This window comes from Natator depressus, chromosome 2 (assembly GCF_965152275.1).
Source record: "Natator depressus isolate rNatDep1 chromosome 2, rNatDep2.hap1, whole genome shotgun sequence".
Lineage (NCBI taxonomy): Eukaryota > Metazoa > Chordata > Testudines > Cheloniidae > Natator > Natator depressus.
In genome coordinates, this window is record NC_134235.1 from 211,388,386 (window position 1) to 211,521,811 (window position 133,426).

Here is a 133,426-nt window from a genome sequence, read left to right on the forward strand (position 1 = left end):
TGAGCCTAAAGGTGGAACATTGCAACATAGGATACCTGCCCAGAATGCTGTGTGATTACTTTGAAAAAGCACAATGGATGCAATGACTCAGAAGAGAAGCAGCTTAAGCCAGTTTAAACAAAGTGATGTGAATGCACTGTTTCTTTATAATTATAAATTGGTATAATCATAGTGGAAAAATGTATATTGGAAAAACTTTCATGTCTACAAGCCCTTAGATTTTTCTGTGCCCTTCCAGCTGAGGGAGACCGGTAAGTTATTTGCATGCATATAGCATCTTTCATTCTGTGAGGATTTGTGCACTGTCCCTTTAAAGGCAACTTTTTCCAAGGCCCCAAAAGAAGTTTGGCACCAAGTTTCAGTCTTTCACAGTATTGCCAACCTCAAACATTCAAAAATTATGAGTCAGCCCCTCCCCCCTCAAAATCATGAGATCTTTAAAATAATGAGTTTGGGGCTCTTTATTTGCCTTCTGGTTTGAGCCTTTTAGAATGCACTGTGGTCACATTGTCACACTTTTTAGCTTTTCTCTGCAGCCATGAGAACTAGAATCTTTCTTTAAAAAAAAAAAAAGCTGAAATTCATGTGTATTCACGTGACTCTGGGAGCTGGAGATAAAATGAAAACAGATGGCAACAATGCTTTCAGTGAGAGTTAGGCACCTAACTGCCTTTTGTCCCTTTGAAAAACTCATCCTAAATCTGTAGCAGAAAGGGATGCAGCAGTGGGGCTGGGGAAGATTCTCAGCAGAAGCTCTACAATGAAGCAGAGAGATAGAGTGCTAGTCTCCACCACAAAGGCTTTGCAGATAAAGCTAGATGGGTATAGCTACACCAGCAAAGCCCCCTAGTGCAAACAGCAGATACCAGCAAAAGGAGTTCTTTTGCTGGTATAAGCTGCATCTACATGGGGCATTTTGCTGGCATAGCTATGTTGGTCAGGGTTGTGCCTTTTTCACACCCCTAACAGACATAGCTATGCCAGAAAAACTGTGTAATGTACTCCTGACCAGAATCAGAGTAGCTATAATGATCATCCCTTTTTATTTACTTTAATTAAGTTCCTTTTTCTGTCTTATGCCTTGCCTACACTGGAGGTTTTGTTGGCACACCTATGTCACCAAAAATCACCCCCCCAACTGACATAGCTATGTATGCAAAACTTTTCAGTATAGAGTAGGTGTTAGAAGAAAGCGACTTTTGTGGGTTCTTCATCATCACTTGACTCACCCATGGTTCTCAAATCATTTCACAAACAAGAACACTTCCCTATGAAAGAACTTCTTAAACCTGATTGAGACGCTTAGGGCTTGGCTACCCTTGCAAGTTAGAGCGCATTAAAGCAGCCCCAGACGCCCTAACTCATGACCCGTCCACACTGGCAAGGCACTTAGGGCTTGTCTACACTTACATTTTATAGCGTTCTAACTTGCTGGCTCAGGGGGGTGAAAAAATCACCCCCCTGAGTACAGCAAGTCTGAGCGCTTTAAAGCGCTAGCGTAGATGGGCTCCAAGCGCTGGGAGCCGGGCTCCCAGTGCTCGGAGCTAATCCCCTCGTGGAGGTGGACTACCAGGAGCGCGACCACACTCGAACTTCAAAGCGCTGTGGCGGGAGTACTCCCATGGCAGCGCTTTGAAGTTTCTAGTGTAGCCATGCCCTTAGAGCGCCTGGACTCTGCAGCTGGAGCACTCCTTGTAGTCCACCTCCACGAGAAGCATAACGCTTGCTGCGCCTTGGTTGAAACGCCACAGTGTCAGTATGAACAAGGTGTTGTATTATTGCGCTGCGATTGGCCTCTGGAAACATCCCATAATCCCCTTAAGTCAAGTGGCCACTCTTGTAATTGTTTTGAACTCAGCTGTAGGAATGCGGATATGCCATTTCAAAGCTCCATTTCTGACATCCGGCTGCTTATCTGCTCCAGGACAAAGGAACCATTAGTATGGAATGTTGCTGCTGTGAGTGTGTGAGAGAGAGAGAAGCAGAGGGGAAGGGGGTCTGCTGCTGTCTGAACTTACAAGACAGCATGCTGACATGCGCTCAGCCCCCCAAAAACCCACTCCCCCTCCCCCCACATACACACAACACATTCCCTGTCACACTCCCCCCTTCCCCCCCATTTGAAAAGCACATTACAGCCACTTGCATGCTGGGATAGCTACCACAATGCACTGCTCTCTGTGGCATTGCAAGAGCTGCTAATGTGGCCACGCCAATGGGCTTGAATCTGACAGCGTGGACACACTGCAACGCTTTCCCTACTGCGCTCTCCGAGGGCTGGTTTAACTCACAGCGCTCTACATCTGCAAGTGTAGCCATACCCTAAGAAGAAAGGATTGTATAAATGCAAAGCATTATGAATGACTATAGTACAGGTGATTAAACTGAGGTGTAATGTCTTGTCCATGGTCACACGATGGATCAACAGCTGAAGCTGGACTAGAAAGTAAGGGTCCTGATCCCAGTTTCTAAACTCTACATGGTACTCCCTAAATAAATTCCTTGTGTATCTGGGATGACAGATTAGCAGCGAGGGCATGATTACAGTATGTCTCCTACTATTCTGTCTGTTCTACCTATTATACCCAAAATTGCTCAGTTTAACATTTTCAAAAAAACACATAAAACCTAAATTCAAAATAGGGGCACAAAGAGAATCTGTAGATTCCAAATACTTTCTAATAAAGTGGAGACTACCTTAAACTTTGAGAAAAGCAACACCAAGAATTTGATATTTGAAGAGATAGGCAGCCCTTTATTTTCATGTTTGATACAATCATTGTACTATTTAATAACAACCTTTCCTATTCCCACAGTTTTAATAATGATGTCACATCTATTATTTCAGCACTGAATTTGGTCTCTTGAAACATCATAGTGTTTCTAATAATGCATGTAAAAGTAAAGAAGATTTATATTCGGCCACAGAAATGTTATGCCTACAGGATGTTTATCACCAGATTAGCAAAGAGTGGTACAAATGCATTTTCCCTAGAGTGATGGAGACTTAACAGAACACACACACACAATTATATCCACCAGAGCTACATTTTAATAAGGAACTGATGTTGGCAATTCTTAGTCTTCAGCTGTTTTTGACGTCAGTATCTGTGAAACCAGAGCACAATGTAAATTGCTTACTGGGGGAAAAAAAATAGAAATGCCTTTGATTTGCCTCTTTACTGATTGCATTATACAAGGAAATTGCTAATCAGTCCTTTCATTCTTGTCTTATAGCAAAATTTTAAAAAAGCATTTTAGTGTCTGAAAGATGACCTCCAACACTTAAACTGTGGAAGCAATTTCCTTCCATGATGAGGGAGACATCCCAATCTGTTTGTTCTGCATATTTTGGGTGCAAGTTGAAAAATTCAACAAATTGTGCTATCCTGCAATGAAGTCATTGGATTCTAATGGCTACCAGAATAAAATAGAAAGCTAGCTAATCCTCGTGAGGATGATTCTGAGGCCTGGTCGGAGTTTATGTCGGATTTAGCAGCGTTAAATCGTCCTGCACCCGTCCACACAACAAAGCCATTTTTTTCAACATAAAGGGCTCTTAAAACCAATTTCTGTACTCCTCCCCAACAAGGGGATTAGTGCTGAAATCGACATCAACGTTTCGGGTGAGAGTTAGTGTGGATGCAATTCGAAGGTATTGGCCTCCAGGAGCTATCCCACAGTGCACCATTGTGACTGCTCTGGACAGCACTCTGAACTCAGATGCACTGGCCAAGTGTACAGGAAAAGCCCCGGGAACTTTTGAATCTCATTTCCTGTTTGTCCAGGCAAGCTCATCAGCACAGGTGACCATGCAGTACCAGAATCGAAAAAGAGCTCCAGCATGGACCGAATGGGAGGTACTGGATCTGATCGCTGTATGGGGAGAGGAATCCGTGCTATCAGAACTATGTTCCAAAAGATGAAATGCCAAAACATTTCAAAAAATCTCCAAGGCGATGAGGGACAAAGGCTACCACAGGGATGCAACACAGTGCCACGTGAAATTTAAGGAGCTCAGACAGTGTACCAGAAAACCAAAGAATCAAACAAACAGAGCCCCAGACATGCCTCTTCTACGCTGAGCTGCATGCAATTCTAGGGGGAGCTGCCACCACTACCCCTCCCCAGTCCATGGACTCCGATGATGGGGTACTCTCCACCATGCCTGAGGATTTTGTGGATGGGGAAGATGAGGAAGAGGACGAGCTTGAGGAGAGCACACAGCACACCATTCTCCCCGACAGCCAGGATCTTTTTATCACCCTGACTGAAATACCCTCTGTCAAGGTTCCTTCCCCACTCTGAACTCTAGGGTACAGATGTGCGGACCTGCATGAAAGACCCCCTAAGCTTATTCTTACCAGCTTAGGTTAAAAACTTCCCCAAGATACAAACTTTGCCTTGTCCTTGAACAGTATGCTGCCACCACCAAGCGTTTTAAACAAAGAACAGGGAAAGAGACCACTTGGAGATGTCTTCCCCCAAAATATCCCCTCCCCAAGTCCTACACCCCCTTTCCTGGGGAAGGCTTGATAATAATCCTCACCAATTGGTACAGGTGAACACAGAGGATCAAACCCTTGGCTCTTAAGAACAATGAAAAATCAATCAGGTTCTTAAAAGAAGAATTTTAATTAAAGAAATGGTAAAAGAATCACCTCTGTAAAATCAGGATGGTAAACACCTTACAGGGTAATCAGATTCAAAACATAGAGAATCCCTCTAGGCAAAACCTTAAGTTACAAAAAGACACAAAAACAGGAATACACATTCCCTCCAGCACAGCTTTTTTTACAAGTTGTCATAAATAGAAAGGGAAGGGTAAACCCCTTTAAAATCCCTCCTGGCCAGAGGAAATCTCCTCTCACCTGTAAAGGGTTAAGAAGCTAAAGGTAACCTCGCTGGCACCTGACCAAAATGACCAATGAGGAGACAAGATACTTTCAAAAGCTGGGAGGAGGGAGAGAAACAAAGGGTTTGTGTGTCTGTCTACATTTTGTCTTTGCCGGGGATAGACCAGGAATGAAGCCTTAGAACTTTTAGTAAGTAATCTAGCTAGGTATGTGTTAGATTATGATTTCTTTAAATGGCTGAGAAAAGAATTGTGCTGAATAGAATAACTATTTCTGTCTGTGTATCTTTTTTGTAACTTAAGGTTTTTGCCTAGAGGGGTTCTCTATGTTTTGAATCTAATTACCCTGTAAGGTATTTACCATCCTGATTTTACAGGGGGGATTTCTTATTTCTAATTCTATTTTTATTAAAAGTCTTCTTGTAAGAAAACTGAATGCTTTTTCATTGTTCTCAGATCCAGGGGTTTGGGTCTGTGGTCACCTATGCAAATTGGTGAGGCTTTTTACCAAACCTTGTCCAGGAAGTAGGATGCAAGGTTTTTGGGAAGTATTTTGGGGGGAAAGACGTGTCCAAACAGCTCTTCCCCAGTAACCAGTATTTGTTTGGTGGTGGTAGCGGCCAATCCAAGGACAAAAGGGTGGAATATTTTGTACCTTGGGGAAGTTTTGACCTAAGCTGGTAAGGATAAGCTTAGGAGGTTTTTCATGCAGGTCCCCACATCTGTACCCTAGAGTTCAGAGTGGGGGAGGAACCTTGACATGGTGGCAGAGTGGTGGGATTAACCTGAAATCATTTTGAGATCCAGTTGAGATTTTTTTGAACTAGAAATACAGATTTTAAAAAAAAGGAAGTCCAGAAGCAGCTGAAACTGAAAGCAGCTTGTTTTTCTCTGCTTTGTGGCCAAGCAGAGACAAAAGGGGATTATCTTTGTGAATTGCAGGTTTTCTTTGCCTGGAGGCAGGGTACTTAACTCCTGCAGGGAAATTCACAGTCTTCCAACCCAGAGTTTTTTGTTTCCCTAAAAGTAAATAGAAGGAGGGGTGTTCTACCCATTTGCCTGGAGACAAAAGTGGCAGGGTTTTTTTTTTTTTGGATTTTGATTTTTTACAAGGAGCACAAGTTTAAAAAGGAAACTTGTTTTTTCTTTGGGCTGGGTAAACAGGTTTCAAAGTAGTTGGAAGTTTTTGCTTTGATTTGGGCCCAGAGCAGAGACAAGGGAATTGTCTTTTTCTGTAGGCTGACAATCACTATCAGAGAATAGGTATTCTATTCCAGCACAGCAAAATTTTACAGCCAAGTTTTGTTTCTTTATTTCTAAACTTTGGGTGTAAAGTTAGTTAAAAACAGAGAGGTTAGAATGACCAAATCCGCGGCTCGACTACAGCTGGAATTAGCCAGATTTCAGGCTAAGGAAAGACAAAGGGAACATGAAAGACAGATAGAACTCATGCGGCTGAAGAAGGAGGAGAAGGAACAAGAAAGGGAGGCAGCGAAAGAGGCAGCAAAAGAGGCAGAACACCACCAAGTGGCTGCTCACAGGAGAGCTATGGAAGCAAGGGACAAAGAACTGGAGGAGAAGGAAAAAGAGAGGAAGTATGTGGAGGAGATGGAGAAGGTAAAGGCTCAGCAGAATATCCCAACAAACCCTAGCAATCCTTCTCCAAGTACCACTTCCCATCCCAGAAAGTTCCCCACCTACAAGGCAGGCGATGATACTGAGGCCTTCCTAGAAAACTTCGAAAGGGCCTGCCTTGGGTACAACATCTCTACTGACCAATACATGGTAGAGCTGAGGCCGCAGCTCAGTGGACCCTTAGCTGAGGTGGCAGCTGAAATGCCTAAAGAACACATGAACAAGTATGAACTGTTTAAATCCAAGGCGAGAGTCAGAATGGGGATAACACCCGAGCAGTCTCGTCGGAGGTTCAGAGCCCTAAGGTGGAAACCAGACGTGTCATTTACCCGACATGCCTACCACATTGTGAAACATTGGGATGCCTGGATATCCGGAGCAAGTGTTGAATCTCCAGTAGATTTGCCCTTCCTAATGCAAATGGAACAATTCTTAGAGGGTGTTCCTGAGGAAATAGAAAGATACATCCTAGATGGGAAGCCCAAAACTGTAATCGAGGCAGGAGAGATTGGAGCCAGATGGGTGGAGGTGGCAGAGAAGAAGAAAACTGGTCGCAGTTGGAGCGGAGACCAGAAGGGACAACCCCAGACCACACCCTATTACCGGGGGCCGCCCAAAGCCCCACCTACCTCCCAAAGAACCCTCCAGACCCCTTATCGTCCCACCACCCCGTTCTCCAGCAACCCTCCTCGCCCCAGTGACCCGTCAGCTGGACGATGTTTTAAATGTAACGAGCTGGGGCATGTAAAGGCCAACTGCCCCAAGAACCCCAACAGATTACAGTTCATTGCACCGGAATCGCACCAGAGGTCCACAGGCCCAGATACCTCCCAGATACCCTTGGAGCGGAGGGAAACTGTGAGTGTGGGCGGGAAGAAGGTCACCGCGTGGAGGGACACCGGAGCACAAGTGTCAGCTATCCATGCTTCCTTAGTGGACCCCAATTTAATCAACCCAGAGATCCAAGTGACGATTCAACCCTTCAAGTCCAACTCTTTCGGTTTGCCTACAGCCAAGTTGCCTGTCCAATACAAGGGCTGGTCAGGAATGTGGACTTTTGCAGTCTATGATGATTATCCCATCCCCATGCTGTTGGGGGAAGACTTGGCCAATCATGTGAAGCAGGCCAAGAGGGTGGGAACGGTCACCCGCAGCCAGGCTAAACAAGCCGTGAGGCCTAGCTCTGTTCCGGAAACTTCTATCAGGACCCGGTCAGAGGTGATGGACCCGGACCCCAGGCCAATGTCTGCAACAGCAGTAGTGGATCCAGTCCCAGAGACCCAGATGGAACCAGTCCCAGAACCGGAACCAGCCGAACAACCAACACCAGACCCATTGTCAGCACTGAATCCAGTACTTGCAACCTCAACACCAGAGGGCCCCACCGACCCTGAACTGGCAGCAGCCGATAACCCGACACAAGAGGCTCAGCCGGAGCCTGAATCCCAACATAGTGCACCAGCGGAGAGCGGTTCACAGTCAACAGAAACAGCTCCATCCCCTATATCGCTTCCAGAGGGACCAAGCCTAGGTCCACAATCCAATGAGGAACTGATGTCTCCAGCATCAAGGGAACAGTTCCAGACCGAACAGGAAGCAGATGAAAGCCTCCAGAGAGCTTGGACGGCAGCACGGAGCAACCCACCGCCTCTCAGCTCTTCTAATCGGTCCAGGTTTGTTGTAGAAAGAGGACTTTTATACAAGGAAACTCTTTCTGGTGGACACCAGGAAGACTGGCATCCTCAGAGACAGTTGGTAGTTCCAACTAAATACCGGGCCAAGCTCTTGAGCTTAGCCCATGATCACCCTAGTGGCCATGCTGGGGTGAACAGGACCAAAGACAGTTTGGGGGGGTCATTCCACTGGGAGGGGATGGGCAAGGATGTTTCTACCTATGTCCAGTCTTGTGAGGTGTGCCAAAGAGTGGGAAAACCCCAAGACCAGGTCAAAGCCCCTCTCCAGCCACTCCCCATCATTGAAGTTCCATTTCAGCGAGTAGCTGTGGATATTCTGGGTCCTTTTCCGAAAAAGACACCCAGAGGAAAGCAGTACATACTGACTTTCATGGATTTTGCCACCCGATGGCCGGAAGCAGTAGCTCTAAGCAACACCAGGGCTAAAAGTGTGTGCCAGGCACTAGCAGACATTTTTGCCAGGGTAGGTTGGCCCTCCGACATCCTCACAGATGCAGGGACTAATTTCCTGGCAGGAACTATGAAAAACCTTTGGGAAGCTCATGGGGTAAATCACTTGGTTGCCACTCCTTACCACCATCAAACAAATGGCATGGTGGAGAAGTTTAATGGAACTTTGGGGGCCATGATACGTAAATTCGTAAATGAGCACTCCAATGATTGGGACCTAGTGTTGCAGCAGTTGCTCTTTGCCTACAGAGCTGTACCACACCCCAGTTTAGGGTTTTCCCCATTTGAACTTGTATATGGCCGTGAGGTTAAGGGGCCATTGCAGTTGGTGAAGCAGCAATGGGAGGGATTTACACCTTCTCCAGGAACTAACATTCTGGACTTTGTAACCAACCTACAAAACACCCTCCGAACCTCTTTAGCCCTTGCTAAAGAAAACTTACAGGATGCTCAAAAAGAGCAAAAAGCCTGGTATGATAAACATGCCAGAGAGCGTTCCTTCAAAGTAGGGGACCAGGTCATGGTCTTAAAGGCGCTCCAGGCCCATAAAATGGAAGCATCGTGGGAAGGGCCATTCACGGTCCAGGAGCGCCTGGGAGCTGTTAATTATCTCATAGCATTCCCCACCTCCAACCGAAAGCCTAAGGTGTACCATATTAATTCTCTAAAGCCCTTTTATTCCAGAGAATTAAAGGTTTGTCAGTTTACAGCCCAGGGAGGAGACGACGCTGAGTGGCCTGAAGGTGTCTACTACGAAGGGAAATGTGCTGGTGGTGTGGAAGAGGTGAACCTCTCCATGACCCTTGGGCGTATGCAGCGACAGCAGATCCAGGAGCTGTGCACTAGCTACGCGCCAACGTTCTCAGCCACCCCAGGACTGACTGAACGGGCATACCACTCCATTGACACAGGTAATGCTCGCCCAATTAGAGTCCAACCTTACCGAGTGTCTGCTCAAGCTAAAACTGCTATAGAACGGGAGATCCAGGATATGTTACAGATGGGTGTAATCCGCCCCTCTGAAAGTGCATGGGCATCTCCAGTGGTTCTAGTTCCCAAACCAGATGGGGAAATACGTTTTTGCGTGGACTACCGTAAGCTAAATGCTGTAACTCGCCCAGACAACTATCCAATGCCACGCACAGATGAACTATTAGAGAAACTGCGACGGGCCCAGTTCATCTCTACCTTGGACTTAACCAAGGGGTACTGGCAGGTACCGCTAGATGAGTCTGCCAAGGAAAGGTCAGCCTTCACCACACATCTCGGGCTGTATGAATTTAATGTACTCCCTTTCGGGCTGCGAAATGCACCCGCCACCTTCCAAAGACTTGTAGATGGTCTCCTAGCGGGATTAGGAGAATATGCAGTCGCCTACCTTGACGATGTGGCCATATTTTCGGATTCCTGGGCAGACCACCTGGAACATCTACAAAAAGTCCTTGAGCGCATAAGGGAGGCAGGACTAACTGTTAAGGCTAAGAAGTGTCAAATAGGCCTAAACAGAGTGACTTACCTTGGACACCAGGTGGGTCAAGGAACTATCAGCCCCCTACAGGCCAAAGTGGATGCTATCCAAAAGTGGCCTGTCCCAAAGTCAAAGAAACAGGTTCAATCCTTTTTAGGCTTGGCCGGTTATTACAGACGATTTGTACCGCACTACAGCCAAATCGCCGCCCCACTGACAGACCTAACCAAAAAGAAACGGCCAAATGCTGTTCGGTGGACCGAAAAGTGTCAGAAGGCCTTTAACAAGCTAAAAGCGACCCTCATGTCTGACCCTGTACTAAGGGCCCCAGACTTTGACAAACCGTTCCTAGTAACCACAGATGCGTCCGAGCGTGGTGTGGGAGCAGTTTTAATGCAGAAAGGACCTGATCAAGAATTCCACCCTGTAGTGTTCCTCAGCAAAAAACTGTCTGAGAGGGAAAGCAACTGGTCAATCACTGAAAAAGAATGTTACGCCATTGTCTACGCTCTGGAAAAGCTACGCCCATATGTTTGGGGACGGCGTTTCCACCTGCAAACCGACCATGCTGCACTGAAGTGGCTTCACACCGTCAAAGAAAATAACAAAAAACTTCTTCGGTGGAGTTTAGCTCTCCAAGATTTTGATTTCGACATCCAACACATCTCAGGAGCTTCTAACAAAGTGGCTGATGCACTCTCACGTGAAAGTTTCCCAGAATCAACTGGTTAAAATCGTCCTTGAGATGTGGAAAATATTGTTAGTCTTTATGTACTTGGTAGCATATTTAGAGATGCATGTGTCTTATTAACTCTGTTTTTCTAGAGCTCCAGGAAGAAATCCCAGCCAGTGTTTCACCCTAGCTGAGATTTGGGGGGCGTGTCATAAATAGAAAGGGAAGGGTAAACCCCTTTAAAATCCCTCCTGGCCAGAGGAAATCTCCTCTCACCTGTAAAGGGTTAAGAAGCTAAAGGTAACCTCGCTGGCACCTGACCAAAATGACCAATGAGGAGACAAGATACTTTCAAAAGCTGGTAGGAGGGAGAGAAACAAAGGGTTTGTGTGTCTGTCTACATTTGTCTTTGCCGGGGATAGACCAGGAATGAAGCCTTAGAACTTTTAGTAAGTAATCTAGCTAGGTATGTGTTAGATTATGATTTCTTTAAATGGCTGAGAAAAGAATTGTGCTGAATAGAATAACTATTTCTGTCTGTGTATCTTTTTTGTAACTTAAGGTTTTTGCCTAGAGGGGTTCTCTATGTTTTGAATCTAATTACCCTGTAAGGTATTTACCATCCTGATTTTACAGGGGGGATTTCTTATTTCTAATTCTATTTTTATTAAAAGTCTTCTTGTAAGAAAACTGAATGCTTTTTCATTGTTCTCAGATCCAGGGGTTTGGGTCTGTGGTCACTATGCAAATTGGTGAGGCTTTTTACCAAACCTTGTCCAGGAAGTAGGATGCAAGGTTTTTGGGAAGTATTTTGGGGGGAAAGACGTGTCCAAACAGCTCTTCCCCAGTAACCAGTATTTGTTTGGTGGTGGTAGCGGCCAATCCAAGGACAAAAGGGTGGAATATTTTGTACCTTGGGGAAGTTTTGACCTAAGCTGGTAAGGATAAGCTTAGGAGGTTTTTCATGCAGGTCCCCACATCTGTACCCTAGAGTTCAGAGTGGGGGAGGAACCTTGACACAAGTCATTTAACAAAAGAAAATCTAACGCATTTTCTAGCTAGATTACTTACTAACTTTACAGGAGTTGTAAGGCTTGCATTCCTGATCTGTTCCCGGCAAAAGCATCACACAGACAGACCAAACCCTTTGTTCCCCCCACTCCAGATTTGAAAGAATCTTGTCCCCTCATTGGCCATTTTGGGTCAGGTGCTAGCGGGGTTACCTTAGCTTCTTAACCCTTTACAGGTGAAAGGATTTTGCCTCTGGCCAGGAGGGATTTTATAGTGCTGTATACAGAAAGGTGGTTACCCTTCCCTTTATATTTATGACACCCTCCCAACCCAACCAAGCTGGAGAGTTAAGTCTGTTAACGTGTCTGGGGATGGAGTGGAAATCCTCCAGGGACATCTCCATGAAGCTCTCCTGGAGGTACTCTAAAAACCTTTGCAGAAGGTTTCTGGGGAGAGCAGCCTTATTCCGTCCTCCATGGTAGGATACTTTACCACGCCACGCTAGTAGCAAGTAATTTGGTATCATTGCATGACAAAGCCTGGCAGCGTATGGTCCCGGTGTTTGCTGGCACTCAAGCAACATCCATTCTTTATCTCTCTGTGTTATCCTCAGGAGAGTGATATCGTTCATGGTAACCTGGTTGAAATAGGGAAATTTAATTAAGGGGACATTCAGAGGTGCCCGTTCCTACTGGGCTGTTTGCCTGTGCCTGAAAAGAAATCCTCCCCACAGTTAGCCACACGGTGGTGGGGTGGGGGAGGGGCATTGGCGCTGAGCTGTTCGCATTTGGCAAGCAGGGATCTTCTCTGATACCAGCCACGCGATGGGGTGAGGGGTAAAGCGATCATCCCAGAGAATTGGATCGGGGGGGTTAGTTTGGTTTCTGCTGCTGCATGTTAACAGGAAAACCGCAGCACTAAATGGCCAACTCAATGTGCTTTGCTTGGTATGGGAGAGGAGGGCGCTGCTGTTATGAAGGCTGCAGAAGCCGAAAGACTATCGCTTACCATGGCTGCCTGCAAGCCAAATTCTGTTGCCCAGCACTGCGTGTGCGATCTCTAACACCAAAGCTGCAGGCACGCAATATAAGATGCAAAATGTGACCGTGTATCAAAATCACGTGCTATGTAATGACAGGTTTCAGAGTAACAGGCGTGTTAGTCTGTATTCGCAAAAAGAAAAGGAGTACTTGTGACGTGAGCTGTAGCTCACGAAAGCTTATGCTCAAATAAATTGGTTAGTCTCTAAGGTGCCACAAGTACTCCTTTTCTTTGTGCTATGTAATGTGAATAGTGTTGTTCACCGTGAAAGAGTATAGCCAATGTTCTGTAAAATGTATCTTTTTAAATACTTCACTCCCTTTTTTTCCTCCAGCAGCTGCAAGTGTTTCAAGCCTCCCTCCTCCGTCCCAAAGGCTATCTCAGATAAGACGGCAAAAAAAATGCACATGCAATGAAATGTTCTCTGAGCTCATGCAGTCGTCCAGCACTGACAGAACTCAGCAGAATGTGTGGAGGGACACAATAGCAGAGTACAGGAAAGCGGCCGATGAACGTGAGGAGAGGTGATGGCAGAAGATCAGAGGAGGCATGATGCAACCCTGGGGCTACTGCGGGATCAAATGGACATGCTCCGGCGTCTGGTGGAGGTTCATGAAGAGCAGCAGGATCACAGACTGCCGCTGCAGCCCCTGTTTAACTGCCCTCCCTCCTCCCCAAGTTCCACAGCCTCCTCATCCAAACACCCAAGAACATGGGTTGGGGGGTGGCTGGGGAGGCTCCGGGCACCCAATCACTCCACCACAGTAGACAGCCCAAGCAACAGAAGGCTGTCATTCAACAAGTTTTGAAGTGGCCTTTTCCTTCCCTCCTCCCACACCCCACTCGGGCTACCTTGTGAGTTATCTCCCTATTTTTATAATCAATTAATAAAGAATACATGTTTTTTAAATGATAGTGACTTTATTTCCTTTGCAAGCAAGCTGTGATCGAAGGGGGGAAGGTGGGTGGCTTACAGGGAATTTAGAGGCAACCAAGGGAGCGGGTTTTCATCAAGGAGAAACAAACAGAAGTGTCACACAGTACCCTGACCAGTCATGAAACTGGTTTTCAAAGCTTCTCTGATGCGCAGCGCTTCCTGCTGTGCTCTTCTAACCGCCCTGGTGTCTGGCTGCACAAATTCAGCAGCCAGGCGATTTGCCTCAACCTCCCACCCCGCCATAAACATCTCCCCCTTACTCTAACAGAGATTGTGGAGCACACAGCAAGCAGCAATAACAATGGGAATACTGGTTTCACTGAGATCTGAGCAAGTGAGTAAACTGCGCCAGTGACCCTTTAAACATCCAAATGCACACTCTACCACCATTCTTCACTTGCTCAGCCTATAGTTGAACAGCTCCTGACTACTGTCCAGGGTGCCTGTGTATGGCTTCATGAGCCAGGGCATTAAGGGGTAGGCTGGGTCCCCAAGGATAACTATAGGCATTTCAACATCTCCAACAGTTATTTTCTGGTCTGGAAAGTAAATCCCTTCCTACAGCCTTTTAAACAGACCAGAGTTCCTGAAGACGCGAGCGTCATGAACCTTTCCCGGCCCTCCCACATTGATGTTGGTGAAACGTCCCTTGTGATCCACCAGTGCTTTCAGCACCACTGAAAAGTACCCCTTGCGGTTTATGTACTGGCCGCCCTGGTGGTCCGGTCCCAAGATAGGGATATGCATTCCGTCTATAGCCCCACCACAGTTAGGGAATCCCATTGCAGCAAAGCCATCTCGTATGACCTGCACGTTTCCCAGACTCACTACCTTTGATAGCAGCAGCTCAATGACTGTGTTGGCTACTTGCATCACAGCAACCCCCACAGTAGATTTACCCGCTCCAAATTGATTCCCGACTGACCAGTAGCTGTCTGGTGTTGCAAGCTTCCACAGGGCTATTGCCACTTGCTTGGGTACTGTGAGGGCTGCTCTCATCTTGGTATTCTTGCACTTCAGGGCAGGGGAAAGCAAGTCACAAAGTTCCATGAAAGTGCCCTTACGAATGCGAAAGTTTCGGAGCCACTGGGAATCATCCCAAACCTGCAACACTATGCGGTCCCACCACTCTGTGCTTGTTTCCCGGGCCCAGAATCAGCGTTCCATGGCATGAGCCTTCCCCAGTAACACCAAGATCTCCAAATTGCCAGGGACCACGGTTTTAGAGAAATCTGTGTTCATGTCCTCATCACCATGCTGCTGTCGCTTCCTCACCTGGTTTTTCAGGTACTGGTTCTGCATAAACTACATGATAAAGTGTGAGGTGTTTACAATGGTCATAACTGCTGCGGTGAGCTGAACAGACTCCATGCTTGCCGTGCTATGGCGTCTGCTCAGGCAATCCAGGGAAAAGGGCACGAAATGATTGCCTGCCGTTGCTTTCACGGAGGGAGGGTGGGTTGACTGATGACATTTACCCATTTACGCGACAAATTTGTGGCCTCATCAGGCATTGGGAGCTCAGCCCAGAATTCCAGTGGGCAGCAGGGACTGCAGGAACTGTGGGATAGCTACCCACAGTGCACCACTCAGAATGTCAACGCTTGCCACGGTACTGTGGACGCACACCGCCGAATTAATGTACTTAGTGTGGATGCATGCACTCCACTTTATACAATCTGTTCCCAAAAATTGACTTCTGTAAAACCGGAGTACTTTCGTAGTGTAGACATGGCCTTAGATTCTTCTACAGCAGGAGAAGAGAGGGTTTCTGGCTATTGAGGCCAGATCTGGAGTCTAAGGAAGAACAAGCCTGGCCTATGTCCTCCCAAGCTAGGATCCTCGTCTGCTCCAGCCTGTGCTTCCTATATGACGCATCCTCCCAGCTGCTGGAATTAGTGAGTGAGAGGTAGATCACACTGAAAAATAAGATTGGTTCAATGAAGACCCAACATGGAGCTTAGAGCAGCTCTGAACAGGAAGTGGGGCTGGTGATTAAGAAATGGGCAGGGAGGGTAAAGAAGTTGACCAATGTGGGTGGAGGTTCATGGTGTTCATGGAAGGGTGTCAGAACTTAACTTGGGCGGGGGGGAAGCAAGACTGGTTGCGGTACTGACAAGAATGCTTCTAAGAAGAGTTGAGCCCTGAACCAGGAAGATCAGATTGAGGTCTGGATTTTAGCGAAGTTCAAAGAGGTTTAGAGTACTCATTCTAAAACAAATCCATCTTTTAGGGAAAACAGAACAAAGCTGAGACATTTGGATCTGCACTTCTCCAAAATTCAGAGAGTTCAATGGATTTTGCAGTTGATGTTCCAGTTCATGCCCATCTCTAATTCTGAACTGTGCTTTGAAATGTAATCTTTTTAAACAGGGATGGCTTTAACATTTTGCAATAGGTGAAGATTCAGGGGACAGTGGTTGAGAAAGGCTGACAAAAAGGTGATGGTCATGGTGGTGCCGGATGATGCAATCTTAGATGGGGGTCTCAAATTCCCAACTCATAGGAGCAGTGGTTATTGTAGATAGAAACAGAAGAGAAGTCTCATTACACCTGCCAAGGAAGGAGAACTGCGTGGGAGTCCTGCTTACCCATGCTAGGGATAGGATGCAGAGAAGGGGCAAATTTGGAATTAAAAAAACAGGTCATAGTCCCAAGCGCCACTCGGCACCAAAGCTCTGCTTACCAGTAGTCTGAGATAATATGTTGATGAGCAGATGGCAGCATGATGGGCTCCGCATCAACACATAGGGTACGTTTACACTGTAGCTAGGAGTGTGCTTCCCAACTCGGGCAGAAAGATGTGCTAGCTCTGCTGGAGCTAGAGTGCTAAAAACAGAAGTGTAGCTGGGTCTAGCACGAGTGCCAGCTTGGCCTAGCTGTCCAAGCAGAAAACAACCCGGACCCACAGGTACTTATGTGGGCAGCTAGTCTGAGACACCTCTTGTGCTACCCCCAGCTACACTGCTAAATTGGGTGCACTAATTCAAGCAGAGCTAGCACATCTGCCTACCTGAGTTGGGAAGCACGCTCTTGGCTTAAGTGTAAACATCCCCATAGACAGAATAGAATAGGTGTGAATTTCACCCATTAGAGATTGGATAGAAAACTAAAATTATCCCTCCCTTTGGGTGGTCTCAGATTCCTTGTGCTGAGGTTCCTGGGTTCAAATGCTGGGTACCCTAAGTCGTCCTCCTTAGGATGTGTAGTGGGGTCTCAGTTTCTCTGTGCTGGGGTGAACACTCCTCTCCTTGACTGAAACGGAGCTGTGTTGATCTTGACCTGGAGTCTCTCCTTCCTGCATTACTGCTCCTCCTAAGTGGCTTTGTGCAAGTGGGGGAATAGTCCCGCTATTGTGGGGAACTTTCCTGGCTTCTGCACTTCCCTGGTGAAGTGGGCTAGAGAAAGGATCTGAGTCCTCGCTCCCACTTCCTTTACCCAGTGGCCTCCCTGCCCTTGAGGACTCCCCTTCCACTCTCCTGTCTGGCAGAGTCCTCGTAACCCCAACAAGGCTGGGCCCAGGATTCCTGGGGGGCTCGACCCCCAACTCTGCTGTGGTCACCTAGGACAGGGGCTAGGGTGTCCCCACTCCGGGGTACTCTCTCTGCACTGGGCACTTCTCTGACCCACTGACCATTACATACAAGTTAAAGCAAATGCAAGTTATTTAATCAACAATTAATTTTTAAAAAGAATATGAAATAATGGGAAAGGTTAAAGGAAACACATCACCCCGCTCTGTGGCAGGGAACATCACAAACAGTGTCTCTGGAATGTCAGGGCAGTTCACAGTCTGTTCCCTGTAAGTCCCAGGCCTTCTTCTCAGGCCTGGCTGTGCTGCAGGGATGCTGTGGTTTGGACACTTGCTCTGGTGGTGGCCACACGTTCTCAGGCTCTAAGTTGTAGGACCCTTCTGCCCAGCGTCGCCCCCGCCCTGTTAGGGTTATGATCCAAGCCTGGCCTGCAGAACCTCTTGGCTGAGGCGTCTCCCTGTGCTGGGCCTGCTGCCCAGGGTCCCACTCGGTCTCCCAAGCTGCTCACCGCACCCAGCTCCGGACTGCTCTAGCCCCAGCTCCACCACTCTGTCTCTGCACTGCTGCTGCTGCTCTGCCTCCAGCTCCCTGGGCTGCTTCTTTGGCCCCTCTGGCTCTGGTTGCTGCAGCTCTGCTCCCAGGACAGGTCTGCTCTGCAGGTTGCTTCCGTGACTCTGCTCCCAGCACTGACCTGCTTCCTGGGCTGCTTTTCTGGCCCCTCCAGCTCTGGTTGCTGCAGCTGTGCTCCCAGGGCAAGTCTGCTCTCTCTGGGCTGTGCCTCTGGCTTTGCGGCTGCAGTTCTGCTCCCAGGACAGGGTCTGCTCTCTCTGGGCTGCTTTTCTGGTCCCTCTGGATCTGGCACAGCTCTGCTCCCCAGCTTAGCTTGGGCCCCTGCTTTCTCCTCAGCTCGGCCCCACTCTGTCTGACCCAGGCAAATCCAGCTCACACGGAGGATGGGACCTCCCTGGCCTCCTGACTCCCTGATTAGCCTGCCCGCCCTGTCATTCAGGCTGACCTGAAGCATTGGCCTCTCCCCATTGTTCCTGGGGGCTGTCAGTCTCAGGGTCCTGATTCCCCATCGACCCTTCCCCCTTTTTAGTACTGGGAGCTAGCCAACCAAAACACCCACACTGAATGTTAGTAAGGGGGCAAGAGTCCCCTTACATTTGTCTCCTCTCCAACTGCAAAGCCAGGGCACAGCTGCTGTGTAGCCTGCAGGCAGATGCTTCTCTTCTGGAATAGCAGTACCTTGGACCAGCTCCTGGTGACTTGTGGGCAGATCCTGTCCTGTTGCCCCAGGCTTGCATGCAGAGAAAGGACTCTAGTGGCTGTACTGCCTGCTCTCCTGCCTCAGTAGAGGTTGGGGGTCTGTGGAAGGAGGGTGTTCCTGCTGCTGGCAAATCGGATGCCTGATCTGAGGCTTTCATACCCCAGCCTTATGCAACAACACTTTTTAATTTTGGCATTTTTGGCTCTGATGGGCTAGTGGCAGAATTGACGGCAGAAAGGAAGCAGGGTAAGACGGTGGGCAGTTCAGAAAGGTGCTGGTACAGCGGATGGACACATACAGGCCCAATCCGAGCCCCAAGGAGGAGCAACAGAGCTTTTTATGGAGAAGGGACAGTTGTCACCAGCGATTCCCCCCTACATTAAGGCTATGTCTACACTACACAGCTTTTAGCAACACAGCTGTGCCACCAAAAGGTACACAGAGTAGCCACTGTTTGTCGGCAGGAGAGAGCTCTTCTGGCAACCAAAACTTCCACCCCCAATGAGCAGCGTTGGTGTTGTTGGCAGGAGAGCACTCCTGCCGACAAAGCGCTTTTCACACTGGCGCTTGTTGTCGACAAAACTTTTGTCTTTCTGGGTGTGTGTGGTTTTTTTACACCTCTGAATGACAAAAGTTTTGTCTTTCAATTGCCAGTGTAGACAAAGCTTAACATCCAAAGGCCTCCATCTCTGGGCTTGCTGCTGAAACCCTAGATCTGTCAGCTAGAAATCTGGGTAAATCCTACATGCTGGGCTGTAGTTCAGAACCTAGCCTTCTCATTTACAGACCCAGCCCTACATCTGATCTTTCAGCTCAGTACTACTCCTCACTAAGGCTTTTAGGGGAGCAGCCTTTGGACTCCCTTAACATTACTGGTCTCTGATCTGCTGTTGTGAAGTGATTTGGGGTCCAGCAGTCTAGCACATGCCGTACACAACATTTCTTTGAGTGTTTCTTAATCCCCGATAGCTGAAGATTTAAACAAACAAAATTCCAGGCAATTCTAGATTCCCTAGTTCCAGTCTTTTGCTGTTACAAAACTATGTGAAACAAAAACAGCCACCAGAGCAATATTCAACAGGGAAAAGCCAGTACAAAGGCAAAAGCAAACAGCATCAAAATGAATAGGAATCTCATCAATTATATTGATCGTACTGCCTGTGGTCAGCATGAGCTCAGTGTTCCCTTCAGCTCACACATTTTGCAAGATATAGTCCCCCCATGACACATTAGATCAATGTATTGAAACCACATAAATGTATGTTTGCTAACCCATGAAATAGAGGTGGTGAAAAAGAAGCAAAACTAAGGCCCTGTCAATATTAGAACCATGACAGCAGCAGGCACATTTAAACACAGTCCTTGTCTGCACCAAAAAATTCAGCCCTCATTTTCCAGCAGTGGTGTGGACACTAGTGTATACAGGCACTGGGGGAAGGGGTGACATCCTGAAAGCAACTGTACTGGATCCTAAGTAGAGAAGAGTCTGAGGGTTTTCATGACCAGGTGGTCTTGTCTACTTTAGTGCTTGCTTTCACAAGTGCAGCTGCTCTTGTTAAAAAGGGGAACACCATTATCTAGTGCAGATGCACCTATGGTCATTGCTAGCAAGGTTCTCTAGCAAAGTTACCCTGACTAGTCTTGCCAGGGGTTTTTTTCATTAGAACTGTATCATGTCACTAAACTGTGCTTTTGTCTACCCAGCTGACACTAGCTTTTTCCCCCCTTATAAAGTTTTCCACACTTGCTGTCACAGTGAAGCTGAACCAATGTTAGCACAGTGTAGAAAAGGCTCCATGCAGCTGCATGTGTTTTTAAATGTCAAGTTGTCTAACCCTGCTGAAAGCAGTTCTAACTTGACATGCTGCTAGCAACCCTTGCAGCAGTCTGGATAATCATTACTGTTTATATGACAGTAGAGCCTAGAGGACCTGATTGAAATCAAGGCCTCATTGTACAACCACATTATAAAAGACAATCCCTAGCTCAGGGGTGGGCAAACTTTTTGGCCCGAGGGCCACATCAGGGTTACGAAACAGTATGGAGGGCCTGGTAAGGAAGGCTGTGCCTCCCCAAACAGCCTGGACCCTGCCCCTTAAGTGCCCCCTCCCCCTTCCCGCCCCCTGACTGACCCCCGGGACCCCACCCCCTTTCCAACCTCCCCTGCTCCCTGTCCCCTGACTGCCCCCCGGGACCCCACCCTCTATCCAATCCCCCCTGCTCCCTGTCTCCTGACTGCCCCCCCCCCGAACCTCCGCCCCATCCAACCGCCCCCTGTTCCCTGACTGCCCCCTGGGATCTCCTGCCCCTTATCCAACCCCCCCTCCCCTCACCCCCTTACCAGGCCACTCAGAGTGGCAGGTCAGGCTTATTTGAAAGTCTGGGAGGTGGGTGGGTGCAAGCCGCACTGCCCACGTGGTGGCACACCTATGGGGGAGGGGGGGACAGCAGGGGAAGGGTCAGGGGTGAGCCTCTCTGGCTGGGAGCTCAGGGGCCAGGCAGGATGGTCCTGCAGGCCGGATGTGGCCCGCGGGCCGTAGTTTGCCCACCCCTGCCCTAGCTAGAGGAGCTTGCAGTCTAAACAGACAGGCAAAGGGTGGGAACAATGAATTATTATCCTCATTTTATAGATGAGGAACTGGGGCACAGAGAGATGAAATGATCTACCTAAGGTCACACAGGGAGACTGGGGCAGATCTGCAGAGTCATTACCCAGTACTTTAACCACAAGACTTCGCACCCCTGAATGCCTTATTGCTTCCACCTTTGCTCCTACCAGTGGCGCTAAACCAGTGGCACCAATGATGGGAAATTTTATGGAAGGAAATAATTTGCATATAACCATAAACTTCATCTTACAGTGATGAAGTTACATGATACACTGGTTCCTCAAAGGTGGTAGGACATGGCACTGCACAAACCATGGCAGCCATGAGGCTGGGGCAGGGAAGGAAGGGGGTGGCTGGGAGGGAGGATTGTTAGAGTTAGGTTAGATGAGTGGGTGCTGGAGAGATTTTGTCAGTGGATGCTGGAGTGCCTGAGGGGCTGGGATAGATCGGTGCTATGGTGGTGAGGTCCTGGGTGCTATCAAGGCTGAGAGGGTGCTGGGATATCCGAGAGAGGTGGGATACTTGTATGAGTGCTGAATGGTAGGGAAGCTGAGGTCTGTCTGACATCAGGCTGGGGCTGTCTGGGAAAGTGGGGTCAGTTTAAGTCCCTTCATCTGCTGTTCCCACTTGTTAGTCACTCACCACTACTGCTGACTTCTCTTGATGCTCCTCCTGCTCAGATGCGGGGGGGTGGGGACAGTGGAGAGCAGACAAGCCTGCTGGCTTCCCGAAGCCAGGCTCTGTAGTGACCTTTAGCATCAGCAGGAAAAACTACAGATGAACGCATGTGGACTCAGAGGTGCTTCAAGACAGGACTGCCAAATATGTGTCACACAGAATGCATGAAACTTGGCAGCGCTGTAAAAATCCCTGCCCAGAGGGAAAGCCTGTTAGACACCAATTAGCAACGATCTTGTTTAAATGCAGTTGTTGCTAATTAGTTCTACTACTATCATAGAAATGGCCTAAAAGCACAGACCTGTTTTAGGCTTTGGGTTAAATCAGCCCAGTCAGATGGCCAAATTCAGCCTTGGCATAAACAGGTGCAATTCCTGTGAAATCGCTAGGAATCATGCCTGTTACATGATAATGTTAATGTTTCACAGACAGAGTAGCTTTCTTCCAATACAGAACAAGGAACTTCTTTAGAATAAAGAAAACAGTATTATCACTCAGGATAAGCTCAGTCATTCTGCTTCACTGTACTGCGTTTGCCTAGAGCCTCCCCCAACCTCTTGGCTTCCAGTGACACAAGTCCTCACAGCACCAGTTTGCACCAGAACTGATCTGGTTCAGAATATCATCCCAAGTGGTAGTAGATTATGAGAGGTCTGCCTATCTTTTGAATAATTGTTATGCTTGTAATTATAGCAAAGGAATAAATCTGAGGAAAAAAATTGGTTAATAGTTTCTTGCTGGAGGATCTGCCCTTTGGTGGGTTTTTTTATATGCCACGAATCCCAGATTTCATGGCACTCTGGTGAAATCTGGAATCTGTGGGGGAAAGAGGGCATCCACTTTTTTGAACTCACTGTCCCTACTGTCTTTTTGTAGCAGGGATTGATTTGTTTAATTGACAAGTAGCTTTGCATGGGATGCTTTTGTAATCCCAGCTACTTATCCTCTGAAGAATCACTGAGCTGCTAATTATTTCGGAGGAATAATAAAAGTAAATTGGAGAAGCCAGCACATTTTTAATTTAGGCTGTACAGGACAGGGTTGGAGTACTTTTCTAAAGCAGGCCTGCATGAGCATTGCATGAGAAGGATTGGGAAAGGTAGTGTAAGGGCAGCAGGGCCAAAATAGTCATCTGCTGATCCTGGGGTCTTCCAGCAACCCTACAATGGAAACATGGCTTCAAGTGAGTGTAGCATGTCACTGTCTAGTGTAAGATAAACATGTTGATAGTCACAGGAGGGCCCAGCCCAGCACCCAGAAAACTCCAGCTAGTACCGAATGCTGCAGTGCATTTGCTCAGTGACACAGGATTCTGTAAGCACTTCACACCTGTCCTCTGCTTGCTGCACTGGCTGCCCATTGAATTTCAAAGTCCTTATCTTCAAAGCACTCCATAGGCTTGGCTCAGGATAGCTAAAAACTTGTCTAACGCTCTGGGACAAAGACTGTGGTCAACAACTTGGTTCCTTTTGGCAATGGACCATCACAAACCTCACAACTTTCCACTCCAAGTTTGAGGCATAGTTCTATGACCTCGCCTTCTCTAGCAAACACACAGCAACTAGGAATATTTCAAAACAAAACAAAGCAAAAAAACGCTACCAAAAAAGAAACTTCACTGCACACACACTTCTCCCCCTGGAGAGAGGATGAAAGAACAGATGTGTAGTCACGTTTCTTAATGCACCACTAAAAGGCACTCAGAAACTATGGCGATGAGTGTGATTAACAAACCAATATAGCATAAAAAGGGGAATATGATAAGATGTTAGGTAACTGGGGAGGGCTAAGGCTCTGATCTTGCTCCCACTTAAATCAGAACTCCCACTGATTTTAATGGTGTAGGGTTCACACCCTAAGAGGGGCCAACGATCACTGAGAAAAAAAAGAGAGCAAACATTTTTGGGGGGGAAGACTGTGGGCCTCACATTGAGGCATGATGTGTCAAATGGAATCTGTTACAGAACAGGGGGTCTGTAAGGAAGTATGATTATTAAGATGTTTTTCTAGGCTACTAGTGATTTCCATAACGTATTCTCACTTTAGGCTCAAGTCTGCCTTAAAGGCACAGCCCCACATTGGGCGTGGTAGGGAGCTGCACTGCTCCAGAGAGATCTGGGAAGTAATCAGCTTCAGGGACAGAGACTCTCTCTCAGGTATGTAGGGAGAGTACACCTCTCTGCTGCCAGCCAGAGTGCAACATACTCCCCCACTGTATGCCTCCTCTCAATTCTGCTGACAGATGGCTAGAGGGCAGGGCCATGGTCACACCTCCTCTAGGCTCTCTTTGATTCTGCAGCTGGAACAAATTTTGTTGCTGTATGAGAAAGAAGAGAAGGTAGCCCCTCTCCCATAGCTGTTTTGGCTCTTCAGGACTAAAGGAGTAACATGCTTTTTGTCACACATATAAGCCCGCTCAATTCTGAAACACTCCCCCATACACGCACACACACTGAACAGACTGTTGAGTAAAAACCAACCCTTTTTATAGTCACCTTTCAGAGCAGGACTGCAGCTAGATATCAGAGAATGCTATAGGGCAAAGTGTATATTTAAAATATAATTATCTGATCCCGGAGGCAGGCTTCTCTGCCATGTGTAATGTTTGCTGAGATTCTGATATTGGCCACATTATTATAGATGTAAATTATTAATACCATTTATAATCGTAAAATGGCCTTTTGGGCCTAATGATTTCAATTGTTGTCTTTCAATTTCAATTTAGTATATGCTGATGAGTTATGATACTATATTTACCACCAGCAGCACATATGATCACTAGTGATTTAGACTGGTCTTCTAGTAAAGATAACACTACTGCAATAATGACAGGTTTCAGAGTAACAGCCGTGTTAGTCTGTATTCGTAAAAAGAAAAAAGAAAAGGAGTACTTGTGGCACCTTAGAGACTAACCAGTTTATTTGAGCATGAGCTTTCGTGAGCTACTGGTTAGTCTCTAAGGTGCCACAAGTACTCCTTTTCTTTTTTCTTTTTACTACTGCAATAATTTGCTATTATAAATGGACAAAGAGTGCCCTCTCCTGTTTGGTAATAATGCAAGATGTGGCTCACCCTTGGGTGCAGTTCTGAGTGTTTCTGTACCCACATTTTGCCTTTCTAACCTCTGTGCAACAAGACAGTTGTGTTTGCCGCTTGGGACCTTAAAACTAGGTACTGAAGCCCCTAAAGTAGCCTTATTTTCAGAGGTGCTGAGCACTCACAGCTCTCATTGAGAATATATACTTTGGTTACAGGATTTACCACATTAGATGAGACTATTGGTCCATGCTGTCTGGAGACCTGTCTTAGTCAGTGTCCAATATATCTGATGCTGTAGCGGAAACTGAAAATCCTATTTGTACAGCACCTAGCACATTGTGGGCATTGCCAGAGACAAATAGGCCCCAATTTCCAAATCTGGGTGCTTAGAGTTAGGCACCAAAATAGAACTGAGCACAGCTTCACTGACCAATGTGGTCAAAGATGTTTTTCTTTTTTAAGAAATTTATAACAAGATTTTTATTTCTTTATTTTGTTAAAGCCCTCACTGATCAGAGAAATGTTGTGGAGCCTTGCTAACAACCATTGTGCTTAAACACAGTTGATAGAATTGTTTCAGTCATAAGGCTCTAATGCCCATCTACCTAGCAGTAATCACTGTAAACACCATAATGCCCTGCCCAAGTTATAACATAGTTTATCTTGCATATGAGCCAAAACTTTGTTTTATCTGTGTTTTGGAATATACTGACAGGCCCCTGTAAAGATCAGAGCTGTAACAGTGTTCTGGAACACAGTTAAAACATAGTTTGACTTTGATCCCATCTACATAAGTGAGACTAAATTCTGTTTATAATACAATTAAGGCATTATTATATTTTATAATACACTCTTCTGACATGGCAAAGATTGCTAAAATCGTGAGTGGGCAACAGGTTGCTGATTGTCCATAGGACCCCATTAACTGATCAACTGAGGTTGTAAGCTTTTCTTTTTAATATTCCTTCTGTTTAGCCTACTTGCAGTCTCTTAGAAAAGTGCAGAGGACATCCTTTTTAAAAAACATGCTGTTTCCTTTTCCATAAAATGATCTTTACACACATTACCCATCGTGTGTCCTGCCAAGAGGGCTGCAAAAAGGAAATTGATAATTGGCTGACTAATTTGATCACAATGTTATTAACTTTCCTTAAAGATGAAATAATATGCTGATAAGCATGCACTTCTTGGCTGCTAGTCAAAGCATGTTTTGTATAACTTTGTAATGTCGCTGGATGAGCTGATATGATGGGTCAACTCTCTGTGGGTGTAAATTGACGCAGCTCTAATTTACACCAGCAGAGGATTAATTACTAGCTAATTAAATTGTCCCCCTAAGAAGGAAGTGAGTGTTTGCCATTCTTTTAAATATCAGTGGGCACACAAAATAAACAAGAATGTTTCAGGAGAAAAAAAAATCAGCTTTCCACAAATTGTTATAGTGTTGTGTTTTGTCATTTTTTTACATGAAATGACACATCCAAATACAGCTAAGTTGCATTAATATAGATTTAAACAAACACTTTAAGCTAACAAACTCCCAGAATTAACCCTCTTCACCCTCCCAACCCTTGAAAAATAGAATTAGATTTTTATATTTTAATGTGGTGCAGTATTCCCTGGTTCTTACGCTATCAGCGACCCAGCCATGCAACTTTGTTCAATAATATTGACGAATGAAGTTGAGACTGTTTTCACTCCTTTGGCTTTACTGAGCTTCCAATTCACCATTAACCATGTAGAAAAAATATAAAAAGCCATTTTTAAAATTCCATTTCAAACTCATTTAAAAGTACAATTAAAAAAACACAATTAAAATTCCTTATTTAAAAATCCACATTGACACGGAGTCCATTTGATTTACCGATGTACACATTGGCATTAAAATGAATGCTACGAGATAAATGTTCAAAGCATTGCTACGGGTTTGAAGCTGAATGGTCCCTGCTAACTTTATAGGGAGTTGTGTGGTTAAACCACAAACACACACACTGTTTGAACGTGTTTTTTTCTAAATTCACAAGAATAAAAATAATCTGCATTCTTCACACCAGAATGACTATGTGATTCTTTGCAATTTTTGAGAGAGACCCCGGGCCAGATTCTACAGTGCTTACTCACAGCTCCATCTTTCCAGGATACTCAGTGCTGCTAAAAGAAAAGTGATTCCCCAAAGCATTGACACAGCACATTCGAAGTCTGCTCAGCACCTGTGTGAAGAGTTTCAGTCTCCTGCACACTGAGGAAAAACACACAATCTGTTTGGCCATATGAGCAAATCTCTACACTTGCACAGAACTGAGCACTGATGAGTAGGGGAAAAAACGAGACTGGTGCAGCCTGAGGTAATTTGTGGCTGGGATATGCAGTGTGTGCTTACAGTCCGGTGAATGAAATGATGTGTGTTCATCCACTTTTAAAGGTGACAGTGACTCCTGCTGCCTTTCAGGAGCAATAGCTCACTTAAGTGTGTTTAAGAGCAGCAGTTAGAGCAGAGGTCTCAAACTCAATTTACCTTAGAGCCAGTGCCAGTCCTCAGATCCTCCCAGCGGGCCAATAATGTCACTGCAGATGGTGTTCACGCCACCTCCCAGCCCGTTTCCCACCCTTTTTCCTTGCCTCCCTTGGCCTCATGCTGCCCCAGCTGACTCTGCCCGGTGACTAATGATGCTGCCTCCATGGCTGACTCTGCCCGGCCACTAGTGATGGTATCTCTGTCCCTCTCCCCCAGCCAATGGGAACTGCGGGGGGCAGCGCCTGCAGTGGACAGAGCCGGCAGTGTGGCTGCATGGGTCTGTCTTTCGTGGCTCCGCCGGGAACAGGAGGGATAGGGAACCGCTTGCAGGGAGCCAAGCTGCCCGAGGTGAATGACACGTTGCTGAGTGCAACCCCTGGAAGGGTCCCAGCAGGATGGAGCAATGTTGCGGGGAGGGACATGTGAATCTCTCCTGCCCGCTCCCCTCCAGCCTCCCCCTTCAGCCAGCAGCCATGAGGGCCGGATGAAGTAACTTCTTTAAAAGTTTCCGCAGGCCACAGTGGGGAGGTTCTCGGGCCACAGATGGCCCGTGGGCTGGGACTTTGAGACCCCCAAATTAGAGGAATCTGAGAACAGGGATAACATGCGACCATGTCTGAGGGCTCTATAGAAACAGTGTCTGTCACAGCCAACTGTGCTGGGCCTCATGATGATATATGTTCACATCACATTCATTCAAGCCTATAGTGTCTTCTCCATTCAGTTTATATCCATTTCCTGGACCACGTGTAACAAAGTATCATTTTCACATTGGCTCTCTCAGAATCCTCATCCGCACCCTGCAGGACAGAGCTCCCACTCCTAATTCAGACTGCAATGGACATTTCGTACTAGTAAGGACTGCAGGATTTTGACACTTTAGGTAAATTAGTGCTCAATCCTGCTGCTGGGATTCTTTCCCCTCAACTTCAATGGGTCCTGGGTGGGCCAAATTGTGCTCTCACTTATGCTGGGGTAAAAAGCAGAATTTGGCCCACTGATGAATGTTAGCTTGTAAATTGTATATTAATGTGCTACTGATCTACAGGTTTTGTTTGAAAAAAGGCATTTTAGAACCAAACCAATGGTATTACTCTACATAGATGTGTAAAAAACCCAACCTGCCACCAAGAAGTTACGTTACTACTTTATCATCTCATTTAACCTTTCCAAAGCTTAGACATGCTAGTTTACTCAGAGGAATATACGAACGCTGGGGAATGGGTGACAACAGCTGCATCAATATTGTTTTACAAGCTAATGCTTAAGAATGCTAGAGAATAGTTGTGCTCTGATTGCTGTTCTGTCTGTAGTGGAGGCCTTCACCGACAGATCAGTTTTTCCATTTGTTGGAATCCCAGCCCAGGAACCAGCCTGTGAATGTAGGGGGCTCGTATCCTTGCTTCACAATAACAAGTGGAGTCCCCTTATCTCTTCCAGAAGGATCTGTCTCAATGTAGCGTTTGGCTAAAGAGATAACAGTAAAACATGGAAAATATTAGTCCATTCACCAGGAGAAAAATAATTAAAATCCTCAGCAAAATAAATGAGGATATTATTACACTGATTCAGCTTAACTATATCAAATGATCAAATAGCTATTGCTTTCTCTTAGCTGCCAGTCAAATTTTCAGAATTGTCATCTCAGATGTCAGTTTAAAATAACAAGATACAGGCACAGTGGTCTTTGCCCTGGTCATTTGGGTCCTACCATATAATAGCTCTTTAGCTCTGGAACGGGTAAAGGCCTCAGGTACTGCTGCTGGAATGTAGATGCTTCACTCATGGTTTTTCCAAGGAAGAGCCTTATGGTTGAATCCAATGGTTTGTCTAAATGATGCTAGTAAATGTCTGAAAACAAGCTAGGTAACTATGTCTGAGGTGAGGGTGTGCCAGTATTTTCAATATAAATCTTGGTATGATAGCTCAGATGCGTTAATTCACATCACTGCTGGCACATGTTTTACAATAGAGGGACATTTAAAAAAAATTGGATTTCAGACTGCTCAAGTAGTTTAGGCACACAACAGATTTGCACCCATGTAAATTCTGAGAGCAGAATTTAGCCCATATGATAGAATTAGAGAAGGGCAACAATGAGCAGACTTGGAAGCTTTATCTATTTCTCTGGCTATAAATAGTTTAGGGTCAAATTCTATAGTCACTCCACATACAAAACTTCCAGGGCAGGTTCTGTACACGGAGCAGCTACAGACACGGGTCCTTTATACTTTTTAATGATATTTTGTGCCTATTAACACCATGTTGATGAATTTCATTCTTTATGGAAAGTTACATTTAAGAAAAATAGAGCTGAGTTTTTGGTGACTGTTGCATTGTTTAAAATGGCACATAAAGAGGGAATAACCTAATCATGGAATCTTCAGAGGTAATTGCTACTCAAGCTCACTAACTCTTTTAAACACCATGCTTAGTATAATTAGAGTGCTGACCATTTCACATCTCCTCTTTCATTCATTTTTAATCACCACTGAATCCATTTTGTTCAGCATTTTGTCAAACACATTTCTTACCAGATTTCACAGATTCATTTCGCTCAGTTTCATTAGCATCTTTACCAATCCAGACAAATACCTGTAAATAGAAGATTTAAAGTTTAGTTGTCATATTGTTATGGGGATTGGCTCAGATTCCGATCTTATTTACGCCATTGAAATCTAGAATAATTGCATTGACTCCATTCGGAGAAAAAGCAGGCATCAATGCAGTGACTCCAGAGTTACACTAGTGTAAATGAGATCAGAATCTTGCCCATCATACATAAAGACACAAGTTTTCTACAGACACGGTTCTCTGCTTCAAAATACCTCCACATCCTGGACTTTTGCAAGTCCAATGCTAAATCCAAGAATTCCAGGGACATTTGTTAGACCCTCTCTTTTCACAGCTTTGTCCTAGTGGTTGGCACTGCACGTTTCCAGGTTAAGCTAAAAATGTTGAGCCTGATTTTCCTCGGCCTTGCGCCTTATGCAGTCATGCAGAATGGGTGAAAACCACAATCAAACAGAATTCTGGGTAGCACTGTACCCTTACTTTGCACAGATGGAAGGAACAGGGGAATCAGGCTCATTATTTATAACCCATGCTGAAATCCGCTCCTCCCCCCAGCTTGTATAGATCACAAACCAGGGCAGTGTGTTCTGCATGTGTTACTAGTAATAAGTGAGCTGTTGCTCACGAAAGCTTGTGCTCAAATAAATTTGTTAGTCTCTAAGGTGCCACAAGTATTCCTTTTCTTTTTGTGGATACAGACTAACATGGCTGCTACTCTGAAACCAGACTTTTTCAGCGTGTGATAAAAAAAATATGAGAAACATCTTTAGTGTTTATGTTTATTGGGCCAAATCCAGCCCTGGTTCTGCAATGCAGGCGATTCCTCACTCCCTATATACTGTGAAAAAGCCATAACAATCCTTTGTAGAGCAGTGTGGATGGGGGTTAGGGTGGAGGGGCATGATGGATCTAAAAGCCAAACCCATTTGCTTTGGATGGATGCTGCCCTTCAGCTGTAGTAATAGCTGCTGAGCAACTGTGCTGGTCTCCCACAAGCTGGGGGAAAGGAGCAAGCTTCTGTTTTCTCCAATCCCTGTGAAGTTCCCCTGAAGAAGACCAGTTTGCAAAGGTGCTCAGCAGAAGCCTATGATTTGGCCCATTCTCTACTCATGTGCTTTTTCTGCCACATACTGCTATGTTCTTCTGGAGGCTTCTGAAGGTTTGGAAAAGTTTTTGTACACAAATTGTGAAGACATTAAACAGAATTGTCCAAAACATTGTTGGGCTGACTTGAAGTGCACTGTGGTCACTTATAATCAAGCAGCTTCCATTAGCATTAAGGGGAAATGCAACTATAATCTTGCACGATGGTTTGAAAATGTAGTGGATATTCATACTTGCATGTCAAATAGCTCTATTTTCTTCCTCAGTTATAATTTCAAGAAAGCGAAATTCCTTCTAGCCTCACAACATGGTACTTTTGGTATGTAATTATCTTCACCCCTCTCCTCTTTATGATAATTCTCTTACTGTCTTCTCGCTGGTTGTCCATCCATAAATTGTTGCTAGCAGTAAATCCTTTTTGTCACCACATAAAGCATTGTTAAGTACATAGCTTACCTGCTCCCAAGTATCTAACAACATGACATCATCTTCAGCTAAATCATCCTGAGTGAATTCTCCTGGGACCTCCTCAATCTAAAATGGATAATAAAATTGGTATTGTAGTTCCATTCAAGATTTTCCATCATGCTTGAGTTTGGACAAAGATGAGACTTTTAAAAGGGATGACTCTAAAAACAGTCATGCATTTGCTTTTTTTCTTTTCTTCTGCAGAAGCAGGTTCAAAACCTATTTTGATCTATGAGTGAAATGCAGTAGACTGGTGGGAGCAAATCAGACATCTGGCCACATCATAAACCCATCTTTGAATTTGGCACAATTGTCTGTGCTCAGGAGAGGCACAGATTTCAAATAGTAGCAGTGAGTTGTGTAAATTGGGACTGAGATGCACTGGCGGACAGGGGCAAGGAAATCCACTTACTGCCTACCTGCACTAAATGCCTGGACAGAGCCAAACTTTCAGCTTGTATGTTCATGGGCATTAACATTTACTACAACACCAATTAAGTGAAGGAGGGTGATAGTTTTGATGTGCAGTCCATGGGCTCAGTCCTGAAATGGCAAAACTCCCACTGACTTAAAAAAAATGGGATCTTTGGTTTGACTAAGGAATTCAGGGTTGGGCCTCAAGAGAATCAGAGGCTAACTTCTTCAGATGTGTTAAAAGCAAGTAGGAAAACAGTTCCATTCTGGTTTGTATCAAGTAGGATAGGTAATAGTTCAGCTAGTGGTCAGGCTGCCTTTGTTTGATGTGATTGCAAGGCTTGTCTGTGCTTGGCCCTGGGGCAATGCTGAGGTGAGGAGAGGGCAGAAGGTGCAAAGAACCTTCTCTCCCTCCCCTCTTTTGTGAGCATGTGCAGGAGCTGGGAATGATCAGCTCCTTGTGCTGTGCTGAGTGCAAAGACATGGGAAGGTGAGCACTAAAGTGAGGCCAGGTCCTATGGAATTTAATAGACGGTGATAACTTTGGATATAGGCAAAAAGAAAAGGAGTACTTGTGGCACCTTAGAGACTAACCAATTTATTTGAGCATGAGCTTTCGTGAGCTACAGCTAACCAATTTATTTGAGCATGAGCTTTCGTGAGCTGTAGCTCACGAAAGCTCATGCTCAAATAAATTGGTTAGTCTCTAAGGTGCCACAAGTACTCCTTTTCTTTTTGCGAATACAGACTAACACGGCTGTTACTCTGAAACCTTTGGATATAGGGTTTTTTTTAAAAACCATCTTGTAGACCTTTTTAGCAAATTCTATTCCTCTGTGGATTTCCATGGGAGGGTTTGAAAAGGCTGCAGGAAAGACATACTTCTCCATTACATTTGATAAGATCTTAGTCCTTTTCTAAGAACCTTACTGGCTCCATCTCTTTTAAATTGGATGGGAGCTTTCCGCAAGGGGCATGAGTAGGGAGAAGCTCCACTCCCTTCATGCTCGTCAGCAGTGTTTGCCCAAGAGAGAGTGCCTCCTTTCCAAGTGTGGGGCAGTGCCTACGCTCTCAGAGCTCCCTGCGTCCATGCGCCTCAGTCACATAAACCGGCTCTGGAAGTGCCTGCTGGGGAAGCATGCCTCCTCACCTCCCTCAATACTCAGCACCTTAAAGGCACAATTACAGAAAAACATCCGGCTGCTTCCGGCACTATGGGTTAATGAGGGTTCAAGGAACCTTCCCTTTCCCCACCACCATTAGTACACACTTGATGGACCCAGGGACGATAGAGACCTAACATTTTCTTGAACAACTGGCTGTGGGCTCAGCTGGCATATCTGGCAATTCTCCAGGGCTCCATGAAAACATGGCTAGGAGGGTTTGGTCAAGGCTTACCTATCAGTGCACCTTCTAGTTGCAGGTAGCAGACATTAGTAGGAGTACAGGCTACTTCCTTCAGAAGCAGGGCTCTCCCCAGAATTTCCTAAGGCATTCATGTCTGCATCTGCCCTATGTCTTCAGAGCACCGCTCATCCCCTCTAGCTTTCCAGCTGCCACCACCATCAACACCTCTACAGAGAGCAGTAGTGTAGGCCATGATTTTGAATTCTTAAATAAACCTACTAATGTGCAAGTCTAATTTTGACACATTCATCTTTTCCATCAAACTTTTTTTTCTCCCACCGCATTGATCTGCATATAACAAAATGAGAATGAAATAGTCTTGAACTTTTATTTCCCTCCAGCAGTCACCGGTTTGTAACCCTACAGGACTAGCCCAGACACACTACACCATTTTTATCTTGTGCTGCTTAATAAGTATTGGAATAGTAGACTAACAATTCACAAAGGTACCATGCTGTGTCAATGGAGGCCTCAGGTGGTGTTTCATTTAGTGTCTATTGCTGCCCAATATGTCAAAGTACAGAATGAACAGAGGGGAAAGTATCCATCATATACTTACAATAAACCTGCCAGTCTTATTGGAACAGCCATAGAGACGAGGAGGGTGGTCTTCAGACTCAGTTAGCAGCTGTGCTGAAGTCTGGTATTTCTTCTTACCTCCAAGGGCTGTCCAGAATTCCTCTGGAATATACATGATATAATCTACTTGGCATTGAGTTTTATGTTTTCTTCTTTAACTGGATGGATATTGTTTCAAAAATCCCCAAACAATATTCCCTTTGCCCAGCCCATAATGTGTATGTTTTTCTTTAATAGTTCTATTCTCCCCAATGTTTATAAAAGCCAATGCAGATATTCATGTGATTACATGTAATCACACCTTGCTCTCTCTCTCTATTTGTTTTAGTCACTCAGTACGTGTAAAGGGCTAAATTCTGTTGCATCCACTGCAACTCAGTTGACTTCTATAGATAGCACCACTTGTAAATCAGCTCAGATCCTGGACAAATATCCTTATTGCAAAATACAGCCAGATTTTCAAAGAAAGGAGAGTGTAACCGGTTTGTCCACAAAAGTGTGTATTTGCAAAAAACCCTTTTGTATGCACATTTGGGACCCAATCCTGTCTGGTATTGTGCACCCTCCATCCCACTGAGCAGCCAGATCGCCCAGAACTAACCTGGTTCCTGGCCTTCTACAATCCTAGCAGTTTGACATTTCAGAATCCTGGCTACATATTGCGCTCCTTTTTCCTCTTCTCTGCTTGCTCCTTTTCCGACCCAGGTGTAGCCGGAGTTTGTTGGCAGTTTCAAAACAAAAACATCATTGGAGTTCAATGAAGTTGCATCAGCATCAACCTAGAGCAAGAATGAGATTGTTTCATTCTTCTGATTTTTAAATAAACCACACATTCACCTTTCTGCACACTCATGTAAAGCTGTAATACTGGTGTAAATCCAAAGTAACTGCACTTTCTGCTGTGGTGTTTCTCTAGATTTACACTGCACTAGCTTGGGGCACATCTACACTGGAGCTGCAGGTGTAACTTCCATCCCAGGCAGACATAAGAACACTAGTTTTTATCCAGCTAATGCACTAAAAATAGCAGTGTAGCCACAGTGGCAAAGGCTAGCCACCCAAGTATGAGCCTATCCAAGACCCTACGTTTGTACTTGGACAGCTAGCCTGACCTGCTGCAGCTGCACTGCTATTTTTAGTGCACTTGTTTGATCAAAACTGGCACGCATATACTATTCAAACTGAAAATTACACCTCCAGCTCCAGCATAGACGTACCTGTAACATCTCACTTGAAACTCATAATTGGCCTGAGAGAAGAATTTTAACTAGCTGCCCAGGTTTAGGAAGACAAGGTGGATTTGGTAATATCTTTTATTGGACCAACTTCTACTGGTGAGAGAGATGAGTTTTCCAGCTTACATAGAGCTCTTCTTCAGGTCTGTGTCCTGGTTAGCAAGAAACTTTCCATACTCTCAGCTTATTCTTTAATTTTCCACTATGGGATTTCTTGCAACTTCCTCTGAAGAATCTAGTACTGGCCACTGTCAGAGACGTCATACTGGATTAGACCTGGAATGGCATCTGATCCAATCCAGAATGCGAGCTCCTATGTTCCTACTCATACTATAACCATCAAACAGAAGTGATTTTAACTCACGCTTGCCACTCTGGTGCTCGTTCCAACTGTACTATGTTACAGGGGGAATATTTTACTGAACAGGTGATTTTTACCTCCACAATCCTGGTGATGGAAGCCAGGTTCCTGCGAATTTGAAAGAGACGCTTGGAGGGAGGGGGTTTCTGACCTCCTTTCTTGGATGTTCCATCCTTGTAGACAATGAGTGGTTTGTCTTTGAACAAACTCAGCAAATGTGTAGGTTCTTTTCCTTGGGAGACCCGGATCTGTACAAATAAAGGAAAAGAAATTAAAGGATTTTACATTAGTTCTGGCATGACTGAAGACCAAGGTGATGATAGCCAACAGGGTAAGTAGGTTAGGAAGAATTACTAATGGCAAGCTGTCTCAGCTGAGCTAAGCACCCATTATTTCAGAGGCACTGTAGTTGCAACATTCATAAGCTGTTTTGTCACTCATACTAACACATACACACAGACTAATATTTCTTACAGAACACTGAGATTGGGACTTGTACATTTAGTTTCTAAGGGATTAAAACTCTGATGGTTGCCATTTACTTTAATAAGAAAACTGTTCCTTTTTGAAAAAACATTGTCTCTTTACAGAGGTTTTATGTAGGCATTTAATTCTCCTGGAAGACTCTAGTTCTGAAGGTTACAGGATTTGTATTTAAACGAAGTAGCAAAAACGGGTTTTTCATCATAACCATTATTTCTAAGTCTGTATGTCTGCATGAGGATGAAAAAGGGAGCATAAATCCACCAGGTGATGGATAACTAGGCTGACAATATAAACTTCTAGTGTATATGGGAAAAGATGGTATTTAAAACTGAACTGGCAAATGCCTCTAATTTTCAGGGCATCTTAATATAAAAATAACATACATTTATTATTGTACAGCAGAATTCTCTATTTCTTCACTCTGGAGGAAACAAAAAGATGACAACTAAAGGCTACATTCTGCCCAGAGACTTTTTTCTGTTTTCCTTCCCTCTTGCAGTATACAAGAGCAGCATACTTTAAGCATGATTTGAAGTATACCACATATATATCAAGTACTGTATGCATCAGAGGAATGAATGATGGAGGATAAATGAGAAGAAAGGTGAAAAGTAAAGGGATGAAACAGGGAATTGGCTAAAATCTTTCTTTAAAAAGGAGCACTACAGAAGAGAAGAGGGAGATGAGGGGAGAGAAAACAGCAAAGACCACCACTTGATACAGCTGGCATGGGAAAGAAAACTCATTACTTCAGATGCCAGAAACACCTACTTCTACGTGGTGTCCTGAATGTGCAGAGCAACCAGTTTAGCCAGCAGAGGGAGCTTATATGCCCATGAGCAAGTCTGACACATTTCCTCAGAGACTGCAACATACATAGAAACAGAGCTCGCTAACCTCTGTTTAATGGCCTGAGCCTTCTGCTTTGAACCCTGGTACATCAGCCTACTAGCTGGGTCCTCTGTCTTTTGGGCCAGATGTCAGATTCCCTCCCTTCCCCCTGAAAATGGCTTCCCCTCATCCAAGAAAAGGAATAGAGGGCCAGAAAAGGGAGTGTTCAACTGAGAGAGGGAAAGAGCCTCAATACCAGCCCAGCAAAACCCTGATCACTGCCTCCAGCAGCAGCAAAGAAGCAAACTGCTCAGCACTGCCTGCTGGAGGAAAGGCAGATGAGGAAGAGCTGGCTGCCACCGAGGAGCCTGGCACTTGGACTCTAGGAGGAGCAGAGCCTGTGAGGTGTTGGTGAGGAGCTTATGTGAGATGATTGCATGCTGATGCACTGTGTGGCTGAGAACTGTCTGCTGGATAGGGTGCGTGGCTGCAAGCCAGCGCAAAGGAGCAAGGGGATGCCTTATTACCCTGTGTGGGCTACCCACAGCACCCGAGCTTGAGCAGGGGAGGAGCAGAGCCACTGCCAGTGGGGAGAGGACAGGCAAGGATGGGGAATGGGAAGAGCCTTGGCATATCAGTGAGCGCATCAGAGCAGGTGCAGAGGGGGGAGTAATGTGTGCCAACAAAAGAGCTAGGAGCACGGGGAAGCAAGAAGCAGATTGTGACAGCATTCCTACCATCCGACTGGGGCAGTGCACCCCTTACTCTGTCTGGATTGTAGGACTGCAGTTCAACCTAAGGTTGCCAGGCCAGGCATCTGGGTTTCAATTGGAATGCCCAGTCGAAAAGGGACCCTGGTAGCTCCGGTTGGCACTGCCGACTGGGCCGTTAAAAGTCCGGTCGGCAGTGTAGCAGGGGCCCAGGGCTAAGGCAGGCTCCCTGCCTGCTCTGGTTCCACATGGCTTCCGGAAGCGGCCGCCAGGTCCTTGTGGCCCCTATGTGGATGGGTGGCCAGGGAGGCTCCGCATGCTGCCCCCGCCCCGAGTGCCGGCTCCCTAGTCCAACCCAAAGCAATCATTTTAGCAAACTGGAGAAACATTTTGATCACCCCAGAGATAAAGGGCTCCTTTTCAGGCCAGCCTCAGCCTGGCTTTCCATTTGCTCCCACAGTGTTGCAGGTTGCAGCAATGGTGGGCACTGTCCCATTTCGATGTCTCACTGCCGGACAGGCCGGTGAAATCAGAGAGTGAGACAACTGAATGAAATCAATTGCACCCGCCATTTGTGCAAAATCATGGCAATTATACGCAGGTGCCGAAAGAGAGGCCACACTTTAAAAATCTGCTCCAAAGATGATGAAGTGAGCTGTAGCTCACGAAAGCTTATGCTCAAATAAATTTGTTAGTCTCTAAGGTGCCACAAGTCCTCCTTTTCTTTTTGTGAATACAGACTAACACGGCTGCTACTCTGAAACCTGTTAGGAAATATGTGGCTGTAACTGAAGTTTCAGTCTCTCTCTTTAGTGTAATTTGGATTGTAGTGCCATCTAGTGTCTAAAAAGATGGTTACACTGGAAAATGCTACAAATTATACTAAATATCATTTTACATAATAAGATTTAGCATATATATGCTGAAAGTAATTAGCTTTTAAATATTACAGTCATTGCAATTAGATGGAACTCTTTTAGCTTAATGAAAGAAAGTTCAGTTAACTATAAAATAATTGATTATTTAACATTTATTTAGGAAGGTTTCAACTAAGTAATTACATCAAGAGATTTTAACCTTCACTTAGTGTGATGTCAATAATCCATTGCTATTGATTTAACATTTAAAACTATCCCCTGCAATCTAATTAGTTATAAACTTGAGAAAAATGACAGACCTTCACACTTATACTTAAGGGATGGGAGTCAAACATTTTACTGTTCTCATCCCCTGCCTCATAACCCCCCTTCTCTCCCTAGCCCTCCTCCTTCTCCTCCTCCATCCCATCTTTCAAAGGAGAGCCCTCCCACCTCCTGAGCTGCATATCACCCTTATGAAAGTGAAGGCTTGTCCCAGTGGGCAGCAGGTCTAACGCTCCCATCTGCTACACCTTCCCTGTTAGCCACTTCTTCAGCACAGAACTGTTTCTGGGCTCTGTGGCAGGAAGTTGGCTCCCCAGCTACCTCTGCGGTAGGGAGTGGGACCAGTGGGTGATGGAAGGCAGGACGGAATGAGAGAAGGCCAGAGGAGCAGGAGGTATTTTTAGCAGGGGAACAGTGGGTCACATCAGAACTGGCCTTGCCCCAGCCACACCTCTTAGCAACCTTTGTCCTCTTCTGCACACCACATTCCTTCAGGTAAGGACTTGTATCTGATATCTCATCCTGCATTTCTGCAGAAGGGAGCACTACCATAGGGCCAGATTGTGCACAAGCGAGGAAAGACATGAGTTACCTCCTGTGCAAGTGACAAGAACAAATCAGACCCTGAAGGAGAATGCTTCACGGTGCTCTGCCTGAGGTGGTAAATCTCTATCCCATCAATGCAAAACAGTACCTCAATAGCACAATTTGGCCCCTAGCATGTCATCAGGTCTGACAAAGAGCAGCTCCATAGGGTTAGCCATTCTCAGCAACTTCAAAAATGGCATGAAGGTGGCTGGGGGAAACACTCATATGCCCTTATTAAACAGCAAGGGTCAAAGTGGGCAAGGAAACCTCCAGTAGAATGGCAGGTGCCTGATGAAAAGGTTTAAAATGGCCGAAAGAGATGGACTGGCATGGGCAGGAAGGAGGAATTCTGTGACTTTATGCTGGAAAATTCTGTTGCAAAGTGATTTGTGCCATTGACAAAGCAGGTGTGAAAAACTAAAGGCATAGAAAACAAGCCCTTTCATTAAGGACTGTGGAGAGTCTGAACTCTTTTTTACTTGTGATCTGATCACCAGTTTCCAGAGGGAAAAAAGCCAATATATAAACAGAGGCCTAAAATGTGCTCCACAGCTTCCCTCTGCATGGTGAGAAAAACGATGGTGATGATTATGAGTATCATAGAATCATAGAATATCAGGATTGGAAGGGACCTCAGGAGGTCATCTAGTCCAACCCCCTGCTCAAAGCAGGACCAATCCCCAACTAAATCATCCCAGCCTTGGCTTTGTCAAGCCTGACCTTAAAAACTTCTAAGGAAGCAGATTCCACCACCTCCCTAGGTAATGCTTTCCAGTGTTTCACCACCCTCCTAGTGAAAAAGTTTTTCCTAATAGCCAACCTAAATTTCCCCCACTGCAACTTGAGACCATTACTCCTTGTTCTGTCATCTGCTACCACTGAGAACAGTCTAGAGCCATCCTCTTTGGAACTCCCTTTCAGGTAGTTGAAAGCAGCTATCAAATCCCCCCTCATTCTTCTCTTCTGCAGACTAAACAATCCCAGTTCCCTCAGCCTCTCCTCATAAGTCATGTGTTCCAGTCCCCTAACCATTTTTGTTGCCCTCCGCTGGACGTTTTCCAATTTATCCACATCCTTCTTGTAGTGTGGGGCCCAAAAGTGGACACAGTACTCCAGATGAGGCCTCACCAATGTTGAATAGAGGGGAACGATCACATCCCTCGATCTGCTGGCAATGCCCCTACTTATACATCCCAAAATGCCATTGGCCTTCTTGGCAACAAGGGCACACTGTTGACTCATATCCAGCTTCTCGTCCACTGTAACCCCTAGGTCCTTTTCTGCAGAACTGCTGCCTAGCCATTCGGTCCCTAGTCTGTAGCAGTGCATGGGATTCTTCCGTCCTAAGTGCAGGACTCTACACTTGTCCTTGTTGAACCTCATCAGATTTCTTTTGGCCCAATCCTCTGATTTGTCTAGGTCCCTCTGTATCCTATCCCTGTCCTCCAGCGTATCTACCTCTCCTCCCAGTTTAGTGTCATCTGCAAACTTGCTGAGGGTGCAATCCACACCCATCCTCCAGATCATTTATGAAGATATTGAACAAAACCAGCCCGAGGACCGACCCTTGGGCACTCCACTTGATACCGGCTGCCAACTAGACATGGAGCCAGTGATCACTACCCATTGAGCCTGACAATCTAGCCAACTTTCTATCCAATTTATAGTCCATTCATCCCAGCCCATCCTTCTTTAACTTCTTTAACAAGTAGTAACAACGAGAAAAAAAAAATACAAATCAGCCAGTTAGTGTTGTAAATGTCTATGGTGCTTTTCAAATGTAGAAGAAGACAAATTCCCTGCTTCCAAAGCTTACAGGCTACGTCAAGCCATGTCACAACAAGAAAGGGAGAATATGTGGAATTACTGAGGAAGTAGGGGGGATGCCTGGAAGATGCCTGGATCAACCATTGTTATTTCTGGTGAACTCAAATGACAAGCAATTTCATTTCATCTCCAAAGTAAGCTACAGGGGGAAGAAAATACGGTTCTGTGAGGACGTTTGTTTATGTTCACTTAGGTGCAATACAGATGTAGCCTCCATACACCAGACAAGTTGTCAGTGTGGCCTGGGATGTTACTAAGATTGGCCACCTCTTTTAAAAGAAAACTAGGTCACATTTATTCCTTAGAGAGACACAAACCTGGACAGCCTGTCCATTTAGTGACCGATCAAGCTGAACGGTCAGGAATGCAGATGCAGTCAGCTCATCTTTTGTTGCATGTGCCCCTTGCCTGAGAGTGAAGAAGAAAGAAACAAAGCTGAAGCCCAGTTTCAAAATGATCCAGGACATATATTTCAAGCAAAGCACACAATAAGTAAGTCAGCTCCTACAGCCTTTATGCAGGTGTGGGACTGGATAGAGCCACTTTCCCCCTCCCTTCCTTTCTCCCCCCTTTCCCCCTAACCAGTCCCTAGTACTCTGTGCAGACCTGTCAGGCTGGGGGCAGCACCACGCCAGACCATGGACACAAAATTAAACTGCAGACCACTGGGAGGGTTTGAGCCAAAGAGCAGATGGGGAGGGAATGGGATGGGGAACAAGCCTGGGAAGGTTAAGGGAGACAACAAAAGAAATGGCAGAGGAGAAGCAGTAGCAAGGAGCTGGGGCAGAGACTGAGACACCCCCAGAGCACAGGGCTGCAGAGTTTACACTAGGATCATCTTGCAGGGGAGCCAGCTGCTTCCAAAAGGGGACTCTTACAGGTACACAGCCTGGAGCCGACAGGACAGCTGAGACCACGCTACAAGACCCACCTGTCTGGGCTCTCAATGCAGGTGCCAGTATCAGAGTGCACGGACAGATTGGAATGACTGGGGAGGAGGAGAGAGATTTGTACTGACTCAGGTCAGAGAGTCTGTGTGTGTCTAGCTAGGCATGGTGGCATGGGGGTGCTGTTTTGCTGTATGCTGTGCCAGGGCAAGGGAGTCTCTCTAACCCCCCACTTGAGATCCTGACCTGCATCTACTCCTGGCTCTGCCTAGGTTAGATAAAAATTAAGTGTGGTGCTTACTCCACCCCTTCCCCAACCCTGGGACCCTTGTGACATGTTAGTCTTCCCACTGGTTTCAGTGGGACAACACACATAAAGCCAGCAAATAATACAATATCCGTGGGCTGAAGATCAATGCGGACCAAACATACCATGTGTAGATGATCTGTCCTTTAGGATAAGTATAAAGTATAATGTAGCAGTCACCGCCAAAAAATTCTCCATATGTCTCAGATGCCACAGGGATTCTGCCATTACTTTCAACACGCCAGACCTAGGAAACCAAAGCCATCACTGGAAAATATTGGAATTCATCAGCATTCGACTTGAAGCTGAATATCGGGGAAGTGGTCAAATGACTTACTATGTTACCTTCTTGAGCAACACCTGTTTTCTGTCTCCAAAAACTATGTTAACCTAACTGCCATCAGAAAAGATCAGGTGATCCTAAATGACAGAGACTGAACCATCGTGCAGTGCACTCGGCCCAGCACTGCCAACGAAATGAATTGTAGCGGGAAGTCAATTAGAAAATATTGTGCTTTCCTCTTGACATTTTGATGTCACATCATGTAATGTCACTTACACTAATCCATTCACATTCCTTTCCTTCATATCATAGGTTAATGGTACCACATTAATGAAATAGAATGATAAGTAGCAACAGAAATAGAATTCCACAAGGAAAAGGTATGCTGCACTCCAGACAAGTACCCACTGCTGCACACATTATCCTCCACTTGATCCTGTATATTTCAATTCTATGTCATATGATTAATGCTTGAGACCTGAGTTGCTAAAGGCTAAGACTGCTATTCAACCAGGGCTAAGCCCAGGGACCCACTGGCCACCTCAAACAGCAGGCAGTGCACAGAGTAATCCCATAAGGAACAAGAGGAATACTCCCCACAAGCTGCAGAGCTGTTCTGTTATGTCAGCCCAATGGCTAATATAACCCTGTGTTGCCCCAATGTATCCTCAACATGGGGGCAAGGACTCGAGGGTTTACAGTCATGTGTGGAACCCTGCACTGTGCGTATCATGCCATCTTGCCCTCTCTGAGTCCAGTCCCCATGGTTGGGCAATGAAACCCACTGATTCTGCTTCTGTGAAGGAGCTCTCTAGCCTTGAGTTGAAGACTGCGTTCAGAGAACAGACCTGGTGTATGAAGGACTTACAGATATAGAGTGAATGGGTAAAATTCCCATTGACTTTTGACTTCTGGGATTTCACCCATACTCTTTAACTGGCAGGCTTCTAAGTGGAGAGAAGGGAGAACTGTCACTTTAGAATAAGTGTCATATTTAAAGTATTTCTTTTAAATACATTATATAGAAGCTGGGAAGGATTTAAGGATTAGATTTTTATCGGTAAATGTCGATAACCATTGATTTCACCATATACACACAAACTGTCAAAAAAAAAAAAGCTGTTTTCATCAATAATACTTGACATTTACAGATAGGCAAAGTAGGGTACATGCTGCTTGAGGACTTATTACAGTTTAATTTAAAGCTATGTACGTTGTACATTTTGATATGTGGTGGTGACAATTTGTGTTTTAATAGTTTATCAAGCCATCTCAATTTCTACTGTCATTAAATGATTGTCTGACCCCCACAATAATTTCCAGCAATTGTGACAATTTGAATAGACAAAAATTGAAAAAAAGTGCTCAAACCCCATAATTCTGTGCAACTATAAAAATTTAAATAGATAAAAAAAAATTAAAATGCTTAAAAAGAAACAGTGATATCCATTCAAATTATTAAAAAAACAAAAATAGAAATCAAATTCTGCCAAGCCTAATTTTGTAAGAGAGGTGGCAGTTCTACTTTTGTACAGAGTGACTGATATAGCATTTTTAATGGGCATCAAAGCACTTTACTGAAGAACAAACTGTACAGCACATAAATGACACGGGGATTCATTCCCTCTCCACCGAAAGGCTCTTGAGATGTAAAGCTGCAGATTTTGCAACCAAACTACTCAACAGTTTAAACCTGCAAAATAACAACGTATCCAGTAAAAGTAACACGAGAATGTACCATATATACTCGTTCATAAGCCGAATATTTTTGGTAAAAATGTGACGCATCAAAGAGCGGGGGGTCGGCTTATAAACGGGTCTACACCAAAATTTGATGACTTTAAACTCTGTGAAATCATTGAATTGAATATCTAATACATTGTCATTTTGTTTACCTGGAGCATTCGCAGGCATGGAGCCCCTCAGTTCTCTGTGGCCGCAGTTTGCCGTTCCCAGCCAATGGGAGCTGCAGGAAGTGGCACCACTTCCCACAGCTCCCATTGGCTGGGAATGGCAAACTGCAGCCACTGGGAGCTGAGGGGCTCCGTGCCTGCGAACGCTCCAGGTAAGCAAAAAGTCCTGACCCGCCAGCTGCTTACCCTGATGGGCCAGGAGCCAAAGTTTGCCAACCCCTGAAATATAGGGTCGGCTTATGAAAGGGTCATACAGTTTTTACCATTTTTACTTATCCATCTTGTGGGAGTCAGCTTATAAATGAACCAGCTTATGATTGAGTATATATGGTAGGTAGTTGAAATTATATGTATATTATATTTCAATTTTTTAAAATTACAAAATTACCTCCACTTTCCCTGAACCGTCATCAATCATATTGTGTTGGGCAGCCATTTGTGGAGATTCATGTAACTTGGTAGCATCAAATTCAATCGGCTCAATTCTAGCCACTCTCTCAGTGACATAGACTTTTCCAAAGCCTTCGCTTTGATATTTATCCTTCCAGTCTCTGAAGAACTGTTTGAAGATGGGAGTTTCCCCTCCTTCTGGAAGCACTTGAATCTGCAGGTAAAGAAGAAATGGGGGAGGGAAAAGCCGGTATGTTACTACTACTGTCCCTTTAGTGGAGCAAAGTAGAATATTTTGGGTGGCTGATGGTCCACTGGTTGCAAATTGTTCTAATTTTTTGTGGCCACTTTTGAGACCCTCTCAAATGACATGTGGCCACTGTGATCCATGCCTTTCAGACCTCCAGTTTAGGATTACTGGTAATGTTCTCAATCTGCAGGTAGCCAAAGAGTCTATCCAGACATTAAAGCTAGTACTGCATGGAGCAATCCACCTGCTGATCAAGACAGAGCATTAAGAATGTATCACACCAGCTCTTAGCACTAAATATTGGCTGGCTATCCACTTCCAAACCCAATTCAAAGAGCTACTCCTAGTTTACAAAGTCCTATATGGAGTGGGCCTTGTTGCACAAATCAGGAAGATAGCTACAATAATCAACTGGGCACAGTGGCCGACAGAACCTAGGGTCCATCTTGCCAGATCCAGGGACAGAGCTCTCCGGGGAGAGATCTGGCAGCTGTGGAGCAAGCTCCTGGCGGAGATGAGGCTGACCTGAATCTGACTGCTTTTAAGGCATGCTGCATGACCTGTTTCTTCACAGAGGAGTTTTCCTAAAAGGAAGGATGAAGATGCCTGACCCCACTTCAAGTCTGATCCTTCAGGCAAGAAGTTGTGATGGGGGAGAGAGTGAAGAGCAAGGATTCTATTATGAGACATTCCACATATGAGATAAATTTCTTATTGTTGTTGTTGGTAATCTAAAAAATGAGGTCTGGAACTGAAGCCAGGCATTGAATGAGTAAGGTTTGTACAAACTATCTTACTTCAAATGAATAAATAAGAAGCTTTCTACATTAGTTATCCCTTTCACTGACTCTCCAAACTTTTGGATACTTGTGTACACCAAACATTTGGAGATTCACACATCACTGTTTATAGGCAATGTTATGAGAATTATTTTGATCAATTAACCCCCCCCCCCAACCTTAAAAAATGATTGGCTAAACTGATTAATAGCACCACATGCACTTTAAACAATTGACCAATATTTAAAAAAAAAAAATCTCTTGTATTATTTATCTCACAAACGTACTGCACCTGGGTGTTGGCATGGTAGTTCATTTGTTGTATGAATTCTTCGGCAGTCTTCATGGCTGCCTTTCTCTCATGTGGGTTAGCATCTTTGCCTGATTAAAACAAACAGGACAAGATTACGGCAGGGGAAAGGGAACATGTTCTCAGAAGGTGTAAAAGAAAAATTCCTGGGAGAAGTTGCAAATGAATGAGGTATCCTTTAATGTAGTTCATTCTTACATTTTGTTTGCCTCCAGGCTGCACAGTGACAAAACTAAAGTCTGCTAACAGAGGTAGGCAAAGAGATTCGCACCAGGTCAAACTGCCAAAAATCTAAATTCTACTGATTTTGAAAATGAATAAAAATAATCTGTTCACTTTTTAAAAATGTGTCTGTTTGCATTGATAGCCTGGGTCAAAATAATTATCATGATGTGTGCTGTGTTTAGAAAGGCTTGACCTGCAAAAGCTCACTGGCTACCTGCATTGCTGGAAGGGGGAGGTGGGAAATAAGGTTGCTTTCCACAGCTGCCAAGCCCATTGCCTATCAACCCCTCTCTTCCATAACTTGGTTAAATGAAACTCCCTATTAGCCAGACTTTGGCATGTCACATGCCACCACTGTTCCTCACACATTGCTCCTTGTTGGGCTCCAGAGTTTTTTCGACATTCCTGAAACACTGTCTGGAACTGCACTGTGTCCTGGTTCTGTTCCCCACAGCGCCATCAATAATTGCATTTTAAGGCCCAGATCTGAGCTGTTCTGCTGGAGCCTCAGTACATTTGATTTTGAACGAGACAGTTGCTGAAGCAGCCTGTGTAGCATTGCTTTAAAGCTGTCTCCTCTGAATGCAGCTTTTGCAAGAGAGAAGGTGTGAAAGAGAGCATGGGGAAAGGGGTGCTATCGCTTTAAGGGCCAGGTTAGAGCCTACAGAAAGAGAGAGGAGTAGAAGCCAGGCAGGCTGCAGTGCGTGGCATTTACTCCCTGAGGCACCTGGAGACAAGCCTAACCTGATTCAGAGACTTGGGTGTGGACTGTAAGTTTGGCATTCTGATGAAATGATTGTGGTAATGATTCCTGGACCCAGGAACTGTTTGTTGAAAGGGTGCCTGACCTAATGAACTGTTTGCTCTAATGGTCCCTGAGTTGAAGCCTTAGTAAAAGAGACATGGTTAATGTGCATTGACTTCCCCTTGCCCCTGGGCTGTTAAAATGGTAATTGCTGCCCCCAGTACAAGAGTGTGGACTGAGACAATAATAGACTCACTGGATAATAAGGAAAAAGAAAAGGAGTACTTGTGGCACCTTAGAGACTAACCAATTTATTTGAGCATAAGCTTTCGTGAGCTACAGCTCACTGCATCCGATGAAGTGAGCTGTAGCTCATGAAAGCTTATGCTCAAATAAATTGGTTAGTCTCTTTGGTGCCACAAGTCCTCCTTTTCTTTTTGCGAATACAGACTAACACGGTTGTTACTCTGAAACCTGGATAATAAGGGTTATAACCAATTGTGTTGCTAACATAAGTCACAAAAGAGAGAATGCCTGGAGCAGCACCAGTGCACCTAAGGGGACACATGGGTGCTTCCCAACTCTTCTCTATTTAAAAGATGCCTGAACATGTGCAGGTGAGATTTTATTCTGGCAAAATGTTTGCAGTACTTCCTGGATTGCTGCAGATGACTGGCGATGTATTATTTCTAATGCAGTTGCTACAAAGCAATTTTATTAAGAACTGTGCTCAGTCAGAGAACAGAACACCCTTTATACTGGATCTAATGGGAGCTCTGAAATCTGCCCACTGCAAGGAGTTCAGGTATTCTTGATTTTCCAATACTGTTCTATTACAGGGAAATGTGCTGTCAACATAGCTCCAGACACTGTTGCAAGCACCTATGTTGGCACAGAGAAATGTTTAAAACAAAGAAGCAATAAAGTAATGATAAACATATGCTTTTAATGATGCGTGACGTTTAGATTCTATCCAGTGCTGGCTTTACAACCTCCCATCCGTATCTAACAATATTGTGAATGTGAGAGCAAGGTACAGTTTACATTAATTATTAAGCAATCAGCCTCTGGGTTTTGTCCCTGATCATGATGATTTGCCATTCCACAAACAAGGCTCTATGTGATTTTTTATGCTTTCTTCATAACTGCTGTTCAGATCTTAGGCACCAAGCTGATAAATACCCAAGATACATAGACTGGACCCAATCCTTGCAAACCCATACTCATGTGAGCAGTCCTTATCCACAGAAAAAACTGAGAAAGGACTGCTCAGGCGAGATAGGGTTTGTAGGATGCCGTGCTCAGGCAGTATGTAGCCCTTCTATGTACCCACATGTACTGTGTGCGCTCCCCAGGTTCTGGCAGCACTGGTTCCTGAGTGAACTCTCTAGTCACCGAGAAGCAGTGTGGGTCATCTCTTACCTTTCCACACAAAGATCTTTCTTGCAGCACCATGGTCCAAAATGAAACACTCTTCAGACAACAGCATAGCCCTCGAGAAGGGGTTTTCCTCTGCAACCACCGACACCTTCATGGACCCACTTGCATCTGACACCTGAGGAAGCAGTAATTTCAGATTTAGATCAACCCAAGCTTTCACACTCAGATCACTTTCCCCTCCCAAAACTACATTAGCTTTGCTTTACTAATCCTGTATAAATGACTTCATATAATCCGTGCGTTACTGGAAAGCTGTGACAGCTAATGAGAACTTTTTTAAAAATTGTTTCATTTCACGTTATGTCCAACAGAGGGAGCTAAGTTATTAGCATTGTGATTTTTATCAGCTTTCTTTCTCACAATCTTATTAATAAATCACTTTCTACTCCACCCCTGCTTAAATACATGTTCTATGAATACCTTATATAATTAAAAATATGCAGATCCTTCAAAATTGATAATTGCAGCTGAAACACCTACACTCATGAATTATTCTTATGCATTTAAAGCCTGCTCTATCTACTGATTCACACCCACAATGTGCACGCACAACTAACGGCAGGTACAATCACTTGCAGGTACAAAAAGGGAGGCTGGCTTAAAGCCCCTCCTTGGATCAGGGTCACAGTTTTGAACAGCATGGTTAAAAACATTTCCTAGACCAAATCCTTGGCTAGTATAAATTTATAGCTCTATTGAATTTAACTGAGCTTTACTGATTTACACCAGCAACTGCAAACTGATGGAAATAACAGGCGTCTACAGCCCCAAAACAGAGTTTAGCATACAAGGGATATTGCATGTCTGAACGTCACTGTTTCAATATATCTAGCCACAATAGATATAGAAAGATTTGGCGCTTACCATGTATAGTTTAGCAGTTCTCCTGTTTGTGATATCAGCTGCCTCATCATCATTATCATCACCCTCACGAAGCAGTGGCTTAGTCCCTAAAACCTGTATACCAGAAGAAAAACAACTTCACTGCAAAGGCAACATGGGTTTCTTAGTAAATGTACTTACATATTTTTAATATCTGGTAACTCAGCAATTAGACTGGATCATCTCTGTATATTATTATGAAGAAATATAAATCCCATCTGTTGGCTGGCTTGATTGCAAACATACAGGTGTGTTCAAGCAACTGTGCCAGATTTGCCGCAGTAGGGTACATTTGTATGTGCTGTCTTTCCCACACGCCAGCTCCTTGGTTTTGGGTACGTTGGGAAGGGGATTCACTGAGAAACCCAGGCCACAAGATAATTAAGAACCAACTTCATTTTTCACTTTCTTGGTGCTTTCTGTTTGTTCCCTACATTCCAGTTTTGGTCATTCACGCGTTGGCATTGCTAAACACTGAGAAGACCTTGGTGTTTGATTACTAAACAAAAGACATCCACTTCTGGGGGGTCATGTCAGTAGAGCTAGTTGAGATTTTCCCCCAAAAAATGTTTTTGTTTTTTTTTTAATCAGAAAATGTAGATTTGTTGAAACAAAAATGTTTGTGAGAAAGGGTCGGTTTCAATGCATCTCAAAAAATTTTTGAAAAAAAAATTCAGAACTGTTAAAACATCCTGTTTCAACATTTTCAAAAAAACCTTCATTTTTCAAGTTAAAATGACTTTTCATTTCAAAATTTTAGTTAATCTGTACTTTATAAAGGGTTAAAAATGTAAAAGGTCAAAACTGAAACAAAATAATTTGAAATTATCTAAACAAAATGTTCCAATTGATCCAATCCATTCCCCCACCCCAGATTATTCGTTTGTGAAAACTTTCAAGATTTCAATTTTCTGTTCCATTTCAGGATGGGGAAAATTTTTCAAAATCTCAAATAGTCTTACAGGATGAGAAACCCATTTCCCACCCAGGTCTGTTACCTAGTTAACCACCAGCACTTTAAGTGGCCAGTTTTGTACCAGGGCTAGTTTTATACTAATTTATCATTAAAACAAATTCACAATGCTACGTTAAGAGTATACATTAAGACTGAAATGTCCAGGTATTCATTGAGAGAGACAAGGCAGGTGAGGTAATTACTTTTATTTGACCAACTTCCGTCAGGGGAAGGTACGAGCTTTCAAGCTTCACAGAACTCTTCTTTGGGTCTGGGATTGTTGTAGCCATGCTGGTCCTAGGATATGAGAGAGACAAGGTGGGTGAGGTAATATCTTTTACTGGACCAACTTCTGTTGGTGGAAGGTACAAACTTTGGAAGGTCCCCAGACCTGATGAAGAGCTCTGTGAAGCTTGAAAGTTTATACCTTCCACCAACAGAAGTTGGTCCAATAAAAGATATTATCTCACCTACCTTGTCTCTCCCATATCCTGGGACCAACGTGGCTACAACACTACAGGTATTAACTGGCTTTTTGACTGATTGTCAGACCTTCTTCCTAACAACCCTCATTTTAATAAGATGTTTCCTTTTTGATTCACATATGGCCAAATCCAGCAAGCCTTACTCAGGCAAATAATTTCAGTGGGATTACTCCCATGAATCAGGGCACCAGGATATGGCTTAATATCTGATAATGAACTGTTAAAATCAAATATGTCAGTAAAAACTTTTCTGTTGACAGTAGATTTGCATAGAGCCATTCTAAAACACTGTAAATATTTGATTACAGGGATGCGGCACAAAGCACACAGTTGTAAAGAGTTCAGAGGAAAAATACCATAAATATTCAATAAAAATCATCAGCCATCTGTATGATTTTCAGTCTTGGCAATATCATGTAAGCTGGATGTGATTGTCCTAGGTTAACCTCAAGTAGTTCACTTCTAACTGGAAATAAAACAAAAACACAATGCTCTTAGCCTTTAAGAGAGATGTTCCCATTAGCTTTTCAACAGATAATAGTGTTCACTGTATGAATTTACAGTGGCTGCAAATTTAATGATATTTAAGGTAATTAGGAGTAAATTTTCACATCATTGTACAGGCCATGTAGCTGAATGACACATTATAATCAATGGGATTATATGGCAATAACTGGAAGAATTGCTTTGAAAATACTCCCCATCATGAACTTTTACATTAAGTTATAGCTATCCAAGGTACGAAGCCTCAACAGGCTATGGCCATTGGCTTTTTTACAGAAAAGTCAGACAACAACCTGGCAGTAGGCATATTTCTTTATGTGAGCAGATATGGGATATATTTGAGGCTATGTAATATTGAAATGTCTGTGAAGATCTAGAGGATGAAGTGCTCATATTAATAAAATCTTCTTCCACCCACTTTAATACTTTCCTCCTGATTCACTGGGAGTTTGCAACAAACACAACAGATGGTCCCATTATCATACAAACTCAACTGTACAATGTGATTGCTTGTGGTATGATTAATGCAGAGTTTCATCTTGCCACATAGATGGGAACTATTTGTAGTGCCAAAATAATGCTGCAACCCTTATTATTGTCGGTGACTCCAGGGCTAAAAGATGGTACGACGCAGCTGCCCTTAGTTTATAGTGAGCCGCCTTCTTCTACACAGACTTTGGAACGTATGTCAGCACCATTGCAAACACCCTATTCCAACAGGGGCTGTGCAGGAAAAGTGCAAAACAGGGGCTAATGGTGTGTAAGCAGAGTCTGAATGAGCTCTCCCCGGACATCAAGTAATGAGCTAGGGGAACAGACTCCAGGAACAGACTGCATAAACATGCCAACTCTGCCTCGCTGTGCAGCATGATGGAGCTACTTCGCCAAAATGATCCCTTTGGACTGGTTGGTACAAGCTTTTGAGCAAGCTTAACAAGGAAGGTTTAATTTAGGATGACCCCTTCAATCAGGGCAGGATAAGTACAATTCTGCTGCCCATTACTCAGACAACAGGGATAACACCATTTCATTACCCCATACTCAATACAAACAGATTTAATTTTTTTTTAATTAAAGCTAATGTTAAAATTAGCTAATACACAGGTTAAGGAAAGAGTGTCTATACATCTGGGTATAATGCTTAAGTTATCCAAAAGTACTAAGTTTGGTCTGAAAGTCATAAAATACACATAGTACATAATCTGCAATATCCCAAATTAATGTTAATAAATTTAAGATACAGTTAAAATATTAGCATCCAAATATTTGGGTATATCACTCATAAAAAGTTATACCAAGAGTAGCTTATGGGAAGCAAGTATAGCAATGAGTGTAGATTGTCCCTCAGTAACTGAGAATTTAGGATAGGTTGTCCCTCAGTAATCATAGAATCATAGAATATCAGAGTTGGAAGGGACCTTAGGAGGTCATCTAGTCCAACCCCTTGCTCAAAGCAGGACCGATCCCCAACTAAATCATCCCAGCCAGGGCTCTGTCAAGCCTGACCTTAAAAACTTCTAAGGAAGGAGATTCCACCACCTCCCTAGGTAACGCATTCCAGTGTTTCACCACCCTCCTAGTGAAAAAGTTTTTCCTAATAGCCAACCTAAACCTCCCCCACTGCAACTTGAGACCATTTCTCCTCGTTCTGTCATCTGCTACCACTGAGAGCAGTCTAGAGCCATCCTCTTTGGAACCCCCTTTCAGGTAGTTGAAAGCAGCTATCAAATCCCCCCTCATTCTTCTCTTCCGCAGACTAAATAATCCCAGTTCCCTCAGCCTCTCCTCATAAGTCATGTGTTCCAGTCCTCTAATCATTTTTGTTGCCCTCCGCTGGACGTAATAGAAATGGGATGAAATTTAATAGTGCAAAGTGCAAGGTCATGCACTGAGGGACAAACAAGAATTTTTGCTATGAACTGGGGAGTTATCACTTGGAAGCGACAGAGGAGGAGAAAAACCTGGGTGTACTGGCTGATCACAGGATGAGTACGAGCCGCCAGTGTGATGCAGCAGTGAATAAAGCTAATGCAGTCCTAAAATGCATCAGGCGAGGTATTTCCAGTAGAGATAAGGAAGTGTTATCACCATTACACAAGGCACTGGTGAGACCTCACCTGAAATAGTGTGTGCAGTTCTGGTCTTCCATGTTTAAGAGGGATGAATTCAAACTGAACAGGTGCAGAGAAGGGCTACTAGGACGATCCGAGGAATGGATCCTACCTTATGAGAGGAGATTTAAGGAGCTTGACTTGTTTAACCTAACCAAATGAAGGCTGAGGGGAGATATGGTTGCTCTCTATAGATACATCCAAGGGCTAAACACCAGAGAGGCAGAGGAGTTATTTAACTTAAGGGTCTGTGTTGGCGCAAGAACAAATTGATATAAACTGGCCATCAACAAGTTTAGGCTTGAAATTAGATGAAAATTTGTAATCATCAGAGGAGTGAAGTTCTGGAACAGTCTTCCAAGGGAAGCATGGGGCATGGCTGCTAAAATGAACTCAAGGAATGCAAACTTGTCACAAGCTAGAATTGCAAAGGGGGATACTTGGGTGTGTGCCAGGATTTAAATAGGAAGGTAACATCTGGACGTAAGATGACCAGGGGAACAGTGGAGGGCACACTGGGAAACACATAGGCTGGTCCAGGTGTGAAGTAGTGCAGTGTGGGATAGCAGAGGGAGGACTGCCTGAAGTAATATAGTCAATCCTAAATAGGGATGCATCCTTGTCATAAATATAAAGGGAAGGCTAACCACCTTTAAATCCCTCCTGGCCAGAGGAAAAAACCCTTTCACCTGTAAAGGGTTAAGATGCTAAAGATAACCTCGCTGGCACCTGACCAAAATGACCAATGAGGAGACAAGATACTTTCAAAGCTGGAGGGGTGGGGGGGGGAAACAAAGGGTTCTCTCTGTCTGTGTGTTGCTTTTGCCGGGACCAGAGCAGGAATGCAGGCCAGAACTCCTGTAAAGGGCTAATAAGCAATCTAGTTAGATATGCGTTAGATTCTGTTTTGTTTAAATGGCTGATAAAATAAGTTGTGCTGAATGGAATGTATATTCCTGTTTTTGTGTCTTTTTGTAACTTAAGGTTTTGCCTAGAGGGATTCTCTATGTTTTGAATCTGATTACCTGTAAGGTATTTACCATCCTGATTTTACAGAGGTGATTCTTTTACTTTTTCTTCAATTAAAATTCTTCTTTTAAGAACCTGATTGCTTTTTAATTGTTCTTAAGATCCAAGGGTTTGGGTCTGTGTTCACCTATGCAAATTGGTGAGGATTTTTATCAAGCCTTCCCCAGGAAAGGGGATGTAGGGTTTGGGAGGATTTTTGGGGCGGAAAGACATTTCCAAGCAGGCTCTTTCCCTGTTATATATTTGTTAGACTCTTGGTGGTGGCAGCAATAAAGTCCAGGGGCAAAAGGTAAAATAGTTTGTACCTTGGGGAAATTTTAACCTAAGCTGGTAAAAATAAGCTTAGGGGGGTTTTCATGCAGGTCCCCACATCTGTACCCTAGAGTTCAGAGTGGGGAAGGAACCTTGACAATCCTCATGAACCTTCTAGTGGTATAATTTATTCCAAAATATATGTCACTTCCCACATGGATTAAAGTGGGACAAGACATCAGATAAATCAAAAGAACTTGTGTGTGTGGACACCAAGCAGTGTATGCTGAAAAAACTAGTTATACCAAAAAAACCCTCTCCCATGTAGGTAAGCCCTCATTTCATTATGGGAAGGGGAACGTTGCTAAACTGGAGAGTGTTCAGAAAAGAGCCAGAAGAATGATTAAAAGATTGGATTAAAGGATTGGAAAACATGCCTAACCCTCAGTTAGAGTCTGACTTTGGCCAGGAGAGTTCAGATCCCTTCCAAACTTTACCTAATGTTTCCATTAGCTGTGCAAACGTGCAATCCCTTTTTGAATCCTGTTCAAGGAGCTCAATCTATTTAGTTTAACAAAGATTAAGAAGTGATTTGATCAGAGTCCATGGGTGGTGGGTGAACACCTCCTTCTGGGAGGCTAGTCTGCCGGCCCCACCCCTTCCACCTGAGGCTCTGCCCCCCCGGATGGAGGAGACCTGAGCACTCCCCCCCCCCACCAGCTGGAGGAGCCTGACTCATACATCCTGCAGCCCACCTGCCCACCATCAGTTATTTCCTAGGTGAACGATGCACTTTGCCTCTGTCTCTACAGTTAACGTCCAAAAATTCATTACTTGCAAACAGGATTCACCCCCAAACCTACTTGTTTTTTCCCTTGTCAGTTTTTACAATCTTGATTAGCATTTGGCTCAGACTGTAGATAGGCTTCCATTGTGAATGTACATCACCCAATACACACATGCCCAATCAAAGAGAGATAAGCATCTCTTCCTTCTTGCCTGAGAGGTGTGTGTAGATCACCTTCTGGTGACCTGCCTTAACCCACAGACCTGAAGAATATAATTTTCAATACATGTGCATGTGTATGTACATATTATCTGTACATACATCTTGCAATTATTATAATGACCATTGAGACACTGGCTTCCATTCGAGAACTTACATGACACTCGTTGGTGAACTAGATCACCAAATCAGATCCAGGGAATCCCTGTAACCCTTATGTATCTCTGTGCCCTCTGCCAGTTGGCATCAACAGGTCCCTGGGTCAGAGGGAGAAAGACGCACTATCCTTCTATCACCTTCAGCCCTTTAAATGTGGTTCCTGTCTGTGGTTGTGCATTTTCTATGCATTATTAGCACTGGGGTACTTACATCAGTCAGGCAGGATAGGCTTAGTTCATGTCTGAGCAAGGGCATGGTAGGCTCCAGCCACCTTCCTTCACAACCTCTTTCTTAGACTGCATCTGTTATGGTGTTATGGGCAGCATTGCTGTAGCCATGTCGGTCCCAGGATATTAGAGACAAGGTGGGGGTGCAGTTTTGCTTCTCATCCACACTTGTGCTCTAGTATACCATTGCAGCTGCACAGCCCAGTGAGTGCCCAGCTCACTGATACTCAGACCTTAGTGGTTCAGGAGCCAAATTAGCAATCAACATTACCAAAAAAAGCCACAGCAGTGTGAATTCTTTGTTTCATTTACTGTAGTACAATATATTGATATTTAAACAGTACAACAGGGGAAATATTTAGTTTACATATATTATTCTCACAGCAAAATGACTGACCAGTATTATTATTTTATCAACTACAATTGGTTAATAACATAGTAAAAGCATCCTGATTGGTTAATAATTTAAATTGGTTAATAATTAAATCACACAAAGATGTGATATGTTTTAATATCATGTGCTGCAAAGAGTCACAGGAGACACATTAAAGAACCACTTGCAGCTCACGAGCCTCAGTCTGAGTATCACTGGCCTAGCTCAAATTCAGTGGCTCAAACAACAGTGGCTTCTGGGAGATTTTGAATGGCCTTCAAAGGAGCTTTTTCTTTTTTTAGGTTTCAGAGTAACAGCCGTGTTAGTCTGTATTCGCAAAAAGAAAAGGAGTACTTGTGGCACCTTAGAGACTAACCAATTTATTTGAGCATAAGCTTTCGTGAGCTACAGTTCACTTCATCGGATGCAATACTATGATACAGTATTGCATCCGATGAAGTGAGCTGTAGCTCACGAAAGCTTATGCTCAAATAAATTGGTTAGTCTCTAAGGTGCCACAAGTACTCCTTTTCTTTTTTCAAAAACCTTTGGAGGTCACCTAGCTCTTGCACCCTTTTTAGCTTCTATATGTAGCATGAAAGAAGCCAGAAAGGGATTTTTTAAAGGTTTTTTGGGAGTAGGGCCTGCTTTTTATATTGGAAATTCATGTTGCGTCTAGTCTGAAAGACATGCATTTGTTTCCTGTGAAGCTCTGTATGATTTATGGTGGTAGGGGCTTATGCTTCTAACAATATGACCAAACCAAATCTTCAAAGAGAGTTGCATATTTCAGAACGGTTTGTTAAATACTTCAAAGCAAGCCCCAGTGGCCTGATCATGTGCTGCTTCTTCTTAGCATATGCACAACATGCCTCAGGTGGCACATGACCAGGATTCATCACCGAATTTGGTCTGCAGGTTAGATCATTAGCTTCCCCAGCCTGGACCAGATACTGATGGGGACTGCGACGTGAATGCTGATGCATGCGCTGATTGAAATCAACAGGAGTTTTCCCACTGATGTCAATGGGACCAGTACTAGGCCACAAACAGTGAAATGTTATACAATATAGGGGAAATTCCCAGTTCTAGTAAGCATTTACAAACTGTATTTTAAAATATCCAGTGAGTGGGATTTTTCCAGTGCTTAGCATTGGCCTAACTACTTCCATTCAAGTCAAGGGGAGTTTTGCTGTTGATTTCAGTGGGAGCTGAGTTAGGCCAACACTGAGCGCTTTCAAAAATCCCATCTTGTTGCTCCATTATAATGCAGTGAAACTCTCTTATGACTAAGAAGGTTTGCTCATGTAAATTCATTATATCCTAGCTGGCCACCCTAACTGGATCTGGTACATCATAAGGTATTGAAACAATCTCGGAATTTCATCCTGCTTCACTATACAGAAAGGGTCTGAATCTCATTTTATGTTAAAGTGAGTGGGAATGTAATTAACTCTCCCTTTCGGGCCCCTTAACACTGCCAGGCTGGTGTAAATGGGTCTTAGCATACATGAGAAACAGCTCCAGAACTTCTTTATATCTGGAGTCACTATAAAGTGGCTTCAACTCTACTCTTCAGTTCATGTTATCCAATTATTGCTGATAATTCATAAAGATATGGGAGAACACTCCCCCTAGTCTGTCTGACTGGCAAATGTTTAACTCTCTGGGATGTCTCTAGGAGGAAGGTTTCAGAGTAACAGCCGTGTTAGTCTGTATTCGCAAAAATAAAAGGAGTACCTGTGGCATCTTAGAGACTAACAAATTTATTTGAGCATAAGCTATGAAACGCTTATGCTCAAATAAATTTGTTAGTCTCTAAGGTGCCACAGGTACTCCTTTTCTTTTTTCCAGGAGGAAGGATGGCCAGTCATAAAAGACACCTGTTGGGAAAATCCCACAATGTATGCAAACACTCCAGAGCTCACTATTACAGCCACAGAAGCTGGATAAAGAAAATGGGGCTGTTTACCTGCTCAGTATAATAAAGTAATTCAGTTATGCAAAGGAAGAAAGCAGCCCAGCTTTCATTACGGAGCCATCTTGGATTTAATGGTTTACCCTGAATGCTTACTCGTAATGTCAATATTAGCCGTACACCACACTATTTTAACCACTTTATTGCTGGTCCTCCCTCCACTCTTATTAATTTTGAATCACATTCCACTGACCAGTCCACACAAGAGATCCACTTCCTGGACACTACGGTGCTAATAAGCGATGGTCACATAAACACCACCCTATACCGGAAACCTACTGACCGCTATTCCTACCTACATGCCTCCAGCTTTCATCCAGACCACACCACACGATCCATTGTCTACAGCCAAGCTCTACGATACAACCGCATTTGCTCCAACCCCTCAGACAGACACAAAGACCTACAAGATCTCTATCAAGCATTCTTACAACTACAATACCCACTTGCTGAAGTGAAGAAACAGACTGACAGAGCCAGAAGAGTACCCAGAACTACAGGACAGGCCCAACAAAGAAAATAACAGAACGACACTAGCCATCACCTTCAGCCCCCAACTAAAACCTCTCCAACGCATCATCAAGGATCTACAACCTGTCCTGAAGGACGACCCATCACTCTCACAGATCTTGGGAGACAGGCCAGTCCTTGCTTACAGACAGCCCCCCAACCTGAAGCAAATACTCACCAGCAACCAAACAACAGAACCACTAACCCAGGAACCTATCCTTGCAAAAAAGCCTGTTGCCAACTGTGCCCACATATCTATTCAGGGGACACCATCACAGGGCCTAATCACATCAGCCACACTATCAGAGGCTCGTTCACCTGCACATCCACCAATGTGATATATGCCATCATGTGCCAGCAATGCCCCTCTGCCATGTACATTGGTCAAACTGGACAGTCTCTACGTAAAAGAATAAATGGACACAAATCAGATGTCAAGAATTATAACATTCACAAACCAGTCGGAGAACACTTCAATCTCAGGGAGCTGGGGTTCCAATTCCCAACTAACCACCCAGAGAGGACCTGCTCCTCACCCACCCACTCACTCACTGGATGACCTGCTGGGGATTCCATAGACTGCGAGCTCTTTGTGGCAGGGACCCTCGTTTCCCTCTCTGTACAGCACCCAGCACAGTGGGGTCCTGGTCCATGACTGGAGCCCACAATAAAAATAACAATCATACTGCCAGCAAAGCTTCTGGATACTCGACTGCCACCACTGTTGCTGTGAGGAAAAGTTCCCAGGAGGAACCTCCCTGGGAAAGGGGAAGCACGATAAATTGAGAGAGGGTGGGGATGGCCGAATCAATAGGTTGGGTGAAGGAGCTGGTGGGATTGAGGGATTTGGCAGGGGAAAACTAGAGCATTCTACCTCAACTGAGGTGGACACTGTTTGAGGGACCCCTAGTTAAAATGTTTGCAGCACAGCACTGGTAAGACATAGACAGAGTTTTTAAGGCCAGAAGGGACCACCTGATCAGCTAGTCTGACATCCTGTGCATCGCAGGCCACCAGCACCTGCCAGTACCCCCACACTAACCCCTACAAGCAACGATCAGAATTAGATCAAAGCGTTACAGGATTACACACCTCAGGAGACTAAACTATTGAGTGCCACAGGTGGAAAACAGGAGGGACTGAGGTGCCCAAGGCCCCAGCAGTAGCAGGGACTTCATTAAGTGAGATATACTCAGATGATCCCAGCACTGCAGAGGAAGGCAACCCCCTCCACCAAGGACTGCCAATCTGACCTGAGGGAAAAGTCCTTCCTCACCCCACATATGGTTCTCTTCTGAGGCACAATCCCTGAGGCACAAGAAGTTCTGCCAGGGTGTGTAGCTCTGCATGGCCCACAATGCAAGCCTATGGCTACAACCCAGTGTCTGATCCATACTGGACAGTATTGCTGAACGATCACTGTTGGATTGAAGGCAATGCACTCTAAATAAGCACCCTATCAATTATTTTTAATGTAAGCATATTCCCATTATGAATGTTACTTTGGCCTGAGGTCTCTGTTAGTATGCACCCTAAGGTCCCTGTTTTTCGGGGAGTTGATTGGGGCAGCCAAGGATATAATGCAACAACCTTTTCTACTTCTGTATTTATCAATTATTCAGACACCCAAAGCTGTGTTCAGATAGCATTAGAGATCTGCCTTTAAACACATAGAAAACAGGGAAATTCTGTGGTTGAAACTCTGGGTCAAGTTCTCAGCATGTGTAAACAGACAACTTTCCACTGAAACCAAAGGAACTGTACCTATTTGCATGAAACAAGAAATTGGCCTCCTGATATCTCTCATCGCATTGGTGCTTAAGAAAAACTCGATACTTCGGTGTTACATTACATTCCTACATTTGTCTGGAAATCTGAGGTAATTGATTTTTCACATTCAGAATTTCCTGATTCTTGTAAGCTGAACTTCAGTCTACAATATTGTTTGAATGTATTTTTAATGGTTTAATTGTCCTTGGATTTTTGTTGTTAAAAGTTACGATTAAAAATAAGGCACACTCACTAATTCAACATAACCTTCCTCCGGATTATTTTATTTTCCAAGATAAGGTCAAGTTCCATTACATTTGGATCTTTTAGATCACTGAAACAAATATCTGCATGCAAGATGTTTACAAAATTGTACTGATGACTAATAAATACAGCATCTATGAGACATCATGCTGGGACTCCCTTCCTATGATGCTCTACATGTTACCACCCAACAGAAATGAAAGATGGCCCTGTTTGGTTTTTTTTCCCTTAAGCAGCACAAATGCTGGAAACAACTTTTGTGTTCACTACTATTTACCTTGGCAGAATTTTATATATATAAAAATGTAGATGGATAATACTAATATTTATCTTAAAGCATTTTTCAATTTTTATTGATTTAAATTTTCACAGTTGTGAAAAACTGTGGGTTTTAAGCATTTTTTCCTGTTTTTAGCTATTCAAATTTTCATAATTGTGGGAAATTATGGGTGGTGGGAAGCCAGACAATTATTTAATGACAGCAGATATTGAGATTCAAAACGTTAAGTCTTTATAATATTAAAATACAACTTGTTAACATCACATGTCAAAATATGCAAAAATAAATGTTTTTCAGTCAAAGTCCAATATGTTCTTGAACAACATTTTTCTTTCTTTGTAAATTTCAATTATATGTTTCTGTTGGTTTGTGTGTTTACAGTGAAATCGACCTTACCAACATTTACCAATAAAAAAAAAATGTATGTCTTGATTTATACAAGGTAAGTAGGTGTTTAGTTTTCAGAGCAGCAGCCATGTTAGTCTCTATCCGTAAAAAGTAAAGGAGTACTTGTGGCACCTTAGAGACTAACCAATTTTGAAAGCTTATGCTCTAATAAATTTGTTAGTCTTTAAGGTGCCACAAGTACTCCTTTTCTTTTTAGGTGTTTAGTTACACACTTCTCAAGAAACAAGCCTCGAGCCATACTATTGTATTATCACTATATATTTTTCAAACATTGATATATATATATATATATATACACACACACACACACACACACACACACACACACATGCATATATATACACATACACACACACATGACATAGAGACAGAGCCAAAGTTGGTATTGTCATATCTGTGTTTGTGTGTGTCTCTCTCACACACACACACACACACACACACACACACACGACAATACGCATTTTGGCTCGATGTCACATATATTCCTTATCTTATAAAATAAACCTTTTTTTAATAAAACAAGATTCAAATTAAAATTTTATAAGTCATTATAAAAACCATTTGCAGTATTCTTTCCCTGACTGTATTGACTCACAGTGTTACAAATTCTTATTTACAGCTTTAAAAATATGTAGGCCCAAATTCTGCTCTCAGTAATACTGATGTAAATTCAGAGTAACTCCACTGAAGTAAATGGAGTTATTCCAGATTTATACCAGTGTTACTAAAAGCCGAATTTGGCCTATAGGATTGAAAAGGTCTGTAATAGCCAGCAAATGTTTTGGCCAGAATTTTAAAAACTGACATGTAAATATTTATTGGATTGTTGTTTAGGGTTATCCTGATCTATTTCCTGCCACAATTTCTATTAAAATAAAACACTATGTTGAAATGTAATTCTCTGCAAAATAGAGCTTTGCACTTTTAAAATCTTTAATGGCTGTCTTCGATGACAACCATCAGTTCACTGCTCACGAGTCTGATAGATTAACAGTTTTATCGTTGGTCACAACATCTGCTGTGCTACCTTTGTAATTTATGTTCATTTAAATTAGTGGAATGTAAGAATGGGTGTGCCTGATGCATTGTGCAGCACACCAGGTGAATTCAGCTAGATATACAATACCTGGAGCAGTCAAATGATTATAGAGAGCTGACATGCATTTTAAAATCATGAAATTGAAAATTCTTTTCCAAATTGATTTCTTACTGGGAGTTGCAGTTTTATGGAGTACACTTCAAATTTAAAAAAATGGTTTAGAATTAGTTTCTCTATCACTAACAGACAAGACCTTAGTTCAGAGTTCTACATTTCTCTTGCAACACTAGATTACAGTCACTAATGCCTGAAACCAATATGAGGCATGCAGGCAGAAACTTGACATCCTAAATTGGAATCTTGGAAAGTGAAATGGCTATCAGTTCACCTTTTATATTAGATGTGTGTGGTCTAACTGCACAGTATATCATCAAAGGTGACCACTGTAATAGTAACTCATAAGCTTTAAATGTCATTTCAGTCCCTTTATTGCATAATCAGTTGACAGTGGTTTTCATGCATGATAAAGTGACTTATCCTCTAAAGTCTTTTACATTCTCATGAAAGTTTAATTTCCCCTTCGTCCCTATTTGTTTATATTTGGCTGCATGTGAGTGGTCTCAAAAGGAACTGGTGTGATTTTCATTGTTTCCATCTCTCCTACCTCTTGGTTGCATAATGAGATCTCAACTCTCCTTTGCAAATGTTTGTTATCGTTGTCTCTTTGATATGGGGCTTTCTGCAGAGAAGCAACTTGTTTTCACGGTTACTTATTCCCACGTCATAATTTAATTTGGTCAAATGATTTCTCTAAATTCCTTGCTATCTGCTTTATCATGTGGGGCTATATCTATAAGTCACTCAGGGTCTCTGCCTCCTGGTGAAAGTTTTGAGGGGGTCTATGATGCTATATGTTGTTCAGGAAAAGGAATGAAGTCTCTCAAGATAACTGTTTATACTCCATTTCTAGACCAGGTAATCCCCTTTTTTATATTCCTAATTAGGGTGACCAGGTATCCTGTTTTTAAAGGGACAGTCACGTTTTTGCAGACTTTTTCTTATATAGGCACCTATTACCCACACCCACTGTCCCGTTTTTTCAAGTTGCTATCTGGTCGCCCTATTCCTAATGGACATAAAGGTATTTTAAGGGCGGTATTAGACATTATTGCTTTCTCAGTGCTGTGAGGGCAGCGACCATGTTATTTTCCCCTATATGGAAGAAGCAAGCTCTTGATAAGCCTATGAGCCCAGGATATATTAGTTAGAGAAAGGCCCAGATCCACAAAGGAACCTCGGGTGTTGTGATGCTGAGCACTGCAACACCTAACTTTTAAGTGCCAGGAACAACACTGCAATCCACAAAGCCCGGGTTAGGTGCCCAGGCTCCTTATACAATGAATGGGATGAGATAGGCACCCAAGAATGTTATCCACCAAAGCCAGCACACTGAGTAGTGAGTAGTCTAAGCAGTCCAATAGGAGATGCTGACAAGATGAGTGTTTCGTAAGCCCTGCCCCCTCACAAAGATAGGCACCTAAGTCCCAGGTTCAGGAAGGCACCTATCTCTGTTTGCAATCTACAACCAGGAATCCCTCTCCTGGAATCAGACGGCTCAGGCGCTTAGGTCGCTTTTTGTACAAATGAGTTAGGTGCCTGCCTTATTCCACACAAAACCAGAGGAGGAGCCCACCTTGTGGCCCAGTGGTTAGAGCACTTGTCCGGGATGTGAGAAACAATTACAATTCCCACCTCTGCCTAAGCATGAGACAGGAGTTGAACAGGGATCTCCCATCTCTCAGAAGAGGCATGATAACCACTCAGCTGTGGCACATCCTGAGGGCAAAGTGAGGGAGGGTGGCTCCCTCACTCGAAGCTGTTCGACTTTGTATAAATACTTAAAGAGTCATTGGACCAGAGAGCAAGAGAGACTATGATTCTGTAGTCTAGGGGTGGGCAAACTACGGCCCACGGGCCGCCTCCGGCCCATCAGACCTTTTAATCTGGCTCTTGAGCTCCCACCAGCGAGCAGGGTTGGGGGCTTGCCCTGCTCTGGTGCTCCAGTCGATGAGCAGAGCCAGGGGCTTGCCCTATTCTGGTGCTCCCCAGCCCCCGACTCACAATTCCTTGATGAGCACCATCTTCCTGCACGTGGAGCCACACTGCGCAGACGTGATAGCACCGCTTACCCAGACTTCATCGTGCTGTTTGCAGAATCAGAACCCCACCCCATGTGGCAGCGCACCCAATCCCCAAAGTACCACTCTCTTTGCACCAGCTTCCGCCCAAACTAGCCAATGATCAAGATTAGCAGCATCACAAGATACTGCCCCTAATTGAGTCCAGTTAGAAACCACATCTCTTTCATCGACCAATCCCTGAGGTACCGCTCTTCCAAGAGACTCGCCTCATTCCTCATCAGCCAATCACCGTGCCCAGACCCTCCCAGTCTCCTACAGCCCCACCCTCGAGACTCTCAAAACTGCCCAGGGGCCGCACTCATCCCAGCTAGGTTGCCTCTGCCCGTGGCAGTGCATGGTACGGCCGCCTCGGTGTTACTGCCAGCAGGGCCCCTAGGAGTCCCCAGTACCGTCCCTGTAGAGCACCCCCCCAAGCCACACCCCATGAGTCCCCCTGCCCCCGCTTTAACATCTCTTATAGAGCCCCCCCATGCTATATCCCATAGAGTCCCCCTCCCCCACATTAATCAAAGAAGGCATGGAAAGGGGGTACGTTTTGTTTAATTATTGTAATACGTTGTTATAATGGTATATTTATAATAGTAAGTAAGGTTTTATGTTTATTTCCACTAAAATGTATCTTTATTAAATAGAATTTATTTGAACATTTCTAAATTGTTAATTTCGAGAGCATTCACGACCTGCAAAACAATTTCCATACCCAGATGTGGCCCTCATGCCAAAAAGTTTGTCCACCCCTGACCTACAGGGTTAGGCGGCAGTTGAGCAGTTTTGTGAATCACAGTCTGGCTTTGAAGGTCTGGGCTTTTCAAGCTATGCTTCCTTATTAAGGAAAGAGAAAGGGGAAAAATCACCACTAATCTTTATGGGCAAGGGGTTAACAAAAATGTTGCCCATTCCTTTTACTACCAAACTCTGAAAGCAGCAAAACAAGCTAGTTCTTAAATAAGTTACATACAGCATTTCACGAGAATTGCATTCACACACAGAAGAAAATTGAGCATCAGTGCCAAAGATTGCTGGGAGGTTACTAGCATGCATCCGATGAAGTGAGCTGTACCTCACGAAAGCTTATGCTCAAATAAATTTGTTAGCCTGTAAGGTGCCACAAGTCCTCCTTTTCTTTTTGTGGATACAGACTAACACGGCTGCTACTCTGAAACCTAATAAAACCAGTAACACCAATACCAACCATTCATGAATCCTGGGTAGGGCCTCCAAACATTGTGAGATTAGCCTACAAATCATGAGATTTTAAAACAATAATAAATGTGGGCTCTTTTTATTTGCCTTTTGAGTCTTGCGCAGAAAGAGCAATGTTGTCATGCATTGAAGTGTGGGTGGTTTGCATCCTCCCCCACAGTGCTCTGCTGAGACATGACTGAACCCCGAAAGCATATTTATGCACACCACCTACACTACAGCTAATAATTTTAGCCACTCCACTGAGTAGAGACTGCATGAAAGGCAGGTCAACTAGATGACTAATTTATTTATATTTGTAGTTTACAGTGCGGCCAGAATGCTGTGAAGAGATAAAGTAACAGCGTATGCTTTCAGCTGCCATAAACTGAGCAATAAAGTAACCTCATTGGATGCAGAAACTACTATACTTCAGCCAGTCAATAACCCACATGTTCATCAGTCAGACAGTTTTAATAGACAAAAGATCAAAATGCCACTGAATAGAAACAGATAATTTATTATGCAATTTTTAATAACTTATTTACTTTGCCAGATAGCCCCAATCTTTTTTCCTTGAGAAATTACACGTGATATTCAACCCATGATTTTCAGAAAATGCCATATCTTAAGTGTCTGACAGTAGCTAATAAGCAGGTCCAGTGCTTTGCAACATGTGTCAGAAATGGATGGAACTAATTTATGGGAGTATAGTAGCATCGTTCTAGAGGCCCTAACTAAGATCAATGGTCTGTGGGGAGAAGTATCAAACACAATGTGCAAGAGGCTGTCTCTGCCCTGAAAACCTAACAATCTAAGGCCTTGTCTACAATGCCACTCTAAAGCACTGTGACTTTCTCGCTCTGGGGTGTGAAAGAACAGTGTAGACAGTGCACAGGCGCTGGGAGGTGTGCTCCCAGCGCTGGTAGCTACTCCCCTTGTGGGGGTGGGTTTTGTTTTTGTTTTTGTTTTTTTTACAGCGCTGGGAGATCTTCCCAGAGCTGGTGCCGCAACTACACAGCCACATTAAAGAGCTGCCGTGACAGCGCTTTAACGTTGCTAGTGAAGACGTACCCTACGTCGCCAAAGGGTGGGAGAGTTTACCCGTCAAAGAGGCTAAGTAACTTGCCCAAAGTCACACAGCAAGACAGCAGCAGTGCTGCAAACTGAACTCCTAAGTCCTAGTCCAGTTTAACCCCTTCACTTAGAAAAGCCTCCTTCAACCATCTGACTAGCCCTAATGTGACTGCACAGGAGGAAAGTTTGACCCTTAAGGAGTAGGTATTTGTAAGATGCTATGGAGTTCAGATAAAGATCCCTGTAAATACTGAACTTGCCACTCAGGCTCTGGGATTCAGAGTAGTATTTAAGAACATGAGGAATGCTATTCAGCTATTCATATGCAAGTACTCAAGTACCTTGCTAATCAGTGTCTCACTCTAAAAGGGACTTGCTTAACAGGCTCAAAGAAGAGTGAATACAGTTATTTAGGCATGATCTACATGTAAAACTTAGGTTGACCCAGTTACATTGCTCAGGGGTGTGAAAAATTCATTCCTATGAAGGACATAGTTAAGCTGGCCTAAGCCCCTGTGTAGACACCGCTAGGTCGACGGATTCTGTGGACCGAGCTACCACCTCTCAGAGGGGTGGATTTACTACAGTGATGGATAAACCCCTTCCATTGCTGTAGCAAGCATCTACACTACAGCAGGGCAGCTACAGCACTTGTAGTGCAGACGTACCCTTAATCCGTTTTACAAGAAATCTTAGGCCTTGTCTACACAGGGATATTTCCTAGCATAGCTGTAGTGGAGCAGAGATTCTATTCCAGAATAAAATCACTTTTATTGTAGAATACCCGTAGCAATGCCAGAAAATTTTCCCCAAGACGACAAGACCTTAATTTCCTATCAAGAAATTCTTAATACAAGAACAGTTTCTGACAACATAACTATGAACGTTTAATGCTTTAACGAAACTCTGTACTCTTTAAAAGTATAAAAGATGGATGACAATAAAAGCCATAATCTGATGGTCTAGGTATACTTGGTCCTGCCTCAGCACAGGGGCCTGTAATAGATGACCTCTCAGGTTACGTCTACAACACTACAGTTAGACACCTGCAGCTGGCCCATGCCAGCTGACTCTGGCTCATGGGGCTCAAGCTAAGGGGCTGTTAACTGCAGTGTAGCCATTCATGCTCGGGCTGTAGCCTGAGCTCTGGGACCCTCCCACTTTGCAGGTTCCTAGAGCCTGGGCTCCAGCCTGAGACCGAATGTGTACATCGCAATTAAACAGCCTTAGGCCGAGCCACACAAGTGGGTCAGCTGGCAAGGGGAGCTGCGGGTTTTTAATTGCAGTGTAGACATACCCTCAAGGTCCCTCTTCTAGCCCTACATTTCTATAATTCTGTGAAATGCATAACATGAATCAAGAGAACATACTCACCAACTATTCCCCACAGATCCAAAAACATCAAAGCTCAAAAGAAACAGTGTGAGATTATTTAAACAGGGTTTGCTTTAAAAAACAAAAAAACAAAAAACCTGATGTGAACAGGTTAAGAAAGAAACATGGCTGGGGAATGGCTAAAGTTTCATTCCTCATATTTTTTATGGGACAGGAAAAGAAATTGTAGGTGCAAGAGACCATAAAAGAACATTTGTGGTAACTGCTCTCCTTACTGAGTTCTGGATTGTCACTGAAAGGTGACTACAGTACCATTACACTGGTGAGCAACAGATGGGATCAGTATCAGTTTATAGTGTTTACTATATATATTTATACATATTAACTTTTGACATGTAACTGTTTCTTTTCTAACACTGCCACTCAATAAGGATGGTAACTATTTTTTCAGCAAATTAACTGACCGGGTAATCAATTTTCCTGACATTTACAGCTGGGTGGAATCTACAGGGAAGTTACTCTGACTTGGAAAAGATGCCAACTGGCAAAATAAAGCTGTTCATTTGAAAGATAAAACTCTCCTTCCAAAGACTGAAGAGTGAGGAAATAACCCATATCTATGAAAGTCTGGTTGTCTACATTAGATTCACATTATTCCCAACCCAAAGTTAAAAAACAATGAGTCAAACACACCTGCCCCCAAATGATGAGATTATTAAACTAATCAATTTTGGGTTCTTTTGGGGATTTTTTTTTTGAGCTGATAGGCTTTATGTTTCCCCCACAACCAGGGGGGCTAGAAAATTACTTCTTTTGTTTGACACTTTTAGAGTTCTTCCAGCAGAATCTCAAGATAGTATTGCACCCCTGCTTCTGGTCACATAAGGCTACTATATTTGCTGTGTAAAACTGTCACTACAGTAGCTCTGTTGACTTCAGTGGAGTTTCTCCAATTTACAACCTCAGAGAACCTAGTTCATACCATTGCCCTTCGTGAAAGTAGCGAAAAGCAGAAGGAGAATGAAACTAATAATATCAGCGTTTCTCTCTGCTGCTCCTCCCAGGGCTAGTGCTGGGAAGAGAATGCACCGTGTGACAGGTGTAATACAGCCAACAGATTAAATCATCTACTGCAGATAGAACTGCTAGAGATGAAAAAATAGGGTCTCTCTCCCTGTTCTCTGATCACCCCAGCAGCAGCTAAGAATCAGATCCAATCATAGAACTAAGTGAATAACTCACAGTGATCAATGTAGTTAATTCAGGCCATGTCTACCCTACAGGGTCTATAGCAGCATAGCTCTGGCACTGTAGCTATGCCAATGCCACCCCATAGTGTAGACGCTACCTACAATGACAGAAGGGGTTTTCCTGTCAGAGTAGGAACACCACTCCCCAAGCGACAGTCACTAGGATGATGGAAGCATTCTACATGGTCTACACTGGAAGCTAGGAAGTGTTGTTACAACACTCAGAGTGTGGACTTTTCATACCCCTGAGCGACACAGTTTTGTTGATATAATGTTAAGTGTACATCAGGCCTTAGCCAACTTTTCCTAAGTCAATGTTCAATATTTTTTTTACTCTGTAGATTGATCAACACAGCACAAATTTAGAATATTCATGCTTAGTTGTGATTGGTCAGCTGAGTCACATGTTCTTGTTCTTCAAGTAGAAACACAAGTTCTGCCGGCATGAAGAGTAAAAATTGCCTCCACACGAACATTAATGCTAGTAAACTCGATCACTAAGATTTTCAAAGTCTCCTAAGGGATTTAGGAGCGCAAATGTCACTGAAAGCCCCTGGAAAGTTTTTCGGGTAGGGGAGAAGTTTCCCTGACAGACAACTGAAGCTTAGACTGCAGAGGTTTCTGCAAACTGCAAAAAAAACTACACTTGTGCATTAAGCCAAATGCAGGGCATGGCTTTCACCAAGAGGCAAAAAACTAATTCCTACAACCCAGGCAGCAATTCTGTTGTAAATTCTTCATCTGTATTTGCATTGCAAACATGTACTTATATAGCAGCAGCCTGGCATCTTATCAGCAAGAAAAACTGCCTACCAGAATAGGATCTACTTGTGAGTGTTCACAAGCAACAGGAAGAGCCATGTGCCTGCATCCAAGGGAGAAAACCCCCTCAGGAGTTCCATTCTGGTACGGGATCATGAGAATCTCACTTTTTCCCACCTACTCATTTTATAATTTATCTTTTAGGGAAATGGGTAGCACCCTCCTCTGCCCCGGCCCATGCCACTTCTCTGACACCAAAGTGAACAAATACAATGACGTTTCCAATCTACCCAACAGCATTAGGGAAGTCTTATGAGCAAAAGCAAAGGGGCACTCTTTCATGGGGAGCAAGGGTAAGCCACAAAAGATCAAACAAAAAGGCAACAACAGGGGACAGATGCTTAAAGAAGGAAAGAGGAGAGATGGCCTAGTGCAGCATTTCTCAAATGCGGCCGCCTGGCCGCATGTGGCCACCAGGGGCTTTTCTTGTGGCCACAGCCTCCTGGGCGGTGATTGCAGGTGAGGGTGGGGGCAAAGCAGTGGTTCCTTCCCTTGGGCTGCAAGGAGGGGTTGGGCCCTGCCCCCATTTGGAGCCACAAGCGCCAGAGGAGCAGACAGCTGGTGTGAGTTCCCCACCTTCCCAGAAGAGGTGGGGCTCAGGCTTCTGGCTTCAAGCCTGGGGTGGCAGGTGCCAGGTGGCCGGCTCTGACCATGGGGCTTTCAGCTCTGGGTTTTTGCTGTGCAGTGGCAAAACCCCGGTCTCCGGGTTCACCACCCCCCTCACCACCCCTGGCCCACACTGCTGCCTCAGCCCCTCACTTATCCACCCCATCACCCTTGGCCCCCGCTGTCTCCCTATCCACCTCCCCGTCGGGGCTTAATTTGTCCCCCGGCTTGCCAGGGCTGAGTAAGTCTGCTGTGAAAAATGGTATGTATATGTTTGTAAATATCACCATCCCTGCCTCAGAGCTAGATAACAAATATACAAATATCACTTTTCACAGGAGCAGACTTACCAGCTAGCAAGTCTAAAAAAAACAAAAACAAAAAACCCCAAAAAAAACAAAAACAAAAAAACACCACCACCACCAAAAGATAAGAACATGCAAAACACCTTATTTGTGTTTCTATTCTGCTTAGGTCCAGTAAAGAATAGAGATAACTGTACATTAATTATTAATTATTGTTATCATTGAGTGTACAAATAAAAACCCCACATAAATAACTATGATTTGGACATGTTTATGTGCATATTTATTTGTTTTTCCTAAATTAATTATTTTAGAGAAAACTGTCATAGTGGCAACCAGCAAGATTTGGTGGCCGCACTCTGGGGCCACTGAAACATTTGTGGTGAGAACTCCGGGCCTAGTAGCTATATGACAGCACATTTCCCTAAAGCTTGCAATGACTGGGCGTGCGATAGAGGCATGCAGGCGCAGCTCCATATTTCTTTATTGAGACAACATTCCCACCCCTGCTGCCTGAAGTACTGCCCGCAGAACTTCCCTGATACTGCTGATCACAGGAGAAGAGTTGTCACAATGGTGAGCAATCAGAGCAATAAACACTGTTCACTTAACTCACCAATAGTCTCCCACCGTAATATTTACCTTCGTAAGAAAGGAAAAGCTGAAACTTTCCCTCCATTGTTGCTGGGCAAGTAATGAAAATCATTATTCACTAATATTTTCCAAGACAGGGAAATCAAATTACAACCGTGGCATTTTCCCTGTCCTTTTAATCACTTGTCTAGGTCACTATAGGTTCCAGGAAGTTTACACGAGTGAATAGAACCACACAGCTGAATGAGGGCTTTGTGATGAGATCCGTGACCCAGCCTGTAACATCTTCCTCCCACACAACCCCGTGGACTTCTTCAAAGATACCAAACACCAGAGTTACGGACTTACCAGTCAACCAGACACCCTGTGAAACCGGAAGTCCTCAATCAGGCAGCAGCGCAGACAAAAAAAAAAAAAAGAAGAAGCAAATACTGTATAGTCTAGTAGCTGGGATATCACAGAATTATGCATTCCTGAGCATCACAGTGGAGCAGAGGTGACACTTCATCAGGGCCCTCAACGCCTTAATGATGAATGGGTGTAACTTTTCCTTTATAATATCTACTATGTGTTAGGTCCTGAACTAGTTGAAAATGGACATGTGTGTGTGCGCACGCGTGCGTGCGTGTGTAGGGTGGTGGTGGGGGGATTGCTTAAGGGATGGGAACCCTATTAAAAAACAAAAAACACCAAATTTACTCAATTTCAACCAGCAATAGAGTAGATTTTTAAAAGTGGGGAGGGGCAGATTTGTAATTTTTCCTTCTGAAATGCCACGCCCCCTTCCCTCCCCCTGTTTTCTGAATCTTCAACAGCTGAAAAGTGTTGACCAACATTGTGATCTGGTTACAGTTCACATACTAACCTCCTAACACACTTGGAATTTATTAATGTTTCTAAATCAATTTTTCCCATTCAGACTCTCCCCCGCCCCCTCCAAAATGGGAAAGGAGCAAAACGCTGAACATAAAATAATTCTTCAGCAAAATGGAATAGGCACATTTAATTTCTGGTTTGGCGTGTGTTCTGCCCCATGTTATCTGCATGAAGCAATACTAATGGAGTGTGCATGAAGACTGTGTTTCTGGTGCACCACTGTTTTGTCATGCTGATTGTAAGCAATAATTGTTTAAGCAATAGAGCAGGACAGGTTCTGTGCCTTTTGCCCCTGAGGCAAATTAGACTTCAAAGTAAATTATTTTAGGGGCATGTTTTCAAAGTAGAGGAGATGTGGCCTCCCTTTCTGAAGGTGCATTGCATGTCCAAAATATCCACATGCAATTTTGCAATTTGAAAACGAATTGAAAGTGCACATCAGGACACTTGCACCTCTCATCACCTGATCTGCACCTAGTTAGAGGGGGAAGTACAGTAGAGCCTCAGCGTTACAGACACCTCGGGCATGGAGATTGTCTGTAACTCTGAAATAGTCTGTAACGCTGAACAAGACACTACGGACTTCTGCTATGGGGGAATTGGGGCTGCCACTGTAGGGTTGAGGGGGGTCAGGACTCCAGGCGGGGAGGGGGAGTCGCCAGGGTTCCCGGCAGGGGGCTCAGGGCTTCTCCCCCTGGGAGCGCCAGGGCTCATGGCTTAAGACCTGGAGGGAGTGCTGGGGATTGGGGCTTTAGCCCTGCTGCTCTGTTCCAGCTTCAGCCCCACAAGGTGTGCCAGGGATTGGGGCTTCAGACCCGCAGTTCTGCTCCCAGTTTCTGCCAGGGGTGGGGGAGGGTGTGTGCCGGGACTCTAACTATGGGAGGAGTGCTGGGGCTGAAACCGGCACTCCCCCTCATAGCTAAAGCCCTGATCCCTGGCACCCCCTGCGAGGCTGAAACTGGGAGCAGAGTCCTGGGGCTTAAGCGCCAATCCATGGTGTGTCCCCCACCAAGCTGAAGCTGGGAACGGAGCCGTAGGTTTGAAGCCCTGAGCCTCAGTGCTCCCCCTGGTCTAAAGCCCTGAGCCCTGGTGCTCCTGCAGGGAAGAAGCCCCAAGCCCCTGCCTCAACCCAGAGCCCTGACCCCCCAGACACACCCTGCGGCTTTACAGCCCCAACCCCCCCCGGACTCTGGTGGAGCATGGAGCCAGCGTATAATGGCAAGCACTTTCGGTGGTTAAATGAGACTGAGGCTACATCAAACCGCTGAGCAACTAACCCCAAGTGTAGAGAGTGCGAGATCAAATTCTTCCATCAATCAAACCCCTCGGGGAGGTGGATTACCTACACTAGTTAGAGAACACCTCCCATTGGCTGCTGCAGTTGTGCTGCTGTCACGTTTCACGTGTAGACAAGCCCTGAAGCCTGGCCTACACTTAAAATTTAGGTCGACACAGGGACATTGCTCAGTGGTATGTAAAATCCAAACTCCAGAGTCACGTAGCTATGTCGACTTAACTCCCGGTGTAGATGCAGCTAGGCCAACAGAAGAATGCTTTCCTTAACCAAGCTACTGTCATTCAGAGAGGTGATGTTACTACACCGACAGAACAACCTCTTCCTTTGGTGCAGGCTGTGTCTACACTATGGGTCATGCTAGAATAGCTACAGTGCTGTAGATATGCCAGTACAGTCCCCCTAGTGTAGACATGACCTGACTCAGCTGATAATCTTTTTACATATGACTGTATTCAAAGTCTGTGTTATTATTTTAAATATCTCTGTGTATGAAAAATAACTTTGCCATATAGAATAAAAGGGGACTTACTCAAGTCCCCATGGACTAGCTCCATAGTACAAAGGTGTTCCTAATAGCTGTGATGTTCCAAAGGACTTTTGTCCTCCCTCCCAAGTCCTTCAATTTGTTTGTTACACTCCCTTCACCAGTTCTCTCACAAGCTTTTCAAGGCACTCCCACCACTCATCCCCTCCATAAACTTCCCCACAACTCTATCTAGCACTGATCCTGCACTATTGAGGGAGCTTTTCCATTGACTTCAAAGACCATAGGACCAAACCCTATATGAGTATTGTTTATTTAGGAGAGGAAAGGAATAACTTTGCTAGGGAAACTGCTGGATGAATTTATGCTTGTAGAATGTAATTACTCCACTGGGATTTGTTCAAGACACAACGGCTAACATTCTTACTTTTCCAAAAAGGGGGCCATGAAAGACAGCACATAAAGGGAGTAAATCATCTCATAGCACTAGGCTGGGGCACTAGCTCAGTCCTGACTGAGAGGGAAGAGCACCTAACAGTGTTGTGTACACAGCACTCTTACAACAGAGCAATGAAGTTGATGGGTGTCCAGTGAGGATCTTGTCTATGTAAAGACTGGGTCCAGTCCTGCTTAGATAATGAGATCTGATGACATATCCTGAGGTGAAGTATTATGGCAGCAGGACATGCCCAGAAGCCTGGATAACAGTGTATTTGAACAGTGTATACCTTTGTAAGTTGTCTTGGCTCACTTCCTTCCTCTACAACAATTAGCTGAGATCTTCCATTCCTCTCATTGTCCCGAATGCCAACAGCAACTTGAGTAGCCTTCAGACGCTCAAATTTATTGCATGTTGAGCCACACCACTGGTAAATTTCCTAGAATAAATGAGAACAGATACTTCAGTCATCAGAATCAACAAAGGGCAAAACTATGAAATACTTTAGAGCGGTTACTAAAACACAAAGGGCCAGACTGTCAGGTTGTGTAAATCAGCACACCACCATTGAATTTAATAGAGTTACCTCAAATTACACCAGTTGAGGATCTGAATCAAAGACTGTTTTTGTGTCATATAGACTAGTGCTATAACTGAAGTATTCATGTAGCCTCACTCACCATAGTGTCTATGCACTAGGGCTTTGGTTTGGTCCAGAAGTGCAAAAATCTGGCTGTTTAGCTGAAGCTTATCTAAACAAGCTGAATCCCTTGGAGTTTCTTCATGAGAAATTTCTTCCCCAATCTCAGAAATGAAATTTCTGGTACTTCTTCCAATGAGGAACACTCTGAGTTCAGCCCCTCTTATGGAACTGTCAAGGCTAATTTCCCACTCTGGCACTTTGAGTGCAGAAGGTAGGGGCCCGCAAGGATTCTAAAAATTAATACAGGCCACTCCAGGCTTGTATTAAACTCCCAATGTTACAGCTACTTTCTCTGATCTTGGATTGGTAGATGGTGCCACCACCCAAGTAGGACTCCTTTGAGACCCCAGGAGGGCACACTTGGGAATTCCTTCCTGTGGGGTACCCTCAAGCCCTTTCACCCCCTCTCCAGGCACGAGCTGACAAAGAAAAAAAAGGAAATCAGCTGTTGTCACCAGCTAATTAAGCAACATGTGCACAAAACTCTTAAGACACACAAATCCAATTCTGTTCTTAAAAAAGGTAAATTTTATTAATAAAAAAAGAAAATAAATACATCTGGGAACTCAGGCTATTGCTAGATTTTAAAAAAGCAACTACAAGGATTAAGCACTAAGAATAGCTTTCTTGAGGTCCAGCTTAAAGGATACAAGCAAAACAAAAGCACCTGGGGTTAGCACAGAGGAATCCACAAGCCATAACAAAATAAAAGGAATAAACCTAATTGCATCTTCCTAGACATTTCCTGATCAACTTACATATCTGGGGTTTTAAATTAGTAGTTTCTAGGTATAATACTGATGATTTTTTCATACCTGGCCCAAGCTTCTTACAGCATAGCTGCGGCCCTGTCTGCCTCTCCCTGGGAGAACAACAGACAGACAGACAAAAGGGGAGTCTTTTTTCAATTTTAAAAAGTTCTAGCCTTTCCATTGGCTCTTCTGGCCAGGTGCCCACTACTTCCTTTTACCTATGCATCACAGTGAGACTTTTTAACCTTTTACAGGTAGAGCAATTAGAGAACAGCTATTAAGAAGGATTTTATAGCTACTGGTTGGCTGGGTGTCCATAAAAGGGAGCCCCCCCACCCTTTCATTTATCACAGGGACTTTGACAGTTGCAGTTCTGATTCCAGCCAGAAACCAGAGCCAAAGAAACCTCACCCAAACATTTCAGAATTTTGAGTCTGGTTCTCAAAAATGGACAAAAGTCCTTCAATTTGGTCTGCTAATTCCTGTTTTGAGGACCTTTCATTTTAGATTGCTATTCTCGTGTAGGCCCACTGCTGCTTTGACACATCACTAAAGTCTGGGTCACTCAAAGGCACTTCCAAAAGAGCAAATGCCTATTGGCCTTCAATAAAGCTCTTCTGTATTGGAGAGTTTGCTCACCAGTGTTCTGATCCAAAACCACATGAAGTCAATGCAAAGCCTCTCACTGAGTCTAGGTCAGGCCCTAGGCAGGCCCTTCCAGGATCTAGTTATCACTATGGGGATTCTTCAATTGTCACAATGATTAACATTTGTTTAGAGCATCTGAAATGTTTCAGAAGTCAGATAACCTATCCTAGAAGCAGACTATGTGTCATAGAATTTCAGGGTTGGAAGGGACCTCAGGAGGTCATCTAGTCCAACCCCCTGCTCAAAGCAGGACCAATCCCAACTAAATCATCCCAGCCACGGCTTTGTCAAGCCTGACCTTAAAAACTTCTAAGGAAGCAGATCCCTAGGTAACGCATTCCAGTGTTTCACCACCCTCCTAGTGAAAAAGTTTTTCCTAATAGACAACCTAAACCTCCCACACTGCAACTTGAGACCATTACTCCTTGTTCTGTCATCTGCTACCACTGAGAACAGTCTAGATCCATCCTCTTTGGAACCCCTTTTCAGGTAGTTGAAAGCAGCTATCAAATCCCCCCTCATTCTTCTCTTCCGCAGACTAAACAAGCCCAGTTCCCTCAGCCTCTCCTCATAAGTCATGTGTTCAAAAATAGTCCCCTAATCATTTTTGTTGCCCTCCGCTGGACACTTTCCAATTTTTCCACATCCTTCTTGTAGTGTGGGGCCCAAATCTGGACACAGTACTCCAGATGAGGCCTCACCAATGTCAAATAGAGGGGAAAGATCACATCCCTCGATCTGCTGGCAATGCCCCTACTTATACACCCCAAAATGCCATTGGCCTTCTTGCCAGCAATGGCACACTGTTGACTCATATCCAGCTTCTCGTCCACTGTCACCCCTAGGTCCTTTTCTGCAGAACTGCTGCCTAGCCATTCGGTCCCTAGTCTGTAGGGGTGCATGGGATTCTTCTGTCCTAAGTGCAGGACTCTGAACTTGTCCTTGTTGAACCTCATCAGGGATTTCTTTTGGCCCAATCCTCTAATTTGTCTAGGGCCCTCTGTATCCTATCCCTACCCTGCAGCGAATCTACCTCTCCTCCCAGTTTAGTGTCATCTGCAAACTTGCTGAGGGTACAATCCACACCATCCTCCAGATCATTAATGAAGAAATTGAACAAAACCGGCCCGAGGACCGACCCCTGGGGCACTCCACTTGATACCAGCTGCCAACTACACATGGAGCCATTGATTACCACCCGTTGACCCCGACAACCTTATAGTCCATTCATCCAGCCCATACTTCTTTAACTTGCTGGCAAGAATACTGTCAGAGACCGTGTCAAAAGCTTTGCTAAAGTCAAGGAACAACACGTCCACTGCTTTCCCCTCATCCACAGAGCCAGTTATCTCGCCATAGAAGGCAATTAGGAGCAGCGAACAGCAGAGAGGCTAACAGAGGGAGTTTGCCTGGGATCTGTCTGAAGAGGAGTAAAGAAAACAGATTTAGGTCTTTGAAGTACTTGCTGAAAACATAGGGAGAATAGAAAAAGTGAAGAAATTCTGGAGGTTGAACTGGAAGGAGCTAGTCAAAAGGGCATGAGTCAGTTAGTATTTCTAGTTATTTTTTTCATTTCTTTTTAGACAGTGTTAATTTGAGAGAAAAAAAAATGTTTTCAATAATTCTGCAGGGTCTCCAATACAATAGCAATGGCAAAAGCTACACAATATACACATCACATTTTTAATAACAAGGATCATCACTAAATAATTAATATTTTCATCTTTCAAAAAGGAGGTTAAACAATTGGCTGAGCAGGCTGGTGTCTCTGGATATGGTACAAATAGTAAGAGATGCACTGTCTGTCAGTACTTTCACAGGTAAATAACTGGTTTGTAAAGTTTAGGTCAATATAATAAAAATAATGTGGCCCAATTTTTTTATCACAATTTTAAACTCTTCCTTGCAGACTACCTCTATAACTCCCACACAAGAGTTGTAGTCACGGAAGTATCAGTTTCAGATAAGTGGGTTATGAAATATTGCTTATTCATGCAAGTCAAAGCAAGTACCTTCTTGTAAATGCTAACTTGCTGTGTGTAGAACAGACAGTAGATACCCTACTCAAAGCTTATTTCAAATGTCTGGCTTTGACTGAATAAAGGAAACTAAAACACATGTGACTCACAGTCTAGCCCCTAGGCCCTTCCCCACCAAGTGGTTACCCATGTTTGGAATCAGCTGCCACCAACCAGCTGTTTTAGGCTTTCATTAAGAGTAAAGGTAAACTACAACCAGAAGCTCAAATCTGGACCTCTTCAAATTTCAGGGGGCTCATTTCTGAATCTCTATATCTTTGAACCTGCCTTTATCATTTTGATCCTAGGTCTGAGTCAAAAGCTGATGGGCCTGTTTTCCCCATTCTGGTTTGGATGTGTACTTTGTGAGCTATCCACAATCTGGGACCAAAATCTTGCTTCAAATTTGGCTAAATCTAATCTGATTTAAAAAGTGCCTTCTTGACCCATCTTTAAAACAAGATTTTGTTATGAAGTATTCTAAATCTGTATCAAGAGAAGTCAGATAAAGTTATTGTTTAGAACTGTGCTACACTGAGTATAGGTAGGCTTGGAAGGATTATATTTTTATTGGTAAATTTCAGTAAACATCAATTTCACTGTACACAAAAAAACAGATGAAAAATGATAAAGATAGGAGGCAAAGAAAGAAAAATGCTGGTTGAGATCTTATTCAAGTTTGATTTAAGGATATTTACTTCTTATATTTTGACATGTGATGTTTACAATTTGTGTTTTAGCAGTTACAAAGCTTTAACTTTTTGAAATCAATGTCTACTGTTATTAAATAATTGACTGACCCATTCTGTTGCCTGCCTCCCATATTTTCTTGCAACTGGGCACATTTTAAAAAAATGATAAAAAGGAAAAAATGCCTTAAAAAACCCAACATTTATATCATCCATCAAATTTATTCAAAAAAATTGAATTCTGCCAAACCTAAGTATAGAGTAAAAACCATTGCAAATCCAGTCTCATTTACCATATTTTTTATTCAAAAACAATCATGTATTACCACAAAACTAAGGGTGAGGTTAGGAAATCAAGGATGTCTTAGAAAGACCATGTAGCATCCACATAATTAACCCCACTCAACAAATGTAGGCAAAACATTTACCAAAGCCAAAAATATTAGAAAGATGTATTAAAAACATAAATACTGAACAAATAAGGTCTACCTAATGAACGACAGAGAAAAGACACTGGAACTTAGTAAAGCATAAGGTAATAAAAACATAGAAAAATAAAAACTGAGAAACAAATATTTTTCCTTTGTAATCATACTGTATAAAATTAACGCTCATTGTAAACAAATATGACAACCCGTATGAAGATAGCGGGAGATCTCAAATGGAGTGGTTAGTGTTGTTTTATTGCTCTTTCGCTAAATGGAGGAGAGAGAGAGGGGAGCCATAAACAAGATGTCTCTTCTCAGAAATCCTTCACAAACCTATAACTCCATTCACCTTTTTATTTTCTTCCGAAAATCTTATTTATTTTAGATCTTGTCTACACAGAGGAAATTGACCGGCATAGCTATTCCAATTTAACTGTTCCATGTGGGCACTCTGTTCCAGAATAAAATTGATTTTATTCCAGAATAATTACTTGGCTTTGTGAATGGAGTAATTACTGTGGAATAAAGCCACTTTTTTTCAGGAACAGTGTCTGCATGGAGAGCTATTCTGAAATAGCTATTGTGGAATAGTTTATTTTGCAACAGCTATGCCAGTCAATTTGATCAGTTTGTAAATAGGGCCTTAGTGCTGGACAGATCTCAAAAGACTTAGAATTTGGTTCTGAGAAGCACCCAGAAGTTTACTTCTTTATCCAAATTTCTTAGATCTGCAGAACCCAACTGGAAATCTTGTAAGAAGTCTCACCTGCAAGATTTTTGGTACTACTATGAATTAGGAGGCAAACCCTGCAAAAAAAAAAATAGTCTAATTATTTCAATACTTCTGGTTTTCTCACAAGAAGCAGAACAACAGAGGTCAAGATAATAAAAAGAGAGAAGTAACCAAGCTTTTGAAACTTCAGTAAAGGTTTATTTTAAGTGAAAGATAAAGGAACTATAATTTTATCCAAACTGTTTTCCCCCGATCTGTTTCTCATGTATGCTCACATTTGAATTTTTTTTCAATGGCTTCCTCAATTCTCAAAGACTTTCTGTGTGCATATATACCTTTTGTTCATATTTTATTTATGCAGAAGTGAAACATTCAAACATATGTTTCAGGCTTACTTTTCATTCTCATCTTGGCTTTTCTCTTTGTTGCTCCCAATTTAGCTGATTTCAAACATCAGTGACACATGCTGGGACCACTGAAGATGTATCAGCAATAACTAAGAGTTTTTTATTTCTCGCAAAATATAGAAGCAATAAGGAGGAGAAACAAAATATGTTTCTACAAAATTAACTGGAGAGATTAAGGAAGTCTTGCCTTATCATGTGTGCTTTGCAAGTTGAAAGAATCTCTCTCTCCAGCACTTTCATTAAGGTTAAAGTTCATCAGGTTTCTACTACACCATACCTGAGCATTATTCTTTGCACCTTGACTCTCTCTTCTTTAAATAAATATTACCTAGCTGTGTAAAGTTCAGTCTTGGAGGATGACTGCAGCTCTATAAATATATACTACAATATTAACAATACTCACACTGGGCTGTCATTTGCATTTAAAAAAATAAGGCCAAGATTATCAAAAGTGAATAATGATTTAGGGTGCCATCTTAATGCATCTTAAGAGAGTCTGGTTTTCAGCACCTTCTGAAAACCAAGCCCCTTTAAGGCTGAAGTTAGACACCCAAAAATCAAGGTACCTTAAATCACTTTTGAAAAAAATCTTGATCCCAGTTTCCTCTAGTGGGATTAACATGGCTGACTGTATTTTGGGTTTTATTTGCATTGGAATTAAACCTGACATGTATGTGGTGAGCCCAGGGAAGGTATTTTTTTCCTAAAAGCAAGACACAATGATCTGATCACTCCATATGTTAAATCTGTGGGATGGGCCTCTGTGGGAGGAAATCTCCACAGATAGATCTCCTCTAGATCCTCTCATATCATCCCATTAGGACAGGCATGATATTTGCAAACCTCCACCCAGCCCAGCCCAAACCATGGCAGATCCTGGAAAATCACGAGGGTTATGTGTACACTGTAATTAAACACTCACAGCTGGCCTCTGTCAGCTGACTCTGGCTCACAGGGCTCGGGCTGTATGGTAGTAAAACTGCAAGTGTAGATGTCTAGTCTTAGGCTGCAGTCCAGGCTCTGGTCCCAGAGCTTGAGCTCCAGCCGAAGCCAGAACATCTACACCAACTTTACAGCCCTGCAAGCAGCTGACACAGGCTAGCCATGAGTGTTTAATTGCAAGGTAGACATACCCTAGGACGCCAGCTCCATCTGCACAGTTTGGGGTGGGGTCAGTGTTCCACAGCAGGCCACTGAGCTACCAGGGCAGGAGACAGCTCCTGCATCTCCCAGGAACAGCCACCTCTTGGGGCTTCAAGCACCATAACAGTTTCTAATGAGGTACAAGTGGGTGACGCAGGTGCCAAAGCTCAGGGATATGCTGAACCGGACTGGCCTGTTGGGACTCGCTTATCTAAAGGGGCAAAGGAAAAATATGGAACGAGCAGTTTGTGGAGTTGTTCCTCCTACTTTTTCTATGAGGATCTGGCTGAGGACATGGGGAAAAAAAGGAAAAAGAAGGATGAAGACAAGTCCCAGGTAGCCCAGACCCTTAAGAATCAGACTGTGTCATTTCACATACATGAGAGTATAATTTGTGAGAGAAACCCTGGGAGGAGTGTGTCCTTATTTATGAGACCATAATTGCAAGGGTTAACATTACATAGGGGTGCATGGCATGGGTAAGGTACAAAAAGGAGGAGTTTAGACCAAGAGTGGCAGAAAGCAGAATTGTCATGGGGGGGAAAAAAGAACTAGGATCTCTGGCTTGGCCATCATGTCCAGCTGTTTTTCCACAGACTGTAGATTGCCAGTGCCAAAGCCACTGGTCCCAATTGTGGATATCAGTGTTAGGGATCAGGATAGAGGTGGTCTGGCCTAATAGTCAGAGCTGGTATCCAGGTAGGGGAACAAAGCCAAAGGTCAGCAGCAGAGTCAACTGCCAATTACCAGATCCAGGAGTCAAGTCTGCGTCAGAACCAGGAATCAAAGCTGAGGGTTGGAGCCAGGGTCAGATACCACATCCTCAGCTGCTATAAATCAACATAACTCAGTTGACATCAGTGGAACCTGTCACTTACATCAGGTGAGGATATGGTCCACTGTTTCTACTAGGTTTCAGAGTAGCAGCTGTGTTAGTCTGTATTCGCAAAAAGAAAAGGAGTATTAGTGGCTTTCGGATGCATCCGATGAAGTGAGCTCTAGCTCACGAAAGCTTATGCTCAAATAAATTGGTTAGCCTCTAAGGTGCCACTAGTACTCCTTTTCTTGTTTCTACTAGATTAAATATAAAATTTCCATACTACTTCCCTGAAGAGAATCACCTAAACAACTGATTTCAGAGTAACAGCCGTGTTAGTCTGTATTCGCAAAAAGAAAAGGAGTGCTTGTGGCACCTTAGAGACTAACCAATTTATTTGAGCATGAGCTTTCGTGAGCTACAGCTCACTTCATCGGATGCATACTGTGGAAGCTGCAGAAGACATTATATACACACAGAGACCATGAAACAATACCTCCTCCCACCCCACTCTCCTGCTGGTAATAGCTTATCTAAAGTGATCATCAAGTTGGGCCATTTCCAGCACAAATCCAGGTTTTCTCACCCTCCGCCCCCCCCCCCCCCACAAACTCACTCTCCTGCTGGTAATAGCTTATCCAAAGTGACCACTCTCCCTACAATGTGCAGGATAATCAAGGTGGGCCATTTCCAGCACAAATCCAGGTTTTCTCACACCCCCCCGCCCCCAACACACACAGAAACTCACTCTCCTGCTGAATAACAGAACGCCACTAGCCGTCACCTTCAGCCCCCAACTAAAACCCCTCCAACGCATTATTAAGGATCTACAACCTATCCTGAAGGATGACCCAACACTCTCACAAATCTTGGGAGACAGGCCAGTCCTTGCCTACAGACAGCCCCCCAACCTGAAGCAAATACTCACCAACAGCCACATACCACACAACAGAACCACTAACCCAGGAACCTATCCTTGCAACAAAGCCCGTTGCCAACTGTGCCCACATATCTATTCAGGGGACACCATCACAGGGCCTAATAACATCAGCCACACTATCAGAGGCTCGTTCACCTGCACATCCACCAATGTGATATATGCCATCATGTGCCAGCAATGCCCCTCTGCCATGTACATTGGTCAAACTGGACAGTCTCTACGTAAAAGAATAAATGGACACAAATCAGATGTCAAGAATTATAACACTCATAAACCAGTCGGAGAACACTTCAATCTCTCTGGTCACGCAATCACAGACATGAAGGTCGCTATCTTACAACAAAAAAACTTCAAATCCAGACTCCAGCAAGAAACTGCTGAATTGGAATTCATTTGTAAATTGGATACTATTAATTTAGGCTTAAATAGAGACTGGGAGTGGCTAAGTCATTATGCAAGGTAGCCTATTTCCCCTTGTTTTTTCCTACCCCCCCACCCCAGACATTCTGGTTAAACTTGGATTTATGCTGGAAATGGCCCACCTTCATTGTCATGCACATTGTGGGGAGAGTGGTCAGTTTGGATGAGCTATTGCCAGCAGGAGAGTGAGTTTCTGTGTGTGTTGGGGGGGGGTGGGGGGGGGGTGATGAGAAAACCTGGATTTGTGCTGGAAATGGCCCACCTTGATTATCATGCACATTATAGGGAGAGTGGTTACTTTGGATGAGCTATTACCAGCAGGAGAGTGAGTTTGTGTGTGTGTGTTTTTTGGAAAAAATGGGGGGGGGGGTGAGAAAACCTGTATTTGTGCTGGAAATGTCCCACCTTGATTTTCATGCACGTTGTAAGGAGAGTGGTCACTTTGGATAGGCTATTACCAGCAGGAGAGTGAGTTTGTGTGTGTGGTTTTTGGAGGGGGGTGAGGGGGTGAGAGAACCTGGATTTGTGGAGGAAATGGCCCACCTTGATTATCATACACATTGTGAAGAGAGTGGTCACTTTGGATGGGCTATTACCAGCAGGAGAGTGAGTTTGTGGGGCGGGGGGGGGGGCGGGGGGTGAGAAAACCTGGATTTGTGCTGGAAATGGCCCAACTTGATGATCACTTTAGATAAGCTATTACCAGCAGGAGAGTGGGGTGGGAGGAGGTATTGTTTCATGGTCTCTGTGTGTATATATAATGTCTTCTGCAGCTTCCACAGTATGCATCCGATGAAGTGAGCTGTAGCTCACGAAAGCTCATGCTCAAATAAATTGGTTAGTCTCTAAGGTGCCACAAGCACTCCTTTTCTTTTTGCTAAATAACTGAAGTCTTGAAGCACAAAACCAAGCAAATGTTATCCAGGATATTATACACTTGTGCTTTTAGTCTAATTAGTGTGTACAGAAAATTAAAATATAAATATGAATATAATTTTTAATACTATTCCATATGAAGAGCAACTTATGTGATCCTTTTCAATTTCCATTATTAAAAATCACTATAAGGACACAGTCCACATGATGGACTAGCAGCCTCCAACTTAATTTAAATTGATTTAGTTTAAAAAAAAATGGCAAGAAAGCAAACAAAAACATGTAAGTGGGTTTTGCAACAGTCCAGTTTTACAAAAAACAATGTGATTCAATTTGAAGTTTGTGAAAGAAAACAATATGACCATAAAAAAGAGTTAGCCCTAGATTGTCGAGCTTGTCAGTCAATTTTCACATTTTAGAATGTTCTTTGTCAAGTGAGAGGCCCAGGAAGAGGTGAGGGAGTTCACACAGGAAATGAATACATTAGGGACCAAGCTAGTGCAGTAGATCCTCAGGGTTCCTGGGTCTTATTCTTAGCCTTTCAGTGGTTAGCTATGCAACCTTAAGCAAGTTAGAGGACTAAACTGAAATAGAGTGACTGTCAAATGGATGATACATACTGTGCCAATCACACAGGAGTGTTGTGAAAAGTAATGTGTGTGTTTTACATTCAAAGTATTTTTTACTATCTCCATCTAAGCAGCAGAATTAGAATATACATTAAGATTTTATGCAATATAAATATTGTTTCAGGTACAGGATATATAATTTCATAGAATTTACTTAAGCCACTATTTTTAGTCTTACTTTACTAGAGTTATTCTGAATTGGAAGGCTGACAAATTAAATATCTATTAGCGTGAAAATAGCCTTCAAATGCTCACTCTTCTCAAAACAGCAACTTAATTCATGAGTAATTCCTATGCTATACCCTGTTTATTTTTCAGAAGTCCCTTTCTGAAATTATATAAACAGTCAGCTTGAGAGGAATCAAAGTGACTATGTATGTTACAGAGCTATGTTATGTTACTGGTATGTACGGTGCTTTTTATCCATCTCTATTTTCTTTCAGTGTCACTGTAGGACAAATTATCTCCTTCCTCACATTGGTAAGCAGCTATTCACATGAGCAATTTCATTGAATTCAAGTCTATGGGACTACTTGTGTGTGTAACTGGTCACCAATGCGTTTATGGAGATCATATGCTAAAAAATCATGACTGACTTTAAAATCACAATTTGAAAAAAAATAATTGTTGAATTTTTTGTTATTTGCCTTCTGGTTTTCAAGCCTCTAAGGTGAAGTTGGGTTACAGTTTCCATCTTTTCTCCGTAACCATGTGCTGTTGCCTGCACTGTATGTACTGACTGATGGGTGTCTGGACACACATGCTTGCCAACAGACCTTTTCCCCCTTGGAGCTGCAGTGTATAAATTGGCATAGTAACAGGTCCACATTTCTAGTGCTCTCTCTGTCCTGCTGCTTGTGTGTGAAGAAAGCATCTACCTCCTCAGGATAAAACAGTTATTTACCTGTATTGTACCTGTTGTTCTTTCAGATGTGATGCTCACAGAGGTGATGCATGGGAGGGGAGGGGGTAATGCGTGGTCACATGCTCTCGCTGCTGCCCTCACACTGCCCCCCACTACCAGCAGGTACAGGATGCGCACATATATTCCATGTATGTGTGTGTGCCCCCAGTGTCCCGAAGCCAGAGAACTTTGCCTAGCAGTACCCATAGAGGCAGTGCTCATGACCTATGGCCCTAGCCCCTCTTCTGCGTGTATAAGGGCAGCACTGCCCCCATTCCCCTCAGTTCCTCCGCACCAAACGTCAAGAGTAAGGACCTCAGTGCAGAGGGGATGGAGGGTGGGTTGCAGAATACATGTCAGCATCCCATCTCAAAGAACAAACACGTAAGAAACCATGTTTTCTTCTTCGAGTAGATGCAGTCATGTATTCCATGTAGAAGACTCACAAGCAGTACTCGCAGGAGGGGCTCAGAGTCTATTTAAAACACAGACTGCAGGACTGCCTTCCCAAAGTTTGCATCTGAGCTGGATGTAGTAGTAACGGACAATGGTTTGTAAACATGTGCAGAGGACCAAGTGGCAGCCCTGTAAAATGTCCAATATAGGAACATCATTTAGACCAGTGGTTTTCAAACTTTTTTTCTGGCGACCCAGTTGAAGAGTTGTTGATGCTGGTGACCCAATGGAGCTGGAAATGAGGGGTTTGGGGTGTTGGAGGGGCTCAGGGCTGGGGCAGAGAGTTGGTGTGCGGGGGTGAGGGCTGCGGGGTGGGGCTGAGAATGAGGGGTTTAAGGTGTGGGAGAGGGCTCTGGGCTGGGGCCAGGGATGAGGGGTTTGGGGCTCAGGAGGGGGCTCTGGGTTTGGGGGGGGCCTCAGGGCTGGGGCAGGAGATTGGGGCTTGGGGTTGGGGCCCAGGCTTACCTTGGGCAGCTCCCAGTCAGTGGCGCAGCTGGGGTGCTATGGCAGGCTTCCTACCTGTCCTGCACCGTGGACTGGAAGCGGCCAGCAGCAGGTCTGGCTCCAAGGCGGAGGTGCGCAAGTGGCTCAGCGTGGCTCTTGCCCACAGGCACTGCCCCCCAGGCAATGGGAGTGCAGAGCTGGTGCTTGGGGCGGGGGCAGGGCACGGAGCCCCGTGGCCCCTCCACCTAGGAGCTGGACCGGCTGCTACCCACTTCCAGGGCACAACGCAGTGTCAGAACAGGTAGGCACTAGCCTGCCTTAGCCGGGCAGCACCGCCAACAGGACTTTTAAAGGCCCGGTCGGTGCTGCTGACCAGAGCCGCTACAACCCAGTGCCTTACATTCTGCGACCCAATACTGTGTCATGATCCACAGTTTGAAAACCACTGATTTAGACAATGTTGCCAGGGCCCTTGTAGAAAGAGTTTATGCCATTTGGGCAGATGCAATCTGAGCTATTTTGTATGCTGTCACAATACAGCCCAGAAGGTGCCGAGGACACAATGGAGGATGAAGTGCTAGAAACTCCTGGAAACACCAGAAAATACTGGAAAACTCCTGAACTACTGGAGATCAGGGACTGAGAGGCAAAGCAGGACTGAAGCCACCTCCTATGCCACTGATGTGGAAACATTCAGTGCGGGTACTGATGTCATCACTACTGGACTCAACAGACCCCCCAAGGCCGGAACGGGAGTCGATGATATGGGCTCTCACTGATCTCAGCAGGGTACTGGTAAGTGTTTAGATGGCCCTGCTCCAACTGCATGTAGGAAGGAGTATGGTGCTGTCAGTACTCCCCACAGAAGATGAGGAAGAGCTACCCGAACCAGGGAGTGGTCCTGATTAGTCTTACAGGACTTCTTCCTCACCGCATCAGAGAGAGAATGAATCCTCTTCCTCTTGGGGGAAATACAGGGTCCAAATGTGGTGCAGCATCACTTGCCAGTTCCACAGGCAACTGCCAATCACATGAGGGCCTCAGTGCCAAAGCCGGCCACATGGCCTGCTTCAGCCGTAAGACCCTCAACACTTGTGTCCTCTTTTTGAATGACTTACAGATGGAGCACTATTCCTTAATGTGCCAATCACTGAGACACAACAAGCACCTCTTGTGGGGATCACTATTGGGAATGGCTCCCCCACACGATGGACAATGCTTGAACCCTGGTGAGGACATCACACAAGGCAGCCAACTACTCCAACACTATACTAACACTAAAGTAAACCTAAGGTTCTACTAACCAACTATTATCTGGGGGGTGGGGGTGGGGGGAAATGTCTCAGAAAACTGAGGCTGAAAACATGAGGTGAAAAACACCACACTAAACACCAGACTCAAGCCCTGGGCAGTGAAAAGGAACCAAGGAGGGGGTTGGGGCAGCACTGCTCTTATATAGCCAAAGTAGGGGCTAGAGCCACATGACGTAACCACCGCCCCTACGTGGATACTAGGCAAAGTTCTCTAGCTTCAGTGAGCTGCGTGTGTGTGCACACACCTACATGAAATACACAGCTGCATCAGCTCAAAGAAGAATTCTCCCTTTTCAACGTATTAGTGTAGAAGGGACAATATAGTGTGGTCTACTGGGTACAATGTGCAACTAGGAATCAGTAGTCCTGGGCTCTTCTTCCGACTGCTAGGGGCATGCTAAGTGACATGAGTTCTCTGTGCCATTTGAAAGAATGATATAACAATACTTACCTGCTAAACAAAAGTGTTCTGAGGATTGATTACTTACAGTTTGCAAAGAACTCTGAGATCTTAAAATGAATGGTGCAAGCAATTATTACTGGAGAGAAATTATAAAAGCACATCCCAGTGCATCCATTTCTGGCTCTGAACTAGGTGTGGAGTTATTAATAACAGTGCAGGCAAAAACACTTGCTCCATTCAGAGGAGGTTTGGTATGAAATTCCGCCCCCCCACACACACCCTTCTCCACATACAGTGCACTTTATATTCAATTGGCACCCTGTCCTGATTGAAGGCAAATGAAAATATGTGTCCTGTCCATGTACTATAAAACCCTAGCTGGCCTAAAAAGAGAAAAGCTAAGAAAGCCAAAAACAAGTGCCATAAAAATTCTAATAACTAAAATAATTTCACAGGAAGGGCATTCATGGACTGGTGTACAAAGATTTTGTTCCATAATCTGTTTCTCCAAGTACTTAGTATCTATCAAGCCTATGTTTTACTCTTGATACTGCACTGATCCCATGCTAATCAGTGATGGATACTTTTTCTCCCCTACAAATGACAGACCACTGAGCACATTACACTCCCCATTTCAGAAGTTTCAGCAGCTGCATGACAACTTGTAGCAAAACAGATGCACTGTACTGCATAGAAAAAACCCATATTGGACACTATCTTTCATGGCTTCTTTAAACTATGCCTTTGAGATTAGAATTTAGATAAAACAAGCTGTGGAGTATTTGGAGTAAAAACCCGTGTTCATGAAATGAGCAGAATTAACTACTGTGAGAAGTTGATATGGAGGAACTGAATACATTGACTAAACAGTTTTCACTAGCTGCCTTTCCATGTATACTCTCCCTGTGGTAAGTACTAGTCCCACATGTCTTGTTCCTTAAATTATAGATTGTTCGGAAACCATATGCTAAGCAACTCAGAATTCACATGTTCTGATCACTTAAATAGAAAAGAGAACATTAATGTCTGGCCCTTGTCTTCGAAGTCAGATGCGGTAGTAGAAACAGGCACAAAAAAAAGCCCCAGATACAGACAGCCCCAGACTTTGGGGAAGTTTGGATCCAGATCACATACATACGAAACTGCCGTTCATTCACTTAAGTACAGCAAATTTGGTTTAAATTTTGTTTGACTTCAAAGCCCAGGTAATAAAACAAATCACATAAGATTAAGCTAGGTGTTGGGTTTTTGGGGGGGGGAAGAGGGTGGGGAGCGGAGTTGGGCAATCAAGGTATGTCTATACTGCAATTAGACACCCATGGAGGGCCTGGGGGACTCAGGCTAAGGGGCTGTTTAACTGCAGTGTAAATTTTTGGGCTCCAGCTGCAGTGCGAGCTCTGGGACCCTTCCACCTCAGTGTCCTGGAGCCCAGACTCCAGCCTGAGCCCGAACATCTTTATTGCAATTAAACAGCCCCTTAGCCTGAGCCTCTTAGCCCAAGTCAGCTGGCATGGGCCAGCCATGGGTTTTTAATTGCTGTGTAGACTTTACTCTCAATTACATGAAGGTTACTGAGGGTAGACTATGTTGCCCTTAGTTTGGGCAAAAGGGCAAGCAAAATATATAAACACAGTTTCAGTCTGTGGAGGGTCTTTTTAAAAACGAGTTTGAAGGAAATTGAAGTGCCTGGATTAGATTATACTGGTACACAGGGAAGAATAATCACAATAAGATATGTAATGGAAGATCACATAAACTGGACCAAGAGGGCATCAACACTATCAGATTTTTGATTATCAAATAAAATGACACTCAGTAACCTGTTTGCTGCCTGGTATAAAGCAGGGTTACTTTCAAAAACTTGAAAGGAAGAAAGAAAGTGTAGAATATTTACATTAATTTTGCAATGTGTTCCACTCCTTCCACCCCCACCTCATCTCACTTCTCTTCACTAGGAAAACAGCTGTGTTCTTACCACATGTTGGCTAGTTTCAGTTAACTAACATGAGGTAAAATTCCAGTGAAGACAAGGTGCTCTGCAGTTTTCACATTTGTCAGCAGGTCAAGGTACACCCCAGACTCCTCCATAGTAACTTGTGTGAAAGCTACAAACTGCCTTGTCTTCACTTAGGATTTTACCTCAGGCTAACTACAATTCACTAATCTGGTCTGGACACAGGGTTTTTTCCCCTCCAAGTGAAAACATACCCTTTTAGTTTGACTGGCTTTTCTCTATTTTCCTCCAGTGTTATTTCCATTTTCTGAGACTCCCCTTCAAGTTGTCTTTTAAAAAAAATTGGTTTAATTCCCCAATCCTTTCTCCTCCCCACCTCCAGTATTTTCTACATTGTTAAATTTAAGCAGGTCAGAGTCCAGGGAGAAATAGCCACATCTCAAAAACCATCATTGCAATTCCCCTCTTGTTGGTAAATCTGCAGTGAAGCCAGAGACTGAATGGACATGAAACAGAAAAAAACAAAAACTGTAGAGAACTGAAAGTGTGATAAAGAAGGTGGCCAGACAGAAGCCAGAGAGAACATCTGGGGTGAAATCCTGACCCTAAAAAAATAAAATGGGAGTCTTGCTATTGACTTCAGTGGATCAGGATTACACTTTTGAGAGGATTGGCCAGGTCTATTGATGTTACAGCCAGTTGGAATATATATGAAGGCTCTGCAGACCTCGACACATGACTCTCAGAGTGTCTGATAAAACACATCCCCCTGTTTGCGACTTCACAGATTCTCTTCTTGTTCATGTAGGCTATGACTTATTAAAAAGTTGAGTTACTTTTTTTGTGTGTGAAAGGGTTCCTAATTTTTAACGTTTTGGGGGGGGGGGGGTTGTTTTGTTTTTAAGGTAATGGGAAAGGAAAGTATAGATTTAAGGGGCAATGGCAATTCAAATTGAGCCTCAAGTTTAGGTTTTCTAAAAGCTTGTTTTTACAGAAGTAGAGACCAATAGAAACGGTTCCATATTTTTTTAAGTTTCAATAGAATTAGTTTTAAACCAAAATTCCAGTACCTCACGAAGCATTCAACTCAAACACTGCAACCTCTGGAAATGGAAAGTGAAGAGGACTAAATACAAAAGCATAAATTATGTCATTGTTTTTCACTGTCCCAAAGGAGAAAGTGCAAAACCAAACAATCAGCACAAACAGTGAAGAATAATTTGGATTTTACCATTTTGTTATGTCATGTCCTTACACCAGCTTTCCACTAGCTCATCTACACTCTGTCTAGTGAAGGTAAGTATAAATAAATATACTGATACCTCAGAATGCTCTGATTTAGCATGGTTAGTGTGGGCTGTTTCAGAAGATTTTCCCCATTTAAATTACTTATTTATTCAGTTAAGCAGTTGAATTGTCAATGCTTATTTTTGTCTAAACTGTTTAATTCTGGGTACTGAGAGAGAAAAATCCTGTCACAAAAAATAGTTAAAATACCTTTTTAAATTCCTTTGAGACCATGATACAACGAACCTTGGAATAATCAAAACTCTGCAAGTTTCAAAGCAAACTCCGTATTCATTCGGTCAGAATAATGTCTGAGGGCCCTAGAGTCCTGTCTATGCTACAATTACAATTGTATGTCTTTTTAACCCATTTATGATACTGCCATCTCATACAGCTGGAACAAATACAGCTGTTATGAAAAACACAGAATGGAACAATGTGCAAAGTAATGCACATTGGAAAACATAATCCCAACTATCCATACAAAATGATGAGGTCTAAATTAGTTGGTACCACTCAAGAAAGAGATCTTGGAATCATCGTGGATAGTTCTCTGAAAACATCTGCTTAATGTGCAGCAACAGAAAAATAGAAAGCTCCTCAAAAAAACTGACAAAGTTAGGAACCATTAGGAAAGAGAGATAATAAGACAGGAAATATCATAATGCTTCTATATAAATCCATGACATGCCTACACCTTGAATATGGTGTGCAGTTCTGGTCACACCATTTTAAAAAAAGATAGAATTGGAAAAAATACAGAGAAGGGCAACAGAAGTGATTAGGGGTATGGAACAGCTTCCATATTAAGAGAGATTAAAAGGACTGAAACTATTCATCTTAGAAAAATGATACTGAGGGTGGGATATGCTAGAGGTCTATAAAGTCATGAATAGTGTGGAGAAAAAATGTTATTTACCCCTTCACATAATACAAGAACCAGGGATCACCCAATGGAAATTAATAGGCAGCAGGTTTCAAACAAACATAAGGAATTACTTTTTCACCCAACGCACAGGATGTTGTAAAGGCCAAAAGTATAACTGGGTTTAAAAAAAGAATTAGATAAGTTCATGGAGGATAGGCCCATCAATGGCTATTCTCCAAGATGGTCAAGGATGCAACCCCATGTTCTGGGTGTCCCTAAACCTTTGACTGCTGAGACTGGATGACAAGGGATGGATCACCCAGTAATTGTCCTGTTCTGTTCAGTCCCTCAGAAGCATCTGGCCCTGGCCATTGATGGAAGACAAGATATTGGGCTAGATGGACCATTGGTATGAGCCAGTATGGTCATTCTTATATTCTGAAAATGGCAGTCATGTGTCTCCCATGTGTGTGTTTCTCACAAACAATGCTGCCTAACTATTGTATTTGTGCATTCTGGGAATATCTGTGTCACTATCACTTACTGCTCAGCAAAGGATAAAATACTTGAAGGACGTGCCCTCAGAGTGGCACCAGCAGCATGAGAAGCAATGCACTCTTGGATGTCTGACTACATAAGAGCGGCAGGAAGACAGGCCAACCTAACTGGATACTCTAGCACAGCTAGCAGGTCTGTCTACACTGCATAACTATCATCAGCTCTGACAATTTTATTGCAACTCACACTATTGGGCATTTTTTCTTAAAACCCTTCCTCCAGGAATCAGGCATTTACATGAGAATCAAAGCTTTCATTAAAACAAAACAAAACAAAAACAGTAGGTTTTCTAGATCTCCTGGTATGGAGAAAAGCTTGAACACCTGAGCTCTAATGTGTCAAAAAACTGGAGTGCAAATAAAAGGTTCTCAAAATTTATTATTTTTAATCTCAAGATTTTGTAAAACTGACTCGTGAATTTTGAATGCTTGGAGCTAGCAATACTGACACTGCAACAACAGAGTTCTAGGAAACCCAGCCTACGTGACCGACAAGGGCAATTAGCTACTAGCTGGCACGCTTGCTAAGCGGGTGTTAACTATCATGTAGGGATACAAACCAGGTCTCGGAGTCCGTTAAAATTATGTGGACAGGGCGCAATTTCTTCTCCTGGATTTTTAACCCAAGAACTGCTCTAGCAAGGTCATCTAGACAAATTGAGAGTCGGTGACAAAATGTGGAGAACAAGAACCGTAGGAGAAAAAGGCATGTGGTGAAGGAAATGAGGCTTTTTCTTTTCTTTTTTTTTTTTGATTACTGGTAGTGTAGTAGGGAATAGAATGAGAGACGCAGAAGTAGAAACAGTAAGTAAGAAGTAAGAAACAGATTTATAAAGGTGAACTCCCATGTGGCAAGATAGGAGGCTGGAAAGCCAGATTTGAGTGTATTTATTCCCACAGCATGGCTAAAAAAATAAGTGACTAATATACTGACAGGAACAAGTGGTCCCTTAAATGGTACAAAACATCCTAGATAAAATAACCCACTCCAACAGGAAGAGAGAGCACAGAAGTAGATAAAATGACAGCACCCAATGCAAAAGTGTGATGGTGAATCATAACTACTAGTGTGGAGCCACTGTCGCGCTGCTAGGGCAGACACTCTAAGCTGACAGGAGAGAGCTCTCCCGTCTACTTAATTATTCCAGCCCCGTGAACGGTGGCAGGTATCTTGGCAGGGGAAGCTCTCCCACTGACATAGTGCTGTCCACGCCAGCCCTTAGGTCGGTGTAACTTATGTCGCACAGGGGGGTGGCTTATTCACACCCTAGAATGACATAACGTATACCGATTTAAGATGTAGCGTGTATATAGCCTTAACTAGGTCTCTGTGCTCTTGATTTTATCATTGTCATGAAGAAGAAATGCAAGAAGCTGAATTTGTGTCTACAATGCAGACGAAAAAAATCAGCTGATGGCAAAAATAGCAATTGTTATAAAGAAAACAGATTTAAATAAAACAGATAATCCAGATGGATTCTATGGCCCTTTGGAAAAATGGGCAGTCTCTGTTCCCCTTTCAAATAATGCTGGGGTTCATGCTGAGTGTACAAGCAGGAACACAGAGAGGCTTGTGTGGTCACACAGGGTAAGAGCTTTATTCAAGATAACCCAGAAGAGACCCACATTGTGGTCCTCTAGCAACTAGAACTTTTACAACTTGCCCTAACTTAATTCTCCACTGGGCAATATATCTTGCCCATCCTATTGATTTCTTAACACTAGGCATCGGTATCAATTTATAGCGGTCTATGCTCAGAGAAAAAATTATCATTCCATGAAGTTATTAGTTCTGACTCAGGGCCAGATTATGACTTTGAGGCCTTAAGCTATGTCAAGTATAAGAGGCCATACCATTAATAAACTTTTCCCCCCTCCCCGCCACAGAAAGGGCATTGAATATATAAACACAAAAGCTTTATATTTGCATATATACACAAAGGCAAAGTTGTAAAAATAGAATAATAATCTTCATTTTCAGCAGCCCTCTCTGGAACAATCACATCATGACAAATAAATTTTAAACAAATTCTTTGAATTGCAAATGTAAGTAAAGTAGAAGTAAACAATACACTATAAAAAATACAAAATAAAAAAAAATACAGTAAATAGTACAACGTACTAGAAGAGTTCTCAGGAAATTTTTCTTCTCTGTTGGGGCATCTAAATTGTGGAATTCCTTGTCTGAATAGGCAAAGAGACTTTTAGAGGATATCAGATGGCAATAGAGGATATAGGATGCACATAACCCACAGGCATAAAGCTCAAATATTATGGTAATTCTACTGATATGAATTATACCCAGATTACAAGCAAACCATCAGAAAATTGTATGCAGGTTGTATTTTTCCATCAATTTTTCAGTTGATTTGTTTTGTTTTTATAGAAGGTTATGCTGAATTACCTAGTATTGGTAATAAAATTAGTAGCAGAAAATTTTTATTGAAACCAGTAAAAAAAAAAAAAAAAAATTATATATATATAAAAAACCTGTGTTATTTTACCAGGATATTTCTGTGAAAGTTAGTGCTATGTTCTCACAGGGAAACAAGAAAGGATATATATTTTTTTTACACCATGAATAAAGAAAATTATTCTTCTTTTCATATGAATAAATAAATAAAAAAACATTTGATTGATTTTGTTAGGGAAATATAAAGTTTATCCAGACTATATAGAAAATATATTTACAAATGTTTATTCTGATTTAATTTTCACTATGAAACAATGAATTGTTGGGATTTTTCTTTTGCCATACTATAAAAATACAATTATGCATATGATATGTGATTTATAAATATATATAAGAATTTTTACATAGCATACTACCTATAATAAAATATTATCTTGCATGCTCCAAACCTGCCGAGCTGAAAATCCCAGTCTTTTTCTAGGCAAACATCTCTCTTCATGGTGGCTTCTCTATCCTCTGTCTCCCACAGGACCACTAATTAATCTCGAGTAAACACCTCGGACACAGCGACAATAAGCTATGTGCGCGAAAGAGAAAGGAGGAATTTGCCAGTCTTTTTTCTGCTAATCTCTAGACAGGCATTGAGAAAATGAGAAAAACTATCTTATATTTAAAGCAAATATAATGAATATTATAGGCTTTAATAGCCTATAAATTATATATGCACATGGTGAGCAAGTTATTTCAAACTAAGTACTCAGGATATTTTGAAATATATGTATATATTCCTTCACTTATCTCAAAACCCTCTATTTATCCTTTCATCAACACTCTCTGATATTTACTGTGAAGGTTCCCAAAACTGACGGAGGGAAGCCAACACAAATTTATTCTCCTCAAGATCCACTGGACCCAAGTCCATAAAATGATCACCAGCAAACTCAATCATGTGAAGCATGGATAGTGCATGAAGCAGAAAGCAGCGTACACACTACAATACACAGTTGTACGTTTTTACAGATCAAAAGAAGAATACACTAACATATGAGTGTGAGGTTGGCAGGATTGTTTCACAACACTGCTGTCTCTGACCTCACATTTTTCCCAATTTTATCAGCAGAGAGATTTATTTATTTAAATAAGTTATGAGGGCACGGTCAGAATTTTACCAGTAGCAGCTGGCCAATGAAATGCTGCTTTAGGAGACTGATAGCAGACTTACTCAAAGAAATACTAATTTTACAAGTGCAATTATCATTTCTTCCTCAGCCCTGGCCTCTCGCCAATTAGTGAAGGGTAAGAGTATTTGTGTAGCCAGATGTGCATATTTTTGTCATATTTGAATGAAAATATCTATATTTAGAGCGAATCTTCTTCCCCCCCCCCCCCCATGTCTCCTTTATCAACGGATTTTGATAAAATTTGAAGTGGAGTCAGTTTTTTAGAGGTCCCTCATGTTGAAAGGCCCTAAGATGTCGCTTAGTTCGCTTATACCTTAATCCGGCACTGTTCTGACTGCTAGTTACCTGAAAGTGTGCAGGAGTCTTCTGCATGTCTAGCAGCATCACCACCACCAAGCATTTTCCATTGCAGAGATATTCGCTGGGACTTCACGTCTCCTTAGTTTATGTTTCATTGTAATACTGTCCCTTGTTCCAACTAACTTTTTTTGGTAAGCTTTGCTTTCCCTAGAGTTGAGTGTGAAAGATGCAGTACACTCACTGTACATTGTCACAGTATCCCTCATCGTCTGCCTTCTGGCTATCATGATTATATTGGAGAGTATGTTTTATAAAAGCAATAGAAAATGAGCTAGGATGCGATCATTACATATTTTATTTTTTTGGTCGCTGGAAATAGCTTTTCTAGCCCCATAATGCACCTGAAGAATCTGGAGGCCAGAAGTCAATAGGAGTTGCCAGGGGCAAGTACCTCATGGGAGGATCAGGCCCTGAGATGACACAGCTATACATACAGCATTTTCCATTCATGTTTATTTGCTCCAATATTCTAATCTGTCAATGGATTATTTTTGGAGGGGGGATTTGGCTCTTCCTGGTGTCTTTTGTCCAATCCCAAGATGCCATTTCCAGATAATAGTGTGGGCACTTAACAGTTGGTTGTTTCTTCCATGTCTGGAGGGCACCATCTTGGCGGGAGTGGGAAGCTGTAAAGGCATCACAGCCAAAGGCCTCTGGACACTTTCAAATACAAGACAACCAATAAAGACAGTAACATGCTCCAATATCTTCCCTGAGTAAGAAACGGAGGAAACCATACCAAGCATAAACCAAACAAGCCCCCCAGATCAGGGCCTATGCTAGCCTCCCCAAAAGGGTCAGGTCTATATTACCTAACCCAAGTTGCATACCTGGCAGAGGTATAGGATTCTCTTTCAGAGTAAAGAATCAGTCAGGTTTATAATGCAAGTTTAGACTCAAGAGCAGCTGCTAAGAGGAGAGTCCAGTTATTTTCTTTCATGTGTTCTCATACCTTAACTATGACAGTGTCAGTTATGCGAATAAATTTAAACTGATGACAATTGACGTAATGTTTAACTAGTATGGATTACATCCCAGGAATTTGTTTTAATATAAAAATATTAAAACTACAATTCAGACATTAATTCCATGAAGGCAACATTGTACTAGTGTTTCCAAATCTTATCTGCACAAGCAGACTTCTGTATGGGTATGCAATTATGTAATATAAAGAGAAAGACATCTGCTGTAAATCAGTCTGTTTTTTTCACTTGAAAGTCTCAAGGTAGAGGACGGTTTCTCATAATTCCCTTCTCCTGTCTCTTCAAAGGATCATGTTTAAAGGTTTAAACATTCTCAACCCTAAATGAACATTGTTTACAAGTGTCTTCTGAATTATAATTGGTCTCAGATTACCTAAACAATTCTACAGCAAGCCTATCATTGTTTTATATATATTGGAAGCTTGTTATGATGGTTATTTTTCAAGTGCATTGTTTGTAGAGGATAAATGTAAAGGGATAATGAATATTAAGAATTGCATTCAAGGCAAAAACGGTTTCATCATTCCACACAGTGGATTTCAACTCCAATATTTTGCCCCTGATATCAGTAGGCATCGTGCACACAGGGAGAGCAGAATACAGGAGACCAAATCCACCATGCGGTTTGGAGAATGCCACTTTAAATGTATAACCCTGGCAAGACAGGCAACTCAGAAAAGGACCTGGGTGTCATTGTAGACAACTCAATAAAGACTTAAGTAAAATCCTGCTCACACTGACATCAAGGTCTATACTCCCAGAGCCTTCACTGACTGGGTCCTAAATCAGGATCTGCTTATACAAAGACTCTGATATTGGTAAAGAAAATAAAACTAACTTTCTAAAGTTAGCCTTTGTGAGTCATTTATCATAGGATCTTCAAATCCTCATGTGATACTACATCAGTTTGGGTCTTTCATTCAGTTCATGGGACTGTGACAAGATCAGCTATACAGTTCATTCTATCATTCAGACCTTAGCAAGGATGTTGCTGTTATTTTTCAAAGCCTTAGTTCTATAAAAACTTACAGTTCCGAGATCAACAATGAAACAGTCTCCTTTGTTGAAACTGGCCCAGCTGAGAGGAACTTCTGTAGCTCTCACTACCCTCCGGCCCTTAATATGCAGAAGCCTCTCTGCACTCAAGTCATTAGTGACTACGTGTTTAAATCCAGATGCAACGCCACCAGCCTAAATATAAAAAACAAATATGGAAACTTTGATTAAGTTTGGTTTTCTTTCTACAGTAGTATTGAGAAACCAGACCTCGGACACATACAAAATGAGAGATATGTGGCATGCTGCTTGGGATTACCAACACTGACCACAGCCCAGAAGAACAGAGACAGTGGGTCAGATCAACACCTGCACTTCTGTGAACTGGGGGGAATACAGCTGTAATTCAGATACACCAGTGTGTGGAACTACCACAGAAGGGATGGGTGTCAATATCATTACACCCCTTCCCCTGTTCCTATGGGGACCCTCTGAATGAGGGAAGCAGAGAATGGCACTGGCTGCTCTCTCCATCGCTATTTCCTACAACCATGTGAGGAAACCCAGCATAATGTAATGCTGACCCAGAATGTCTGGGCAGAACCCAAGAGGGGAGTCCATAGGGGCTAGGAGGAAGTATGGAGGCATATGGCCTCTGCACAGATGACTAGAGATGGACAACACTCCCTCCTAGCAGGTGAAAAAAATGCAGATTTGGAAACACTGAAATGATCTGAGAGTTCATGTTGGTTTTGCTCAATTGTTTCAAAAGACATCTACAATAATTTTTTTAAAACAAAACATTTGAATTTTTTTTATTCAAAATGAGTTTGTTTCAAAATTCCTTTAATTTCATTTTAAAAAAAATCAAGTTAAAAAATGGTCAAAATCGGAATATTCTGATTTTGTCAAAACAAAACATTTTGTTTGACACAGAACAAACCAACCAGCCATATTTTATTTGAAAAAATTCATTTTCAGTTTGACCGAAATGATTCCCGCCCTTGATTTTCCAGAATTGCCAGCAACACCAAAAAATCCATTACTGACACTGCTCTACAAATGACCCTACCCTCCTCCATTCTCAAGAGATCTCCTGGTTTCAAGATGCTGATCTGTGTGGGAAGGAGAGAGAATTCCAAGGGAATTCTGCGAGTTATCTCCCTGACCCTGAAGTAGATGTTTGCCCCCTAGGAAGCAATCTGACCCAGTGTGCTGCCCACCCAGGGAAAATCCAAAACACTGGTTTAAGCTTTCATGAATTTAAACATATTCCCTTGGGATTAAACGGACTTGGCCTGTGTGCCTGCACAGGGAAATAAGCACTTGAGACCGCTAACAAGGTGGCCCAGACCCTGGGCTCCAGCACCCATCTACTCCCTTCCTCAAGCAAGTGGTCAAAGAAGGAGGAAGCAAAGGAAGAATTATGACCGAGTTTCGAGTTGTGGAGCTACTCCTGGAGCTGTGTAGTTCACACAACATCCCTTGCTTAGGGTTATGCCTAAAGGCACAGACTATTTATTTCTCAGCAAGCAGCAGTTGAATTAACAAAACAATATTTTTAATGCCCAGGGAGGTTTCCATCCTTCCAAATGACTAAATTAGCTACTGCTGCCCAAGAGAATTTCTGAAGCAGCTGGTATGACAACCTACTGCAGGCAACACCACAGATAAGAAGTTATTGCTGTTGGGAAGTAGGCACGAGTACTGGTTTGGAATTTTCAACTTTTTGAAATTTCAATGAAAGTTGCATGAAAAATGCTTGCTGTTTTTCAGCCAGCTCTACTACACATACAAAACTCCAGTGTAACAGGAGTGGGCAAACCCCTCCATACAGGATGGAAACAAAACTTTTTGAAGCAAAAACCAAAGGAGGTTCTGGGTATCTTCCCCATTTTTCTTTTTTATACACTTCCAAACGCTGGGTTCTGTATGAGGCCAAAAGCAGAGGTGCCCCAAACCAGTGAGGCAGAGGTCATTCTTCTGGTATTGACAGCTTACCCAGAAGCAGAAAGTACCAAGAATCGCAAGACTGCAGGCTCACATGCGGTTTAACAGCCCCGTTTTGCAATCTTAAGAAGTTGAGAGCTTATTTGAACAGAACCTTTGGGTCCCATATCACAAGCAGGCATGGGAGGGAGGCACCCTTTTTGTGAGCTTAGACAGAGACCTTCAAATCTTGTCATGTACTCCATGAAACATTTTTTCATGCCTACTTTTTATTGGGCAGATTCTGCCACTCTTATGTCAAACAATACCTTACACTGAGAATATTCCCACTGAAATAAATGCTACTTGCAGAGAAAGGTACTAGTCTATATGAGTAACCATGGTAGAATGTAATCCTATATAGTTATTACAATAGGGAAAGATGGTTCTTTTGAATACCAGTAAAAGGTGTCAAGAAATTGTGTTTCTGATTTTTCAAACATTCTAAGTCATTAATTGTGTAAATATGGTTACTTTGTATTAAAGCTAGGTAGAAAGCAGAACGTTTTCCAGAATCCAACAAAGATATGTTTTGACCTTTTGGGTGGTGTGGGGGGGAGGGGGACTTGTGTTTTTTCTGGAGAAACATTTTCATAGCTGACTGTTTACCTTGTACTTAATCCCTCCTTTGAAATATCCAACAAAGTCAGTAGACTCGTATCCTTGAATTTCTCTACTCTGCACAGGTTTCCCACCTAGATAGTCATCCATCTGAACAGTGAAGATTGCCGCAGCTGTGCTTTCATCCTGGGTGCATTCTTTTCCTGAAAAAAAGATAAAATATTACCCTTATGAGCAAATCATTCTAGTGTAACAAGATGGGTAGCCTGGATTTTTATTTTCCAAATAGTTTTCCCGGACCCAATAATCAGATGCGTGATGATATCCTGATGCAACATTCAGCAGAATAACAGTCTATGTTTTGCGAAAATGCACCTAGCCCTTCCGCCTTTTTGACCCTTTCAGCAAAAACACAGACACCTTTCAGGACTATTTCGTAGCCACTTGCAGTACTGGCTTTCTACAGTAAACAGGAAGGAGAAGTGTCTAAGCAGAACCTGTCTCAATCTTCTTGAGTAACATTCTAGTTTAGTGAGACAAATTCAAGCCTGAAAAATGGCTCTGAAAGCTACTTTTGGCTTTCCAAAATGACTTGTTTTGAGCGTGAGCATGGAAAACACTTGGGAGGGCCAGGGAGCAGAAAGTAGTTACCTGGGGCAATATTTGAGGTGGGAGGAGGATACCAAGTTTAGCTAAACGTGCTGGTTCCATTTACACTGAATTTGGTGTAAAAAAAAAAAAAAAAAAAAAAAAAAGAAAGAGTACTTGTGGCACCTTAAAGTACTCCTTTTCTTTTTGCGGATACAGACTAACACGGCTGCTACTCTGAAACCTGAATTTGGTGTGTTATCTTTTCAGAGAATAGCACACAACAATTCTTACCAAGAAAGTACGACCACATTTATGGTCAAACCTCATCTTAGTCTACTATAGCATGCTATGTAAAAACACCCTTTCTAGCATGATTAGACTCTCTCTACAGTCCAAGAAACCTATATTGCACATGTTTAGTAAGATAGATGTTTAAGATTAATTCTCTGGAAAGGCACCAGTAGTCTCCGGTCTCACCAGAGAGGGCTTTTATTCCATCATCTGCAGTGCCTGTGCCTGGTTTCTGGCACTGAGGTGAAGCAGGGTTCAGAAATTCTGAAGCAATCACATAAGGGGCAAGGTTGCTGGTTTTTTTGCAAATGGAAAAAGTTGTGTGCTTTCAGCTGAGTCATCAATAGAAGAGGACCACTGAACTGGGCTGTTGCCTTTCTGGTAGATGACTGAGGAACGTCTGGTCAAAGAGAGACCCTGGTGGCTCCCGTCAGCACTGCTGACCAGGCCACTAAAAGTCCAGTTGGCCACAGTGGCCGGTTCTGCACGGCTCCTGGAAGTGGCTGGCATGTCCCGCCGTCTCCTATGAGCAGGGCAGCCACGAGGGCTCCATGTGCTGCCCCTGCCCCGAGCGCCAGCTCCTCAGCTCCCAACCCTATGTACCCAGCCTGGAGCCCCCTCCCACACCCTGAACCCCTCATTTCTGGCCCCACCCCAGAGCCCATACCCCCTCCCACACCCCAACTCCCTGCTCCAGCCCGGAGCCCCCTACTGCACCCCAAATCCTCATCCCCAGCCCCACTCCAGAGCTTGCACCCCCAGTCGGAGCCCTCACCCCCTCCCGCACTCCAACCCTCTGCCCCAGCCTGCTGAAAACGAGCAAGTGAGTGAGGTGGGGGAGATTGAGCAACGGAGGGAGGGGAGATGGAGTGAGCGACGGCAGGGCCTCTGAGAAGGGGCAGGGCAGGCCAAGGGTGTTTGGTTTTCTGCAATCAGAAAGTTGGCAACCCTAGGTGGGTGAGAAGTGACAAAACTAAGAAATTACTTCCAGCATCAGGCTCCAGGCAGTCTATGCCAAGCCCAGGAGACCTTTCAGGAGTTGCATGGAGGGAAAAAGATGAAGCAAGAGATGAAACTCCAGCCAAGTGTCATATTACAGGAGGCCAGACAACTGTCTTCCCCACCTGCATGTACTGGGAAAGGGCAAGGAGAGGCAGAGAGCGGGGACTACATTTCTTAAGGATGGCCACTTAACTAGCCCCTCACATCAATATGCATCCTGCGTTGCTTTGCAGTTTTAGAGAATGCTTGTACAACTCATGTGGGAGAGAAGAACTGCTGGAGCTGCTTTTGAAATGGAGGAAACCCTGCTTCTCAGGGAATCGAAGGGAGGAGTAATAACAATTTATGCAGAATCCTCTGGAGGGTGGAATCATACAGCTGCCTGACTTTATAGAAGCAGCTTTAGATCAGACAAAGCCAGCAAGCAGACAATTAAAAGCCTTGAAGGAACCATGCCAGCCCAGAGAAAGAGAGAACTCTTCAATGGACTACCCCACTTTTTGAGATTAGAACAGACCAGCGGAAACCTAGAATTCTGACAATTTGATCCCAACGAGCAGAGCTCCATTAATTTCCAGGTACTAAACCAGCAAGTGGAAGCTTGTAAACTGGGTGCCCCAGCACAAAAGCCAAGGCCAGGACTATTAACTCCATAAGCAGTATAGGCACAGACAGACTGGTGGTGAAACACTTTCATATAAATCACAGAGCAACTGTTAAAAATTGGTTTAAAAATTAATTTATGGACATTCGTTTCCGTAAGGCATATACTTTAAATTTATAGCATGTAATTATACCACAGGGTCCAAGGAAATAGGCCCTGAAATACTGTTATAGATAAGAGTCAATTTCTATACCAAGTCTTGCAATAAAAATTTAATATTGTTTAAAATATCAGGTAAATTCAGCCTGGCGTACACAACTCAAACTCAGCTGGAGCTAGTGGGCCTGAATCCACACTCATACACACACATGTATGCCAGGAATGGCTCCACTAAAGCAAGTACGAGTGAGAAGACAATCAGGCCCAGTGGCTCAGGGCTGATTCTGGCTCATCCATTTTTGTGTAGATAATTCATCTCTGGGTATACAAAATGGCCTAGAACTAAACCTTGAAAACCCAGAGGCCATGGCAATCTAGGTAAAGATGGTCTCAAGGAGAGTGCCATCCTGGTAAGAGACGACTAGTATTCCACAGAACTAAGAACCCAGAATATTAAAACTATAAAGTCATAAAATCCTCTCATTAGCATTGCTAGCAGGCAACGTGGGGAAAGCCACAAAAACCACATACAAACGGAAAGTCTCATTATCTCAACAACCGGTAGAGATTTCCCAGGAGATAGAAGGGTGAGCTTAGAGATATGCCTGGCTAGCATGCAAGGGCTTTAACTATGTCCTAATGGGGCATGGTTTGATGGCTAATCCCTAAAACTGACTGTCAAGGTTCCTTCCCCACTCTGAACTCTAGGGTATAGATGCGGGGACCTGCATGAAAACCTCCTAAGCTTACTTTTACCAGCTTAGGTTAAAAACTTCCCCAAGGTACAAACTATTTTACCTTTTGCCCTTGGACTTATCGCTGCCACCACCAAATTTCTAACAGGGATATAATTTGGAAAGAGTCCGTTTGGAAACGTCTTTCCCCCCAAAATCCTCCCAAACATTACACCCCCTTTCCTGGGGAAGGTTTGATAAAAATCCTCACCAATTTGTATAAGTGACCACAGACCCAAACCCTTGGATCTTAAGAACAATGAAAAAGCATTCAGTTTCTTAAAAGAAGAATTTTAATAGAAGTAAAAAGAATCACCATAAAATCAGGATGGTAAATGCCTAGAGGGATTCTCTGTTTTTAATCTAATTACCCTGTAAGGTAAAACCTTAAATTACAAAAAGACACAAAAACAGGAATATCCATTCCATTCAGCACAGCTTATTTTCTCACCCATTTAAAGAAATCAGAATCTAACGCATATCTAGCTAGATTACTTACTAAGTTCTACGACTCCATTCCTGTTCTGTCCCTGGCAAAAGCATCACACTGACAGAGAGAGAGGCTTTGTTTCTCCCTCCCCCCAGCTTTTGAAAGTATCTTGTCTCCTCATTGCTCATTTTGGTCAGGTGCTAGCGAGGTTATCCTAGCTTCTTAACCCTTTACAGGTGAAAGGGTTCTTCCTCTGGCCAGGAGGGATTTTAAAGGTGTTTACCCTTCCCTTTATATTTATGCCACAGACTCTGCCTAGGCTGCCCATAGTAGCAAGCACAAGCTGTAACCACGACTACAAGCCAACTGGTGCTTGCTGAAAGGAGTACTAAGTTGGGCAACAGTGACATCCTACCCAGAACAAAAAAATATTCTTTATACTCTGGACACACTGGCAAGTATCTTTGCTCCACTTTTCCATTGCTTCACAGGCTCTTGGGTGAACAGACTGGAATTGATCTTTTACTGCTACACTGGCTTGAAGCCTTCACAACTGCAGAGCAAAGACAGCTAGGAAAAGGTAAGAAAAAAAACAAATGCCAAAAGCAAACTAGAAGTTTGTGGTGGTCAGTTAAGACTCATAGGGAACCCAAGAATAAACCATGTTAACATGGTGCAGCCATAGTCGCATTTTCCTAAGGCACAAGAGGCAGAGGGTAGGGTTAGGTCAATTACATAAGGCTGGAAGTTTCCTCTCCTAGAATTGTATTGTGACAGCAATACCACGTCTCTAAATTGGATTACACTTTTGTTTAGACAGAGTATTTGAATGGTGGAGAGAAGATCCTTTCAGAACATTGCAGTCAAACCAAAACCTATTTGATGCCAGAATTAGGATCAGCTTTGTGGATTCCAAGGTATCAAATCTTTAGGGACCTTTATGGCCAGAGACATTTAGCGTGTTCACTGAGTAGAGCCTGTATACTGTAGATCTTTAGTAGAAACCACAAAGTTATTATTTAATTCCCTATTTCTGAAAGCTTACTCTTTTGTAAGAATACATCAGACACTGGTGAAAAGAGAACAAAGCACAATCTTGTTAATAGCTCGAGGGATGGAAAAGTTAGGAACTAAACCCCATGCTTAAAAAAAACCCAGATACACTCATACAAATAAGCCAAGGTGTTTTTTTGTTTGTTTGTTTTTTTGCTTTGTTTTTTTAAGTAGAACCTAGAGGCCTCAGGCATGATCCAGACCCTTTGTGAACTGTACAAAGATAACGAAGTGACAGTCCCTGCCCCAAAGCACTTTTAATCTAGACCAGGGGTCAGCAACCTTTCAGAAGTGCTGTGCCGAGTCTTCATGTATTCACTTTAATTTAAGGTTTCGCGTGCCAGTAATACATTTTACCATTTTTTAGAAGGTCTCTCTCTAAGTCTATATATTATATAACTAAACTATTGTCGTATGTAAAGTAAACAAGGTTTTCAAAATGTTTAAGAAGCTTCATTTAAAGTTAAATTAAAATGCTGATCTTACGCCACCAGCCCGCTCAGCCCGCTACCAGCCTGGGGTTCCGTTCACCTAGGCCAGCAGCGGGCTGAGCGGGGCCTGCGGCCGGGACCTTGGCTGGCAAGAGGCTGACAGCCAGAACCCCAGACCGCCAGTGGGCTGAGCGGGGCCAGCAGCTGGGACCCCAGACTGGCAGTGGGCTGAGCGGCTCAGCCTGCTGCCACTCAGCCCACTGCCGGTCTGGGGTTCAGTCCGCCGGCTACTGCCAGCCAGGGTCCCGGCTGCCGGCCCCACTCAGCCCACTGCCGGTCTTGGATCCCAGCCCTGCCCACATAGAGTGGGTACCTATCTTCTCCCTGGTTCTAGCCCATTCTCTTCCTCTCTCTCTGCACTGAGCTGAGGGTGGGAGTGCACTGACAACAGGACTGGGAGTGAAGGAGCAGGCTGAGGGTTGGGATGCAGGGTCTGGCCAGGAGCTAGAATGAGGGACGGGGCTCAGAGTTGGGGCAAGAGGTTTGGTTGTGGAGTGCTTACCTGGGCAGCTCCCATTTGGTGCGAGCGGTGCAGGTGGGAATGTAGGAGGGTGCAGGAGCTCATGTTTGGTGCTCAGGGTGGGGGTGGGAATGTGGGGGTGCAAGAGTCAGGACATGGGGGGGCTCGGTATGTGTGGGGGTACTGGAGTCAGGGCTGGGGTCGTGGGGGGTGCAGGAGTGAGGGCACAGGGCTGGCTGTGTGTGAGGGGAGTGCAGGGGTCAGGGCAGGGGGCTGGGGGATGTAAGGTGCAGGGATCAGGGCAGAGGGCTGGGGTGCGTGAGGGGGGTGCAGCGGTCAGGGCAGAGGGCTGGGGGTGTGGGCTAGGGTCCTGGGGGCACTCCCAGCCCCCTGCTCAGAGCGGCTCACAGCAGGGGGCTGGAGGGGATATGCCCTGATTCTAACCCCCTTCCCCAAGGCTCCATCCCCACCTCTTCTCCACTTCCTCCCCAGAGCAGTGAGCACACTATGGCTGGCTTCTCCCCCTCCCTTGCAAGGGCCATCAGCTGATCTGCGGCAGGGAGGGAGAGGAGGAGGGGCAGGAACCCAGCAAGCTGGGGGAAGAGGCAGGGGGAGGGGAGAGCTTGCCTTCCGTGCAGCAGCAGCCGGCAGGACCAAGCTTCTTCATCCTGCCGGTGGGGCGGGGGAGGGCAGAGAAGAGCTGGCTGAGGCGGGCAGGATTTTTAATGGCACGCTGCTGCCTGCCGGGGTCCCTCCTGTGTCCATTTATTCTTTTACGTAGAGACTGTCCAGTTTGGCCAATGGACATGGCAGAGGGGCATTGCTGGCACATGATGGCATATATCACCTTGGTAGATGTGCAGGTGAACGAGCCTCTGATAGTGTGGCTGATGTGATTAGGCTCCTAGGATGGTGTCCCCTGAATAGATATGTGGACACAGTTGGCAACAGGCTTTGTTGCAAGGATAGGTTCCTGGGTTAGTGTTTTTGTTGTGTGGTGTGTGGTTGCTGGTGAGTATTTGCTTCCTTGCACCATAACTGAGACTAACACACTGAACAACATGTAGGGCTGGGAAGACGAAAATGTCCAATCTCTAAGGAGAAACAATTATTACTGTTAGGGAATTTATTTCCATGTTTTTATTATTATTTCTGGTTTTGTGTTTGTGGGGGGGGGGGAGTTTTGTTTTTTGTTCATTTGGGTTTTTTTTAAAATCCTTAGTTATAAAAGAGGACCAGATAATATTTATTCTGGACTGTCCACACCCCAGTTGTGACAAAGTCAGGCTGGATAGTTGCAAGAGAGTGGTCTTATTGTGTTCCTGGAAGAGGGCAGGTATGTTAACCCTAGAATGATAAAGGTCCTTTTTCCTAGAAACTCAGAAAGAGCTACATCAGGTCAATTAGGGACACCTGGTCCAATTAAGGGCTGCCCCAGACCTTTAAAAACCCGTCCTCTGAGAGAAGCTGCTGCCAGGTTCGTGGCAGAAGGAAGATAGGCTACTCTAGGGTTAGAAGCTGCTCTCCTCCCTACAGGGCCAACAACCAAGACTGACAGGTTTCAGAGTGGTAGCCCTGTTAGTCTGTATCAGCAAAAACAACGAGGGACAAGCCTTGTCAACTGTTGAGAATAGGCTACTTCCACCTTAATTGAATTGGCTCGTTAGCACTGACCCCTCCACTTGGTAAGACAACTCCCATCTTTTCATGCGCTGTGTATTTATACCTGCCTACTGTATTTTCCACTCCATGCATCTGATGAAGTGGGTTTTGGCCCACAAAAGCTTATGCCCAAATAAATTTGTTAGTCTCTAAGGTGCCACAAGGACTCCTCATTGTTTTAACCAAAACTGAGTGCCTGTTTAGGGAAGGACTGACACCCTGGCCAACCACAGGACAACACTCCCCCAGTGAGGAGGCAGGGAAAGGTATCCCCCTTTGTTTTGCGTTTGTAAATTGGTTTCTTTTGATTGGAGGAGGAGGGGCAGGCCCAAGGAGTGCTGCTCGAGGCCTACCTTGAAAATACCGATCAGTAAATACAGAGTGAGACTGATTTACCCCAGGCCCTGCCACTGCCAGAGGGTGAAGTGCTAAGTGTAGCCACACAGTTTAGTAGCCTGAGAGGAGCAAACCCCTCTTTCCATTGACAATGGAAACCCCGGAGAAGATGGTTTCAATTTAATTGACTGTTCCTTAAGCACTGAAGACAGAGGCTCCAGTCCTGCTCTCCTCGAAGTCAAAGAGTTTTGATGCTGACTTTAGTGAGAGGTGACATAGGGCCCAAACTGCCTTACATTTTCAAATACATTTTGGGGTTTTAGCAGTATCCCTTCCATTGGTGTGAAGGGGAGCTGCACAGCTGAAACCTTGTTCACTGTTCTGAAAAGACATACATACACAAATGTTTTTGTTTAAGGCTTTGACCAATAAAGCAGAGAAAGTTCAGTGCATCACAGGCCATTTCAGCTCTAGCATATTATTTCTTTGGCTTTGCCGGAGCACAAAGGTAATTTTACAAGTGCAGAGACCTTATTCATGACAACCTCTAGAAACATTTTTACCAACCACCAACTAAAGCACACTAATGGAAACTCCTCAGACACTTGAAAACCAAGAATATTAAACATTAAATATTAAAGGTTGGCTTTTAATCAAACAGCTGATCAAGGGAGCCATTTGCTCATTAACTGTATAAGCCCACAATTTTACAATAAGTGTCACGGTTAACCAGGTTATTTTTGTTTCTTTATTACACTGACATACAGTCTATTAGATTTATTAAGCAAGCATAATGTGCATATTTACTACATGGGTAGCATATTTAATGGGAGATATTTTACTGAACACCACCATCCACACCAACACAGCTTGAAAGATGCAGCTCAAGTAACTCACATATAGTTATTTCTGTCTGCTTCCTCTATATGCATCCATCCTTTTGTACACTACAGTAGTAGCCTTTTTTACTTGAAATATCCCATTAATTTGCTTATAATATGGGGGGATTCTCAAAGGCAAAAAATGGCAGTAAGTGCCAAACTCCCATTGAAAGTCAAGGAATTTAAGCACTTCTTATTGTTTGGGCCTTTGAAGATCTCCCTCAGGGTCTTCTGTTGCTACTAAAACAAACTTTGTTTAGTTATACCTCAAGAGAACATTTCCTGTTGTCAAGAAACTCAAAATAGCTAACTGGGGGTGGGGGGAGGGGGAGATTAAAAACTAACTACACACTGCTGTCCAATGTTCTTTTCCATAAATGAAAGACCTACACCATTTGAAGTCATCTAGCATATGGGTGTCAGCACACTTGTTAGGAGGGTGGCGATCTTTTACAAGAACTACTGCAACATGTATTTGTGTTAAGTGTTCATTTGTTTTCCATTTTAATCAAAAATAAATATTTCTCCACGCTCTTGTCACAGCATCATCACAATGCAGACAGTATTTGTTTCCTACATTTATTGGAAGTTTGACAAGTTTTTAGAATGTCAATTCTTATTTAGATTGTAAGCCCTAAGGCGGAAAGAACTTTTTCTGCATCTTTAACCGTAAAGTGCCTACTACACTTTGGCCACCCTATCAATGATAAAGTAATACAAAATACAGAGTGAACTGGTAAAGGTGCTAATTACCACACCTGCTAACAACCTCTAGTACCTGAAGCCAAGTGAATATCTGCCAAAACACACTCCCATCTAAATAGAGCAGGGTAAAAAAATTTTGGCAAATAGTATGTTTTCCAAAAAGTGCATTGGGGGGACACTAAAACTATTGGTGAATTTGAGTCAAATTCAGAAAATATTTACAGCCCCCCCCCCCCCCCAAAAAAACTGATTTTTTTTTTTATTGGCGATGTTGAAACATTGTTTGACCCAAATAACATTTTTTCATTGTGGTGAGATAAACAAAACAAAAACAGAAAAAACAAACAATTCAGGTTTGATTCAGAACAAACCAATTTTTTTTACTGTAAAATCAATTATTAATTCAGCTCTTCTAACACTTCTGGCACTGACATCTGTTGTCCAATACCTCATGCAGACAACACTTCTCATTTCTGATTGGATAAGAGCTAACCAGGGTGAGCCCAGTATGATCTCCACAAACATCTGAAGGTGAATAGCCCAAGCTCCACCACTTTGCTCTGGAATTTCCTCCCAAGGAGTCACACAGATCCAACATACTAGTTATGTGTCTCATATGCAATCATTGCATTTAGAATCCATGAGAAACAAAGCTTCAAACACACTAAATTGTTATTAATTCTTGGTAATATTAATAATAGTATTAAAATGGATTTTACTTGTCTGCATTTAGCTGTGTGTGTATGCGAATTCAGAGAAAACTTGTGGGAAACACTGCAAAACTTTTCCTTCACCTGCACTAATAACTGGAAAAGCTAGATGACCTCTTGGTGGCTAAGATGGGAAAGTCTCAATATCCTGGATACACAAAAACATGTCTTCACCCCAGCATCCCCATGTTAGGCTCCTATTTTCATTCTAAACACTTTATGGGAAGAGTGTGTACATGGAGTTGACAGACATGAATCCCAGCCGTTCCACTTGCTGCAGGAAGAAATTGTGCTTGGATTGCAGATATGCTAAAATGGAGAGTGGGAAGAGTCTGGGTAAGAGAGAGATCTAGTCACATCCTGTTGATTTTGCACCCAAGCTTCGCCAAATTGTACCATTAAAATAGAAACCAAGTCTAGTGGCTCTACTACAAACAATTCTAGACCCCCACACATCCCAGTGCAGCACCACTACAAAGCCCCAGATCCCGCACCTGGGATGAAAACTTGTCCACGCTGAAGTTGAAGGCAAAACTCCCATTGACTTCAATGGGGCCAATATTTCACTCCTGGATACTGCTAGATCCAACCAGCTTTTGACATCATCATCCCTCTTCTCCTCTCCCACATCCCAAATTATACTCCATTAACAGTAAGCTCATCTTTCACTAAAGCAACCTGGATCCCAGCGTATGCAGGTCCAGCAGCCCCATAACAAGCCAGAGTTGGCACTAGCTGGATCCTGCTTGTTTTTGGTCCCAGTTCCATCGCTTAAGTAGAGAACACGCTTAGGTTCTCCAGCTCCACCTTCACAATTTAGGCTTTGTTGTGCTACCAAGACAACCACCTTCGATCATCTGGCATGTCGCGCCTGCCAAATTTTGGCTGCAAACTTAGAAAGTGTATTATCGAAATTGCCAGCAAGTGCTGCTTCCCCAACACAAAAGCTGCACCCCAAGACATCCTGGCACAAGAACGCTGCAAAGCCCCTCGTTTGGCACCTGTTTCCTGCTGGATCCAGCTAGTTTTTGGCAGCACACCCCGCACTTTCAGGATCTAAGCGAAGGACAAATGCCACTCCTCCCCTCCGTCCACTTTTTGCAAGCATGTTCCTTGGCGTCTCTGGGAGGCTTCACAACTGAGCGCTCCCGGGGCATTTAAATGCCCGGCAGCTCTCAGACTCTGGGCGAGACGGACAGGAAAGGCGGTCCGCGTACCACCAGAGGACCGGGACGAGCCCTCTCCCTCTGCCTGATCTCCCCCACCTCCTTACCTAGCCAGAAGTGCAGCTTGTAGAAGGTGGCGTTGCTCTTCTTCAGGGTGTGGAGCACCAGGTACGCATCCCCCACGTAGAAATTGCCGTGCAAGTTCTCAGGCACCGGCCCCAGGTCCATCTTCTCGATCCTCCAGATCTGCAGGCCACTCTTCAGGCCAGCGTTGGCAAACTCCTTGTGGTACAGCTCGGGGGCCATGGTCCGGTAGGCAGAGCCACGGGGGCGAGAGAGAGAAGTGGAAGCGACGCCGCGCTGGACCCAAGCGACCCAGGGAAAGCCCAAGTCTGGCTCTGGCTCTGAGCCCCCGCTGCCGGGCCAGGCAGCTTTATAAAGCGAACCCGATTGGCCCAGAGGCGCTCAAGGGGCGGGGCCCAGGACTCCGATGGCTGCCTCCGCGCTGGGGCGGGGAGCCGCTCGGCAGCCGGCCCGGGGAGTTCCCGTGCGGCGCCTGCCGAGCTCGCGGCCACTTGCCCCCGCCTGCGGTTAGTGCTGGTCAAAGGCTGCTTGTGCTGGAGAACAGGAGGGACTCTGAGGAGCGAGGCTTCGGCCAGTCTCCAGGGGCTGAGCCTGCCCTCGCTCGCAGCCTAATCAAAGCCCTAGTGTGAGACTGAACGCACCTTCGGTCAGCGCTCAGCCGGTCCTTTTGCACCTGGCCTCTCTGTCAAATCATGACTCTACCCCGCGAAAACCAGTGTGGGGGGGGGGGGTCACATTGTTCAGGAGCCCGGCCATGAATCCTCCAGGCCTTTTGCTCCTATTACATGGAGCAGTAAAGACTTGGTTTTTCTCAGGAGTGCCTAGTTAGGGGCAAAGAAAGGACCATGAAGGCACAGGTTTCAGAGTAGCAGCCTGTTAGTCTGTATTCGCAAAAGAAAAGGAGGACTTGTGGCACCTTAGAGACTAACCAATTTGTTTGAGCATAAGCTTTCGTGAGCTACAGCCCACTTCATCAGATGCATCCAATGCAATGAGCTGTAGCTCACGAAAGCTTATGCTCAAATAAATTTGTTAGTCTCTAAGGTGCCACAAGTCCTCCTTTTCTTTCATGAAGGCACAGTAACCCACTGAGTTACAAAGCCCGGATGTAAAAGGCAGGTAGTTGGCATGGCGCTCAAAGCTGTGTATGGGCACTTCTTTATTCTAAATGGAAAGAAAAATAAAAGAAGCCAGGAAAGCAAAATACAACTGAGGCATCAATCATAGGTGTCATGCGGCTCTGTTTGCCTACATAATTGTATCATATCAGGCTTGGTTTTCTGAGCAACTCTTATCTGAGTTCATAGAGTTCTTATAGCTTTCACTTGCTGCAGGGTTGTATTTACTCAGGACATGTACGTGCATCCCTGGAAGGCAGCACACACCTATCATATCGCCTCCTCCCTCCCCCCCGCCACCCCTCTTCCATAATTTTACTTTCTTTGTTCTGGGGCAAAGGTTTCTCAAAGAAATCCAAGGAAAAAATTGACGACTCCGTGTCCAGGACAGTTCCTATACCGTACCTTTTCTTCCTTCAGAGGGTTACAAGGGTTGTATTTGTGTGAGGAGGAAGCCACGTAATCACAATATAATCAGTGGTGACAATGAACTCTTCTTATTTTTCCAGGGGTGGAGGGAGAGAACAGGAAAACCACAGACGACTGCCCGCTAGCATGGAAGAGACGCCCCTGGAGGGAATTTTTTTTTCTTTCCTCCAGACAACTCACAGGAGTACTAATAGCAGCCTCCTCACTGAGCACAGTTACCCCCACAAAAAAATACAGTACTCCGCAACCCCTCCCCCACCCCGCAGGCAGCATAATCCCTCAGCCATCCTGGGTGCTCTCACCTGTGCTGTGGTGACCCTCGGCATGGCAGGTGTCTTTGGTGACTGATTCAACATGAAGCCCTGCTGAGACAGAAGCACTGTCCCCTCCAAAGATCAAGTTTTGCGAGCTGGGGGTGTCGGAGACTAGAGGCAGTATTGATGAGGAATCAGTGGTTGGCTCGAGAGTAGGCGCATCTGAAGTCTCCTCTGGAGCAAGGTTGCTTGGTGCTGACGGTCTCAGCTGGTCAACGTGGCAACACCAAACTTCTCCTTTGGCAGTCTGGACCTTTATATGAGATGAGTCCAGTGACCGCAGTGATGGTTGAAGGAACCCACCTTGGTCTAGCTCTGTAACTTTTAGCGAATACACGTCCTTATGGTGTGAAGGAACGCAGGGTAAACGATGACAGGGAGGAATCCAAAGCCTGTTCCTGTTTGTGTTGCAATTCCTCAAACAGGTTGGTGTTAAGACGGCCCAGGCATGTCTTAAGCCATTGTCCCTGCTGGGCTAACTCTGGTAGTCAGACAGGGAGTGACATGGTGAGTGAAGAGGAACCTGGCAAGCCTTGTTGTCAGGCTCTGCCTCTGCTATTCAGGTCTAGTGGTTGAAGCGTGGATCACAGCTAGGCGTAGGATTGGTCCTTGGCCAGCAGTAGTCCTGGAACTGAGATCCAGGGACAGACCAGGGTCAAAACGGAGATCCGAGTCTGTAGCCAAACTAGAATCAGAACTGTAGCCAGGGTCCAGGTGCAGGCCAGAGGTCGAAGCCAGGTGGTCATGTGGGAGCAGGATTTTATAATTGTACTATAAGAATAGAGGTACTAATGTATGTCTTGATTTCATTTTACCAGCCACCCCATTTGAATAGCAGAAAGGAATGACCCACTGGGACATTGGTAAAAATACATCTGACAGACTGCCAGTGTCTGTACTGATGTTAAGGCAGGGACAGACCAGAACAATCCTTATGACTGATTATGGTCATCTTTTTGTTTTAGGATAAGTTATAATGTCAACTATGGTTTCCTATATGTATTACAAATTAGGCACTCTAGTTAAATATACATTTCTTTGTTTTAAGGTTTAGTAAGTAAAAGACAGGATCTTGTATTGTGTCTATGTTAAGGAGATTCAAAATAAACTGACACTATTTGTATTCTCAAAGGTCTCTGTAAAAGACTGTTTGTGTGAATGAGGAATGTATGCATCAGGAAAAGATAAGGTGTGAAGGCCATCGTTATAGCCAGATGGTCAAGGAAGAAGGAGTGAAGAGACTTACAGAGAATCATCAACGTGCATCCATAATGAAGGAAGGGCAGATTGACGACCCTGAAGTGAAGGCTGGCACCCCTAAATACAGGACAATTGATTAAATCAGAACCAGGACAGGATGACCCTCTTGGAGGTGTATTGGAATGTTTACATCAAAAGATACACCAATTAAGAAGTAACCCGGTCACAAACTGACACAGCAAAATCCATAGACTTCAGCAAAGAAAAAAAGAAGACTATAAGAACAGGTTGCTTGGCCATGGGACTTTGGGTTCGTCTTGCCACACTCCAGGAGCATCGGATCGCGACCAGCAGAGCCCTGCTCCCCTATTCCCAGGGGAATACTACCAGGGTGACTGCAGGGGTGGTCCCCAGGCTCCCCTACCCTGTCTTAATTGGTAGGGACTTCCCCAGGTTTGAGAGCTTACTCCCCCCAGTAGAGCCAGGGGAGGATAGCAACCCCCGGGTTGAGATGGAGGCACTTACAGATAGCCTTTCCCCAATGTTTGCCGAATTTGCCCCAGAGTTATTCTCATCCCCCGGAAAACCCCGAAAGTCTAGGCGCGAAAGGAGGGCAGATAAAAGACTGAGGACGAGGATTCTAGCAGAGAACCAGAAAACCTCCCTTGTTGGTAGGCAAACCCATTCAGGAGGCCAGGAGATAATTCAGGCCAGTGAGGACTTGGAGGCAGTTCCTAGCCCAAGTAGGGGCAACCCAGGGAGCGGAGTAGAAACAGGCCCCCTGGAATTAGGTCAGTTTGGTACCGCACGTGAGAATTTCGGGCAGGACCAAGCCAATGACCCGCTATATGCAAATGTAAGGGAGATAGGTAGTGGAAGTAAATGGCGTACCCATGGAAGGAAAGAACAAAGGTCCAAGGCCATATTATGTGCTCAAATGCGATCTGTTGTACAGGACAGCGCAAACATGAGGGGAAGAACTAGAGCAACTCTTAGTCCCATGGAAACACACAAGGGCAGTACTAGAGTTAGCTCACCGTCATCTATTTGGGGGACATCTAGGAGTAGACAAGAGACTGGATAGAGTTCTAAGAAGATTTTATTGGCCAGGAATACGTGCAGAGGTCCAGCGCTATTGTGCCTCCTATCCTTAATGCCAGTTGCATAGCCCCTGACCTCACTTGTGGGCCCCATTAGTTCCTTTGCCTATTATTGAAGTCCCTTTTGAGAGGACAGCCATGGACATAGTGGACCCACTGGAAAGATCGGCTCCGGGCCACCAAAATGTACTAGTCATCCTTGACTATGCCACGCGGTATCCAGAAGCCATTTCTTTAAGAAACCCCACATCCAAAGCAAAAGAACTACTCCAGGTTTTTGCCAGAGTGGGCATCCCTAAGGAGATCCTGACTGACCAACAAACCCCTTTCATATCTGTCAAGGTTCCTCCCCCACTCTGAACTCTAGGGTACAGATGTGGGGACCTGCATGAAAAACCTCCTAAGCTTATCTTTACCAGCTTAGGTCAAAACTTCCCCAAGGTACAAAATATTCCACCCTTTTGTCCTTGGATTGGCCGCTACCACCACCAAACAAATACTGGTTACTGGGGAAGAGCTGTTTGGACACGTCTTTCCCCCCAAAATACTTCCCCAAAACCTTGCACCCCACTTCCTGGACAAGGTTTGGTAAAAAGCCTCACCAATTTGCCTAGGTGACTACAGACCCAGACCCTTGGATCTTAAGAACAATGAACAATCCTCCCAACACTTGCACCCCCCCTTTCCTGGGAAATGTTGGATAAAAGGCCTCACCAATTTGCATAGGTGACCACAGACCCAAACCCCTGGATCTGAGAACAATGAAAAAGCATTCAGTTTTCTTACAAGAAGACTTTTAATAAAAATAGAAGTAATTAGAAATAAGAAATCCCCCCTGTAAAATCAGGATGGTAAATACCTTACAGGGTAATTAGATTCAAAACATAGAGAACCCCTCTAGGCAAAAACCTTAAGTTACAAAAAAGATACACAGACAGAAATAGTTATTCTATTCAGCACAATTCTTTTCTCAGCCATTTAAAGAAATCATAATCTAACACATACCTAGCTAGATTACTTACTAAAAGTTCTAAGGCTTCATTCCTGGTCTATCTCCGGCAAAGACAAAATGTAGACAGACACACAAACCCTTTGTTTCTCTCCCTCCTCCCAGCTTTTGAAAGTATCTTGTCTCCTCATTGGTCATTTTGGTCAGGTGCCAGCGAGGTTACCTTTAGCTTCTTAACCCTTTACAGGTGAGAGGAGATTTCCTCTGGCCAGGAGGGATTTTAAAGGGGTTTACCCTTCCCTTTCTATTTATGACAATATCAAAATTAAAGAAAGACTTATGTACCCTACTCTGCATCCAGGCCATACGGACCTCAGTCTACCATCCACAAACAGATGAACTGGTCGAACAGTTTAACTGTTCCCTTAAAAGTATGATCTGAAAGGTGGTAGCTCAGGACGGAAAAGGCTGGGATACCCTTCTACAGTATCTAATGTTTGCTATACAGAAAGTCCCCCAGGCGTCCACTGGTTTCTCTCCCTTTGAACTACAATACGGACGCCAACCACGTGGAATATTAGATATTGCCAAGGAAGATTGGGAAGAACAACCCAACCCAGGAAAGAATGTCATTGAGCACGTGACACAGATGAAAGAGCAAATAACTCGAGTAACCTCTATAGTACGAGAACATTTGGAAAAAGCACAAGAGGCCCAGCGGACATATTTCAACCATCAGGTGAAAGTATGGAGATTTCAGCCGGGGGAATGGGTGATGGTGCTAGTGCCAACAGCAGAAAGCAAACTCCTAGACAGCTGGCATGGACCATATGAGATAGTGGAAGCCATTGGGGAGGTGGACTATAAGGTCAGACAACCAGACTGCCGAAGGCCAGAGCAAATCTACCACATCAACTTACTGAAGCCCTGGCGTGACCAAGAGATGTGCCTGGTCATTCAGGGAGCTCCACTCCAGACAGACGACCCACAGGGGCAGGTGAAGATATCTCCTGAGTTAACTCCAGAACAACAAACAGAGATCATTGATATGATCCAATGGAACCAGGACGCGTTCTGTACACAGCCAGGCCGTACGACACTGGTCCAACATCATATTGTCACGAGGCCCGGAGTAAGGGTGACGATAAAACTGTACCGGATACCGGAAGCTAAAAGGAAAGAAATTAGGACAGAAGTGAAGAAGATGCTGGAACTCGGGGTTATTAAAGAATCCCACAGCCAATGGTCCAGCCCTATCGTCCTAGTCCCCAAGCCTGACGGCACCCTGAGGTTTCACAGCGACTTCCGGAAGTTGAATGAAGTATCCCAATTCGATGCCTATCCGATACCACGCATTGATGAGCTAGTTGATCAGTTCATAGAATCATAGAATATCAGGGTTGGAAGGGACCTCAGGAGGTCATCTAGTCCAACCCCCTGCTCAAAGCAGGACCAATCCCCAATTAAATCATCCCAGCCAGGGCTTTGTCAAGCCTGACCTTAAAAACTTCTAAGGAAGGAGATTCTACCACCTCCCTAGGTAACGCATTCCAGTGTTTCACCACCCTCCTAGTGAAAAAGTTTTTCCTAATAGCCAACCTAAACCTCCCCCACTGCAACTTGAGACCATTACTCCTTGTCCTGTCATCTTCTACTGCTGAGAATAGTCTAGAACCATCCTCTTTGGAACCACCTCTCAGGTAGTTGAAAGCAGCTATCAAATCCACCCTCATTCTCTTCTGCAGACTAAACAATCCCAGTTCCCTCAGCCTCTCCTCATAAGTCATGTGTCCCAGACCCCTAATCATTTTTGTTGCCCTTCGCTGGACGTTTTCCAATTTTTCCACATCCTTCTTGTAGTGTGGGGCCCAAAACTGGACACAGTACTCCAGATGGGGCCTCACCAATGTCGAATAGAGGGGAACGATTACATCCCTCTATCTGCTCGCTATGCCCCTACTTATACATCCCAAAATGCCATTGGCCTTCTTGGCAACAAGGGCACACTGTTCACTAATATGCAGCTTCTCGTCCACTGTCACCCCTAGGTCCTTTTCCGCAGAACTGCTGCCTAGCCATTCAGTCCCTAATCTGTAGCGGTGCATTGGATTCTTCCGTCCTAAGTGCAGGACGCTGCACTTATCCTTGTTGAACCTCATCACATTTCTTTTGGCCCAATCCTCCAATTTGTCTAGGTCCCTCTGTATCCTATCCCTACCTGCCACCGTATCTACCACTCCTCCTAGTTTAGTATCATCCGCAAATTTGCTGAGAGTGCAATCCACACCATCCTCCAGATCATTTATGAAGATATTGAACAAAACCGGCCCCAGGACTGACCCTTGGGGCACTCCACTTGATACCGGCTGCCATCTAGACATGGAGCCATTGATCACTACCCGTTGAGCCTGACAATCTAGCCAACTTTCTATCCACCTTATAGTGCATTCATCCAGCCCATACTTCTTTAACTTGCTGACAAGAATACTGTGGGAGACAGTGTCAAAAGCTTTGCTAAAGTCAAGAAACAATACATCCACTGCTTTCCCTTCATCCACAGAACCAGTAATCTCATCATAGAAGGCGATTAGATTAGTCAGGCATGACCTTCCCTTGGTGAATCCATGCTGACTGTTCCTGATCACTTTCCTCTCGTGTAAGTGCTTCAGGATTGATTCCTTGAGGACCTGCTCCATGATTTTTCTGGGGACTGAGGTGAGGCTGACTGGCCTGTAGTTCCCAGGATCCTCCTTCTTCCCTTTTTTAAAGATGGGCACTACATTAGCCTTTTTCCAGTCGTCCGGGACTTCCTCCGATCGCCATGAGTTTTCAAAGATAATGGCCAATGGCTCTGCAATCACAGCCGCCAACTGTTTTAGCACTCTTGGATGCAACGCATCCGGCCCCATGGACTTGTGCACGTCCAGCTTTTCTAAATAGTCCCTAATTACTTCTTTCTCCACAGAAGGCTGGCCACCTACTCCCCATGCTGTGTTGCCCAGTGCAGCAGTCTGGGAGCTGACCTTGTTCGTGAAGACAGAGGCAAAAAAAGCATTGAGTACATTAGCTTTTTCCACATCCTCTGTCACTAGGTTGCCTCCCTCATTCAGTAAGGGGCCCACACTTTCCTTGGCTTTCTTCTTGTTGCCAACATACCTGAAGAAACCCTTCTTGTTACTCTTAACATCTCTTGCTAGCTGCAGCTCCAGGTGCGATTTGGCCCTCCTGATTTCATTCCTACATGCCCGAGCAACATTTTTATACTCTTCCCTCGTCATTTGTCCAATCTTCCACTTCTTGTAAGCTTCTTTTTTACATTTAAGATCCGCAAGGATTTCACTGTTAAGCCAAGCTGGTCGCCTGCCATATTTACTATTCTTTCGACACATCGGGATGGTTTGTCCCTGTAACCTCAGTAGGGATTCTTTGAAATACAGCCAGCTCTCCTGGACTCCTTAGGTAAGGTAAGTTAGGTAAGGCCCGATACCTAACCGCCCTGGACCTGACCAAAGGATACTGGCAAATTCCCCTGGCCAAGAATGCCAAGGAAAAGACTGCCTGCTCTACACCAGGCCTGTTCCAACACACTGTCCTCCCTTTCGGACTCCATGGGGCTCCTGCAACATTCCAACGACTTATGGACAAATTGCTGCGACCCCATGCCAAGTATGCCGCCGCCTATCTAGACAACGTAGTCATCCATAGCCCTGACTGGGAAACGCACCTAGGAAAAGTAGAAGCGGTACTAGACGCCCTGTGAAGGCCGACTTCACTGCCAATCCTCTCAAGTGCATGATAGAACTAGCTGAGGCCAGATACCTCGGGTATGTACTAGGGAGAGGTTTGGTGAAACCCCACCCCACTCCAGTGGATGCACAGAAACAAGGAGAAGAACGCAAGAGTGACTAGGTGGTTCCTATCCCTGCAGCCCTTCCATTTCCGGGTACAGCATAGGGCCGGAAGCCAACACGGCAACGCTGATGGCCTATCACGACAGCACTGCCTCTCATCCCAAGTAGCCCAACCTCATGGTGTTGAGCGGCGGGGGGGGGGGGGGGGGGAATGTCATACAGCATGGCCGGAGGGCAGCAGGAGAGTGTTAGAAGCGAGCCTTATTCCCTGTAGAGGGAAGAAAGTTTGCTATAAATTAATTAAAGCACCTGAAGCCAGTCACATGATAAAAACCCCCTGCTTCAATCAGACAAGAGGAGGAGTTGAAGCAGAGTGGATTGGTGTTGGAGCAGAGAGCGGTTTGGAGGGAAGCAGAGGAGAGCTTGGAGAAGTGCTGCAGTGGGCTAAGAAGACCAAGACCCTAGGTAAAGAGACACCTGGTTTGTGCAGAGAGAGGGCAGGAAGCCCCACAAGCTGAAGGGCAGGAGAAGGAAGTAGCCCAGGGGAAGGTACCACCAGTTCTAGTGGTTTACTGCTATCCCTAGGGCCCCTGGGCTGGGACCCGGAGTAGAGGGCAGGCCCGGGTCCCTCCCTCTCCACTTCCCTCCTCTAGGACACTAGTGGGGCAGTTAATACCCCAGTTCAGGGGCAAGAAATGGTGCCCTGAAACCCCCCCCCCCCCCGAAGAGAAAGCGAGAGACCCATCATAGTAGTGCCGGAAATTTGCCACAATAGATACTCCCCTCCACTCCCCCAGGAAGTGAATTTTCTAGGTAGGGCCCTGCGCAGATACAAAATTTGTATCTACATCCAATCTATGATCTGGAAACATGCTCCGTGGATATCCACATCCATGGATACAAAGCAGATATTTGCAGATTTGCATGGCTCTATTTCTAGGGTCATCCTGAGGGTTGGGGGTTACTCACCACCTCTTCCTCTGCTGGCACCATTACCTCAGGAATAAACACTTGATCCCTTGTTCTGACCGTGACTTGGACTGGCAGGATCGTCTCTAGTCTCCTCTTCCTCAATTGTCTTGTACAGACAGTGCAGATCTTGTGTCTGACCCCTTATTGAGCGATTCAGATTGGCCCAATGTACCACACTGGACAGTCTCTCTAACAATACAAGGCATTAGTTACTTTCAGGTGCACCTCTCTTTCTCTTTGGTGAGTAAACCCACACCATGACTCAGAGTAAAGCGTTCTCCTCTTGGCCATATATCTTTTCACCATTTCCTTCACTGTGCAGTTCCCCAGGGACATCAAACCATTTGAAATAAGGTAGAAATAGAAAAGTTTTAGGACTCTTAGGCCAACAGATTCAACCAAGTCCAGTTTCAGTATTACATCCTATGACATTTTTAACAATGCTTCATGCTTATCTAGCTCCCACTTAGATTGTCCACGTCCTGTCTATATCAACTCTTCCTTGCACTTCCACTGATTTGCCTATGCTAAGGAGGTTAGCAAAGCACTTTCTTCATATTAGTTAGCCTGTGCCAGTGTCAGCATTACTTGCTGCATTCTCCACATCTAAATGAATTGAAAATTGATTTAATTTCTTGGCTACCATTACACTGGAAGTGTCTTTGCCCAGAGATGAAAAGCAAAGCAGCCTACTCTAGTACAGTCCCATATCTCTTCTACCTGGTTCTGCATATAGAGATAAAGGTGTTTATACTCACATCGATTTTCTGGCTCAGTAGACTTCCCTAACATAGTGGAAATCAAATCTTACATCTTTCTATTCCAACTGATCTGTTTATTTAAAATTTTCAAGTGATTGGTCAAATTCTGCTCTGAGTTGCATGTGTGTAGCAATAAGGATGTGTGTGTTTTGGTGAACATTGACAATGCGCTTGTTCCTCCTGCAACAATATACATAAACAAGGTTAAATCCACTAGTACAATTTTAACTGATTGATTTAAGACTGAAGTCAATGGGACTACTCACACAGTAAGGTATTGCTAAGTGTGAGTAAGGATGGCAGAATGTGACCTTTAGTTAATTTACACAAATTTGCCTCAGCAGGTTTAAGTACTAGGTAATTAATTATCTATTAGTTTATTAGTAAAGGAACCATTAGTACTTTTAGCACAATTGCCATGTATATTTATTTGATTACTTGCATCACGGTCTAAATTCTATATCTGCCACTATTTTCAGTCCTTCTGGCTGATCTTTTGCAATCTACCTCTATCATATATACCTGTCATTTGATTATAGTCTTAGGCCCAGGTCCTGAAAGGTGTCTAACTCCAATCGATTTCAATCTGAGGTAAGCATCTAAATCTGGATCTTCGTGCTACTTCTCTTTGCTCATTTAAATCTAATTCACACAGTCTTGAGCACTGGCTTTGCTAAAATTAGTTGTAATTCATGCCACCAGCAATATGAGAGGTCATATAATTTATATCATTAGCTTTTGTTTTCCAGAAACTATGGGTCACATCATACTCACTTTACTCATTAGCAATTGCATTACTGTTTTCGAAACTACCTAAGAAAGTCCATTCAGGCTTGTTGGAGATAAGCAAAATAAGCCTTAAAAATTAGATTGACCTAGTTATGTTGCTCAGGGACATGAAAAATTTCATGCCCTGAGCACTGCAGTTACGTCGATCTAACCCCCGCTGTAAACACGGCTAGGTTGACAAAAGAATTCTTCCATCACAGCACCTCAAGCTTTGCTTTGATAGGTAGATTGTTGTTTGTTTTTCACTGAACAAGGAAAAACAATTCATTGGATTAATCAAGCAGGTAAAAGGAAATAATATTTGAAGGTAAGAAAAAGAGGAACTAAGACAGAGGTTACACAAGGGTCTGCAGAGGCCTGTTCTACAGGGCTCATTCCCACTTCACTCTGCTCCACAGTCCAAATCTAAACTGTGGGATTACATGAGCTTCCTCTCTTTTCTTCCCATTTTGAGCGCTGATTACACTTTACAATTTGCTTCATACTGAGTAAATATGTAAAAGGTGTGAACTTGGCCAAATACCAACACACAGGCCAATTTCTGCTCTTGGTTACACTGCAGTAGATCAAAGGTAAATCCCTGTAAATCAATGGAGTTATTCTGGATTTATACCCGTATAAAAGAGCAAACCCTCCTCTCCAGTGCAATGCTCAAAGACTTCAGTGACATGCACTAGGGGTACTGCAGCCCAGCAGACAGCGTGCTGGAGTGGGACTGAGGAGACCTAGGTGCTAGTCCCAGCTCTGCCGCTGGCCTAAGTGACCTTGGGCAAGTCACTTTCCTTTCTTCAGCCTCAATTTCATAATCTGTAAAATGGAAATGATACTGACCTCTTTTGTAAAGCATTTTGAGATCAACTTATGAAAAGTCTTATATAAGAGCTACATAGTATTTAATGATAAGTGAATTTGGTCCTTAATCTGTATATACAATTATTTAAAGTTTAAAAAACAGAATTGTCCATAATCAGATCTTAAACTACATCTAATCTGAACAATGTCAATTGCCACAAATGTGAACTATTTGACAGGTTTAATCTAAGTCTAGACATCTGGGTAAAACATTTTGAATGCTGTATCCGGGAGACGTGAAGTGCCAGGAACTGAATACGGTATAGCAATGCCGTTTTTAATCAGTTTTCTCCTATTCCAAGGAATTGTTTTGGTGTGGGTTGGTTTTACCCCGGAAGTATTTTATATCTACATTAACAGTTTGATTAATAAATTACAACACAACCCATAAAAACAAGTTGAATTGCAAGGTAATACCAATATTTAAAACCACAAGAGGTCAGAGATAAGGAAGCAGAGACAATTGCCTTGGTCACTGTTCTCCTCCCAACATATCTGCCTCCCTTGCTTTTATGTGTTATGATAGAGTATTTCATTACATGGTCACAAGACATTAGACAACAAATATTCTTGGACAAACTGTTGACAAGTATGGGGTACTGAGATGAAGGCAGAGAAATATGGTTATGTTCCCTCTAGTAAGTTATCAGACCATACAGGTTTCCAGCTCAGTTGTCCTATCCTGATACTAAATAGTGAATGAAGATATGGTGATAACTGCAGTTAGTTTGAAAAGTTTTTTCCAAAATCATCATCCCAGCAGGACTGGAGTTTGCTTGCCTGCATTTGGACACCACTGTCAGGAGTTCTATGGGGAAAGACTGGAGATCTTTGCCACAGGGAAGATCAAGCATACAATAAGATAGTGTTTCTTAACATGAAGCTTGGAGGAAAGGCAGGAAATAGAGAAAAATGGAAAATTAAGTGGTCTGATTTGGGAAAGATTCAGGGCACTGGCCAGATCCTCATATGGTGTTAGTCAGCATATTTGCACTGAAGTCAGTGGAGCTAAAACAATTTACATCTGCTGAGGATTTGGCCCATTATCAGAGGCCTTCCCTTCCTCTTCATTTGTTGACCAAATGGTCACCTGGGGCCTTATTCTCCAGTGACTTGAGTAATAAGGGTGCAACAGACAAGAGAGCAAGTAAGAGACTGATCTTTAGTGACTGGTTCCAGTCACAGGACATGGATCAGGATTATATGTCAGGGGCCAGTATCCATTGGCTCCACTGGCTACTGATCTACTTTGCTCAGGTGTAAGAGACAATTCAAGGTGTGGGTTACATTACCAAATCAGATAGACAAGGGAAGTGGGGTAACATCTTCTATTGAACGAACCAATAAGAGAGAGACCAGCTTTCGAGCTCTTCTTCAAAGCTCTCTGTAGCTTGAAAGCTGGTCTCTCTCATCAACAGAAGCTGGTCCAGTAAAAGATGTTACCTCACCCACCTGGTCTCTTATATCCTGGAATCAACACCGTTACAACACTGCAAATTCCAAATCAGATAGGCAGTATTTTATGTACTCTAGGCAAAGGAAAAAAATAGTTTTCTGGATAAAAAGAAAAAAGAAAAGGAGTACTTGTGGCACCTTAGAGACTAACCAGTTTATTTGAGCATGAGCTTTCGTGAGCTACAGCTCACTTCATCGGATGCATAGAAGTGCTGATGTGCTGCTGACAGAGATTTGGTTATTTCTCTTTCTACTGGTCTGAGTCTTTAGAAAATAGAGAAGGGGAAATTCTCACATTGCTGTGCTTTTAGCAATGTGAAAATTAAAATAAATAAATGTAAATAAAAATAACATCCAGAAAACTCATTTTTTAGAATTAGATTGAACAACCACAGAAACCCTAGGAAATCAATTGAAGTTCTAGCAAACACACTACACAGCAATCAACAGCAATTTACAAAAAGCACCATCTTCTTCCAGCCCCATTCAATGCAGCATCCATCATACTCATAAATCAACTGTCCACTAAGCTTTACTTTTCCTTTACTCTGTCCTGGTAATGATGCAAGCATTAAATATGAAAAAGATAGCAATCTTCTCCATCCATAATAAAGAGTTTTATCATCAGTGACAATGAATCTCAGAATATCACTAAGAGAACTTCTGTCCCAAGGAGCTTATATTACTGGCACACACATTAACAGATTCAATGCTGTTTCCTTGGGAGTTTTCCAGCAGCTGTAGAGCAAGTTGGAAAATGAAATTTGTTTTTCCATGAAAGAGTTTTTCTTGTTGATAAAGTTTCCCCATCCAATTTTTTTTTAACCAAAAACTTTCAAATTTGTTATTTTGTTTTAAAAAACAAACCAACAAAAAAGGGGAGGAGGGCTTCATTTAGACCATGAAATTTAGGGTGTGGGGTTTTTTTAAACTAAAATATTTTGTTTAGAGTTTGGAGGTACCTCTAGTTTTACTTTCTCTCAAATGGAAAAAGGGAGGCAAAGTGTGAGGAAGGGGAGACAACCTCAGTGTTTACTCCTTTTACTGTATAATTAAAACAATAAAAAGATGTGAACAGCAGATCTTCCTGCACTTTCCCAACACTTTGAAACTGGTTTCCCAACTGACAAAAGTTGGATAATAGTACTAACAGGTGGGAGAAAGCTCTATGGCAAATCAAAATGTTTTTTAAAAAACTAAAACTTTAGTTTTGAAAATTCAATTTTTCATAACATTTTTTATTTTGAAAAAAAAAAAGGAAAATGAAAAAGTTCATTTTCAACAAACCCCTGTTTCTCGACAAAAAGTTTTCAACCAGCACTAAGCACTTTGCTTCATATTCTGCAACAGCTCATGAACTCTCATTCCAACCAGCAGTACTGTGGTTTTTGAGATATAGCCATACGGTGGCATTAAAGAGACAATTACAGAAAAATAGCCTCATTTTATATAGGGAAATCATAATGATAAACTCTCTTGTCTAGCTCCCTTTCTCTTAAAGCTTTTTCAAATGATTAAAAATAAATAAATAGTCACACTCAGGAGTAATCCAAGATTCAGCACTGTGTAATAAAATTTCAAAATGACAGAGTGTAGCATTAGCAGTTGTGGAGGTTACAGAAAAATAGGAGTCTAATTCCTTCATTAGGAAAAACAATATCAGGTTTCTTACTTCAACAGTACTCCGAAGTGCTGGGAAACATACTTCTTTAGTGTCAAAGCTAATAGCCATGGAGGATGCCAACACAGCTCTTTAGTTTTAAGTGGAGCAGCTGTTCTTCACTTCCTCTTCTCAAACTCTTGTGTATTGATGCTCCCTAGAGGTGGCTACATTTCAGTAATAGCTGGACTTATCCCATTTACTTTATGTGAAGTGTTTTGGGATCCTTCCGGGTGAAAGTGCTATATCAATGTCTACACACTTTTAAATGCAAGGTATATTAAGTATGTGTTTCAACTACTATCATTTAGGTCCAAGGCACTGATACAAGAAAGAAGCCAGTTTATTTGCAATTTGAAAGGTCATTTTCAAAAATCTGAGTCAGATTCACCACTATGCTCTGGTGATGCAAAGTTCTGAGTTTAGTTTAACTGGCCAGCTGAACTGGGTAGTCAACTGTTTTGCATCACCAGAAAGGCATAGGGCAACCAATATGTAATGGTGTCTCTGGGCATTTAAACACATGGCTAGGTCCTTGCTAGCTGAGGTCGGCAACTTTCACTTGAATGTAAAAAAAAAAAAATCATTTAAATTAACTTTTGGTTTCACTGTATTTAATTTTACCCTTATCTTTTCTTCATTGTCTTTGATCTGTTGTTTTTAACTGTTGTAACTGTAACCATTCTGCCAGTCAGAGTTAGCAGCAGAGCTGGTTCAGTATCTAGGGGTTCCTTTTCAACAATACAACACAAAACCGGCTTGAGCCCCCACCTAGTGACCTGGGACAATTACACACCACACCCTGGGCACATCTAAGAGGCAATAATTCCCCCCTTGCAAGCACAGAGTCTGAGTGTAGCAAAACTTTTAATAAAAGGAGGGAAGTAACTCAGCATTAATTTGGGAAAACACCATAAACAGGATCCATAAACATGAACCATGAGCAAAAGACCAACCCTTCCCTCAGGTTCTTAAGTCCAGTAACCAAAAGTCCTTTTAACATGCCCGTCCCCTTCTCTGCACCCGACTCACAGTTGCTGTCCTTGGTCAGTGCAGCCCAGAGATCAGAGGTGCATCTGCATCCACCCTGGGTGGATGGGGGAGTAAGAAAGTACCTTACTCGCTCTGCTGTCCGGGCACTTGCTCGCCACACCTCTCTGCCCACTGCCCTGTTGGCTGATCACCACACCTCTCTGCCAGGCTCTGCTCCTCTCCACTAGCTGCCCTGCTGGCTGATCACCGTGCCTCTCTGCTGGGCTCTGCTCTGGCCCTCTCTGCCTGCTGCCTTGCAAGCCAATTGCAATACCTCTCCACTGGCCACCCTGCCAGCCGATCACCCAGATGTCTTCAGGTCCCACCACTTAACCCAGTTCTCAGTGATTTCAGCTATTGGTACACACTTCTCAGCCTCTTGCATCAGTGACACTGTCCCAAATCAGGTCTAATACTTAAAGCTAGGTATTCATGATTTCAGTTCTGTAGCATGTTACAGGACTCTCAATTGAGTTTTATTACACAAGGGAGAGATAAAGCATTAAATGCTATCTAAGACCCTTAAGCCAGACCCACACCAACAGATATAGGTACCTATCCCCACCCCTTCTCAACTCAACAGGCTTTGGAATCCATGTCCCCTGCCTAGCGAGTGCTGTTTAGTTGAGGGTGTGTCTCTCTATCGGGGTATGCCAAGTACAGTTCTACTGCCCTTGATTCACACAACAAGGATAACTATGCTTTATTACTCCTGGCCCAATAACAAGGAGCCTGGGAATCCAACACCAGCCAAAAGTGATCATTTTGGCAAGCAATCCCATCATGCTGAGCACATAGGCACGGTGGGTATGCCCATGCAAACGAGATCAGCTCCTGAAGTCCTTTTCCACAGCTCATCACTAAATGTCAGGGGAGAGCTGATTCAGACTCTGCTTATATAACATTTGTATGAATCTTAAAATAAATTAGAAATGTCAGTTTACAGATCCTTCTATTTTATAGTAATTCATGGAAATATGGGCTCAGTGATCATTTGCATAAGTTTTTATGACAGTGTAACTCCAGGCTCCAGTGATGTAAGTAAGTCAGTGCAGTAAGTTGGTATAAAACCAGTGTCAACTATGTCTAGAGAGCTTAGGCAGAAGTTACTTAGAAACCCTTTATGATGTGTTGGTGACTGTGGGACTGGAGGAATGAACATTTTCCAGTTTGTTCAAGGCATCAGAATTCTTACACCTAGCATTTAAAGAAGCTAGTTTCAGACTCATGTTTGTTTGGCTAAATACTACTGTGTTTTTGGCCATCTTCAACTAATAAAGGTCAAAATGCTTTCAAACTACACTTTAAAATACTGTTTTAAAAATATAGAGATGGGTCATGAACTTTGATGTTTAGTGTCAGCTTGAAAATGAATGTTAACAGCCAAGTTAGTTATACATGCACAAGATGCTAACTGCCTGTTGAGAGGAGCTCTGCTGAGCACTGCTCTCTGAACAGAGAGCCTCTTAGCATGAATCTACACATTAAGTTTTGGATTCATTTGATTCCACTTGGACTGAGGCAGGAAACGAGCTCAGTCCCTGTCATAAATATAAAGGGAAAGGTAAACCCCTTTAAAATCCCTCCTGGCCAGAGGAAATCTCCTCTCACCTGTAAAGGGTTAAGAAGCTAAAGGTAACCTCGCTGGCACCTGACCAAAATGACCAATGAAGAGACAAGATACTTTCAAAAGCTGGGAGGAGGGAGAGAAACAAAGGGTCTGTGTGTCTGTCTATATTCTGTCTTTGCCGGGGATAGACCAGGAATGGAGTCTTAGAACTTTTAGTAAGTAATCTAGCTAGGTACGTGTTAGATTATGATTTCTTTAAATGGCTGAGAAAAGAATTGTGCTGAATAGAATAACTATTTCTGTCTGTGTATCTTTTTTGTAACTTAAGGTTTTGCCTAGAGGGGTTCTCTATGTTTTGAATCTAATTACCCTGTAAGGTATCTACCATCCTGATTTTACAGGGGGGATTTCTTATTTCTAATTACTTCTATTTTTATTAAAAGTCTTCTTGTAAGAAAACTGAATGCTTTTTCATTGTTCTCAGATCCAGGGGTTTGGGTCTGTGGTCACCTATGCAAATTGGTGAGGCTTTTTATCCAACATTTCCCAGGAAAGGGGGGGTGCAAGTGTTGGGAGGATTGTTCATTGTTCTTAGGATCCAAGGGTCTGGGTCTGTAGTCACCTAGGCAAATTGGTGAGGCTTTTTACCAAACCTTGTCCAGAAAGTTGGGTGCAAGGTTTTGGGAAGTATTTTGGGGGGAAAGATGTGTCCAAACAGCTCTTCCCCAGTAACCAGTATTTGTTTGGTGGTGGTAGCGGCCAATCCAAGGACAAAGGGTG

At 43.8% G+C, this 133,426-nt stretch overlaps 1 protein-coding gene across 1 annotated transcript; it reads right to left on the reverse strand.

Annotated features, from left to right (window-relative positions):
* Positions 1-26,493: 26,493 nt before the first annotated feature.
* Positions 26,494-114,963, reverse strand: SCIN (scinderin). Its single transcript, XM_074945847.1, has 16 exons — positions 114,618-114,963; positions 103,284-103,438; positions 100,719-100,880; positions 75,653-75,802; positions 49,528-49,620; positions 48,646-48,778; positions 46,236-46,324; positions 44,913-45,128; positions 42,454-42,575; positions 41,452-41,542; positions 35,628-35,798; positions 34,556-34,733; positions 33,935-34,056; positions 31,543-31,620; positions 29,943-30,003; positions 26,494-28,875 (listed from the first exon to the last, which is right to left on the reverse strand). The coding sequence occupies exons 1-16, from the start codon at positions 114,814-114,816 to the stop codon at positions 28,742-28,744; spliced, it is 2,154 nt and encodes a 717-aa protein (XP_074801948.1). The 5' UTR covers positions 114,817-114,963; the 3' UTR covers positions 26,494-28,741.
* Positions 114,964-133,426: the final 18,463 nt, after the last annotated feature.

Coding starts and splice junctions, on each gene's coding strand:
- SCIN (XM_074945847.1), bottom strand. CDS start 114,816: ATGGCCCCCGAGCTGTACCACAAGGAGTTTGCCAACGCTGGCCTGAAG. Junction 103,439..114,617: donor CAAGCTGCACTTCTGGCTAG/GTAAGGAGGTGG, acceptor TCTTTTTTTCAG/GAAAAGAATGCACCCAGGAT. Junction 49,621..75,652: donor AGCCAAGACAACTTACAAAG/GTATACACTGTT, acceptor TCTGGTATACAG/GTTTTAGGGACTAAGCCACT.